The sequence below is a fragment of the Rutidosis leptorrhynchoides genome, chromosome 8, assembly GCF_046630445.1.
Source record: "Rutidosis leptorrhynchoides isolate AG116_Rl617_1_P2 chromosome 8, CSIRO_AGI_Rlap_v1, whole genome shotgun sequence".
Taxonomy (NCBI): Eukaryota; Viridiplantae; Streptophyta; class Magnoliopsida; order Asterales; family Asteraceae; genus Rutidosis; species Rutidosis leptorrhynchoides.
The window spans coordinates 245,012,067-245,156,245 of NC_092340.1; the positions used below are offsets into that span (position 1 = coordinate 245,012,067).

Sequence of the window (144,179 nt, forward strand, 5' to 3'; positions counted from 1 at the left end):
AACTTCTTTCTTTTTTGTTTGTAATCAACCAACTTGACCACTTCAAAGGACAGTAGATCTCTTACTTCTTGAAGTTTCTTTAAATCATAAATTTGACTTTCTAATGAAGCCAACTCCAACTTATCTTTCACCACATTAGCATTATTGCACACTTTTAAGTCATTCTTTAATAACTTGCATTTACGAGCCACCACATAAGCCGAATACCCATTAACCTCATAAGAGAGCCAAAAACTTTTGCACACATCGATAAACTTAGGAATGTCGAACCACCCATTAAAGAAACGAAATGGTCTCGGACCCCAAAAAAGGAGCTTTTTTGCCCCATACAAGAGGGTTATGATCAGAAGTATGTAGGAAATATGTATACGAAACAGAAACAATTATACGTATCATCAGAAACGTAATAATCAGATAGCAAATATATATAATAAATAATCATAATAAGAATGAAAAGATAGAACGATCTAACCGAATTAAAGGTTGAACCGGGCTTGTGTTTGACACAATTCCCTTAAACAGATTCTTCGTCTGTTCCCAGGGTACACTGGTCCGAAGCAGCGTACTGTCGGACTTGAACATATGCCTGAAAGGGTTGCCAATAAGCCTAGTACACGATTAAGCTTACAAATGAACTTGTGTGTGTGTTCTCACTAGAGCTTTTCTATTTCTCTCATCTACAGCTCTCTAAATCATTAGAAAACCTGAAGAGAATTGTCCATATTTATATAGATGGAGGAGGGATGATCAAAGGACTTCTTTAATGACCATAAACCATAGTTTTAATTTTATTAATAAAATAGAAGTTAAAAACTTATAAGTTGCATCATAATAAATCGTCATATTTAGTTACAACAAATGATACTTAATTTGTACATTTACTTAGCAAAACAATTAATTTCAATTCAAACCTTATAGTTTTTCAACAATCCCCCACATGAATGAAATTGATAACCAATACACTATCAATCACTCATATCACCATCCATATTAGCTCGATTTACATCTCTTTGAGCATCGCTAACTCATTCACTTGAAATCTACTTTGGACATATAATGTTATGAAGCCTTAGCCACCGACCACATAACAATATCAAATATTATTCACAATGATTATATATGTTACACACATATAACTCCAAAGTTGGGTAAACCTCATTTACCCATAGATTTACAACATGGATACATATCGATCTCCAAAACACAAGAGTTCCAACAAAGTTTTCAGCAGTTGAATCTTGCATACGATAGGTATGTGTTACCCTTTGAACCTTCGCTCATGAAACGCACTTAGTCTACTGGCTCTGAGTAGACGGCGGTGTCTTTGAACTCGTCTGCCGTTTGTGTAGGCGACAATACGCTTCACACAAGACTCTCCCTGACAACGTCAAGTCCTCATAGTTATGTTCGTTATGGTCATGAACATTAACCTGGTTCTGCGAGAGCTTATCAAGTATTGTGCCCCAACAATACCCTTCGAAGCGACCCCACTTCTCTCTCACATAGGTGATTCACCACCGAATGGCTACTGATTAACCACGCATGGTTATTTCAGTTGAATCATTAAAAGCCATGAGCTTATCCTCTTACATGTCACTTTTAGGAATGGACTAGGAATTCTACTCATAATTAGTAAACTCCATTTAAAAGGTGTAGGGATTACTAGTTTAGTAATTAACTCCCCCACAGTGACTTCGCTAGTTCATACAAGTAGGTTGTCCTATTGAACTCAGATCTTGGGATCTCCAGTCAACTGAGTTAGGTTTTTCTTCATATAAACTTAGCTTTTCAAGGGTTTCAGTCCCATTCCCACGCACGACTCATATACTAACTCTCTGCTTAAGCCTTTTGTCAGCGGATCCGCAACCTTATCCTTTGACATTACATAGTCAATAGTGATAATTTATGTAGAGATTAGTTGTCGTACTTTATTATGTCTACGTCTCATATGTTTATTCTTACCATTACACATTGTAATATGAGCTCTACCAATCACCGATTGGCTATTACAATGTATACATATGGTCGACACCGGCTTAGGCTATCTTGGTATATCTTCAACGAATTGACATAGACATTCTGCCTCTTCACCAGCTTTATCTAAAGCGATGAATTCTGATTCCATCGTGGATCAAGCAATAATCATTTTGTTTAGACGATTTCCACGATATAGCAGCACCTCCAAGTGTGAATACATACCCACTTGTCGCTCTGGAATCATTTGTATCAGATATCCAATTCGCATCAAAGTGACCGTTGATCACTGCAGGATATCTGTTATAATGCTACCCGTAATCCCGAGTACCAAAGTAACCTAATCATACAACTTTAATGAGATGTACTTGGATTATTCGTGTATCTACTTAGCATGCTTACAACATATGTAAGTCGGATCGACTACATTAAACATGTTTATATGAATCATGTTCTTGATATCAAAGTACAAGACACCCCCACATAACTAGGGTTACGGTCGATTCAAAGCTTCCCCCACATGTCTTGCAACTTGATATTATAATATGATTCTAATCAACCAGACGTTCAAATGCCCACACATAAGATTTGTATCTTTTGTGATCCATATTTTAGCCCATTTGAGCAATTCTTGGTCATATTCTAGGTTTGACCTAGAGACGCCGAATTTAGACAACTTAACAAAAGTTTTGCACTCAAATTATATTTGCATCTGAATACTGATTAGGTGATTCTAAATCTCAAGATAATAAAATAATAAAGATTAACATCTTTATATTCATAATTATCTTCAATATCATAATTCACATAATATGTGAATAATTCACATCATCAATGATGTTTACAAAATATCAAATCCTTCTATTACTGAATGAAAACGATTTTGTCTTTAGATAAATTCAACACAATGAAAAATTAGTTGTTAATTGATCTCTGCAGATGATCATAATTAACAACTCTAAGTCTAGTATGCCATAGACTTCAAAACCAAATCATGAGAATAAAAGACGCATCATTCATATTCTCCATAGCTCTTCTCACAAGGAACGACATACCATATCCCTTGTATCATGACAAAACCAACTTCATACACTTAAGCACCACCTTAAATATACCATTTAAGAGGGTTTTGAATATCACGTATATCTTTTTATACATTCAGTATTAGTTCCACTATAAGCGTATGCCATTTATCAAGGATGTTCCTTTAATTCTACTAGTTCCTCCTGAACTAGCTCATTAGGTGTCTCATCTTCAACACCATCATCATCTATCCTAGACGAACTTCCAAGTTCATTTATAATGTATGGAAATATATTTTCAAGAATGAAATATTTCTTGATTCTAGTATCGAACCTTTGTGTATATCCAAAATCTTGGATTCATGCACAAGGAAGCGATAAGCACTACTGTGTTCAGCATATCTGATAAATATGCAATCAACAATCTTTGATCTTATATTTTGTGCCTTAGGTAATGGAACAACTACCTTTTATAGGCACCCCCCACACTTTGAGGTACTCATAGGATGGTTTTCTTTTCCACCATAAATCGTATGGGGTTTCATCTCTTTTCTTTTGAAGTATCTTATTTAAAAGATAGTTTGCCGATAAGGATGACATCCCCCCACATTTACTGGCTTACACCAGAACTTACCAACATGGCATTCACCATACCTTTCAAGGTTTTTTTTTTCATTCAATAGTCTCATTCGATTGGGGTGAGTAAGGTGTAGTGAATTCATGTCTAATGCCATTTTGTGAACAAAAAACAGCTAAAGGTGCGACATATTCACCACCTTTATCACTACGAATAAACTTGATTTTCCGTTCAAGTTATTCTCAACGTCGTTTTTATAAGCAATAAACTTCTCAATTCCTTCTTTTTTACTTTTCAACAAGTAAACATCACAATACTTCATGTTATCATCGTAAAACGTAATGAAGTACTTGTTACCATTCCTCGTTGGAATAGATTTCAAATCACACACATCGGGTGGACCATATCAAGGGTTCTGGTTATTCGTTCAACCCAAGATGATCGCGTTAATTTGGCTTTAACACAAGTTTCACATTTATAGGGCACATTCGCTCTTGGTCAACATGACCTTTTGAACATACTTTCTATTATATTTTTTTTTTTAAACGCCAAAGTTGTTCAACAACCACCCGGACACTAGATTCCTTACGAATTTCAGGAACATACAACATATTATTCAATGTGAGTTCCTATCCAGGTCAATTACGTGAAATGAACTAATTTAGATTTTTAACCCAAATAAACGTTTCATTTTACCGTGAACAAAATGAGTTAAACCAAACATGTTTCAACTCAACTAGGTTAAACCAATCATGTTTCAACCAAATAGGTAAACCAAGCAGGTTTCAACCTAAACGGGTAAACCGAACAGGTTTAAACCCAACCACGTAAACCAAACACGTTTCAATGCAAAAATGTTTCAACCAAACGGTTAAACTATATCGTTTAACACAAACGGTTAAACTAAACCACTTAACACAAACGAATAAACTAATCCGTTTAACACAAATGATTAAACCAAACAGGTATAAAACCAGTCTCGAATATTGTTTGAAAACATTCTGAAAAACAGTCCAAAAGCAATCCGGAAATGGCCCGTAAACATTTCAAAAAACCTGATTAAAGTCATGTTCGAAAACAGTCCGACAACCGTTTGAATACATGTTATATAACGAATCGACCATGTCATTCAAGACATAGTTGCAGCACAAGGAATTTGAATGATTCCAAGCCTGAACCTGCGCTCACAATTTGAGCATCATGTTCCCTTCAGCAACTTGGGAAGCAGTTCAGTCAAGAACCTCACAAGGTTCAGCGTTGTTAGATAAAAGAACATCCTTTTTTTTTATCAACGCTTAAAGTTTACACAAGTGAACTTCTCAGGTCTTTCTGCCTGATTAAGAACCGCATCATGTTATGCCAATTAATATAAAGTAATACTCCGTAATTCGATACGTGTGATAGAAATAAATCATAACAAGAGTCCATGATCCATAATTCAAAGTCCGCAATCAAAAAAAATCATGATGCATATACGACTTATATAGGTCGTTTTGATTCCTTATTAGTCGCACTATTTTGGCTTCATCTAATCAAATGACACATTGATAAAAATAATAGCATGTGTCTAAATATTATGCACATAGCCATTAATATTAATATATTTATATCTAATATACAAGTCAAATACACATGATGAAACGTATAAATTTAAACGGAGCATATGTGTAATCAAAAGTCTAAAAATTTATTAATAGAAAACCGCAGAATAAGACGGGATCCATTATACGTTTAATCTGTAAACTAATCAACAGACCATATCTCATTTAAGTTTTAGTAAACATAAATATTCGGCTGAAAAGTCCAATTGCATTCATATTACAGTTTTATATATTAGAACATATATATATGGTATAAAATAAATATCGCATATTATATATCCGCATACATTATCATGTAGCAATAAAACTAAAAGTAGCAGCAAAAACGTTTCGACTCAGTTTCTTACAACAACAAAAAATCAATTTCGTGAACACGAATCTGTTTAAGTTTGTAGGAAATATGTATACGAAACAGAAACAATTATACGTATCATCAGAAACGTAATAATCAGATAGCAAATATATATATAATAAATACATAATAAGAAGGAAAAGATAGAACGATCTAACGAATTAAAGGTTGAACCGGGCTTGTGTTTGACACAATTCCCTTAAACAGATTCTTCGTCTGTTCCCAGGGTACACCGGTCCGAAGCAGCGTGCTGCCGGACTTGAACATATGCCTGAAAGGGTTGCCAATAAGCCTAGTACACGATTAAGCTTACAAATGAACTTGTGTGTGTGTTCTCACTAGAGCTTTTCTATTTCTCTCATCTACAGCTCTCTAAATCATTAGAAAGCCTGAAGAGAATTGTCCATATTTATATAGATGGAGGAGGGATGATCAAAGGACTTCTTTAATGACCATAAATCATAGTTTTAATTTTATTAATAAAATAGAAGTTAAAAACTTATAAGTTGCATCATAATAAATGGTCATATTTAGTTACAACAAATGATATTTAATTTGTACATTTACTTAGCAAAACAATTAATTTCAATTCAAACCTTATAGTTTTCCAACAAAGTATTCCTATGACCCGCAATTAAAACCGCACCCGGCCACAAATTTAACCATTCAACATTAACTAAAACCCGGTCAATCCTTGACTTTTTACCATCGGGTCCGTCCCATGTAAACATCTCATTTTGAATTTGTTGGTCAATAAGATTACTTTTCAAAATGAATTCGTTAAAATTTGCCATATTGACAAAATGTAACTCTTCCCTCAACCTTTCATTTGGAAAAAGAGTTGAGTTAAAGTCCCTCAACACACATACAGGCCCATTCCATTTAGTGACCAATTTTGAAATATGGAACCAAATTTGTTTCTTCTCAAACTCATTATGCGGGGCGTACATATTGACAATAATAACATCAACATCATTACGAATGTATAAATATTATAGTGGCACAATTTTGTATATACCATTAATGGCCATATATATTAGTGGCATAAATAATTTGTCATTAAACTACACATATTTTATTGGCACAATTTCATATATACGATTAACCAACGTTATATTAGTGGGCATATCATAATTGTTTTCTTACAAATTTTTAATTAATATTATGTAATTTTCTTGAATAATAAAGTTTGACTAGTACATGAATGATAAAGTTTAGTTAATTATTTATAACTTAACATTATGTTTAACCAATAAATTTGATTTCAAACAATTGTTTTTTTTTTTTTTTTTTTTTTTTTTTTTTTTTTTGTGTGTGGCAAAAACTGAAGTATATTAAAAAATTTCACAATTAGTGAAAATAAGACATACATTTAAAGATGAGCTTAAAGTAAAGCGGTGAGAATTCTCTTTTCTACGTGGATAATAAAATTTTGTTAGTTATTTATATTTGCAAGGATAATTATGATTTCTTTAAATTAGCGAAGTTATAAAAAAATCAAAGTTAAAATTCTTTATCTATATGCACCTATCCACAATAATGATGTTTTCTTTCGTATAAGGTTTTAGTCGGTCAAGATCAACATCATGATCATGCAAACTCTTTTGACGATCATCATCCTTATTTCCCAACCGTAGATCATAGTCCATATTGTTAGCTGGAGCCGTCTCCTATTTTTTTGATTTCGATTACTGTTTTTCAGACGAATCGGAATTCATTTCCTCATAATCACGAATCGGAATTCGTTTCCTCATAATCATCACATATAATCTTCACCTTCAATCGTACGACTTCTTAGAATCGTAGTTGTGGTTTTAGAAGCTTTCTTATTTTTCCTGCCGATGATTTTCCCATAACCAAACACCCACTCGAATCAATAAATTAACAAGAAGGATCAAATGGGAAAAATAACGAACGACGTCTAAGTCGCAAAAAATCGCCCTAAAAATGATTCATATAGGCCTATAGCATATCATAATTGCTTTGCATATATCAATTTCAAAATAATTTACTAATTGATATTGATATTGATATTCTTAGTCTATATTTCATATAATGTGACTAATTATCTCGAATTCAATATCAATACATAAATTATAATACCACTCGTTTATTTATTTAGATTATCTAAATCTAATGGCACAATGGCAAAAAATTTAGAAAAAATTGTGCGAATGGTCCATCATATTTGTATCAAAATGTACTGTTAACCTTTATCTTTTTTTTCGACCTAAATAACCTTGAACTATCACTTTTCGCATGGATGACCATACCATTAAACTCCATTAGTTTTTAGACGTTAAGTCCACTCACATGCAATGCATGTGAGGGTAATTTTGTCCACACATGTAAAAATCCTAATCTACCCCAAATCAAAAAGTAATAAGCAAAATTAAATCCAAATACTTGAATATATTAGCATCGAATAAAATATAATTCCAACTCTACTTATAATCCCTTCAAACTCTATTGTTCATGAGGTTTTTTATACAAAACAAAATCAAACATTAATCTGGATATATCATCCCCTGTTCATAAGTTGATCAAATTCCAATATATCAAATTTCAATATATGAAATTCCAAATTCCAATAACCATCAACGTTGGATACATGCTCCCCCCATTATCTAAAATCAAGAAGCGAAGATGAAGATTCCAGCAACCCACCTCCTCCAACAATTTTTCAGATATAGTGTAGAATAACACCGGGTTGTCGTTATAGATTTCCGGCAATTCCCATTGTTTAAGGAAAAGATTCTTGATAGATCCTCATCAAAGTCGTTTCATAGATCTAGTCAATTAAAGAGCTGACAACAATGGCGGCGTCATAGATCTATTGAGTTTGATTTCACGAAGGTGATTGTGATTAAAAAGGTACTTATAAGTACCTTTATAAAGTATTTATATAACTATAAAGTATTACACAAAAAAGATACATGCGTGAAATGAACCAGTCCAATTTCTTAATTGAGTATGATGAATCGCTTAAGGTTGTCGATGCTCATAGATTCATGACTCTGAATATCATTATAAGAAGTTGTTGAGGATGATGATGAATTAATTTGGTAGGAATTGAATCGACGAAATGGTTTAGGGTTTATGAAAATTGGATTGGTATATTGGTGAAGGTATGGATGAGATGGCGTTCACTGAGGCTGAGGAAAGAAAATCGTATTCTAATTTTGTTTTGCTGGAAGGTTTGGGTGTTGTGATTGAGTCTATTAGGCACTTAAATGGAGGTAACGGATGATTGAGTTGATTAAGTAGCGAATTTTTTTCCTTTTTTATGGGAGTTTGGAATCGAAAGATTTCAAAGAGAGATGTTTGTCAGCAAGAAGATTAGATTTTGATTTTGCTTAATATTTTTGATTTGACCTCGGTTAAGGTTTTTTAATTTAAGATGATAAATGAAATGATTAAATTGAAGATGAGGATAATAAAACGTGTGTGGACAAAATTGCCCTCACAGCAAGGCACGTGATCGGACTTAACCTAAAAAACTAATGGAGTTTAATGGTTGGGTCATCCATGCCGAAAAGTGATAGTTCAGGGTCATCTACGTCGAAAAAAAGATAAAGGTTAACCGCGCATTTTAATACAAACATGATGGACCATACACACAATTTTGTCAAAAATTTAAAGATAAAAGTGAAAAAAGGCGCTATAAATTTTTTGAGTCTTCCCTCTAAAAATTGGAATTTTTTTTTAAAATGGTTTTTTTTGTTATACTAATTATAGAAATGGTTTTTCAAACAGAATAATTATAAAAATAGGAAAACCCATCTTTTAAACGGCGGTTTGGACACGTGTAAAATTCTCACTTAAACCGCCATTTCATTTGCCAGTTTGACCCTTTGACCCTAACAGTTTTCGCACCAACCGCCTCCTCACTTATTTCTAACCCGTGACATAATAGCTGCGAATCAAAGTTGCCACGTGTCAAAATCGGCCTTTCAATTGTCAGTTTGAAGCTTTATATAAGCCGACCTCTGATACATCGGTTTGTATCACTCCACCATCCTCCATTCTTTCAACAGACGAATTTTTTTAATACACACGAATTTGCAATGGATCCCGCCCAACCTCGAGCAACTCCGCTAGACGAATCACTATTATTTTTGCAATCTCAAGGAACTCACCGAGCTTACAAGGTATTTATGGGTGCTGTTCAAGATCCTGATTATCCTGATAGATCGGAAAAAGTTAAACCAAGACATTCAGATCGGGGTTTATGGCATCATATTGAAGGTCTGGCAGCTGCAGACGAGTTTATAGACCCACGGGTTACCGTTATATTGAACAAACGGGTTTAGGGCAGGTTTTCAGAATAGGAAACCAACTATTAGATCACGCTCTTATTTCAGCGATGGCTGAACAGTGGCGGCCGAAGACGCATACCTTCCACTTCCCTATTGGTAAAATGTTTTTAACCAAATAATCTGTACTTAATATAATTAGTATTTTAATTGATTATCTGCGAAAATATAGCTAATTTGTATTTAAATTAATTTTTATATATATGTAATTCATATGTAAATGTATAATTTGTGTTCAATATATATAATTTGTATTTCTATTATTTATATTAATATATATGTTTTGCTATATATATATATATATATATATATATATATATATATATATATATATATATATATATATATATATATATATATATATATATATATATATATATATATTTGTATTTCTATTATTTATATTCGTATATATGTTTTGCGTAGGAGAAGCAACGATAACGTTGCAAGATGTTCAAATTTTATGGGGTTTACCCATAAATGGAGATGTTGCTTTAGGTGTATGGCATAGTTTAACGCCGGATCAATGGTCTGATTTTGCTGGCCAATATTTAGGGATTGATGTTCATCCTAATAACATAAAATCAGGACACATCTTAATATCTGCTTTATGTGCGGAGTTGAATGAGCCCATTGGTGAGACTGAGAGATCTCACCAACAACGGGCTAGAGTTTATTTGTTAGCTGCATTGTCTTCCTTTCTATTCCCCGACTGTAATTCGACCAGTGCTCTGTTAAACTATGTGCAAAACCTCATTAACTTTGAACGTTTAAGTTGGGGTATTGCGGTGCTAGCACATGTATATAGAAATTTGTGTTGTACAGCTGAAAAGACAGACCAATCAGGCATAAATGGTGCGATGCTTTTAGTGCAACATTGGGTGTATGCAAGAATTCCTAGTCTTGCGCCACGTCTTTTGAACAATATAGTATTGACATCTAATGATACTTTGAAGGGACCGTACAGTGTGAGGTATATTAATTGTAATTTATATACTTCTAGTTAATAGTTACTTCTAGTTCTTTTGATTATTTCATTAATGTAGGTGGTATGGACGTCGGAGCTTCGAACAAACACCCACACATGTATTGAGTACGTGTCGCTCAGGGTTTGGGTTGTCGGCGTTACGCCCTAATGAGGTATTTAACGAAGATATATAAATCTACATATAAAGTTTATAAATTACATGTAGATATTAAAATAAACTAATATCTTATTATGTTGTTGAAGTTTCTTTGGCTTCCGTATCGAACAATTATCAACCGTCTACCTGATGAGTGTAGAGTTGATGTTAACTTGTGGACATACCGTGGCGCTATTCTATTTTGGGCTACGATTGAGATCCATCTCCCAGATAGGGTATGCAGATAGTACGGATGGATTCAGGATATTCCGCCGTCGGACTTGTTGTGGACACCGCAAAGGCATCATGCCACACGCCGCACAACCCTACGGTCAAGAGCAAAAGCGGATATAAGGCTAACGAAACCGCAAGTTGAGTACATTGGCCATGTAGTAACCCGAACTTTTCCATGTTTATATATATTTAATGAATTTGATATTTACATGATTAAGTGTTTCCAACATGTTAAACAATCAAACTTGTTAAGAGTTGATTAATTGAAATAGGTTTTATATAGACAATTGACCACCCAAGTTGATCGGTGATTCACGAACGTTAAAACTTTTAAAAACTATATGATGACATATATATGGTTATATATATATATATATATATATATATATATATATATATATATATATATATATATATATATATATATATATATATATATATATATATATATATATATATATATATATATAGTTAACATGATATTATAATAAGTAAGTATCTCATTAGGTATTTTAACAATGAGTTAAATACATAAAAATGAGACTATTGAATTAAGAAACTCGGAAACGATATATATAACGATTATCGTTATAACAACTTCTTACTAAATACATATGAATCATATTAAGATATTGATACACTATGTTTAATCATGATAAATGATAAGTAAACATGCCATTAAGTGTATTAACAATGAACTACATATGTAAAAATAAGACTACTAACTTAATGATTTCGAAACGAGACATATATGTAACGATTATCGTTGTAACAATATTTAACTGTATATATATATATATATATATATATATCATATTAAGATATATTAATACATCATATTATCATGATAATATAATAATTTAACATCTCTTTTGATATAATAAACAATGGGTTAACAACATTTAACAAGATCGTTAACCTAAAGGTTTCAAAACAACACTTACATGTAACGACTAACGATGACTTAACGACTCAGCTAAAATGTATATACATGTAGTGTTTTAATATGTATTCATAAACATTTGAAAGACTTCAAGACACTTATCAAAGTACTTCTATTTAACAAAAATGCTTACAATTACATCCTCATTCATTTTCATCAACAATTCTACTCGTATGCACCCGTATTCGTACTCGTACAATACCTAGTGTAGTGACCCGAACTTTTCCATGTTTATATATATTAAATGAAATTTTTATTTACATGATTAAGTGTTTCCAACATGTTAAGTAATCAAACTTGTTAAGACTTGATTAATTGAAATATGTTTCATATAGACAATTGACCACCCAAGTTGACCGGTGATTCACGAACGTTAAAACTTGTAAAAACTATATGATGTCATATATATGGATATATATATATATATATATATATATATATATATATATATATATATATATATATATATATATATATATATATATATATATATATATATATATATATATATATATATATATAGTTAACATGGTATTTTAATAATTAAACATATCATTAAGTATATTAACAATGAACTACATATGTAAAAACAAGACTACTAATTTAAGGATTTCGAAACGAGGCATATATGTAACGATTATCGTTGTAACGACATTTAATTGTATATATATCATATTAAGATATATTAATACATCATAATATCACGATAATGTAATAATTTAACATCTCTTTAGATATAATAAACAATGGGTTAACAACATTTAACATGATCGTTAACCTAAAGGTTTCAAAACAACACTTACATGTAACGACTAACGATGACTTAACGACTCAGTTAAAATGTATATACATGTAGTGTTTTAATATGTATTCATACACTTTTTAAAGACTTCAAGACACTTATCAAAGTACTTCTACTTAACAAAAATGTTTACAATTACATCCTCATTCATTTTCATCAACAATTCTACTCGTATGCACTCGTATTTGTACTCGTACAATACCCAGCTTCTAAATGTATTTACTATTGGTATATACACTCCAAATATCAGCTATTAGCAGCCTTTTTGGGTCACCTAACATATGTGGGAACCATCATTTGGCAACTAGCATGAAATATCTCATAAAATAACAAAAATATTAGTAATCATTCATGACTTATTTACAAGTAAACAAAATTACACATCCTTTATATCTAATCCATATACCAACGACCAAAAACACCTACAAACACTTTCATTCTTCAATTTTCTTCATCTAATTGATCTCTCTCAAGTTCTATCTTCAAGTTCTAAGTATTCTTCATAAATTCTATAAGTTCTAGTTTCATAAAATCAAGAATACTTCCAAGTTTGCTAGCTTACTTCCAATCTTGTAAAGTGATCATCCAACCTCAAGAAATCTTTCTTATTTATAGTAAGATATCTTTCTAATACAAGGTAATACTCATATTTAAACTTTGATTCAATTTCTATAACTATAACAATCATATTTCGAGTGGAAATCTTACTTGAACTTGTTTTCGTGTCATGATTCTGTTTCAAGAACTTTCAAGCCATCCAAGGATTCTTTGAAGCTAGATCTATTTTTCTCATTTCTAGTAGGTTTACCTACTAAAATTAAGGTAGTAATGATGTTCATAACATCATTCAATTCATACTTATAAAACTATCTTATTCGAAGATTTAAACTTGTAATCACTAGAACATAGTTTAGTTAATTCTAAACTTGTCTGCAAATAAAGTTAATCCTTCTAACTTAACTTTTAAAATCAACTAAACACATGTTATATATCTATATCATATGCTAACTTAATAATTTAAAACCTGGAAATACGAAAAACACCGTAAAACCGGATATACACCGTCGTAGTAACAATGCGGGCTGTTTTCAGTTAGTTAATTAAAAACTATGATAAACTTTGATTTAAAAGTTGTTCTTCTGGGAAAATGATTTTTCTTATGAACATGAAACTATATCCAAAAATCATGGTTGAACTCAAAGTGGAAGTATATTTTCCAAAATGGTCATCTAGACGTCGTTCTTTCGACTGAAATGACTACCTTTACAAAAATGACTTGTAACCTGTATTTTTGACTATAAACTTATACTTTTTCTGTTTATATTCATAAACTTAAGTTCAATATGAAACCATAGCAACTTGAAACACTCAAAACGGATTTAAAACGAAGAAGTTATGGGTAAAACAAGATTGGATAATTTTTCTTATTGTAGCTACGTGAAAATTGGTAACAAATCTATATTAATCATATCCTAGCTAACTTATATTGTATTATACATGTATTCTAATATATTATGTAATCTTGAGATACCATAGACACGAATACAATGTTTTGACATATCATATCGACCCATCTATATATATTTCGGAACAACCATAGACACTCTATATGCAGTAATGTTGGAGTTAGCTATACAGGGTTGAGGTTGATTCCAAAATATTATATATACTTTGAGTTGTGATCTAGCCTGAGGCTTTTATACACGAGGTCGTGGATTGACTCAAGATAATATATATTGCTTTATTTTCTGTACATCTAACTGTGGATAACTAGTTGTAGGTTACTAACGAGGACAGCTGACTTAATAAACTTAAAACAGCAAAACGTATTAAAAATGTTGTAAATATATTTTGAACATACTTTGATATATATATGTACATATTTGTTATAGGTTCGTGAATCGACCAGTGGCCAAGTCTTACTGTCCGACGAAGTAAAAATCTGTGAAAGTGAGTTATAGTCCCACTTTTAAAATCTAATATTTTGGAATGAGAATACATTCAGTTTTATAAATGTTTTACAAAATAGACACAAGTAAATGAAACTACATTCTATGGCTGGATTATTAAACCGAATATGCCCCTTTTTAGTCTGGTAATCTAAGAATTAGGGAACAGACACCCTAATTGACGCGAATCCTAAAGATAGATCTATTGGGCCCAACGAGCCTCATCCAAAGTACCGGATGCTTTAGTACTTCGAATTCATCATGTCCGAAGGGAGTCCCGGAATGATAGGGGATATTCTATATGCATCTTGTTAAGGTCGGTTACCAGGTGTTCACCATATGAATGATTTTTATCTATATGTATGGGATGTATATTGAAATATGAAATCTTGTGGTCTATTATTACGATTTGATAAATATAGGTTAAACCTATAACTTACCAACATTTTTGTTGACGTTTAAAGCATGTTTATTCTCAGGTGATTATTAAGAGCTTCCGCTGTTGCATGCTATTATATGGACAAGATTTAGTGTCAGCATGCTTGTATAATATTGTTTAAAACTGCATTCGAGATTTATTTTGTTGTAACATATTTGTAAACCAATATGTATTGGTAGTGTGTAAGTGTGATATTTGTTAGATTATCATTTCTGCATAATCTAAGTGGTGTCTTGTTAACCTTGTCGATAAAATAAAGGTTATGGTTTGTTTTAAAAAAAAATGCAGTCTTTGAAAAACGTCTCATATAGAGGTCAAAACCTCGCAACAAAATCAATTAATATTGAATGTTTATAATCAATATGAACGGGACATTTCAGTTGGCATCAGAGCTGGTATAACGCCATCCATGTGTGGCGGGTTAGTCGTAAAGGAGGTTCTCACAGTGTTACCTGTGACGAAGCATTGGCTCTTACTCCTTGCGATCCCTTACGAGGGTTGGCAGTAGCCGAGAGGCAAGCCTTAAAATCAGTATCTGAGGTACACTCAGTGGTCACCAGGCAGTTAGCTGGGAAGGCACTGGGTGGGACGGTGGTTGTCCCCACTGTATTTCAGTTGATATCCGATCATTGGTCTTAGAGAACCAGAATTTTTGCATTAGTGTGTCTTACCGAGTTTGTTAGGATACATTAGTGAGTCTGGACTTTGACCGTGTTTTTCTTCAAAAAAAAAACGATTGCTTAACTTTTTTGTTGGAAACTATATATTATTAACATGTAAATATTATGTGATATATTAATCTCTTAACGTGTTTGATATTGTGTGATAGATGTCTACCTCTAGTACAAATCCCATCGACTCACCTAATAATAATGAAGAGTCGAATATACTTTGGGAAGATTCACAAATTCTCGAAGAGGAACCGAAAGAGGAGGAACCGGAAGAAGAGGAACCAGAAGAGGAGGAACCGGAAGAGGAAGAACCGGAAGAAGAAGAGGTTCCGGAGGAAGAAATATTGATACCTACAGTAAATTGGTTAAATAAAAGAAAATCCTCAACCAACGGATGAAAGTCAATAATGGTCAATGGTGTTTCCGCAGAGGAAGCAAAATATTGGGAAGATTACCAATTTTTTGATGAATCGGATCCCGATGAGAATTCCGATGATGTTATAGAAATTACCTCGACCCAATTTAATAAAGCAAAAGAAAATAATAAGGGAAAAGGTATAAAAATAGAGAAACCTGATTCCAACCCCGATGAACTTTATATGTATCGGCAACGTCCGTATTTCTTAAAATGTAATAATAACCCAGGAACCTCTAAACCACCAAGTTTTTCTAAACCATTGTGGAAAACGACAGCTCGTATTAGGGGAGCATCATATATCCCTATGAAATTAGCAAAACGAACCAAGTCCGAAGAAGAAGAAACGAGTGAGTCGGATTAAAGAGTTGTAATCATGTTGTGTAATATATGTAATATAGTGTGCTTGTGTTTTTTTTTTTCTTATAGATGTAAAATTGCTTGTATTGTTTGTTAATTATCTTTTATTAATCTAACCCTCGTCTATTTTTACACTATAAAAACACAAAATGGACGTTAAGGGTAAACAACCAAATATTTTAGAAGACCTTCCAGAGGATATGATTGATGAAATCTTGTCTAGAGTCGGTCAGAATTCATCAGCACAATTAGTTATGTTGAAATTAACTTGTCAAACATTTGAAAGACTTTCCAGAAATGCCTTAGTTTATAAAAGGCTTTCCTTTAATAGGTGGGGTATATCACAATGGGGAGACCGTAAGTTACGCCGTGTTTTCTTTAAAGCGTTAAATGCGGGGAACCCAAATGCACTTTTTCGCTACGGGTTAAGAACCTATTTTGACTCAACATATCCCAACATAGGATTTCGTGAATTAGAAAGAGCTTCTAACATGTAACATAAAGAAGCATGTTATGCTTACGGGTTAGTGATGTTCGCTTCTCACCAAAGTGAGAAAAAGAACATCGGATTACAACTATTAAATGAAACATTCCCTCAAGTGACGGACTCCGTAGTTGGGGTAAGAAACAAGGTTTTTAGATTGCTACGAGGCTGTTGGGCATTACGAAATCCTCGTCCTTTTGACGACATTACAACATGCTGCCTAGCCAATGGTCATAACGGTTACTTTCCACAAGATCAAGGATGGGAAGTCGTTTTAGTAAAACCAGAATGCATGACCTGTTTCTGGACTTATGAATTACGTGTCTTTATTGCCTTTGCTGAACAACTTGCGTATTAATTAGAATTACCTTTATAGCTGCCGTGTAGCAAGTTATTATGTGCTATATTTCATCCTATATGTATAATAGTGGTATTGTATGTTTGTAAAATATTGTATAAAAGTTTGAACGCGAAATATTATTGTAATAAGTTTTTCATATAGAATCGTAGTAGTTGAATTGTGTAATAGCTACTAAGTGTAAACTTAACGGGTAGGTACTGCCCAAATTAAAACTATAAAATGCTAATATGAAGAAAAAACTTTTATAAATAAGTTCATATTATGCTACGAAATACTATTGACTACTCTTAAATTCTATGTGATTAACTCGTCAGAATTTGAACATGAGCGAGGAAGACTTCTGTGTTTTCCTTGCAGCAAACATAGCCGCAGTACAGGCTGCGATGCAAAATAACAATAACTCTGAATCTAGCAGTGGAACTAATTCCACAATAAATCGTGAAGGATGCTCCTACAAAGAATTCACTGCCTGCAAACCTTTGGAATTTGATGGTACCGAAGGACCAATTGGATTGAAACGGTGGACCGAGAAGGTCGAATCGGTGTTTGCCATAAGTAAGTGTACTGAAGAGGACAAAGTTAAGTACGCTACACATACCTTCACAGGTACTGCGTTAACGTGGTGGAACACCTATCTTGAACAGGTAGGACAAAATGCTGCTTACGCACTACCGTGGTCGGCATTCAAGCAATTGATGAACGAGCGGTACCGTCCTAGAAACGAAGTCCATAAGCGCAAGGTAGAACTTAGAGAGTTACGAACACAAGGATTCGACATTACCACATATGAACGACAATTTACAGAGTTGTGCCTATTGTGTCCAGGAGCGTTCGAAGATGAAGAAGAGAAGATCGACGCGTTTGTAAAAGGGTTACCAGTAAGGATTCAAGAAGATGTGAGTTCACACGAGCCCACTTCCATACAGAAGGCAAGTCGAATGGCTCATAAACTCAGAAATCAGATTGAGGGGAGAATTAAAGAACAGGCGGCCGAAGAAGCCAACACGAAACAACTCAAGAGGAAGTGGGAGGAAAACGGTGACAAGAGTCACCAGTACAACAACAATAACAATTACAACCACAACCGCAACAATAATCGAAACAATAACCGCAATCTTAACAATAACAACAACAAACATCCCAACAACAACAACAACAACAACTACAACAACCGTTTCAACAACAATAACAATCCCAACAATAACCTCAATAACAACAAACAACCGAAACAACCATGCTTCAGGTGTGCAGAGTACCATCCGAATGTGTTTTGCACAACAGTTTGCACCAAGTGTAAGAGAAGTGGTCATGGCGAGGCAAAATGTGAGGTTTACGGACCAAAGAACAACAAAAATAAAGAAACAAATAAGGTCGAAACAAATAATGCCGACGTAGTTTGTTATAAATGTGGAAAATCGGGCCACATTATTAGAAATTGCCCAAACCAAGGGAATACTAATGGGCAAGGCCGCGGAAGAGTTTTCAATATTAATTCGGCAGAAGCGCAGGAAGACCTGGAGCTTGTTACGGGTACGTTTTTTATTGACAATACATCTGCTTATGTTTTATTTGATTCGGGTACGGATAGAAGCTATATGAGTAGAGATTTTTATGCTAAATTAAGTTGCCCATTGACGCCTTTGGATAGTAAACTTTTACTCGAATTAGAAAACGGTAAATTAATTTCAGCAGATAATATATGTCGGGATAGAGAAATTAAACTGGGGGATGAAACGTTTAAAATTGATTTAATACCAGTCGAGTTAGGGAGTTTTGATGTAATAATTGGCATGGACTGGTTGAAAAAGCTGAGAGCAGAGGTCGTTTGTTACAAAAATGCGATTCGCATTATGCATGAAAAGGGAAAACTTTTAATGGTGTACGGAGAAAAGAACAATGCGAATTTAAATCTTATTAGTAGTTTGAAGGCGCAAAAACTAATAAGAAAAGGTTGTTACATCATTCTAGCACACATCAAGGAAGTTAAACCTGAAGAAAAGAACATCAGTGATATTCCCGTCGCAAAAGAATTTTCCGATGTATTTCCGAAAGAATTACCGGGATTACCCCCACATCGATCCGTTGAATTTCAAATAGATCTTGTACCAGGAGCTGCACCAATAGCTCGTGCTCTATACAGACTCGCACCCAGTTTAATGAAAGAATTACAAAGTCAGTTACAAGAACTTTTAGAGCGTGGTTTCATTCGACCAAGTACATCACCATGGGGAGCTCCTGCTTTGTTTGTCAAGAAGAAGGATGGTACATTTAGGTTGTGTATCGACTACCGAGAGTTGAACAAACATACCATTAAGAACCGCTACCCACTACTGAGAATCGATGACTTATTTGATCAACTACAAGGCTCGTCAGTTTATTCGAAGATTGATTTACGTTCTGGGTATCATCAAATGCGGGTGAAGGAGGATGATATTCCAAAGACTGCTTTTAGGATGCGTTACGGTCATTACGAGTTTATGGTTATGCCGTTTGGGTTGACCAATGCACCAGCTGTGTTCATGGACCTCATGAACCGAGTTTGTGGACCATACCTTGACAAGTTTGCCATTGTTTTCATCGATGACATACTTATTTACTCAAAGAATGACCAAGAGCAGGAAGAACATTTGAGAAAAGTGCTAGAGTTGTTAAGGAAGGAAAAACTGTACGCTAAGCTTTCAAAGTGTGCATTTTGGTTGGAAGAAGTTCAATTTCTCGGTCACATAGTGAGCAAAGAAGGTATTCAGGTGGATCCAGCAAAGATTGAAACCGTTGAAAAGTGGGAAACCTCGAAAACTCCGAAGCATATACGCCAATTTTTAGGACTGGCTGGTTACTACAGAAGGTTCATCCAAGACTTTTCCAGAATAGCAAAACCCTTGACTGCATTAACGCATAAAGGGAAGAAATTTGAATGGAAAGATGAACAAGAAAAAGCATTTCAATTGTTAAAGAAAAAGTTAAATACGGCACCTATAATGTCATTACCTGAAGGGAATGATGATTTTGTGATATATTGTGACGCCTCAAAGCAAGGTCTCGATTGTGTATTAATACAACGAACGAAAGTAATTGCTTATGAGTCTAGACAATTGAAGATTCACGAGCAGAATTATACGACGCATGATTTGGAATTAGGCGCGGTTGTTTTTACATTAAAGACTTGGAGGCACTACTTATATGGGTTCAAAAGTATTATATATACCGACCACAAAAGTCTTCAACACATATTTAATCAGAAATAACTGAACATGAGGCAGCGCAGGTGGATTGAATTGTTGAATGATTACGACTTTGAGATTTGTTAACACCCGGGGAAGGCAAATGTGGTAGCCGAAAACTTGAGCAGAAAGGACAGAGAACCCATTCTAGTAAAAGCTATGAATATAATGATTCGCAATAACCTTACTACTCAAATAAAGGAGGCGCAACAAGGAGTTTTAAAAGAAGGAAATTTAAAGGATGAAATACCCAAAGGATCGGAGAAGCATCTTAATTTTCAGGAAGATGGAACCCGGTATAGGGTTGAAAGATTTTGGGTACCAAAGTTTGGAGATATGAGAGAAATGGTACTTAGAGAAGCCCATAAAACCAGATACTCAATAAATCCTGGAACATTTTTGGTGGCCGGGTATGAAAGCCGATGTTGCTAAATATGTAGGAGAATGTTTGACGTGTTCTAAGGTCAAAGCTGAGCATTAGAAACCATCAGGTCTACTTCAACAACCCGAAATCCCGAAATGGAAATGGGAAAACATTACCATGGATTTCATCACTAAATTGTCAAGGACTGCAAGTGGTTTTGATACTATTTGGGTAATAGTTGATCGTCTCACCAAATCAGCACACTTCCTGCCAATAAGAGAAGATGACAAGATGGAGAAGTTAGCACGACTGTATTTGAAGGAAGTCGTCTCCAGACATGGAATACCAATCTCTATTATCTCTGATAGGGATGGAAGATTTATTTCAAGATTCTGGCAGACATTACAGCAAGCATTAGGAACTCGTCTAGACCTGAGTACTGCCTATCATCCACAAACTGATGGTCAGAGCGAAAGGATGATACAAACGCTTGAAGACATGCTACGAGCATGTGTTATTAATTTCGGAAACAGTTGGGATCGACATCTACCGTTAGCAAAATTTTCCTACAACAACAGTTACCATTCATGCATTGAGATGACACCGTTTGAAACACTTTATGGTAGAAAGTGCAGGTCTCCGATTTGTTGGAGTGAAGTGAGGGATAGACAGATTACGGGTCCGGAGATAATATAAGAAACTACCGAGAAGATCATCCAAATTCAACAACGGTTGAAAACCACCCAAAGTCGACAAAAGAGCTACGCTGACATTAAAAGAAAAGATATAGAATTTAAAATTGGAGAGATGGTCATGCTTAAAGTTGCACCTTGGAAAGGCGTTGTTCGATTTGGTAAAAGAGGGAAATTAAATCCAAGGTATATTGGACCATTCAAGATTATTGATCATGTCGGACCAGTAGCTTACCGACTTGAGTTACTTCAACAACTCACGGCTATACATAACACTTTCCACGTCTCGAATTTGAAGAAATGTTTTGCTAAAGAAGATCTCGCTATTCCGTTAGACGAAATCCAAATCAACGAAAAACTTCAATTCATCGAAGAACCCGTCGAAATAATGGACCGTGAGGTTAAAAGACTTAAGCAAAATAAGATACCAATTGTTAAGGTTCGATGGAATGCTCGTAGAGGACCCTAGTTCACCTGGGAATGGGAAGATCAGATGAAGAAGAAATACCCGCACTTATTTCCATAAGATACGTCAACACCTCCAACTGCTTAAAATTTCGGGATGAAATTTATTTAACGGGTAGGTACTGTAGTGACCCAAACTTTTCCATGTTTATATATATTAAATGAAATTGTTATTTACATGATTAAGTGTTTTCAACATGTTAAGCAATCAAACTTGTTAAGACTTGATTAACTGAAATAGGTTTCATATAGACAATTGACGACCCAAGTTGACCGGTGATTCACGAACGTTAAAACTTGTAAAAACTATATGATGTCATATATATGAATATATATATATATATATATATATATATATATATATATATATATATATATATATATATATATATATATATATATATATATATATATATATATATATATATATATATATATATATATATATATATATATATATATATATATAGTTAACATGGTATTATGATAAGTAAACAAATCATTAAGTATATTAACAATGAACTATATATGTAAAAATACGACTACTAACTTAAGGATTTCGAAACGAGGCATATATGTAACGATTATCGTTGTAACGACATTTAATTGTATATATATCATATTAAGATATATTAATACATCATAATATCGTGATAATGTAATAATTTAACATCTCTTCAGATATAATAAACAATGGGTTAACTACATTTAACAAGATCGTTAACCTAAAGGTTTCAAAATAACACTTACATGTAACGACTAACGATGACTTAACGACTCAGTTAAAATGTATATACATGTAGTGTTTTAATATGTATTCATACACTTTTGAAAGACTTCAAGACACTTATCAAAGTACTTCTACTTAACGAAAATGCTTACAATTACATCCTCATTCATTTTCATCAACAATTCTACTCGTATGCACTCGTATTCGTACTCGTACAATACCCAGCTTCTAAATGTATTTACTATTGGTATATACACTCCAATAATCAGCTCTTAGTAGCCTTTGTGAGTCACCTAACACATGTGGGACCCATCATTTGGCAACTAGCATGAAATATCACATAAAATTACAAAAATATTAGTAATCATTCATGACTTATTTACAAGTAAACAAAATTACACATCCTTTATATCTAATCCATATACCAAAGACCAAAAACACCTACAAACACTTTCATTCTTCAATTTTCTTCATCTAATTGATCTTTCTTAAGTTCTATCTTCAAGTTCTAAGTGTTCTTCATAAATTCTATAAGTTCTAGTTTCATAAAATCAAGAATACTTCCAAGTTTGCTAGCTTACTTCCAATCTTGTAAAGTGATCATACAACCTCAAGAATTCTTTCTTATTTATAGTAAAATATCTTTCTAATACAAGGTAATACTCATATTCAAACTTTGATTCAATTTCTATAACTATAACAATCTTATTTTGAGTGGAAATCTTACTTGAACTTGTTTTCGTGTCATGATTCTGCTTCAAGAACTTTCAAGCCATCCAAGGATCCTTTAAAGCTAGATCTATTTTTCTCATTTCTAGTAGGTTTAACTACTAAAATTAAGGTAGTAATGATGTTCATAACATCATTCGATTCATACATATAAAACTATTTTATTCAAAGATTTAAATTTGTAATCACTAGAACATAGTTTAGTTAATTCTAAACTTGTTTGCAAATAAAGTTAATCCTTCTAACTTGACTTTTAAAATCAACTAAACACATTTTATATATCTATATGATATTATAACTTAATAATTTAAAACCTGGAAACACGAAAAATACCGTAAAACCGGATATACGCCGTCGTAGTAGCACCGCGGGCTGTTTTGGGTTAGTTTATTAAAAACTATGATAAACTTTGATTTAAAAGTTGTTCTTCTGAGAAAATGATTTTTCTTATGAACATGAAACTATATCCAAAAATCATGGTTGAACTCAAAATGGAAGTATGTTTTTCAAAATGGTCATCTAGACGTCGTTCTTTTGACTGAAATGACTACCTTTACAAAAATGACTTGTAACCTGTATTTCTAACTATAAACTTATACTTTTTATGCTTAGATTCATAAACTTAAGTTCAATATGAAACCATAGCAACTTGAAACACTCAAAACGGATTTAAAACGAAGAAGTTATGGGTAAAACAAGATTGGATAATTTTTCTTATTGTAGCTACGTGAAAATTGGTAACAAATCTATATTAATCATATCCTAGCTAACTTATATTGTATTATACATGTATTCTAATATATTATGTAATCTTGGGATACCATAGACACGAATACAATGTTTTTACATATCATATCGACCCATCTATATATATATTTCGGAACAACCATAGACACTCTATATGCAGTAATGTTGGAGTTAGCTATACAGGGTGGAGGTTGATTCCAAAATATTATATATACTTTGAGTTGTGATCTAGCCTGAGGCTTGTATACACAAGGTCGTGGATTGACTCAAGATAATATATATTGCTTTATTTTCTGTACATCTAACTGTGGACAACTAGTTGTAGGTTACTAACGAGGACAGCTGACTTAATAAACTTAAAACAGCAAAATGTATTAAAAATGCTGTAAATATATTTTGAACATACTTTGATATATATGTACATATTTGTTATAGGTTCGTGAATCGACCAGTGGCCAAGTCTTACTGTTCGACGAAGTAAAAATCTGTGAAAGTGAGTTATAGTCCCACTTTTAAAATCTAATATTTTGGGATGAGAATACATTCAGTTTTATAAATGTTTTACAAAATAGAGACAATTAAATGAAACTACATTCTATGGCTGGATTATTAAACCGAATATGCACATTTTTAGTCTGGTAATCTAAGAATTAGGGAACAGACACCCTAATTGACACGAATCCTAAAGATAGATCTATTGGACCCAACGAGCCCCATCCAAAGTACCGGATGCTTTAGTACTTCGAATTCATCATGTCCGAAGGGAGTCCCGGAATGATAGGGGATATTCTATATGCATCTTGTTAAGGTCGGTTACCAGGTGTTCACCATATGAATGATTTTTATCTCTATGTATGGGATGTATATTGAAATATGAAATCTTGTGGTCTATTATTACGATTTGATAAATATAGGTTAAACCTATAACTCATCAACATTTTTGTTGACATTTAAAGCATGTTTATTCTCAGGTGATTATTAAGAGCTTCCGCTGTTGCATGCTATTATATGGACAAGATTTAGTGTCAGCATGCTTGTATAATATTGTTTAAAACTGCATTCGAGATTTATTTTGTTGTAACATATTTGTAATCCAATATGTATTGGTAGTGTGTAAGTGTGATATTTGTTAGATTATCATTTCTGAATAATCTAAGTGGTGTCTTGTTAACCTTGTCGATAAAATAAAGGTTAAGGTTTGTTTTAAAAACGAATGCAGTCTTTGAAAAACGTCTCATATAGAGGTCAAAACCTCGCAGCGAAATCAATTAATATGGAACGTTTATAATCAATATGAACGGGACATTTCAGTTGGCATCAGAGCTGGTATAATGCCTTCCATGTGTGGCGGGTTAGTCATAAAGGTGGTTCTCACAGTGTTACTTGTGACAAAGCATTGGCTCTTACTCCTTGCGATCCCTTACGAGGGTTGGCAGTAGCCGAGAGGCAGGCCCTAAAATCAATATCTGAGGTACACTCAGTGGTCACCAGGCGGTTATCTGGGAAGGAACTGGGTGGGACGGTGGTTGTCCCCACTTTATTTTAGTTGGTATTCGATCGTTGGTCTTAGAGAACCAGAATTTTTGCATTAGTGTATCTTACCGAGTTTGTTAGGATACATTAGTGAGTCTGGACTTCGACCGTGTTTTTCTTAAAAAAAAAACGATTGCTTAACTTTTTTGTTGGAAACTATATATTATTAACATGTAAATATTATGTGATATATTAATCTCTTAACGTGTTTGATATTGTGTGATAGATGTCTACCTCTAGTACAAATCCCATCGACTCACCTAATAATAATGAAGAGTCGAATATACTTTGGGAAGATTCACAAATTCTCGAAGAGGAACCGAAAGAGGAGGAACCGGAAGAAGAGGAACCAGAAGAGGAGGAACCGGAAGAGGAAGAACCGGAAGAAGAAGAGGTTCCGGAGGAAGAAATATTGATACCTACAGTAAATCGGTTAAATAAAAGAAAATCCTCAACCAACGGACGAAAGTCAATAATGGTCAATGGTGTTTCCGCCGAGGAAGCAAAATATTGGGAAGATTACCAATTTTTCGATGAATCGGATCCCGATGAGGATTCCGATGATGTTATAGAAATTACCTCGACCCAATTTAATAAATCAAAAGAAAATAATAAGGGAAAAGGTATAAAAATAGAGAAACCTGATTCCAACCCCGATGAACTTTATATGTATCGGCAACGTCCGTATTTCCTAAAATGTAATAATAACCCAGGAACCTCTAAACCACCAGGTTTTTCTAAACCATTGTGGAAAACGACAGCTCGTATTAGGGGAGCATCATATATCCCTAGGAAATTAGCAAAACGAACCAAGTCCGAAGAAGAAGAAACGAGTGAGTCGGATTAAAGAGTTGTAATCATGTTGTGTAATATATGTAATATAGTGTGCTTGTGTGTTTTTTTTTTTTATAGATGTAAAATTGCTTGTATTGTTTGTTAATTATCTTTTGTTAATCTAACCCTCGTCTATTTTTACACTATAAAAACACAAAATGGACGTTAAGGGTAAACAACCGAATATTTTAGAAGACCTACCAGAGGATATGATTGATGAAATCTTGTCTAGAGTCGGTCAGAATTCATCAGCACAATTAGTTATGGTGTAATTAACTTGTCAAACATTTGAAAGACTTTCCAGAAATGCCTTATTTTATAAAAGGCTTTCCTTTAATAGGTGGGGTATATCACATTGGGGAGACCGTAAGTTACGCCGTGTTTTCTTTAAAGCGTTAAATGCGGGGAACCCAAATGCAATTTTTCGCTACGGGTTAAGAACCTATTTTGACTCAACATATCCCAACATAGGATTTCATGAATTAGAAAGAGCTTCTAACATGCAACATAAAGAAGCATGTTATGCTTACGGGTTAATGATGTTCGCTTCTCACCAAAGTGAGAAAAAGAACATCGGATTACAACTATTAAATGAAACATTCCCACAAGTGACGGACTCCGTAGTTGGGGTAAGAAACAAGGTTTTTAGATTGCTACGAGGCTGTTGGGCATTACGAAACCCTCGTCCTTTTGACGACATTACAACATGCTGCCTAGCCAATGGTCATAACGGTTACTTTCCACAAGATCAAGGATGGGAAGTCGTTTTAGTAAAACCAGAATGCATGACCTGTTTCTGGACTTATGAATTACGTGTCTTTATTGCCTTTGCTGAACAACTAGCGTATTAATTAGAATTATCTTTATAGCTGCCGTGTAGCAAGTTATTATGTGCTATATTTCATCCTATATGTATAATAGTGGTATTGTATGTTTGTAAAATATTGTATAAAAGTTTGAACGCAAAATATTATTGTAATAAGTTTTTCATATAGAATCGTAGTAGTTGAATTGTATAATAGCTACTAAGTGTGAGCTTAACGGGTAGGTACTACCCAAATTAAAACTATAAAATGCTAATATGAAGAAAAAGCTTTTATAAATAAGTTCATATTATGCTACGAAATACTATTGACTACACTTAAATTCTATATGATTAACTCAATTCTTTTGGGCTATTATTGAAGGAAATGGCACCGGCGACTCGTCAGAATTTGAACATGAGCGAGGAAGACTTCCGTGTTTTCCTTGCAGCAAACATAGCCGCAGTACAGGCTGCGATGCAAAATAACAATAACTCTGAATCTAGCAGTGGAACTAATTCCACAAGAAATCGTGTAGGATGCTCCTACAAAGAATTCACTGCCTGCAAACCTTTGGAATTTGATGGAACCGAAGGACCAATTGGATTGAAACGGTGGATCGAGAAGGTCGAATCGGTGTTTTCCATAAGTAAGTGTACTGAAGAGGACAAAGTTAAGTACGCTACGCATACCATCACAGGTACTGCGTTAACGTGGTGGAACACCTATCTTGAACAGGTAGGACAAAATGCTGCTTACGCACTACCGTGGTCGGCATTCAAGCAATTGATGAACGAGCAGTACCATCCTAGAAACGAAGTCAATAAGCTCAAGGTAGAACTTAGAGAGTTACGAACACAAGGATTTGACATTACCACATATGAACGACGATTCACAGAGTTGTGCCTATTGTGTCCAGGAGCGTTCGAAGATGAAGAAGAGAAGATCGACGCGTTTGTAATGAAAGGACCCGTTCATATACATTATAAACGATTCAAAATAGTTGATTACATTGCGAGGTATTTGACCTCTATATGATACATTATACAAACATTGCATTCGTTTTTAAAAGACAATCTTTCTTTACATCGAAAATTGACAGGCATGCATACCATTTCATAATATCCACTATCCAACTATAAATTGATTTAATAATAATATTTGATGAACTTAATGACTCGAATGCAACGTTCTTCGAAATATGCTATGAAAGACTCCAAGTAATATCTTTAAAATGAGCAAATGCACAGCGGAAGATTTCTTTAACACCTGAGAATAAACATGCTTTAAAGTGTCAACCAAAAGCTTGGTGAGTTCATTAGTTTATCATAATCATTTATTTCTATCATTTTAATAGACCACAAGAATTTCATTTCCAGTTCTCATAAATATACGTCCCATGCATAGAGACAAAAATAATCATTCATATGGTGAACACCTGGTAACCGACATTAACTAGATACATATAAGAATATCCCCTATCATTCCGGGATCCTCCTTCAGACATGATATAAATTTCGAAGTACTAAAGCATCCGGTACTTTGGATGGGGTTTGTTAGGCCCAATAGATCTATCTTTAGGATTCGCGTCAATTAGGGTGTCTGTTCCCTAATTCTTAGATTACCAGACTAAAAAGGGGCATATTCGATTTCGATCATTCAACCATATAATGTAGTTTCAATTACTTGTGTCTATTTCGTAAAATAGTTATAAAAGCAGCACATGTATTCTCAGTCCCAAAAATATATATCGCAAAAGCATTTAAAAAGGGAGCAAATGAAACTCACCATACTGTATTTCGTAGTAAAAATACATATAACGTCATTGAACAAGTGCAAGGTTGGCCTCGAATTCACGAACCTAAATTAATTATATATATTTAAATATTGGTCAATATTTGTCTAACAAATTAGGTCAAGTCATAGTGTACCACAATCCTAATGCTCGAGACTAATATGCAAAAGTCAACAAAAGTAAATTTGACTCAAAATAATTTCCAAAAATCTATACATGATTAATATATAGTTTAAATATCGTCGTTTTATATTTTTAAATATTTTTAAAAGATTTATTAGAGTAAATAATATAATTTATTTATTAATAAATAAAATTTTATATTAAATTTATATAATAAAATATACTTTTATATATATTAAGTAATAAAATTTATAGGGTTCATTTAATGTCATAAAGATAATATGATAGGTATTATTAAAGTAAGTTATTACACGTAGTAAAATATGTTTGTATCACATATTTATTTGATAAAATAATATCTATAATGTTAGTAAGTAAAAGTTGTATTATTTTGTAATAATAATAATAATTATAAAAATATCAATATTTATAATTACTAAGATGACATTATGATAAAACGATAATTCTAATTATGATAACTTTAATATTTACAATAATTTTTAATATTATCTTTAAAATAATAATTCTATTTAAAATAATAATAATAATGATATTTTATAGTAACAATGACATTTCTATTAAAATGATAATTTTTGTTAAAATGATAGTTTTAATACTAACGATACTTTTAATAATAATAGTAATGATAAAAATAATAAGAACGATAATTTTATCTAAATCAATATATTATAATATTTTAATTTCATCATGATACTCTTACCCATTATTTCCTAATCGTTTCGTTTAATAGCTTTTAATCGTCTTTTATATCGTGTTCATAATAATGATAATAATAGTAATCAAAATAATTAGGTGTTACAAATATTTGTTTTAATTACACTAATATTAATAATGATAGTTACTATGACATTATTAACGATAATACTAATAATTATCTTAATGATAATATAGTAATAATAATAATAACAATAACAATAACCATTTTTAAATAATGATATATATATTAATAATGATAATAATAATAATAATACCAATAATAATAATAATAATGATAATTGGATAATAATAATAATACTAATTATAACTTTAACGATAATAACGATAGTAATAATAAAAAAATAACATTTTTTAATGATAAATCCCTTTTATTGATAAAGATAATAATAATGATAATAATAAGATAAAACTAGAACGACGATAAAAACGACGATAATAATAATCATTTTTTAATAAAAATATCGAAAATTCAATTGATTATAACTTCTAATCCGTTCATCAAAACCATTCGATATCTAAAGGAAAAGTTCTTAATTTTCCGCTAGCTTTCCAAGGACATGCATATCTTATACCTTATCTTAACCGCAAGTGTAACTAATTCGAGATTCAACCTAACCTGTCTAAGGGCAATATCAAAAGTACAAGCATGCATAATCCTAAATACTCGAGCACTAGTCAGGATACACTATTAGTATGTAAAATTTAAATTATGAGTACTCACGTATCAATATTGAGAATCAATATTGCAGGAAAGGTACGTAGACGCAACGGAAATGATAAACACTATATTGACCTCACGAGCATACCTATGAACCATACTCAATCACCTCCATAGCTATAACCCATAATTTCCTTAATCCTATCCCACTCGAAAAACAACTTCAAAATCACTCGGACAGCACTCCGTCATAATATTTTATGTATACTAATAATATCTTGAAATAATACGGAGTAAATATATATATATATGTAAATCGATTGAGAGAATTAAGAGAAAAATATTTTCAAGTTTCTATGAAATAATGAACCCTATTAAATTCTATTTAAAATAGATTTTTGAATTATTAAAGTGAATTATTAAAGTATGAATTATTAAAGTGAATTATTAAAGTATGAATTATTAAAGTGAATTATTAAAGTATGAATTATTAAAGTGAATTATTAAAGTATGAATTATTAAAGTGAATTATTAAAGTTAAAGTAAAGTAAAAATAAAGTAAAGGTAAAGTTTAAGTATAGTAAAAGTATAAAACTATGTACATATAATACGCGTATAAATATATATAATATTAATTTAAATCGTTATATATATTTAATAAAATAAAATATAAATATCGTTATCTTTATCATACTAGTTAAGTAATGAGTTGTCAAAAGTGGTTCTAGATATTTATAAAATTTATATACGTTTTAATAATAAAGTTCTTATTAAACTGAAAACGTTTTTGTACGTTTGAAACTAAATAGATCAATCGAGTCTTTATGAGATTCAATCTTCCACTATTCTTTGTCTACCTCTCAATGATTGACAATTTGTTCTTATTTATAAATCACTTTACCATTTTCCGAATATTGTTAAAATGGAAAGATTTCTCAAATCAACGTGGGCCTTTCAACAGAGACTTGTAATCATAATTCAATATATCTGATAATTCAATCATTTGATCTTATCTTCTAATTCCATTGATAAACATTTTGAAACAGATACAATCATATAAAGTATTTAATCTAATATTTTGTTTACGTTTCAAGTTATAATATATATACACATATGCATATATAATCATATTCGTTTAATGGTTCGTGAATCGTTGGAACTTGGTCGAGGTTGAATGAATGTATGAACATAGTTTAAAATTCTTGAAATTTAACTTAATAAATATTGCTTATCGTGTCGGAAACATATAAAGATTAAAGTTTAAATTTGGTTGGAAATTTCCGGGTTGTCACAGTACCTACCCGTTAAAGAAATTTCATCCCAAAATTTGCGTGGAAAGGTCGTGAATGCTAATAAGTATGTTTTCATGATGCATACGGGCTGAAAATTAGAGTTTTATCATCAGCGAATAATTTGGATAAACAATCCATTTATATGAAGAGTATGAATGAAGCTAACATAGAAGAGTGAAATGAGTATGTGTAGATTCATCTTATCATTTGATGTAGATATGATTGATTCCCAGATTTCAAGGGATTTGAAGAAAATCTTCTTAATAAGATTTGACTCTCCGGTAATCAAGGGAATTAGGATCCGCTTTAAATGCGATCATCCATTTTAATTGTTCTGTCAGAGATTTTCTTATAAATTCACCTCCTTCATTTCCTTACAACTCACACCTTCTGTTGATGCATTTTATGCAAGTCCCTAGACATCTACCCACGTCCATTGCAGGTACAACAGTTTACAGGCCCCCATGATTGCTCGTTATTATCATATCCGTGTTTGTATGTGGTTACAGGAACTGCAGGAATGAGATTTAGATGTTTGACTATGTTAGACTTAGTCAGACTTACGGGTGAAGCCTCACTAGTACGGCTGATAGGCTCATACGCACGGTTGATGCTAAGCTAAGTCACAATTACAATCTAAATGAGAAGACACGAGTGAGCGATCACCCGTAAGGCTGATGAAGCCAACTCGTACGTGTGATGAATGAATCGTATGGGTGAGTCAACAGCAGGGGTATATAAAGTCTTATGTTCTTCATTTTAGGTTAAGCCTCTCATTTGTTACACACACTCAGATCTAGTGAGCTCCTCCGATTCTCTCTCAGTCCAAATCACCCAGGTGGTGAATAATAGCTCTAGGTGTTGATCTAATCACACTTGATTTAGTTGTGGTTTGATTAAATTAATCAAAAAAAAACTTAACATATTCACTAGAGGGTTTGATTCACTTATTCCGCCATTGTGTGAGTTAAATCTATTGATTTCTAAGTTCTTAGTCATGTTTCATCACCTTCTATTCTTTCCCCCTCAACTCATATTTTAAAGTATTCATCAATATGCTCCATCCAGTTCTGATTCTCGATATACTTCTAACTTTCATATCGGTCATTCTTCTTGTTCATCTACATCCGGAAGAATCTATTTACTTCTACTATACTCTTGGGTTTATAGTGTTTCTAGTTCTCCCGTGTCTTTATATTGCTATATGCATCGATATATATGGTTTATAATTTCTGGTTTATCGTTGGGCTTTATATGTTCCCTTATATTTCAAAGTCTCTGCTTCTGTCTTCTATAATCATTATCATTCATAGTTAATGCTCTCTTTTATTTACTGCAATTTATACCCCAATTTCTATTTCGGAGTTTTGTCCTTTCGTTTCTTCTTCTTGCGATTAAGCACCGCTTGTAATGGTCCAGAATTCACAGATATGAATTTCAGAATGAACATTATTAATGTTCTAGGAAGGAAATTTTGATGGCATGATCTTGACTTGTCAAATTACTAGAATACCTTGGAAAAGGCCGAATCATCAAGAAATATTTTCTTGATATTTTAGAGGTTAAATAGAATACAAGAGTCATATAACATGGCACTTGATGATGTTATGATCTGTGAATCATCACGTTCCATTTAGAAACTCAGCATGACTTACTGTAATATAATCACGTTGATCAAGTGTCATTATATTATACTAATTCATGCTTCAGTTCCCAACACTACTTCAAAATATTCCTATTTTAAACTTGAATGTTTCAGAATTTAGAAACTAAAATAGTTTCTTTTATGATGTAATACAGATAGCGCGAAGAGGTAAATGATTTCAAATAAGAAAAATTAAGAAAATATCTTCAGAAATATGGAGGATATTTATAATGAAAGATATGATGATATTTTAGAATTTCATATATCAGAGGATGATGAAGAATATTGTTCGCAAGGGTTTAGAGTCAGGAGCAAGGTATTCGTTAATGACTTCAGCAGGTACTGAATCATTTGGATCCTTTGAAGTCAGGTTCAGTCTTTGTAATTTGTCCACAGCCTCCTTCCTACTTTGCTCAATCCGTTTTACAGTTCCAAAACTTTTCTTTTTCTGCGCTTTTCCAGCACACTTCATCATTATCATCAAGTTTTTACCGTTTAAAGTCATTTATAGTTTTTGCTGCTTCATCAGCATTTTTTCCATTTTCGGAGAACCAATTCGTAGTTCGGAGTGTTTTTCAGAAACTTCACATTCAAATTAAGTCCAGAAGTTAGACATTATATATGCACAAATAACTGTTGGCGTAAACATGCTGCGAAATTTCAAAATACTGATTGCTAATTCCCAATGATTCGTATGGCAATTCTCATTACAAGATTCGAATGAGTAAATGATGGGGTTTCAATAAATAATTATAATGACTTTTTGGAGAGGATAAAGTCAAAGGGTAATGAAGTTGTTGGTACATCTGCTAATAATGTGGTGGAATGTAAAAGGTTCCCTGGTAACGATGGTGTATATCTCAAGGTTATAATAAAGTTAGTCTGACTGAAAAGTCGAAGTTGACTTGCTGGAGATGTGACAAAACTGGCTACTTTAAATAGGAGTCGCAAAGTTATTTTTGCTAATAAATGCCAAAGAATTTGACGCGGATACGTTGTTTAAACTTTTACTTTGGTTTCAAGAGTTTTTCGGGTACATAACTGTGGGTAACATGTGGTTGGATCATCATCTCGATTGCTCATCATTCGAAGTGTCTTCAGAAATTTTCGAAGGGTTTGAACACAGATTGTAATCGTTAACATACATTTGATGTTCTAACACAGTTTTGAAGTCAAAATATAGCTTGTGAAAGATGTAAGGATCTAAGAGTGATGATTTTGGCCATATCTCGAGTTGAATTTTGAGATTTCAAAATCAGAATATGTAATTAAATTTTGAATGAGTATGGTTGTTTTGATTTCTATAAAAGAATGTATATTGTTGTGAAAGTAGGGAGTATAATGGATGATTTGTTGAATCAGATTTTCGAAGAATGTAACATATTATTTGTGAATTTATATATCTCTCGGGTATTACCTACCCGTTAAAAAAAATTTCACAATTAATATTTTGTACAAAAGAATTTTATTACAGTATTTATGAAAATATATATATGTATATTTTCTTCAGATGTAACATAGATTTAATGAGTTAATGTTAAATTAAACTCATTTGATTTACGGTTGAAACTAGAATTGAATAATCCCTAAAGGCTTTAAAAAGTACATAACTTTTACGCAGTATTTCTTTAATGACATTGAAATTATGAATCAATACTTCGTTATTTGTTGATGTATGATGTTCGGTTCGTGGAATTCTTGTGAATTTCGCAAAGTACGAATGATGTTATCTGAAAAGTTTCGGGTACATCGATGATGAAAGTGTAAAATCAAATATATACTTGATTTATTATGAATTGGAATTTGTTGAATTGCGACAGAGATTGTAGTTAACGCTGGTTAAGTTGCGGCCGAAGGACGAACATTATTGCATATTTTTAATATGAATTAACGTAGTAGTTAAGATTCACACACAATAGCTTAGCACAGAAAGATTTATTTCAATATATATATATACATATAATTTCTTCAGAGGGAATGAGTTAATTCTTCATAACTCGTTGATACAATATACACGTTATTGATTTGTAATGATGTCCACAGTGATTCTTGAACTGATGGAGTTTGTGATGTTATCGGTGTTGTTGATTTGGATGTTGACTGTACTGATGATGCTGGTAACGCTGACGGTACTGTTGATGATGTTGGTAAAGCAAGTTTAGCTTGTTAATCAGAGTGTATTTTTGTCAGGGTTTCTACTCTTTCTTTTATTATTTTGGTTCGCTTAACTGATTTATGGTTAGGGCTAGATTAGATAATCTCTAAGACTTTAGAGATTACATAATCGCCGCGGAATGTTTCTCCAATGAAGTTATGAATTAATACTTTGTCAGTTATTGTTGTTGGTACTCCTTGGTATCTATGGTGAGTATGACGTTGATGCTCGTGGGACAGATTGTGAAGTTGAGGTTTACGACGCGGTTGTGGTTGGAGGTGGTAATGGTACTGTTAGCGTTGATGATGGTGGTACTGGTTATGCTGCTGATGCTGCTGCTGGTGTTTGTAATCTCTGCACCATATTCTCCAAAGCCACTACCAGAGCACGAAGCTCGTTGACTTCTTCTATTACACCGGGGTGATTGTCGGTTCGGACGAGCGGATAAATAAAATCTAAAATTTGATGTAATATATAATCGTGACGAGATACTCTGGAAATGAGTGAGAACATGGTATTTCGGACAGGTTCACTGGTAAGTGCTTCAGGTTCTTCGTCAAGAGGGCAATGTGGTGGATGGAAGGGATCACCTTCTTCTTGTCTCCAATGATTGAGGAGGCTACGAACCCATCCTCAATTCATCCAGAATAGGTGATGACTGATTGGTAGATCTATTCCGGTCACACTGCTTTCGGAGCTTGAATGGGATTCCATTTCGGAATCAAAGTGACTTGAACTGATGATGAATTCCATTTCGTACGATTGGATAAAGGATTTTTTTTTCGATATGAAATGATTTTGGCTAACGGATGGTATTCTAATTACATAGAATATATATATATATATATATATATATATATATATATATATATATATATATATATATATATATATATATATATATATATATATATAGATCAAAAGATTTCGTAGATTACGGAGGACTTTGCGGGATATGTCAGGCAAAGTTTAAAGTAACAGATACGATAAGATATGATTTAGCAGATATGCTAAGATATGAATTTTTGTCTATACACTATTTATACAATCAATGCAGCAAGACGTGTCTTAGACTAAAAATTATAAGCAGGTAATTTCCTGAGGATGATAAGTAGTTAATTTTCGACACAAAATGATAAGCAAAACTTTTGACATGCAGACACGGTCGAAGTCCAGACTCACTAATGCATCCTATCGACTTATCAGTTAGACACACTAATGCAGACCTGGTTCGCTAAGACCACCGCTCTGATACCAACTGAAAGGACCCGTTCATATACATTATAAACGATTCACAATAGTTGATTACATTGCGAGGTATTTGACCTCTATATGATACATTATACAAACATTGCATTCGTTTTTAAAGGACAATCTTTCTTTACATCGAAAATTGACAGGCATGCATACCATTTTATAATATCCACTATCTAACTATAAATTGATTTAATAATAATCTTTGATGAACTCAATGACTCGAATGCAACGTTCTTCGAAATATGCTATGAAAGACTCCAAGTAATATCTTTAAAATGAGCAAATGCACAGCGGAAGATTTCTTTAACACCTGAGAATAAACATGTTTTAAAGTGTCAACCAAAAGGTTGGTGAGTTCATTAGTTTATCATAATCATTTATTTCTATCATTTTAATAGACCACAAGAATTTCATTTCCAGTTCTCATAAATATACGTCCCATGCATAGAGACAAAAATAATCATTCATATGGTGAACACCTGGTAACCGACATTAACTAGATACATATAAGAATATCCCCTATCATTCCGGGATCCTCCTTTGGACATGATATAAATTTCGAAGTACTAAAGCATCCGGTACTTTGGATGGGGTTTGTTAGGCCCAATAGATCTATCTTTAGGATTCGCGTAAATTAGGGTGTATGTTCCCTAATTCTTAGATTACCAGACTAAAAAGGGGCATATTCGATTTCGATCATTCAACTATATAATGTAGTTTCAATTACTTGTGTCTATTTCGTAAAACAGTTATAAAAGCAGCGCATGTATTCTCAGTCCCAAAAATATATATTGCAAAAAAATTAAAAAGGGAGCAAATGAAACTCACCATACTGTATTTCGTAGTAAAAATACATATAACGTCATTGAACAAGTGCAAGGTTGACCTCGGATTCACGAACCTAAATTAATTATATATATTTATGTGTTGGTCAATATTTGTTTAACAAATTAGGTCAAGTCATAGTGTACCACAATCCTAATGCTCGAGACTAATATGCAAAAGTCAACAAAAGTAAATTTGACTCAAAATAATTTCCAAAAATCTATACATGATTAATATATAGTTTAAATATCGTCGTTTTATATTTTTAAATATTTTTAAAAGATTTATTATAGTAAATAATGTAATTTATTTATTAATAAATAAAATTTTATAATAAAATATACTTTTATATATATTAAGTAATAAAATTTATAGGGTTCATTTAATATCATAAAGATAATATGATAGGTATTATTAAAGTAAGTTATTACACGTAGTAAAATATTTTTGTATCACATATTTATTTGATAAAATAATATCTATAATGTTAGTAAGTAAAAGTTGTATTATTTTGTAATAATAATTATTATTATAAAAATATTAATATTTATAATTACTAAGATGACATTATGATAAAACGATAATTCTAATTATGATAACTTTAATATTTTACAATAATTTTTAATATTATCTTTAAAATAATAATTCTATTTAAAATAATAATAATAATAATGATATTTTATAGTAACAATGACATTTCTATTAAAATGATAATTTTTGTTAAAATGATAGTTTTAATACTAACGATACTTTTAATAATAATAGTAATGATAAAAATAATAAGAATGATAATTTTATCTAAATCAATATCTTATAATATTTTAATTTCATCATGATACACTTACCCATTATTTCCTAATTTCGTTTAATAGCTTTTAATCGTCTTTTATATCGTGTTCATAATAATGATAATAATAGTAATCAAAATAATTAGGTGTTATAAATATTTGTTTTAATTACACTAATATTAATAATGATAGTTACTATGACATTATTAACGATAATACTAATAATTATCTTAATGATAATATAGTAATAATAATAATAACAATAACAATAACCATTTTTAAATAATGATAGATATATTAATAATGATAATAATAATAATAATACCAATAATAATAATAATAATGATAATTGGATAATAATAATAATACTAATTATAACTTTAACGATAATAACGATAGTAATAATAAAAAAAAATAACATTTTTTAATGATAAATCCCTTTTATTGATAAAGATAATAATAATGATAATAATAAGATAAAACTAGAACGACGATAAAAACGACGATAATAATAATCAATTTTTAATAAAAATATCGAAAATTCAATTAATTATAACTTCTAATCCGTTCATCAAAATCATTCGATATCTAAAGGAAAAGTTCTTAATTTTTCGCTAGCTTTCCAAGGACATGCATATCTTATACCTTATCTCAACCGCAAGTGTAACTAATTCGAGATTCAACCTAACCTGTCTAAGAGCAATATCAAAAGTACAAGCATGCATAATCCTAAATACTCGAACACTAGTCAGGATACACTATTAGTATGTAAAATTTAAATTATGAGTACTCACGTATCAATATCGAGATTCAATATTGAAGGAAAGGTACGTAGACGCAACAGAAATGATAAACACTATATTGACCTCACGAGCATACCCATGAACCATACTCAATCACCTCCATAGCTATAACCCATAATTTCCTTAATCCTATCCCACTCGAAAAACAACTTCGAAATCACTCGGACAGCACTCCGTCGTAATATTTTATGTATACTAATAATATCTTAAAATAATACGGAGTAAATATATATATGTAAATCGATTGAGAGAATTTAGAGAAAAATATTTTCAAGTTTCTATGAAATAATGAAACCTATTGAATTCTATTTATAATAGATTTTTGAATTATTAAAGTGAATTATTAAAGTATGAATTATTAAAGTGAATTATTAAAGTATGAATTATTAAAGTGAATTATTAAAGTATGAATTATTAAAGTGAATTATTAAAGTTAAAGTAAAGTAAAAATAAAGTAAAGGTAAAGTTTAAGTATAGTAAAAGTATAAAACTATGTACGTATAATACGCGTATAAATATATATAATATTAATTTAAATCGTTATATATATTTAATAAAATAAAATATAATATCGTTATCTTTATCATACTAGTTAAGTAATGAGTTGTCAAAAGTACTTCTAGATATTTATAAAATTTATATACGTTTTAATAATAAAGTTCTTTTTAAACTGAAAACGTTTTTGTACGTTTGAAACTAAATAGATCAATCGAGTCTTTATGAGATTCAATCTTCCACTATCCTTTGTCTAGTTCTCAATGATTGACAATTTGTTCTTATTTATAAATCACTTTACCATTTTCCGAATATTGTTAAAATGGAAAGATTTCTCAAATCAACGTGGGCCTTTCAACAGAGACTTGTAATCATAATTCAATATATCTGATAATTCAATCATTTGATCTTATCTTCTAATTCCATTGATAAATATTTTGAAACAGATACAATCATATAAAGTATTTAATCTAATATTTTGTTTACGTTTCAAGTTATAAAATATATACACATATGCATATATAATCATATTCGTTTAATGGTTCGTGAATCGTTGGAACTTGGTCGAGGTTGAATGAATGTATGAACATAGTTTAAAATTCTTGAAATTTAACTTAATAAATATTGCTTATCGTGTCGGAAACATATAAAGATTAAAGTTTAAATTTGGTTGGAAATTTCCGGGTTGTCACATGTAAAAGGGTTGCCAGTAAGGATTCAAGAAGATGTGAGTTCACACGAGCCCGCTTCCATACAGAAGGTAAGTCGAATGGCTTATAAACTCATAAATCAGATTGAGGGGAGAATTAAAGAACAGGTGGCCGAAGAAGCCAACACGAAACAACTCAAGAGGAAGTGGGAGGTAAACGGTGACAAGAGTCACCAGTACAACAACAATAACAATTACAACCACAACCGCAATAACAATCGCAACAATAACCGCAATCCTAACAATAACTACAACAAATGTCCCAACAACAACAACAACTACAACAACCGTTTCAACAACAATAACAATCCCAACAATAACCTCAATAACAACAAACAACCGAAACAACCATGCTTCAGGTGTACAGAGTACCATTCGAATGTGTTTTGCACAACAGTTTACACCAAGTGTAAGAGAAGTGGTCATGGCGCGGAAAAATGTGAGGTTTACGAACCAAAGAACAACAAAAATAAAGAAACAAATAAGGTCGGAACAAATAATGCCGACGTAGTTTGTTATAAATGTGGAAAATCGGGCCACATTATTAGAAATTGCCCAAACCAAGGGAATACTAATGGGCAAGGCCGCGGAAGAGTTTTCAATATTAATGCGGCAGAAGTGCAGGAAGACCTGGAGCTTGTTACGGGTACGTTTCTTATTGACAATACATCTGCTTATGTTTTATTTGATTTGGGTACGGATAGAAGCTATATTAGTAGAGATTTTTATGCTAAATTAAGTTGCCCATTGACGCCTTTGGATAGTAAATTTTTACTCGAATTAGCAAACGGTAAATTAATTTCAGCAGATAATATATGTCGGGATAGAGAAATTAAACTGGGGGATGAAACGTTTAAAATTGATTTAATACCAGTCGAGTTAGGGAGTTTTGATGTAATAATTGGCATGGACTGGTTGAAAAAGCTGAGAGCAGAGGTCGTTTGTTATAAAAATGCGATTCGCATTATGCATGAAAAGGGAAAACCTTTAATGGTGTAAGGAGAAAAGAACAATGCGAATTTAAATCTTATTAGTAGTTTGAAGGCGCAAAAACTAATAAGAAAAGGTTGTTACGTCATTCTAGCACACATCAAGGAAGTTAAACCTGAAGAAAAGAACATTAGTGATATTCCCGTTGCAAAAGAATTTTTCGATGTATTTCTGAAAGAATTACCGGGATTACCCCCACATCGATCCGTTTAATTTCAAATAGATCTTGTACCAGGAGCTGCACCAAAAGCTCGTGCACCATACAGACTCGCACCCAGCGAAATGAAAGAATTATAAAGTCAGTTACAAGAACTTTTAGAGCGTGGTTTCATTCGACCAAGTACATCACCATGGGGAGCTCCTGTTTTGTTTGTCAAGAAGAAGGATAGTACATTTAGGTTGTGTATCGACTACCGAGAGTTGAACAAACTTACCATCAAGAACCGCTACCCACTACCGAGAATCGACGACTTATTTGATCAACTACAAGACTCGTCAGTTTATTCGAAGATTGATTTACGTTCTGGGTATCATCAAATGCGGGTGAAGGAGGATGATATTCCAAAGACTGCTTTTAGGATGCGTTACGGTCATTACGAGTTTATGGTTATGCCGTTTGGGTTGACCAATGCACCAGCTGTATTCATGGACCTCATGAACCGAGTTTGTGGACCATACCTTGATAAGTTTGCCATTGTTTTCATCGATGACATACTTATTTACTCAAAGAATGACCAAGAGCAGGAAGAACATTTGAGAAAAGTGCTAGAGTTGTTAAGGAAGGAAAAACTGTATACTAAGTTTTCAAAGTGTGCATTTTGGTTGGAAGAAGTTCAATTTCTCGGTCACATAGTGAACAAAGAAGGTATTCAGGTGGATCCAGCAAAGATTGAAACCGTTGAAAAGTGGGAAACCCCAAAAACTCCGAAGCATATATGCCAATTTTTAGGACTGGCTGGTTACTACAGAAGGTTCATCCAAGACTTTTACAGAATAGCAAAACCCTTGACTGCATTAGCGCATAAAGGGAAGAAATTTGAATGGAAAGATGAACAAGAAAAAGCGTTTCAATTGTTAAAGAAAAAGTTAACTACGGCACCTATATTGTCATTACCTGAAGGGAATGATGATTTTATGATATATTGTGACGCCTCAAAGCAAGGTCTCGATTGTGTATTAATGCAACGAACGAAAGTAATTGCTTATGCGTCTAGACAATTGAAGATTCACGAGCAGAATTATACGACGCATGATTTGGAATTAGGCGCGGTTGTTTTACATTAAAGACTTGGAGGCACTACTTATATGGGTTCAAAAGTATTATATATACCGACCACAAAATTCTTCAACACATATTTAATCAGAAATAACTGAACATGAGGCAGCGCAGGTGGATTGAATTGTTGAATGATGTCATAACCCGTCCTTAACCATAAGAACGTGTTAGATAACGTATGATTTCATTGCGAGGTATTGACCTCTATATGCGACATTTTTAAAAGAGAAACTGCATATATTATACATTACAAACCATAACCATTATTTTTGTTACAAGCTTTAGACAATAAAAAGATGATTATCGTTTAGCGATAATCTTCGACTTACAAACTCTACATATAATGATAACAACACGATTTCGAGCATATTTTACAACACAAATCCTTGGGTATGCAGTTTTATTTTTGACACAAATATGCGTACGCAAGATCCTGCTCAAATTCAACATAATGCAGCGGAAGCTTTAGTAATCACCTGAGAATAGACATGTTTTAAAAGGTCAACATAAAGTTGGTGAGATATAGGTTTAATGCCGGCAGCGATATAAATATAGACCACAAGATTTCATATATAAACATTTTAATAAAAATATTCTAAGTGGTTGAGCACTTGGTAACCATACTTAACATTTAATCACGTCGCATATTCCCTTTATTATGAAATCTTACTACACCGTACCAAGTGTAGTCACGAAACGAAGTACTGTGCAACCGTTGAATACTGGTCGTCCAGTCCGGTTGGGGTTGTCAGGCCCGATAGATCTATCAACAGGATTCGCGTTTACAATACCGCTGTAAATAACAGTTACCAAGCTACAGGGAAGTATGCCAGTGGTACAACTCAACGTAGAATATATTTTTCAGTTACTTGTGTCCATATCGTAAAACATAAAATACATATATTCTCATCCCGAAATATTTAGAGTTTAAAAGTGGGACTATATACTCACTTTCGTCTTGAAGATATATATATATAATTTGACTTGGTCTCCGGTTGATATCACGAACCTATCCATATATAATATATCAATACCTTTTCTTTTTAAACAAACGTCACATATATATACTTGTTATACTTTTAATACTTTGAATAATTCCTTAGTCCGTAGTTAGCAGTTCGTTGTTAGTAATTCAATTTTAATGGTTCATTTTTAGATGTTTAGTATACCCGCAATGAAATAAATAAAACCCCCAACGAAATAAATAAAACCCCATCGTATATGTATTGGTCGAGATTAGTCTTGACCCACGGTACCGGTGTTGTCAAATGACGTGTTGCGTACATAAAGTACCGGTGTTGTCAAATGACGTGTTGCGTACAATCATGGGATCTTATGATTAATCTTCTCGTGTTGTTTACGGGTGATCCTGAATCATATAAAATTGAATTATAAGTACATATATATAAAATATCATGTTAACTTAAAAAGATGTGATTTATTTAATTTTTCCCAATTATTTTCGTGGCTAAACTAGTCTTGGATATCCGATTTTGTTTCGGTCATAGTTTCTTCGTTACAACTCCGTTCTCGTTGATTCAACTTGCCATCTCCTTGGATCGAGTCCCTCTTTAAGACTATGAACTGTAAATACCTTAGTTTGTATTCAAAATCACACGGCATAGGTCAAACTTTAGTGAAACTTATGAAGTTAATCATTTTCCATCATGTAAACAACCTTAAATAATTATTTTTCTAAAAATACATTTACTTTGAATTAAATCATGAAATTTTTATGTATTATCATATTCATAGAAAATATCATTTTTCCAGAAAATAAACCTCCAATTCAAGGTTCAAAATAGTTTTTAATTATCCAACCCAAAACAGCCCCCGGTTACACTCCGACACCGTAAATTCAGTTTTTAAGGTGTTCTTTGGAAAACCAAGTTATACCTTGTTAAATTAGCATATATTTATGATATATTACAGGTCTTGAAGTATTTTAAAAGTTAAGTTAGAAGGATCTATTTAGTTTGCAAACAAGTTTGAAAACATTCAAACTATGTTCTTGTTGTTAAAATTTTATACCACAAAATAAGATAGCTATATATATATAAATCGAATAAGGTTATGAACATAGATTCTACCTCAAGTTCCTTGGACAAGGTTGTTGTAAAAGAGGAGTAAGAACCTAGAACCAAAAGGGTGATGGAAGTGGATGAAAGATTGGAAGTAAGTTGGTGTTCTTGGAAGGATTTCTTGAAGTGTTTTTGTAAGGTTTTCTTATGAGGTTTAAGTGTTGTTTTTGAAGCTAAATGATGGGGAAAATGCTTGGAGATGATCAAGTATGAAGTTAAGAGTATTTTGAGAGAGAAATGGAAGTGTAAGTATGAGAAAATGGGGTGAAGAAATGGTGTGCATGCATAAAAACGTTTTTAGGTTATAAAGGAAAAAAAAGATACCTAACTTTGTTTTCTTGCTAAATAATTCATGCTACTTGACAAATGGTTGGTTCCACATGTTTCTTAATCATTTAAGGCTGCTAAGGAGCAGATTTTTATTGGTATATACCAATAGTAAATACATCTAGAAGCTGCGTATGATACGGGTACATATACCCTAGGTATACGTATAGAAATCTTTGAGAAAACGGAACGAGGATTCAAATATAGTTATCTTTTGTAAATATACTTATATTGTTTTATGTATTTAAGTCTTTAAAAGTGATTAAATACATTACTTATACGATATATGTATAAACATTATAGGTCATAAGTATTTAAGTCAAATAACGTTACGTATGGTTATCGTTTTGAAAACTTAAGTTAGTAGTTTCAAAATATACTTATAACTTATTGTTATTAATACAAAATGAGATATTAAAACATTCTTAGGTCATGTTAAATATGTATATATACATATATATACATAAACGTATAATTATCATATATTGTATAGTTCGTGATATCATCGGTCAAACTAGACGGTCAAACGTTGTGTAAAACTCTTTTCGAAAAACATAAGTCTCGACAATTTGGATTGCTTATCATGTTGGTAAGGTTTAATTTATGTAAATATTAATCTTATAAGTATAGAACGATCGAAAAAGTGAAGGTCATTACAGTACCTACCCGTTAAATAAATTTCGTCCCGAAATTTTAAAATTGTACCTATTTTGCGTCATCGAGAAACAAGTGTGGATACTTTTGTTTCATCTGATCCTCTCTTTCCCAAGTAAACTCGGGACCTCTTCGAGCATTCCAACGAACCTTAACGATCGGTATGCTGCTCTGCTTGAGCCGTTTAACTTCACGATCCATGATTTCGATTGGTTCTTCGATGAATTGTAGTTTTTCATCGACATGGATTTCTTCAAGAGGAATGGTGAGGTCTTCCTTTGCAAGACACTTCTTAAGGTTCGAGACGTGAAATGTATTATGTACTCCGGCGAGTTGTTGCGGTAACTCGAGTCGATAAGCTACCGGTCCAATGCGTTCGATGATCGTGAACGGGCCTACATATCTTGGGTTCAGTTTACCTCTTTTACCGAAACGTATAACACCTTTCCAAGGTGACACCTTTAGCATAACCATGTCACCGATCTGAAACTCTAATGGTTTCCTTCGGACATCGGCGTAGCTCTTTTGGCGACTACGGGCTGTTTTCAATCTCTCCTTTATTTGTACTATCTTCTCAGTCGTTTCGTGTATGATCTCGGGACCAGTTAATTGTCGATCTCCTAATTCATTCCAACAAATAGGAGATCTACACTTCCTTCCGTACAATGCTTCGAATGGCGCAGCTTTAATGCTCGCATGATAACTATTATTATACGAGAATTCTGCTAATGGTAGATATTTATCCCATCCGTTTCCAAAATCGATCACACATGCCCTGAGCATGTCTTCAAGAGTCTGAATTGTTCTTTCACTCTGCCCGTCGGTTTGCGGATGATATGCGGTACTCATATCCAAACGAGTTCCTAGTGCCTCCTGTAGTGATTGCCAGAACTTTGAGGTAAATCTACTATCACGATCAGATATAATGGAAATAGGTATTCCATGCCTTGAAACTATTTCCTTTATATATAATCGTAATAATTTCTCCATTCTATCCGTTTCCTTTATAGGCAAGAAATGTGCAGATTTGGTAAGACGATCAACAATTACCCAAATAGTGTCGTATCCCCAGGCAGTCTTTGGTAACTTCGTGATGAAATCCATGGTAATACCGTCCCATTTCCATTCTGGGATTTCTGGTTGTTGAAGTAATCCTGACGGCTTCTGGTGTTCTGCTTTGACTTTGGAACAAGTTAAACATTCCCCAACATATGTTGCAACGTCTGTCTTCAAATTAGGCCACCAATAATGCGTCTTAAGATCTTGATACATCTTTCCAACTCCAGGATGTATCGAGTATCTTGTCTTATGTGCCTCATTCAATATCAAATTCCTTAATCCACCCAACTTCGGTACCCAAATACGGTTTGCAAAATATCGAATTCCGTCTTCCCGTATAACGAGTTGCTTCTCATACTTCTTCATTATTTCATTTCTTATATTTTCTTTAGTAAGTGCTTCTCGTTGAACTTCTTTGATTTGTGAGTTGAGATTCATGCGAATTTTTATGTTCATCGCTCGTACTCGAATTGGTTCTCGTTCCTTTCTGCTTAGAGCGTCGGCCACCACGTTCGCTTTCCCGGGATGATAACGAATTTCACAATCATAGTCGTTTATTAACTCGACCCACCTACGTTGCCTCATGTTCAATTGTTTCTGATCAAAAATATGTTGAAGGCTTTTATGATCAGTAAACACAGTGAATTTAACCCCATACAAATAGTGTCTCCACATCTTCAGTGCCAACACAACTGCTCCCAATTCTAGATCATGCGTCGTATAATTCCGCTCGTGAATCTTCAATTGTCGGGATGCGTATGCAATAACTTTCTTCCGTTGCATAAGAACGCAACCAAAACCTTGTCGCGAAGCGTCACAATATATTTCAAAATCATCGTTCCCTTCTGGTAACGATAAAATAGGCGCCGTAGTCAACTTCTTTTTCAGTAATTGAAATGCACTCTCCTGCTCAGAAGTCCATTCATATTTCTTCCCTTTTTGCGTTAACGCTGTCAACGGCTTAGCTATTCGGGAAAAATCTTGAATAAACCTTCTATAATAACCGGCTAAACCCAAAAATTGGCGTATCTGCATTGGTGTCTTAGGAGTCTCCCATTTCTCAATGGCTTCAATTTTTGCTGGATCAACCTGAATTCCTTTGCTACTAACAACGTGGCCAAGAAATTGAACTTCTTTCAACCAAAAAGCACACTTAGAAAATTTAGCATATAGTTGTTCTTTTCTCAACAACTCTAATATCAACCTTAAATGCTGCTCATGCTCTTGCTCACTCTTGGAATAGATAAGAATATCATCAATGAAAACGATAACAAACTTATCTAAATATGGACTACAAAATCGATTCATGAGGTCCATGAATACAGCTGGCGCATTCGTCAATCCAAACGGCATGACCAAAAATTCGTAATGACCGTAGCGTGTCCGAAAAGCAGTTTTCGGTATATCTTCTTCTTTGACACGTAATTGATGATAGCCCGATCTTAGGTCAATTTTCGAGTACACACATGATCCTTGGAGTTGATCAAATAAGTCGTCAATTCTCGGTAGTGGATACCGATTCTTGATAGTTAACTTATTTAATTCACGATAATCTATACACATTCGGAAAGATCCGTCTTTCTTCTTGACGAATAAAATTGGAGCTCCCCACGGTGAAGTACTTGGTCGTATGAATCCACGATCCAGTAATTCTTTTAACTGACTCTGAAGTTCTTTTAACTCGGACGGTGCAAGTCTATATGGAGCACGGGCAACCGGTGCAGCTCCTGGTACAAGATCTATTTCAAATTCTACAGATCTAAATGGAGGTAATCCCGGCAACTCTTCCGGAAATACTTCAGGAAAATCTCTTGCCACAGGCACGTCATTGATGCACTTCTCTTTTTCTTTCTTTTCGACTTTATTAACATGTGCTAAGATAGCATAGCACCCTTTCTTCAAGCACTTTTGAGCTTTCAAATAACTAATGAGTTTTAGCTTTGAATCACCCTTCTCTCCATAAATCATCACCGGCATTTTATCCTTACAAGGAATGCGAATTGCCTTCTTGGCACACACAACTTCAACTCCTACTTTGGACATCCAGTCCATGCCGACTATTACATCAAAACTTCCTAATTCTACGGGTATTAAGTCGATTTTAAACGTTTCTCCGGCTAAATTTATTTTACAATCACGGCAAATTTTATCTGCTTTAATTAGTTTACCATTAGCTAACTCAATCATGTACTTAGCATCTAGAGGTAATGATGAACAATTCAATTTAGTGTAAAAATTTCTACACACGTAACTTCTATCGGCACCAGTATCAAATATAATAGATGCTGATAAGTTATTAATGGTAAACGTACCCGTAACAAGCTCCGGGTCTTCACGTGCCTCTCTAGCATTAATGATAAATGCTCTCCCACGTGCAGGTCCGACATTCTTCTCTGGATTCGGGCACTGGCTCTTATAGTGGCCTTGTTTTCCACACCCAAAACAAGTAATGGTAGCCAAAGCAGTTCTATTTGCATTGGTGGCAGGAGTCTTGGTACCATTTGTATTTGTAACGAGAGCCCTACAATCTTCAGCAAGATGACCCTTTCGATTACATTTGTTGCATACCACATTACAGTAGCCAGAGTGATGTTTGTGGCATCGGTTGCATAAAGGATTTTGTCCTTTATAACCAAAGCTTAAACCACTACCCGCACCTTGCGTGTTTTCTTGTTTCTTAAAAGTTTGTTGTTGATTACCTCGATCATAGCTTCCATTCCACTTTCTCTTGTTACCTGATACCTTCACATCAGTATTGAATGCTTTCTTATCCAAAATGACCTGATCCATTAGCTCGTTTGCCATGGTTATAGCTTCATGAATTGTCTTAGGTTTCGATGCTGTAACGTTTGCCTTGACCTTTTTGGGCAAACCATCTTTGTACATTTCAATCTTCCGTTCTTCGGTTGGAACCAATTCAGGACATAGCAAAACTAATTCCATGAATCGCTGATTGTAGTTGGTGATTTCAGTACCAATAACCTTCAGACTTCGTAACTCATCTTCCAACTTCCTAACCTCGTTCCTTGGACAATATTCGTTGATTAACATTGTTTTGAATTCTTCCCACGGAGTATCATAAGCTACATCTCCTCCTACAGCCTTCACATAATTTTTCCACCACGTGAGTGCACTATCTTGTAAAGTGCACGATGCATACTTGGTCATGTCCTTTTCAACACAACCACTGATTTTAAACACAGTCTCCATCTTTTCTATCCACCGGGTTAAACCGATTGGTCCTTCTGTTCCACTGAATGATGAGGGCTTGCAAGCTTGAAAAGTTTTGTAAGTGCACCCCACACGAGGATTTGGGTTAACTGCAGCACCTCTTGCAGCCTCGACCCATAACATTCTGTCGTTCACTCGCTGATTGATGAGTTCCTGGATTTCTTGTTCCGTCATTCGGTTCAATCGCGCCATATTCTTCTATAAGAATGAAAAGAAAATAATTATTCACATGGAATATTATAGATGTAGTGTATATTTACAGTACATTATAGCTTATTAATAATATGAACCAGGTATTATTATAAAAGCCTTTTCTTCTTATTAGCGTTTTATAATTATATCTAGGGTAGTACCTACCCGTTAATGTCCATACTTAATAGCTTAGTACAGAATCAATTACTACCATCTAAATAATACTTAACCATGGAAAATTATTGCATTTCACACTTCACTATTTTACATATGCTTATCTTACATCGAACATTAAACAAACCACACTAATAATATTATACAAAACATTATATGATCCCATGGTTTAATACGGCAGCGCATCGTTTGGTCTATTTTCTAGGACGTTTAGGTTCAAAGAATCGCTTAACGCTTATCCTGGCTGTCTGCCTATATTTTGGCTGTGGGACTAAAGAACTGGATGCCGGGATAGAACGAATAGGAATAGCGGGAATAGGGGTGGTAGTGTCTAGTGGAGTTGGTGCCACATCATCCTTACTAAACTCGGGATTTGAATTTTCTAATTCATTAGCCTTTCGTTTCTTTCCTAGTTCGAACTCGTCTTTTGTAATTTCCTGTATTTCTTCCTCGGGTTCACTTTCCTCCTCGGGTTCACTTTCCTCCTCGGGTTCACTTTCCTCCTCGGGTTCACTTTCCGGGTTCTCTATAGTCGGTTCATCCGGAATTTGTGAGTCTTCCCCAAAGATATTATTTTCGTCATCGGATAGGTTAATGACTGGAACACCATCTGAAGATTCTGGTTCGGAGTCGCTGAACGTGATGATAAGTTTTGAGCCCGACATCTATCACACAACAACTAACCCATTAGTACTACATAATATTTACATATAAATTTTAACCAACAATGATAAGCAATGGTTTTTAAATCAAACCCGGTCAAAGTCCAGACTTACTAATGTATCCTAACGACTTATCAGTTAGACACACTAATGCAAACCTGGTTCGCTAAGACCACCGCTATGATACCACATGTCATAACCCGTCCTTAACCATAAGAACGTGTTAGATAACGTATGATTTCATTGCGAGGTATTGACCTCTATATGCGACATTTTTAAAAGAGAAACTGCATATATTATACATTACAAACCATAACCATTATTTTTGTTACAAGCTTTAGACAATAAAAAGATGATTATCGTTTAGCGATAATCTTCGACTTACAAACTCTACATATAATGATAACAACACGATTTCGAGCATATTTTACAACACAAATCCTTGGGTATGCAGTTTTATTTTTGACACAAATATGCGTACGCAAGATCCTGCTCAAATTCAACATAATGCAGCGGAAGCTTTAGTAATCACCTGAGAATAGACATGTTTTAAAAGGTCAACATAAAGTTGGTGAGATATAGGTTTAATGCCGGCAGCGATATAAATATAGACCACAAGATTTCATATATAAACATTTTAATAAAAATATTCTAAGTGGTTGAGCACTTGGTAACCATACTTAACATTTAATCACGTCGCATATTCCCTTTATTATGAAATCTTACTACACCGTACCAAGTGTAGTCACGAAACGAAGTACTGTGCAACCGTTGAATACTGGTCGTCCAGTCCGGTTGGGGTTGTCAGGCCCGATAGATCTATCAACAGGATTCGCGTTTACAATACCGCTGTAAATAACAGTTACCAAGCTACAGGGAAGTATGCCAGTGGTACAACTCAACGTAGAATATATTTTTCAGTTACTTGTGTCCATATCGTAAAACATAAAATACATATATTCTCATCCCGAAATATTTAGAGTTTAAAAGTGGGACTATATACTCACTTTCGTCTTGAAGATATATATATATATAATTTGACTTGGTCTCCGGTTGATATCACGAACCTATCCATATATAATATATCAATACCTTTTCTTTTTAAACAAACGTCACATATATATACTTGTTATACTTTTAATACTTTGAATAATTCCTTAGTCCGTAGTTAGCAGTTCGTTGTTAGTAATTCAATTTTAATGGTTCATTTTTAGATGTTTAGTATACCCGCAATGAAATAAATAAAACCCCCAACGAAATAAATAAAACCCCATCGTATATGTATTGGTCGAGATTAGTCTTGACCCACGGTACCGGTGTTGTCAAATGACGTGTTGCGTACATAAAGTACCGGTGTTGTCAAATGACGTGTTGCGTACAATCATGGGATCTTATGATTAATCTTCTCGTGTTGTTTACGGGTGATCCTGAACCATATAAAATTGAATTATAAGTACATATATATAAAATATCATGTTAACTTAAAAAGATGTGATTTATTTAATTTTTCCCAATTATTTTCGTGGCTAAACTAGTCTTGGATATCCGATTTTGTTTCGGTCATAGTTTCTTCGTTACAACTCCGTTCTCGTTGATTCAACTTGCCATCTCCTTGGATCGAGTCCCTCTTTAAGACTATGAACTGTAAATACCTTAGTTTGTATTCAAAATCACACGGCATAGGTCAAACTTTAGTGAAACTTATGAAGTTAATCATTTTCCATCATGTAAACAACCTTAAATAATTATTTTTCTAAAAATACATTTACTTTGAATTAAATCATGAAATTTTTATGTATTATCATATTCATAGAAAATATCATTTTTCCAAAAAATAAACCTCCAATTCAAGGTTCAAAATAGTTTTTAATTATCCAACCCAAAACAGCCCCCGGTTACACTCCGACACCGTAAATTCAGTTTTTAAGGTGTTCTTTGGAAAACCAAGTTATACCTTGTTAAATTAGCATATATTTATGATATATTACAGGTCTTGAAGTATTTTAAAAGTTAAGTTAGAAGGATCTATTTAGTTTGCAAACAAGTTTGAAAACATTCAAACTATGTTCTTGTTGTTAAAATTTTATACCACAAAATAAGATAGCTATATATATATGAATCGAATAAGGTTATGAACATAGATTCTACCTCAAGTTCCTTGGACAAGGTTGTTTTAAAAGAGGAGTAAGAACCTAGAACCAAAAGGGTGATGGAAGTGGATGAAAGATTGGAAGTAAGTTGGTGTTCTTGGAAGGATTTCTTGAAGTGTTTTTGTAAGGTTTTCTTATGAGGTTTAAGTGTTGTTTTTGAAGCTAAATGATGGGGAAAATGCTTGGAGATGATCAAGTATGAAGTTAAGAGTATTTTGAGAGAGAAATGGAAGTGTAAGTATGAGAAAATGGGGTGAATAAATGGTGTGCATGCATAAAAACGTTTTTAGGTTATAAAAGAAAAAAAAGATACCTAACTTTGTTTTCTTGCTAAATAATTCATGCTACTTGACAAATGGTTGGTTCCACATGTTTCTTAATCATTTAAGGCTGCTAAGGAGCATATTTTTATTGGTATATACCAATAGTAAATACATCTAGAAGCTGCGTATGATACGGGTACATATACCCTAGGTATACGTATAGAAATCTTTGAGAAAACGGAACGAGGATTCAAATATAGTTATCTTTTGTAAATATACTTATATTGTTTTATGTATTTAATTCTTTAAAAGTGATTAAATACATTACTTATACGATATATGTATAAACATTATAGGTCATAAGTATTTAAGTCAAATAACGTTACGTATGGTTATCGTTTTGAAAACTTAAGTTAGTAGTTTCAAAATATACTTATAACTTATTGTTATTAATACAAAATGAGATATTAAAACATTCTTAGGTCATGTTAAATATGTATATATACATATATATACACAAACGTATAATTATCATATATTGTATAGTTCGTGATATCATCGGTCAAACTAGACGGTCAAACGTTGTGTAAAACTCTTTTCGAAAAACATAAGTCTCGACAATTTGGATTGCTTATCATGTTGGTAAGGTTTAATTTATGTAAATATTAATCTTATAAGTATAGAACGATCGAAAAAGTGCGGGTCATTACAAATGATTACGACTTTGACATTCATTAACACCCGGGGAAGGCAAATGTGGTAGCCGACGCCTTGAGCAGAAAGGACAGAGAACCCATTCTAGTAAAAGCTATGAATATAATGATTCGCAATAACCTTACTACTCAAATAAAGGAGGCGCAACAAGGAGTTTTAAAAGAAGGAAATTTAAAGGATGAAATACCCAAAGGATCGGAGAAGCATCTTAATTTTCAGGAAGACGGAACCCGGTATATGTTTAAAAGATTTTGGGTACCAAAGTTTGGAGATATGAGAGAAATGGTACTTAGAGAAGCCCATAAAACCAGATACTCAATACATCCTGGAACATTTTTGGTGGCCGGGTATGAAAGCTGATGTTGCTAAATATGTAGGAGAATGTTTGACGTGTTCTAAGGTCAAAGCTGAGCATCAGAAACCATCAGGTCTACTTCAACAACCCAAAATCCCGAAATAGAAATGGGAAAACATTACCATGGATTTCATCACTAAATTGCCAAGGACTGCAAGTGGTTTTGATACTATTTGGGTAATAGTTGATCGTCTCACCAAATCAGCACACTTCCTACCAATAAGAGAAGATGACAAGATGGAGAAGTTAGCACGACTGTATTTTAAGGAATTCGTCTCCAGACATGGAATACCAATCTCTATTTTCTCTGATAGGGATGGAAGATTTATTTCAAGATTCTGGCAGACATTACAACAAGCATTAGGAACTCGTCTAGACCTGAGTACTGCCTATCATCCACAAACTGATGGGCAGAGCGAAAGGACTATACAAACGCTTGAAGACATGCTACGAGCATATGTTATTAATTTCGGAAACAGTTGGGATCGACATCTACCGTTAGCAGAATTTTCCTACAACAACAGCTACCATTCAAGCATTGAGATGACACCGTTTGAAACACTTTATGGTAGAAAGTGCAGGTCTCAGATTTGTTGGAGTGAAGTGAGGGATAGACAGATTACGGGTCCGGAGATAATACAAGAAACTACCGAGAAGATCATCCAAATTCAACAACGGTTGAAAACCGCCCAAAGTCGACAAAAGAGCTACGCTGACATTAAAAGAAAAGATATAGAATTTGAAATTGGAGAGATAGTTATGCTTAAAGTTGCACCTTGGAAAGGCGTTGTTCGATTTGGTAAAAGAGGGAAATTAAATCCAAGATATATTGGACCATTCAAGATTATTGATCGTGTTGGACCAGTAGCTTACCGACTTGAGTTACCTCAACAACTCGCGGCTGTACATAACACTTTCCACGTCTCAAATTTGAAGAAATGTTTTGCTAAAGAAGATCTCACTATTTCGTTAGACGAAATCCAAATCAACGAAAAACTTCAATTCATCGAAGAACCCGTCAAAATAATGGACCGTGAGGTTAAAAGACTTAAGCAAAATAAGATACCAATTGTTAAGGTTCGATGGAATACTCGTAGAGGACCCTAGTTCACCTGGGAATGAGAAGATCAGATGAAGAAGAAATACCCGCACTTATTTCCATAAGATACGTCAACACCTCCAACTGCTTAAAATTTCGGGACGAAATTTATTTAACGGGTAGGTACTGTAGTGACCCAAACTTTTCCATGTTTATATATATTAAATGAAATTGTTATTTACATGATTAAGTGTTTTCAACATGTTAAGCAATCAAACTTGTTAAGACTTGATTAACTGAAATAGGTTTCATATAGACAATTGACGACCCAAGTTGACCGGTGATTCACGAACGTTAAAACTTGTAAAAACTATATGATGTCATATGTATAGATATATATATATATATATATATATATATATATATATATATACATATATATATATATATACACATATATAGTCAACATGGTATTATGATAAGTAAACATATCATTAAGTATATTAACAATGAACTTTATATGTAAAAACAAGACTACTAAGTTAAGGATTTCGAAACGAGGCATATATGTAACGATTATCGTTGTAACGACATTTAATTGTATATATATCATATTAAGATATATTAATACATTATAATATCGTGATAATGTAATAATTTAACATCTCTTTAGATATAATAAACAATGGGTTAACAACATTTAACAAGATCGTTAACCTAAAGGTTTCAAAATAACACTTACATGTAACGACTAACGATGACTTAACGACTCAGTTAAAATATATATACATGTAGTGTTTTAATATGTATTCATACACTTTTTAAAGACTTCAAGACACTTATCAAAGTACTTCTACTTAACGAAAATGCTTACAATTACATCCTCATTCATTTTCATCAACAATTCTACTCGTATGCACTCGTATTCGTACTCGTACAATACCCAGCTTCTAAATGTATTTACTATTGGTATATACACTCCAATAATCAGCTCTTAGCAGCCTTTGTGAGTCACCTAACACATGTGGGATCCATCATTTGGCAACTAGCATGAAATATCACATAAAATTACAAAAATATTAGTAATCATTCATGACTTATTTACAAGTAAACAAAATTACACATCCTTTATATCTAATCCATATACCAATGACCAAAAACACCTACAAACACTTTCATTCTTCAATTTTATTCATCTAATTGATCTCTCTTAAGTTCTATCTTCAAGTTCTAAGTGTTCTTCATAAATTCTATAAGTTCTAGTTTCATAAAATCAAGAATACTTCCAAGTTTGCTAGCTTACTTCCAATCTTGTAAAGTGATCATCCAACCTCAAGAAATCTTTTTTATTTACAGTAAGATATCTTTCTAATATAAGGTAATACTCATATTAAAACTTTGATTCAATTTCTATAACTATAACAATCTTATTTCGAGTGGAAATCTTACTTGAACTTGTTTTCGTGTCATGATTCTGCTTCAAGAACTTTCAAGCCATCCAAGGATCCTTTGAAGCTAGATCTGTTTTTCTCATTTCCAGTAGGTTTACCTACTAAAATTAAGGTAGTAATGATGTTCATAACATCATTCGATTCATACATATAAAACTATTTTATTCGAAGATTTAAACTTGTAATCACTAGAACATAGTTTAGTTAATTCTAAACTTGTTCGTAAATAAAGTTAATCCTTCTAACTTGACTTTTAAAATCAACTAAACACATGTTCTATATCTATATGATATTATAACTTAATAATTTAAAACCTGGAAACACGAAAAATACCGTAAAACCGGATATACGCCGTCATAGTAACACCGCGGGCTGTTTTGGGTTAGTTAATTAAAAACCATGATAAACTTTGATTTAAAAGTTGTTCTTCTGGGAAAATGATTTTTCTTATGAACATGAAACTATATCCAAAAATCATGGTTGAACTCAAAGTGGAAGTATGTTTTTCAAAATGGTCATCTAGACGTCGTTCTTTTGACTGAAATGACTACCTTTACAAAAACGACTTGTAACCTGTATTTCCGACTATAAACTTATACTTTTTCTGTTTAGATCGATAAACTTAAGTTAAATATGAAACCATATCAACTTGAAACACTCAAAACGAATTTAAAACGAAGAAGTTATGGGTAAAACAAGATTGGATAATTTTTCTTGTTGTAGCTACGTGAAAATTGGTAACAAATCTATATTAATCATATCCTAGCTAACTTATATTTTATTATACATGTATTCTAATATATTATGTAATCTTGGGATACCATAGACACGAATACAATGTTTTGACAAATCATATCGACCCATCTATATATATATTTCGGAACAACCATAGACACTCTATATGCAGTAATGTTGGAGTTAGCTATACAGGGTTGAGGTTGATTCCAAAATATTATATATACTTTGAGTTGTGATCTAGCCTGAGGCTTGTATACACGAGGTCGTGGATTGATTCAAGATAATATATATTGCTTTATTTTCTGTACATCTAACTGTGGACAACTAGTTGTAGGTTACTAACGAGGACATCTGACTTAATAAACTTAAAACATCAAAACGTATTAAAAATGTTGTAAATATATTTTGAACATACTTTGATATATATGTACATATTTGTTATAGCTTCGTGAATCGACCAGTGGCCAAGTCTTACTTCCCGACGAAGTAAAAATCTGTGAAAGTGAGTTATAGTCCCACTTTTAAAATCTAATATTTTGGGATGAGAATACATGCAGTTTTATAAATGTTTTACAAAATAGACACAAGTAAATGAAACTACATTCTATTGCTGGATTATTAAACCGAATATGCCCCTTTTTAGTCTGGTAATCTAAGAATTAGGGAACAGACACCCTAATTGACGCGAAACTTAAAGATAGATCTATTGGGCCCAACGAGCCTCATCCAAAGTACCGGATGCTTTAGTACTTCGAATTCATCATGTCCAAAGGGAGTCCCGGAATGATAGGAGATATTCTATATGCATCTTGTTAAGGTCGGTTACCAGGTGTTCACCATATGAATGATTTTTATCTCTATGTATGGGATGTATATTGAGATATGAAATCTTGTGGTCTATTATTACGATTTGATAAATATAGGTTAAACCTATAACTCACCAACATTTTTGTTGACGTTTAAAGCATGTTTATTCTCAGGTGATTATTAAGAGCTTCCGCTGTTGCATGCTATTATATGGAAAAGATTTGGTGTCAGCATGCTTGTATAATATTATTTAAAACTGCATTCGAGATTTATTTTGTTGTAACATATTAATATTTGTAAAACAATATGTATTGGTAGTGTGTAAGTGTGATATTTTTAGATTATCATTTTTGGATAATCTAAGTGGTGTCTTGTTAACCTTGTCGATAAAATAAAGGTTATGGTTTGTTTTAAAAACGAATGCAGTCTTTGAAAAATGTCTCATATAGAGGTCAAAATCTCACAACGAAATCAATTAATATAGAACGTTTATAATCAATATGAACGGGACATTTCACCTAGCTTCTAAATGTATTTACTATTGGTATAAACACTTCAATGATCAGCTCTTAGCAGCCCATGTGAGTCACCTAATCATGTGGGAACCATCATTTAACATCTAGCATGAAATATCTCACAAAATTACAAACTAATGGAGCCTATATGGAGAGGCTAAGTTCACGTGAATGAGGGAGCTCACAAACACCTTCACTTTTCAATTTTCTTGAATCAAATTACTCTCTCTCAAGTGTTCTTCCTTTGTTCTAAGTGTTCTTCATCATCTTCAACAAAATCTAGCTCAATCTAGTTCATAAATCCATACATAAACCAAGTTATAAAACAACTACTCAAGAACACACCAACAACACTTCCAAGTTTGCTAGCTTACTTCCAATCTTGCAAATCCACTTTGAGTGATCATCCAACCTCAAGAAATCTTTCTTATTTACAGTAAGATATCTTTCTAATATAAGGTAATACTCATATTCAAACTTTGATTCAATTTCTATAACTTTAACAATCTTATTTCGAGTGAAAATCTTACTTGAACTTGTTTTCGTGTCATGATTTTGCTTCAAGAACTTTCAAGCCATCCAAGGATCCTTTGAAGCTAGATCTATTTTTCTCATTTCCAGTAGGTTTATCCACAAAACCTGAGGTAGTAATGATGTTCATAACATCATTCGATTCATATATATAAAACTACCTTATTCGAAGGTTTAAACTTGTAATCACCAGAACATAGTTTAGTTAATTCTAAACTTGTTCGCAAACAAAAGTTAATCCTTCTAACTTGACTTTTAAAATCAACTAAACACATGTTCTATATCTATATGATATGCTAACTTAATGATTTAAAACCTGAAAACACGAAAAACACGTCGGGCTGTTTTGGGTTAGTTAATTAAAAACTATGATAAACTTTGATTTAAAAGTTGTTCTTCTGGAAAAATGATTTTTCTTATGAACATGAAACTATATCCAAAAATCATGGTTAAACTCAAAGTGGAAGTATGTTTTCCAAAATGGTCATCTAGACGTCGTTCTTTCGACTGAAATGACTACCTTTACAAAAACGACTAGTAATCTGTATTTCTGACTATAAACTTATACTTTTTTTGTTTAGATTCATAAACTTAAGTTCAATATGAAACCATAGCAACTTGAATCACTCAAAACGGATTTAAAACGAAGAAGTTATGGGTAAAACAAGATTGGATAATTTTTCTTGTTGTACCTACGTGAAAATTGGTAACAAATCTATATTAATCATATCCTAGCTAACTCATATTGTATTATACATGTATTCTAATATATTATGTAATCTTGGGATACCATAGACACAAATACAATGTTTTGACATATCATATCGACCCATCTATATATATATTTCGGAACAACCATAGACACTCTATATGTAGTAATGTTGGAGTTAGCTATACATTGTTGAGGTTGATTCCAAAATATTATATATATTTTGAGTTGTGATCTAGCCTGAGGCTTGTATACACGAAGTCATGGATTGATTCGAGATAATATATATTGCTTTATTTTCTGTACATCTAACTGTGGACAACTAGTTGTAGGTTACTAACGAGGATAGCTGACTTAATAAACTTAAAACAAGCAAAACGTATTAAAAATGTTGTAAATATATGTAGTGACCCAGGAATTTCTGACCAAATTTAAACTTGATCATTATATGTTTCCAAAACGATAAGCAAAGTTTGTAATGTTGAAGTCTCATAAACATTGAACTGTGTTCATATATACATTCGACCTTTGACTAAACCCGACGATTCACGAACAATTGTGGTTAATAAATATGCATATATATATATATATATATATATATATATATATATATATATATATATATATATATATATATATATATATATATATATATAAATATATGTGTATAAATAATTATGGGACATAATAAAATACAAATTAATCAGTAGAATTATATATGTAAAATAATATATAATATAATGATGTTATTATTAAAAAGAATCTATATATAAACATATATGCTAACTGTACATAATTATTATTATATGTATATTGTAATATATATATATATATATATATATATATATATATATATATATATATCTATATATCTATATATATATATATATATAAAAGATATGAATATTATGTGTTGGAATTTATAATATCTAATTCCATTATGAAATAATATAGTAAATAGATATATAAGAATTATATATATAACATTAATAATGTATTCATATTTACATATATAAAATATGAAGTAACAACAAGTTAAAAATGTAATAGTAATGACAAAATTATATTACTACTTTCATTATTATTAACATTATTATTAGAAATATTAATAAATGTTAAATATTAAAATTCTAATAAATTTAAGATTTTGATTATCAAAATAAATACATAAATATAAATAATACTATAAGAATGATTAAAATTGTTATTTAGTTATAATTTAAATATTAATTGTTATCATGATTAATATTATTATGTTAATATATAGATATGAAACATATAATTTGTTATATTAATATTGTTATTATTATTTTTAAAATCATTATTTAGAAAATAATACAATTTGTTATTATTATCACTAATAATATTATTATTATCATTTTTGTATTTTTTATCATAAATTATTATAAAAATTTATTAAAAATCATTATCATTGTTATTATTATTATTATTACTCATTTATTCATATTAATATTGCTATTATTATTAGTTATAGATTATTATTAATACAATTTATAGTAACTAATTAATAATATTTATATAAAATCATATATATACGATTAAGAGTAAAAATCTGTTTGGCGTACCCATCACACTGTAATCAATTTCGTCCTTGTCTCTGAATCTGCTACCTAATCGAATCTATATACAGGATTAATTCAAATTCAGTTAGATGTCTTTATCGCTTTTTATTTCTTTTTATTTGTCTGTACCATTAATGGATATTTGACGATTTGATTCTATTATAACCAATTAAGTTGTGATATTAGGGAAGAGTGAGTCAGTGTTTCATTTATACATCTCTTCATAAATTCAAATCAGTTACAACATTTAACTATTAGATTTTGAACCAAAACTTCAAGAACACGGGTACGGTCCCCCTGTTCAATATGTATTTTTCGAATTTAACAATTTTGAAATCAATTTTAAATTGTAATAATGCAGTATTGTTATAAATAATTTACTTAAACTATCTGGAGAGTTTTAAGTCTCAATTTTCAGTATCGAGCTCCAATTTTTCGAGTCAAACTTTATCTCAAAAAAAGTCAAATTATTGTTCATCAACAAATTCGAACTCAATTCGATGTTTTTGATGTAATTGAGGATAAAGATAGTTTCTAAAATAGTTTTGCAACCTATTTCATGTTCTAAGCTTAGTCTAAAAGTGATTAGATTTTTAAAACACAAGTCGAGTTCATATTTTTTTAAAACCGCTGCTATATTTGTTTTATTTATTTTTTTCTTTCTGTTATGATGAATCAAATATCCCAATCAATGGGTTCTGTGTCATTTAAATGTCCTAAATAAATTTAATTGACAAAATGTTATAAGTAATTTGGATTCTGGGTCGAATTTGAAGTGAAGAAGAAGAAGATTAAGGAAACAGAAATAATACGGCTTTATATATAATTCGGTTCAGTTATAAAATAGATAAACAAGTATAGCAGAAGGGTTAGGCACATGTCGGGGTAGCGAGTGGTCTCGAGTTCGATTCTTGGCATTGACATTTATCTTTTTAAAGCCTATTTTAAGGTAGTCTCATTTTCTAATTATTATTATTATTATTATTATTATTATTATTATTATTATTATTATTATTATTATTATTATTATTATTATTATTGTTATTGTTATTGTTATTGTTATTATTATTATTATTATTATTATTATTATTATTATTATTATTATTATTATTATTATTATTATTATTATTATTATTATTATTATTATTATTATTATTATTATTATTATTGTGATAGTTATTATTACTCCTAAAATCTAGATGTATGATTAATATTATGCATGATATTATTATGTAGTATAACTATAATTATCATAGTTAAGAGTATTAAAGTTGTTATTATTATTATTATTATTGGTATTACTAATTACTAATGTTAGTATTATTATTTTTATAATTCTAGTATTAATATCATTACAATGATTACGAGTACTATTATTATGAACATAATAAAATTTATTATCATATTCGTTAATACTAGTACTAGTATCATTATAAATATTAGAATTATTATTATGAACATAGGTATTACTAGTAATAATATTATTATTAGTATTTAAATAGTTAAAATTATTATTATTATTAAGTATTAAGTATTATTACCAAAATAATTACTACCATCATTACTAAACTTTTCATTTTATTAAAAACTACTATAATTATCATTATTACAAGATTTATTACTAAAACTATCATTAACAGTAAAGATTAATATTTTTATAATTATTACTCTACCATTATATTTATCACTAAAATTATCAACATTATTATTTTTATTAGTAATATTAAGTATTATCGATATTATAATTTTTACCATTACAAACCTTATTTTAGTATTATTATAATTACTAGTTTCAACAAACAAATGCATCTAGAATATCCCCATATATAAATATCGAAGTACTAAAGCAGTTCAATTTCTCTGACTGGGGCTTGTCAATGGCACATAGATCTATGTTTAGGATTCGCGTCAATTGATGGCAATTATAATAAACACCAATTCTTAGGTTACCAAGTTCAATAAGGGCGATATCCGGTATAACGATTCAACATAGAATGTAGTTTTAATACTTGTGTCTATTTTGTAAATCATTTTCAAAACTGCATGTATTCTCATCTCAAAATATTAGGTTTTTAAAAGTGGGACTATAACTCACTTTCACAGATTTTTACTTCGCCGGGAAGTAAGACTTGGCCACTGGTCGATTCACGAACCTATAACAAATATGTACATATATATCAAAGTATGTTCAAAATATATTGTCATACCCCGTCCAAAATCTTCCGAACGAATACAATAACATATGGTACCATCGCGATGAACTGACTTCTATATGCCATGAACGACTCCATGTAATGTCTCTAGAATGAGTAAATGCATAGCGGAAGGTTTCTTTCATACCTGAGAATAAACATGCTTTCAAGTGTCAATCAAAAGGTTGGTGAGTTCATAAGTTTATTGTAAACAGTAAAAAATCATCATTTTGATAGACCACAAGATTTAAATGCTACATGGTACAAATGAGCCCGAATCCTATACCCACCTGTAATGTACATGCGAATTCTTCTAAATACAGTACACATATCTCGTGTACGAAATCATTTTCAAAAATGCTTAATAAACCGTACACATATCTCGTGTACAAAATATCATACACATAACCTGTGTATAAAAATCATTCTCTCGATACATAACATTCACTTTTCTTTCATAGCTTTCATAGCTTTCTATACTTAGCTTGGTAACCGACCTTAACATATAATGCGCATAATAATATCCCCAAAACAGAACATCTCGTCTGTATAATAATCATATAAACCTCGAAGTACTAAACACCACGCCCACTAGCTCTTCCATCTAGTGAACATTCTGGGTGGGGTGTCAAACCCGGTAGGTTAAACCTATAACTCACCAACATTTTTATTGACGTTTAAAGCATGTTTATTCTCAGGTGATTATTAAGAGCTTCCGCTGTTGCATGCTAATATATGGACAAGATTTGGTGTCAGCATGCTTGTATAATATTGTTTAAAACTGCATTCGAGATTTACTTTGTTGTAACATATTAATATTGTAAACCAATATGTATTGGTAGTGTGTAAGTGTGATATTTTTAGATTATCATTTCTGATAATCTAGGTGGTGTCCTTTTAACCTTGTCGATAAAATAAAGGTTATGGTTTGTTTTAAAAACGAATGCAGTCTTTGAAAAACGTCTCATATAGAGGTCAAAACCTCGCAACGAAATCAATTAATATGGAATGTTTATAATCAATATGAATGGGACATTTCAGGCCAATGGTATGAACGCGCAACTCGGGGCTATATGCCTACGGCGGGGGTGGGCATTCCCGGATTTTGGAGGTACATCACAAGTTGATCATAATGTTCATGATGTGATGAATCTAGGAGATGATGAGCCCGACCCACAACCACAGCAACTTCGGAGGAGTGACCGGGTTTCAAATCCACCACGATGTGGTACCGGTGGACACAAACATGGGCATAGACGTGGACGTTGAATGAGCGTATTATGAGTGATTGTAATAGTATGGGTGTTTTAATGGTTGTTTTAATAAAAACTCTTTTATTTTAATGAATATACTTTTATTATATTTTGTTATAATGAATAATTTATTAGTTGAAAACTCGTTTTACAAACTACAAATTATTATAATTAAATAATAAAAACATAAAATAATATGAAAAACATAAAATAATCTAATTATTTATAAACGAATAAATAATTAATTGATGAAAAGAATTATATAAAAATTATAATAAAATAACACAAACATAACATAGGGAAAAAAATATAAAATTTTAAACCGGCGTTTCAAATGCCGGTTTGGTTAAAAATACGGGTCCACGTCCGAAACCCTAATTTCTTATAACGATGACGTCAGAAAGCCTCAAACCGGAGAATGAAAAATCGGTTTGGCTTTAAAAACATCAAACCGGCAAATGAATAACCGGTTTACCCATGTTTATAATTTTTTTTTTTTTTTTGAAAAACTATTTCTGTAAAACTTTTAAATATATTACTATTTTGAAAAAAAAATTCCTAAAAATTGCAAAATGTCTTCAAATCCTTTAAAATTTTCAAACATCCTACTGTATTAATCAGCACTAGTATTTCCAGCGCATCCATCTTTTACTTTCTCATCCTTAATCAGTAATCGTATTTAACTATGTTCTGGCCGTTCCATCAATTACTCACCGCACTAGGAAGTATTTTTATCTCTTTTTATTTCATCACCATTTAAAATAAATTAATAGAATCATAGTTATAAAGTGGGTATCCTTTCTAACATTATAATATGTATCATATTTACTTTTCAGGTAGCCACGCAAACTGACGAGAGTTGGTGTATCTTCTAAATATTGTTAATAGATATTCGTTTTTATTCTTTTCCTTATTGAATTAATTATATATATTTGGTTTATTCTACAGGGGTCGTTAAGTTTTCTTCTAAAAAAGATATCAAACGGGGTGGATTGAACACTGATTATAGGCGAAAGAATCGTTTGTATTGCAAATTTAAATATGTAATTGTTGAATTTCTTTATCTTGTTATACATTAACATGTACTCCGTATGTAAGTTTAATTTTGATGAATTTTTAGACAGTTAAACAACAATGTTATGCTAATTTCGAGCTCGATGATATAGTCAATACTTTCTCGTATTTGCTTTGTTTTCTATTTTCTTCTATAGAACATTATATATATATATATATATATATATATATATATATATATATATATATATATATATATATATATATATATATATATATATATATATAAACATCAGTGGCAAATAATCAATAACTCCTTAGTACAAACTAATATACTAAAGTAACATGTATTAAGTATATATGTTGACACAAAATAAAAGTGTCAGTAACGAATTTGTGTTCAATTGCAAATTAGCAATACTACATGTGATAAAAAGTAACATAACTTTATAGTGATACAAGCAAATATATACAGTGGCATCACAAAAAGTACCACTAAAGTTCACAAATGTGTAGTGGCACAACTAGTAAATGCCACTAAAGTCTCAAGCGTAATGTGTGGTACAATAAAAAAGTGCCATTAATATCTTAAAAGTAATGAGTCGCACGACAAAAAAGTGCCATTAAAAGTCTTTAGTGGTAGCGCTTCTAGTGGCACTTATTTTGTATGTCATACATTCCCAAAGTGTGTTTTAGTGGCACTTTTTAAGCTTTTTGTGACACATTTTGTATGCCACTAAATGTGATTTTATTTGTAGTGATTATTTACTTTCACTTTTAATCAATCAAATAGTACGTTTTGTTTACAATTATAATAAGTGTTTTATATGTTGAAACGAATTATTGTTTGTTAGATTATGTTAAGCTCATTAACTTTAAACTATTAATATTAAAAATATGTAGTTAGATACTAACAAAGTTTCCTGTAAGGAGCAGCGGGGTGACAGTCGCAACGCGCGACTCACCACCCTGCTTGTTTATATCGTATATATATATATATATATATATATATATATATATATATATATATATATATATATATATATATATATTTTTACAGAAAAAGGATGTGTATATTAATATAAACTCCGCAGCAAGAAGTTAAAACATGATTACAAGGGACATAACAAACATAAGTTTCAGTTAGAAACTAAATGGCTTCTATGATTTAGCGAAGAAAAAGAATACATAATAAGTAAATCATAAAGACTACTACAATTCAAAGACTTATCATTAAAAGTGATAGCATTCATATAACGCCAACATATTCAAAGAGTGGTATCCGTAATCGCCAAAATTTTGTTCTTTTCAGTCACATTCTTGTCCCACTGTTGAAACCATGCGTCAAAGTTTTCCAAGAATCAAAAACTGGCATCGAGGTATCTAGCCAAGTTCTTATTTTACTCCATAGATCCGATGCAAACTTGAAACTAAAGAAAATGTGATTCGAAGTCTCTGCACCATAGTTACGAATTGGACAGGCAATCGAATTGAGTTCCAACCCTCTTTTAGACAGATTATAACGATTGGGAAGTTTATCTAACGAAGCACTCCACAAAAAAACGTTAGTTTTCTTGGTAAGAACTTGAACCGTTTAGTAAACATGCCAGTCGAAGTTAACAGTTTGCTATTGATATAATGACGAGCTGAATTAACTGTAAACACGCCATCATATGTAAGTAACCATCGCCAATTATCCGCACAATCTTGAAGATGAACATTTTCAATGTCCTTCAATAACGCCTGCAGTTGAGCCTCATTTATAGGATAATTGATCCTCATTTATAGGACCAATCGAATGATGACTATGTAAGTAACTAGAGGGGGTGAATAGTTACTTAGTGAAATTTTAAAACTTTTTTTTAAATTTAGATTAGAGATTTATAATGGTTCGGAAAGATGTTAACTAATCTTTCTTAATCCACTCCTCAATTCTAAAAAATTGAGAGTTAGTTTCACTATGATGCTCCAAACTCGCTGGAGTGTCTGGATACAACAATAGCTCCTTGATAAGTCGCAACTTATGAACCATATGTCCCGTTGAAGAATTCACAATCACCAAATACTCTTACCACAAGATCCTAATTCTACCACTAAGTGAAACCTCACTTATCTTCTAGATCCCTTTAAGAAGAAAAACTACAAGTAAACTCACAACTAAGTTTACAATCACTCTTGCTTGAATCACTCTAAATTGACCACAATAAGATTTGAATGATATCAGTAAATGTATGGAAATGTAAGTGCAAGAGGTGAGTCTTTAAGTGCTCCAAGGTTTGGCTTTTATAGGCAAGAGAAATTCAAACCCGAACGTCTGCGGCTCCCCCCACGGTCGACAGTGGGTCGACCGTGCAACTCTGATCTCTGAATTTTGTAGCTGTTTGAGATCTTTAACTTTGTCTTTTCCCTTATTAGATGGCTGCAATTAGATGCCAAAAACATCTGAAAAGACCTGCATTACCCTTTTTATCTTGGAAGCATTCTTTGAAGTTTACCTTGGCTTGAAAGAGGTAAGTCACTTTGTACTAGAGGTGTGTCATTGATTTCCTTTAAAGGCAAATGCATAAGTTTGATCCCATGACAACCATAAGCTTCCAAACTTCAAGTCACAAGTCTTCAACCCTTTTGTCAACATTAGTTTTGCAAGTATGTGCTCTCATCGGCTACTTGCAAGCTTCCAAATTAGACTAACTTATTTTTATATGAAGACTTTTGGGAGTTTACACTAAACTCTTATTAAACACATGATTAGTGCTTAATAGTTAATCAAGTGGAGAGCATCTCTTTAATTGGGACTTAATGACCATCTTTAAGTTTTATTATTTTTAATTTAGATTTATAAAAATACACTTTGAAAAAGAACTTTTAGCTATACTTGAATGTTTAATATTAATCATAAGCTAAAAGTGTCACTAAGGTGCCATTGAGTGTGATTAACCAAGATTAGTGTTTTAGTGACCAAAACTCATTTGAATATGAAGGAGCAACTATTTTAAGTATGTTTAAACAACTTTTGTAAATTATAGATGCCCCGAAGTAGTCAAACATTTTTCGATCAAAAATCCGGACAGCGGAAAATTGCGGTCTACCCACAGCTGACCGTGGAGTCGACCGTCTACCTTGTTTCAAATAACAAAGGTACAGGACATCCACGGTCTGACCTACGATCGACCGTGGACCCAACCGTGCTTCTTTCAGTATTTTTCAAATGACTCTTTTGACTTAACGATTTTGTATATTGGTCATTTGTTAGAGAAAGTGCAGGCTTATGAACTTGTGTTGTTCTATACGTTGTTGTAAGCACACACGACTTGGTGTCATCATGAAAATAAAGTGTTTAACATTTGAATATTAATATTGGATTACATTAGAAAATTTTAAAGTAACCAAGATTAAAAGGATTTGGATTATTACCTTTGAGGACCACTAGACGTTGGAGAGAAAGGAGACAATGAAATCTGGAATCTAGTGTTTGGGGTTTAATGAAGGAGTGGGGTTAGTGAAATAGTGGTTTAGATAATAAAGATGGTGAGGAAAAGGACAAAACAGCTGTCAGGTGTTGTGCGGTTGACTCCACGGTCGATCGTGGTTTGACTTCACATCTTTGGTAGGTTTGGTTAAGATAAAACTTCCATCATACCCAACCCATTCCTAAGTAGAGTGAAAGTCTCCTTTTTTAGAGGCTTAGTAAAGATATCAACAATATTTTCTAAGGAGTCTACCTTATCAATAACAATATAACCTTTTTAAACATGATCACATAAAAAGTGGTGCCTAATGTCTATGTGTTTAGTCCTAGAGTGTAATATTTGATTTTTAGATAGGTCTATAGCATTCTTATTATCACAACAAATAGGTATTTTAGAGGAGATGATACCATAATCGATGAAGATTTGTTTCATACATAGCACTTGTGCACATACTCTTCCCGCGGTAACATATTCCGCTTCGGTAGTAGATAGTGCGACGGATGTTTGCTTCTTAGAGAACCATGATGTTAAGAAAAGTCCGAAAAATGCACATACACCACTTTTGGTCTTTCGATTAATCAACGATCCTCCATGGTCGGAATCCGAAAAGCACATAATGTCAACACCGGTGAACTTTAGATACCATAGACCAAGGTGCATGGTACCTTTCAAATATCTAAAGATTCATTTGACCGCTTTTACGTGAGACATTTTGGGATTCTCTTGGAATCTTGCACACAAGCACTCACTATACATAATATCGGGTCGACTTGCCATTAAGTATAGAAGAGATCCAATCAATCCTCTATACTTGGTGCTATCGAATGAATCTCCTTCTCCTTCAAGAGTAAGCTTGACATTGGTGGTCATAGGCGTGGCCATAGGTTTTGAGTTTTCCATTTCAAACTTTTTGGACATATCATGAATATACTTTTGTTGATTGATGAACGTTCCATCTTCTAGTTGCTTAATTTGAAGTCCGAGAAAGAACTTGAGTTCACCCATCATGCTCATTTCAAACTCATCATGCATTAACTTAGAAAACTCATTGCTAAGAGACTCGTTAGTAGAACCAAATACAATCTCATCAACATATATTTGAACAATAACCAAATCATTTTCATGCTTTTTGACAAATAGTGTATTATCAATTTTCCCCCATTTCATATCATGAATATCCTTTTTGTTTGAGTCCATATAGGGCTTTCTTAAGTTTAAACACATGATTGTGACACATATACTTCTTCATTTATTACACCATTTAGAAAAGCACTTTTGACATCCATTTGATATGGTTTTAAGTTTTTAGCACGTGGATATGATGACATATTCTAATGGACTCTAGTCTAGCTATGGAGGCAAAGGTTTCATCATAATCGATTCCTTCTTATTTACTATACCCTTGTGCAACCAACCTAGCTTTGTTTCTAACAACCTTTCCATCTTCATCTAGTTTGTTTCTATATACCCATTTGGTTCCTATAATATTTTGCTCACTTGGTTAGGGAATCAAATCCCATACATCACTCCTTTGGAATTGGTTTAATTCATCTTGCATGGCTTCTACCCAACTTTCATCCAATAAAGCTTCTTTGACATTTTTGGGTTCTATTTGAGAGATGAATGCATAGTTTGCAACTAGATTAAAGATTTGTGATCGTGTGGTTCTAGTGTTGATATCCCCTATGACTTGTTCTATTGGATGATCCTTAATATGTTTAAGGTCGGTTGTGGGTTCTAAATTATCTTTGCTGGAATCGTTTTCCATATGAGATTCTTTCTCATAGGTTTCTTCGACTTCTTTGGACTCATTTTGGTTTGTGCTAGTCACAACGGCTTCTTACTCAATCACATCATCATCTACTAGTGGTTTGGACTTGGGTGGAGGAGTTTCATCAAAGGTGACATCTAATGATTCTTCTATGACATTAGTGTACTTGTTTAGAACCCTAGAGGCTTTGCTTTCTTACGAATATCCTAGGAATACTCCTTCATATGCTTTAGGTTCAAACTTAGTTAGGTATTCCTTTTTGTTTAAGATGAAACATTTACATCCAAATACTCTAAGGTGACTCACGGTGGTTTTCCAAGCATTTAGAATTTCATAGGGTGTTTTATCCATTGAAGGCCTAATTAGAACTCTATTTTGAATATACGTAGAGGTTGCGACCGCTTCACACCAATATTTTTGAGGGTTTGATTGTTTATTTAACATTGTTCTACTCATTTCTTGAAGAGTTCAGTTTTTCCTTTCAACAACCCCATTTGATTGGGAAGTGCGAGGAGCCGAGAAATTTTCATGTAAATCAGAAAAGACTCCAAATTGGGCATCATTATCAAATTATCTTCCATGATCCGTTCATATGGTCACAATTGTACGCCCAAGCAAGTTTTATATTTTTGTAGAAAAATTACGAATCTCTCAAAAGCTTCATTTTTGTGTTTTAGAACAAGTGTCCAAGTATATCTAGAAAAATCATCAACAATTAATAGGGTGTAGAAATTCCCACCATCGCTTTGAACGGATGATGGACCAAACAAATCCATGTGTAAGAGTTCTAGATATCTTTTAGTTGAAATGAAGTTCTTAGGTTTATGACTAGCATGGTTTACATGCATCACAAAAATGACTTTCATATTTTAGCTTGGGTAAATGTCTAACCATTTCTTTAGAAGATATGTTGTGAATTAGTTTCATATTAGCATGCCCAAGTCTCCTATGCCACAAAATGGTAGTGTCATGAATGGAAGTGAGACAAATATCTAAAAGTTTAAAGTCATTTAGTTTACATGTGTAAAGGCCCTTTTTCCTAATTCCGTTAATAATATTTTTACCTTCTTTGGTTATATGTGACGCAAATTTAGTGAATGTCATGTTATAACCTTTATCACATATTTTACTAACACTTAGCAAATTAAAGCTTAGATTCTTAATATGCAAGACATCTTCAAGGGTAATTTTAGAATTAGTGATGTTACCTTTACCGACTATTTTACCTCGTACGTCGCCGCCAAAGATTAAATCACCACCATTATGTTCTCTGTACCTTGTGAATAAATCTTTGTTCCCCGTCATATGCATTGTACATCCACTATCGATTATCCAATCTTCCTATTGTACAACTCCATTTAGGCAAACCTATATTTGGTTGATTAATAACTTTGGTAACCAATGTTTATTGGGTCCGGGATGATTAGCATAAAAAACTCCTACTCTAACCCATCTTTTTACTACTTTAGCATTGTAGTTTCCTTTTGGTTGAGCCCTTTGATATGGCCGAAACGGACGATTTTATTTGTGCGGTGTCGTTAGGTCGCAACACGTCATAATCAACCACCAAGAGGGGGGGTACTGTTTTAAATTTATATTTAGCAGGGCCTAAATCATACTACTCCTTAGTATGAGTAAGGGAAGTATGACCTAGAGTCGTATTTTTGAGATATCAGTAGAATCGAACCTATATTTAAACCTAAGATAGTTATGAAGGAGTAGTGGTTACTTAATTTTTGGGATTTTCTAATTTATAAGACAAATAAAGTAAATGCGATAAAATTCGTAATTCAGATAAGGTTAAAGTAAATGCATACTATGATTTCATCAGTAATTCTGCCGAGATTATGGAATGCTGGCTCATGAATAGGCAGAGGCCTTGTATTCATTACATTGGTCCTAAACGCCCCTGTCATAAGACATGTCACTGGGTACTGCGCTAGGCTTGAAGATTCTGAATAGACAGCAACGTCCCTTACCTCCAACGCCTGTGCAGTCTGACTACAGGCATACACGTTCAGACAGCTCATCCAATTGAGCGACTCAGTTGGGTGATGTATTAATATTCCACAAAGGTCTAAACTTTCTTAAGCATAATAGAATACATGGTTTACCATACTCGAGAGACGTGATGTGTTTCAATGCTTTCGTTAATGATTGGTTTTAAAAGATAGTTAGGCCCTTAAAAAGAGTTCAACCATAAAGAACACCATGGCCAAGTCAATCTGACTTCCATGAACACGTTCGATTATCCTAACGGTCCAATCCTTTATGTGTCTAAACAAACAGTTCCTTAATTAAATAAGAATCCCTCAAGCGGGGTGCAATGCTTGAGACCGCGTTATGGTGCAGTGTACTAATCAACACTGACCGGGTTCCATGGCCTTACTTAGCAGAGGTACAGCTTACAACAACCGTTGTACTTCAACATGCACGCTCGAAGTTTATATGCTTGGTGACTATACTAGCATGGTCTGGGACCAACAATGTACTAAGGGTCTAGTAAGATGTTTCACTACGAAAGAGTCCTCAGTCGGAATCCAAAGCTCGATAGACTTACTACAACCGGTGTGCCTCAGTCGATCTTACGTTGTATCCGATAGACTTCTCTTACCAAGGGGTGACACAGATAGTGTACTCTGAATCGGGGATCGCGACTTCCCAATAACAGAGCCAATAACTACGTTCTATTAGTTGGAAAAGCGATTGAGTTTAAAGCATAATCGGAAAGCATTTCAACAGCATACACAAACCATAACATTATTTTGGCATTATAACTACTTACATCATAGCATATACTAAAGATAACTACTCGCTAATCATGGCAGCAATATCACAGAACATAATGATAGAATGAAATGTCCCGTTCATATTGATTATAAAAGTTCCATATTAATTGATTTCGTCGCGAGGTTGTGACCTCTATATGAGACGTTTTTCAAAGACTGCATTCATTTTTAAAACAACCATAACCTTTATTTTATCGATAAAGGTTTTAAAAAAAACATTACGTAGATTATCAAATAATGATAATCTAAAATATACCGTTTACACACGACCATTACATAATGGTTTACAATAAAAATATATTACATCGAAATAAGATTCTTGAATGCAGTTTTTACACAATATCATACAATCATGGACTCCAAATCTTGTCCTTATTTTAGTATGCAACAGTGGGAGCTCTTAATAATCACCTGAGAATAAACATGCTTAAAACGTCAACAAAAAATGTTGGTGAGTTATAGCTTTAACCTATATATTATCAAATTAATATAATAGACCACAAGATTTCATTTATTCAATAATCTTACACTTGCAAGTGTATAAAAATCATTCTATGATGAACACCTGGTAACCGACATTAACCTAATGCATATAGAATATTCCCCGCATACTCGCAAGTATGTCATAAATTGGCAATCGCAATCACCATATAAATTGAAGTATTAAAGCATTCCAAATTCCAGAATGGGGTTTGTTAGGCCCATAGATCTATCTTTAGGATTCGCGTCAATTAGGGATCATTTCCCTAATTCTTAGGCTACCAGACTTGAAGGGGCAATATTCGGTTTAATAATCCAACCATAGAATGTAGTTTCGCATACTTGTGTCTATTTTGTAAAACATTTATAAAGCTACATGTATTCTCATCCCAAAAATATTAGATTTTAAAAGTGGGACTATAACTCACTTTCACAGATTTTTTCTTCGTTAGAAATAAGACTTGGCCACTGGTCGATTCACGAACCTATAACAAATATGTACATATATATCAAAGTATGATTTAAATATATTCACAACATTTTTTTATTACGTTTTTATGATTTAAGTTTGTTAAGTTAGCAGTCCTCGTTAGTAACCTACAACTAGTTGTCCACAGTTAGATGTACTGAAATAAATCAATATATATTATCTTGAATCAATCCACGACCCAGTGTATACAATTCTCAGGCTAGATCACAACTCAAAGTATATATATTATTTTAGAATCAACCTCAACCCTGTATAGCTAACTCAAACATTACTGCATATAGAGTGTCTATGGTTATTACGAAATATATATATATATATATATATATATATATATATATATATATATATATATATATATATATATATATATATATATATATATATATATATATATATATATATATATATATATATATATATATATATATATATATATATATATGGGTGATATGTTAAAACATTGTATACGTGTCTATGGTATCCCAAGATTACATAATATGTATAATACAATATAAATTAGTTAGAATATGTTTAGTCTAGATTTGTTACAAAATTTTCGTAGCTAAAACTAGCAAATTTATCCAATTTTGTTTTACCCGTCATTTCTTCGTTTCAAATCCGTTTTGAGTGATTCAAGTTGCTATGGTTTCATAATGAACTGAAATTTATGAAACCAAACAGAAAAAGTATAAGTTTATAGTCAGAAATACCGGTTACAAGTCATTTTTTAAAGAGGTAGTCATTTCAGTTGAAAGAACGACATCTTGATGACCATATTGAAAAACATACTTCCACTTTGAGTTTAACCATGATTTTTGGATATAGTTTCATGTTCATAATAAAAATAATTTTCCCAGAAGAAAAACTTTTAAATAAATTTTATCATAATCTTTAATTATCAAACCCAAAACAGCCCGCGGTGTTACTACAACGGCGTATGTCCGGTTTTACGGTGTTGTTCGTGTTTCTAGGTTTTAAATCATTAAGTTAGCATATCATATAGATATAGAACATGTGTTTAGTTGATTTTAAAAGTCAAGTTAGAAGGATTAACTTTATTTGCGAACAAGTTTAGAATTAACTAAACTATGTTCTAGTGATTACATGTTCAAATCTTCGAATAAGATAGTTTTATATATATGAATCGAATGATGTTATGAATATCATTACTACCTCAAGTTTAGTAGGTAAACCTACTGGAAGTGACAAAAATTGATCTAGCTTCAATGGATTCTTAGATGGCTTGAAAGTTCTTGAAGTAGAATCATGACACGAAAACAAGTTCAAGTAAGATTATCACTCGAAATAAGATTGTTATAGTTATAGAAATTGAACCAAAGTTTGAATATCAGTATTACCTTGAATTAGAAAGATATATTGCTATAAATAAGAAAGATTTCTTCAGATTGGATGATCTCTTGAAATGGATTAGAAAGCTTGGAAGTAGACTTGTAAACTTGAGAGTATTCTTGATTTTATGAAACTAGAAATTATAGAATTTATGAAGAACACTTAGAACTTGAAGATAGAACTTGAGAGAGATCAATTAGATGAAGAAAATTGAAGAATGAAAGTGTTTGTAGGTGTTTTTGGTCGTTAGTATATGGATTAGATATAAAGGATGTGTAAGTTTGTTTTCATGTAAATAATTCATGAATGATTTATAATATTTTTTGTAATTTTGTGAGATATTTCATGCTAGTAGCCAAATTATGGTTCCCACATGTTTAATGACTCACATGGGCTGCTAAGGAGCTGATCATTGAAGTGTAAATACCAATAGTATATACATCTAGAAGCTGTGTATTGTACGAGTACGAATACGGATGCATACGAGTAGAATTGTTGATGAAAATTTATGAGGATGTAATTGTAAGCATTTTTATTAAGTAGAAGTACTTTGATATGTGTCTTGAAGTCTTTCAAAAGTGTACAAATACATCTTAATACACTACATGTATATACATTTTAACTGAGTCGTTAAGTCATCGTTAGTCGTTACATGTAAGTGTTGTTTTGAAACCTTTAAGTTAACGATCTCATTTAATGTTGTTAACCCATTGTTTATTATATCTAATGATATGTTAAATTATTACATTATAATGATATTATGATGTATGAATATATCTTAATATGATATATATACATTAAAATGTTGTTACAACGATAATCGTTACATATATGTCTCGTTTCAAAATCCTTAAGTTAGTAGTCTTGTTTTTACATATGTAGTTCATTGTTAACACACTTAATGATATACTTAATAATCATTTTATCATGTTAAACATAGTGTATATGTATCTTAATATGATTCATATGTATTTAGTAAGACGTTGTTATAACGATAATCGTTATATATATCGTTTCGAGTTTCTTAATTCAATAATCTCATTTTTATGTATATCACTCATTGTTAATACACTTAGTAAGATACTTACTTATCATAATCTCATGTTAACCATATATATATATATATATATATATATATATATATATATATATATATATATATATATATATATATATATATATATATATATATATATATATATATATATATATATATATATATATATCATCATGTAGTTTTTACAAGTTTTTAACGTTCGTGAATCGCCTGTCAACTTGGGTGGTCAACTGTCTACATGAAACTCATTTAAATTAATCAAGTCTTAACAAGTTTGATTGTTTAACATGTTGGAAACATTTATTTCTGGAAATATAGTTTTCATTTAATATATAATCATGGAAAAGTTCGGGTAACTACAGCACCTACCCGTTAAATAAATTTCGTCCCGAAATTTTAAGCGGTTGAAGGTGTTGATGCATCTTCTGGAAATAAGTGCGAGTATTTCTTCTTTATCTGGTCTTCACGTTCCCAGGTGAACTCGGGTCCTCTACGAGCATTCCATCGAACCTTAACAATTGGTATCTTGTTTTGCTTAAGCCTTTTAACCTCACGATCCATTATTTCTACGGGTTCTTCGATGAATTAAAGTTTTTCATTGATTTGGATTTCGTCTAGCGGAATAGTGAGATCTTCTTTAGCAAAACATTTCTTCAAATTTGAGACGTGGAAAGTGTTATGTACAGCCGCGAGTTGTTGAGGTAACTCAAGTCGGTAAGCTACTGGTCCGACACGATCTATAATCTTGAATGGCCCGATGTATCTTGGATTTAGTTTCCCCCGTTTACCAAATCGAACAACACCTTTCCAAGGTGAAACCTTAAGCATGACCATCTCTGCAATTTCAAATTCTATATCTTTTCTTTTAATGTCCGCGTAGCTCTTTTGTCGACTTTGGGCGGTTTTTAACCGTTGTTGAATTTGAATGATCTTCTCGGTAGTTTCTTTAATTATATCCGGACCCGTAATTTGTCTATCCCCAACTTCACTCCAACAAATCGGAGACCTGCACTTTCTACCATAAAGTGCCTCAAACGGTGCCATCTCAATACTCGAGTGGTAACTGTTGTTATAGGAAAACTCTGCTAACGGTAGGTGTCGATCCCAACTGTTTCCAAAATCAATAACACATGCTCGTAGTATGTCTTCAAGTGTTTGTATCGTCCTTTCGCTCTGCCATCAGTCTGTGGATGATAGGCAGTACTCATGTCTAGACGAGTACCTAATGCTTGCTGTAATGTCTTCCAAAACCTTGAAACAAATCTGTCATCCCTATCAGAGATAATAGAGATTGGTATTCCATGTCTGGAGACAACTTCTTTCAAGTATAATCACGCCAACTTCTCCATTTTGTCATCTTCTCTCATTGGCATAAAATGTGCTGATTTGGTGAGACGATCAACTATTACCCAAATAGTATCATAACCACTTGCAGTCCTTGGCAATTTAGTAATGAAATCCATGGTAATGTTTTCCCATTTCCATTCTGGGATTTCAGGTTGCTGAAGTAGACCTGATGGTTTCTGATGTTCAGCTTTGACCTTAGAACACGTCAAACATTCTCCTACGTATTTAGCAATATCGGCTTTCATACTCGGCCACCAAAAGTGTTTCTTGAGATCTTTGTACATCTTCCCCGCTCCGGGATGTATTGAATATCTGGTTTTATGTGCTTCCTTAAGTACCATTTCTCTCACAACTCCAAACTTTAGCACCCAAATTCTTTCAGCTCTATATCGGGTTCCGTCTTCCCGAATATTAAGGTGTTTCTCCAATCCTTTGGGTATTTCATTCTTCAAATTCCCTTCTCTTACAACTCCCTGTTGCACCTCCTTTATTTGAGTAGTAAGATTAGTACGAATAAGTATATTCATAGCTTTTACCCGTATAGGTTCTCTGTCCTTTCTACTCAAAGCGTCGGCTACCACATTCACCTTCCCCGGATGGTAACGAATCTCGAAATCGTAATCATTCAATAACTCAATCCACCTACGCTGCCTCATGTTTAGTTGTTTCTGATTAAATATGTGTTGGAGACTTTTGTGATCGGTATATATAATACTTTTGACCCCATATAAGTAGTGCCTCCAAGTCTTTAATGCAAAAACAACCGCACCTAATTCCAAATCATGCATCGTATAATTCTGCTCTTGAATCTTCAATTGTCTAGACGCATAAGCAATTACCTTTGTTCGTTGCATTAATACACAACCGAGGCCTTGCTTTGAGGCGTCACAATATATCACAAAATCATCATTCCCTTCAGGCAATGACAATATAGGTGCCGTAGTTAACTTTTTCTTCAACAATTGAAACGCTTTCTCCTGCTCATCCTTCCATTCAAATTTCTTCCCTTAATGCGTTAATGCAGTCAAGGGTTTTGCTATTTTGGAAAAATCTTGGATGAATCTTCTGTAGTAACCAGCCAATCCTAAAAATTGACGTATATGCTTTGGAGTTTTCGGGGTTTCCCACTTTTTAACAATTTCAATCTTTGCCGGATCCATCTGAATACCTTCTTTGTTCACTATGTGACCAAGGAATTGAACTTCTTCCAACCAAAATGCATACTTTGAAAATTTAGCGTACATTTTTTCTTTCCTCAACAACTCTAGCACTTTTCTCAAATGTTCTTCGTGCTCTTGATCATTCTTTGAGTAAATAAGTATGTCATCGATGAAAACAATGACAAACTTGTCAAGGTATGGTCCACACACTCGGTTCATGAGGTCCATGAACACAGTTGGTGCGTTAGTCAACCCAAACGGCATAACCATAAACTCGTAATGATTGTAACGCGTTCTGAAAGCAGTCTTCGGAATATCATCCTCCTTCACTCGCATTTGATGATACCCAGAACGTAAATCAATCTTTAAATAAACTGACAAGCCTTGTAGTTGATCAAATAAGTCGTCGATTCTCGGTAGTGGATAACGGTTCTTGATGGTAAGTTTGTTCAACTCTCGGTAGTCGATACACAACCTGAATGTACCATCCTTCTTTTTGACAAACAAAACAGGAGATCCCCATGGTGATGTACTTGGTCGTATAAAACCACGCTCTAAAAGTTCTTGTAGTTGGTTTTGGAGTTCCTTCATTTCGCTGGGTGCGAGTCTGTATGGAGCACGAGCTATTGGTGCAGCTCCTGGTACAAGATCTATTTAAAATTCAATGGATCGGTGTGGAGGTAGTCCCGGTAATTCTTTCGGAAATACATTGGGAAATTCTTTTGCGACGGGAACTTCATTGATGTTCTTTTCTTCGGTTTGTACTTACTCGACATGTGCTAAAATAGCATAGCAAGCTTTTCTTATTAGCTTTTGCACCTTCAAATTACTAATAAGATTTAGCTTCGCGTTGCTCTTTTCTTTGTACACCATTAAGGGTTTTCCTTCTTCTCGTACAATGCGAATTGCATTTTTGTAACATACCATATCTGCTCTCTCCTTTTTCAACCAGTCCATGCCAATTATCACATCAAAACTCCCTAACTCTACTGGTATCAAATCAATCTTAAACGTTTCGCTAACCAATTTAATTTCTCGATTCCGACATATTTTATCTGCCGAAATTAATTTACCGTTTGCTAATTCGAGTAAAAATTTATTATTCATAGGCGTCAATGGACCACTTAATTTAGCACAAAAATCTCTACTCATATAGCTTCTATCCGCACCCAAATCAAATAAAACATAAGCAGGTTTTTCATCAATAAGAAACGTACCCGTAACAAGCTCCGGGTCTTCTTGCGCTTCTGCCGTATTAATATTGAAAACTCTTCCGCGGCCAAGTCCATTAGTATTCTCCTGATTTGGGTATTCGTTTCTGATATGACCCGGCTTCCCACATCCATAACAAATAATGGCTGTATTATTTGTTCTGACATTACTTGTTCCTTTATTCTTGTTAGCCATTGGTCCGTAAACTTCACACTTCATCGTAACATGACCCTTTCTATTACACTTAGTACACGATGAAGTACAAAGCCCAGTCGGATGGTATCCTTCACACCTCTGGCATGGTTTCTGCCTCTGGTTGTTATTGTTGGGATTGTTGTTGTTGCGGTTGTTGTTATTGTTGGAACGGTTATTGTAGTTGTTGTTAGGATTGTTATTGTTGTTGCGATTAAAGTTGCGGTTGTGGTGGTAGTTATTGCGTTTGTAATTACGATTATTGTTGTTGTTGTTGTTGTTGTATTGGTGACTCTTGTCACTGTTTTCTTCCCACTTCCTCTTGACTTGTTTCGTATTGGCTTCTTCGGTCGCTTGCTCTTTAATTCTTCCCTCAATCTGATTTATAAGTTTGTGAGCCATTCGACTTGCCTTTTGTATGGAGGCGGGCTCGTGTGAACTCACATCTTCCTGAATCCTTTCTGGTAACCCTTTTACAAATGCGTCGATTTTCTCTTCTTCATCTTCGAACGCTCCCGGACACAATAGGCACAACTCTGTGAATTGTCGTTCATACGTGGTAATATCAAACCCTTGTGTTCGTAACCCTCTAAGCTCTACCTTGAGCTTATTGACCTCGTTTCTAGGATGGTACTGCTCGTTCATTAAGTGTTTGAATGCTGACCACGGTAGTGCGTAAGCAACATCTTGTCCCACCTGTTCTAGATAAGTGTTTCACCATGTTAACACAGTACCCGTGAAGGTATGCGTAGCGTACTTTACTTTATCTTCTTCAGTGCACTTACTTATGCCAAACACCGATTCAACCTTCTCAGTCCACCGTTTTAATTCGATAGGAACCCTCGGTTCCATCGAATTCCAAAGGTTTACAGGCAGTGAATTCTTTGTAGGAGCATCCTACACGAGTTCTCGTGGCATTAGTTCCATTGCTGGATTCAGAGTTATTGTTATTTTGCATCGCAGCCTGTACTGCGGCTATGTTTGCTGCAAGGAAATCACGGAAGTCTTCCTCACTCATGTTCAAATTCTGACGAGTCGTCGGTGCCATTTCCTTCAAAGATAGCCCAAAAGAATTAAGTTAATCATACATAATATTAAGAGTAGTCAATAGTATTTCGTAGGATAATATAAACTCATTTATAAAAGCTTTTTCTTGATATTAGCGTTTTATAGTTTAAATTCGGGTAGTACCTACCCATTAAGTTCATACTTAGAGGCTAATATAGCATTCAACTACTACAATTCTATATGAAAAAAGGATTATAATAATTTTTCGCGTTCAAACCTTTATACAATATTTTACAAACTTACAATACCACTATAATACATATAGCATGAAATATAGCACACAATAACTTTGATACAAAATATTTGTGACAACAATCCTAGTTAATACACAAGTAGTTCAGCAAAGGCAATAAAAACACGTAATTCATAAATCCAGTAACAAGTCATGCATTCTGGTTTTACTAAGACTACTTCTCATCTTTGGTCTTGTGGAACATAACCGTTGTGGCCATTGACAAGATAGCATGTTGTAACGTCGTCAAAGGGACGAGGGTTTCGTAATGCCCAACAGGCCCGTAATAATCTAAAAACCTTGTTTCTCACCCCAACTACTGAATCCGTCACTTGTGGGAAGGTTTTATTTAAAAGTTGTAATCCGATGTTCTTTTTCTCACTTTCGTGAGAAGCGAACATCACTAACCCGTAAGCATAACAAGCTTCTTTATGTTGCATGTTAGAAGCACTTTCTAACTCACGAAGTTCTACGTTGGGATATGTTGAGTCAAAATAGGTTTTTTACCCGTAGCGTAAAATTGCATTTGGGTTCCCCGCATTTAACGCTTTAAAGAAAACACGGCGTAACTTACGGTGTCCCCAATGTGATATACCCCATCTTTCAAATGAAAGCCTTTTATAAACTAAGGCATGCCTAGAACGTTCTTCAAATGTTCTACAAACTAATTTTGCCATAAATAATTGTGCCGTTAAATTCTGATCGACTTTAGACAAGATTTCAACAATCATGTCCCCGGGTAGGTCTTCTAAAATTTTTGGTTGTCTATCCTTAACGTCCATTGTGTTTTTATACTGTAAAACAGACGAGAATTAGATTCGTAAAAGATAATTATCAAATAATATAAGCAATTTTCACATACAACAAGAAAAGTACAAGCACACTTATTTTACATATTTTACACCTAATGATTACAACTCTTTATTCTGACTCACTAGTTTCTTTCTCTTCGGACCTGTTTCGTTTTGCTAATTTTCTAGGGATATATGATGTTCCTCTAATACGAGCAGTTATTTTCACAAATGGTTTAGAAAAACCTGGTGGCTTAGAGGTTCCTGGGTTATTGTTACAACTTAAGAAATACGGGTGTTGACGATACATATAAAGTTCATCGGGGTTGGAATCAGGTTTCTCTATTATGATGCCCTTTCCCTTATTATTTTCTTTTGCTTTTTCAAATTGGGTCAAGGTAATTTCTATAACATCATCGGAATCCTCATCGGGATCCGATTCATCAAAAAATTCGTAATTTTCCCAATATTTTGCTTCCTCGGTGGAAACACCATTGACCATTATTAATTTTGGTCCATTTGTTGAGGGTTTTCTTTTACTTATATGTTTTTCTGTGTTTCCTAATATTTCCTCCTCCGAAACCTCTTCTTCTTCCGGTTCCTCTTCTTCAGGTTCCTCTTCGGAAATTTGTGAATCTTCCCAATATATATTCGACCCTTCATAATTATTAGGTGAGTCGATGGAATTTGTACTAGAGGTAGACATCTATCACATAATAACAAACATGTTAAGAGATTAATATATCACATAATATTTACATGTTACAATTTGTAGTTTCCAACAAAAAAAATATTAAGCAATCATTTTTATAGAAAACACGGTCGAAGTCCAGATTCACTAATGCATCCTAACAAACTCGATAAGACACACTAATGCAAATTTTCTAGTTCTCTAAGACCAACGCTCGGATACCAACTGAAATATGTGGGGACGCATCCCACTCAGTGCCTTCCCAGCTAACCGCCTGGTGATCACTGAGCGTACCTCAGACACTGATTTTACGGCCATGCCTCTCGACAAAGCCAACCATATTCGGACCGCGAGGAGTAAGAGCCAATGCTTCGTCACAGGTAACATTGTGAGAACCCCCTCTACGATTAAGCCGACGAGACAGCTTAAACCAACTCTGATACCAACTGAAATGTCCCGTTCATATTGATTATAAATGTTCCATATTAATTGATTTCGTCGCTAGGTTTTGACCTCTATATGAGACGTTTTTCAAAGACTGCATTCATTTTTAAAACAACCATAACCTTTATTTTATCGATAAAGGTTTTAAAAAAAATATTACGTAGATTATCAAATAATGATAATCTAAAATATACCGTTTACACACGACTATTATATAATGGTTTACAATAAAAATATATTACATCGAAATAAGTTTCTTGAATGCAGGTTTTACACAATATCATACAATCATGGACTCCAAATCTTGTCCTTATTTTAGTATGTAACAGCGGAAGCTCTTAATAATCACCTGAGAATAAACATGCTTAAAACGTCAACAAAAAATGTTAGTGAGTTATAGGTTTAACTTATATATTATCAAATTAATATAATAGACCACAAGATTTCATTTATTCAATAATCTTACACTCGCAAGTGTATAAAAATCATTCTATGATGAACACCTAGTAACCGACTTTAACATAATGCATATAGAATATTCCCCGCATACTCGCAAGTATGTCATAAATTGGCAATCACAATCACCATATAAATCAAAGTATTAAAGCATTTCAAATTTCAGAATAGGGTTTGTTAGGCCCATAGATCTATCTTTAGGATTCGCGTCAATTAGGGGTCATTTCCCTAATTCTTAGGCTACCAGACATGAAGGGGCAATATTCAGTTTAATAATTTAACCATAGAATGTAGTTTCGCATACTTGTGTCTATTTTATAAAACATTTATAAAGCTGCATGTATTCTCATCTCAAAAATATTAGATTTTAAAAGTGGGACTATAACTCACTTTCACAGATTTTTCCTTCGTTGGAAATAAGACTTGGCCACTGGTCGATTCACGAACCTATAACAAATATGTACATATATATCAAAGTATGATTTAAATATATTCACAACATTTTTTTATTACGTTTTTATGATTTAAGTTTATTAAGTTAGCAGTCCTCGTTAGTAACCTACAACTAGTTGTCCACAGTTAGATGTATTGAAATAAATCAATATATATTATCTCGAATCAATTCACAACCCAGTGTATACAAGTCTCAGGCTAGATCACAACTCAAAGTATATATATTATTTTGGAATTAACCTCAACCCTGTATAGCTAACTCAAACATTACTGCATATAGAGTGTCTATGGTTGTTCCGAAATATATATATAGATGGGTCGATATGATATGTCAAAACATTATATACGTGTCTATGGTATCCCAAGATTACATAATATGTATAATGCAATATAAATTTGTTAGGATATGTTTAGTCTAGATTTGTTACAAAATTTTCGTAGCTAAAACTAGCAAATTTACCCAATTTTGTTTTACCCATCATTTCTTCGTTTCAAATCCGTTTTGAGTGATTCAAGTTGCTATGGTTTCATAATGAACTGAAATTTATGAAACTAAAAAGAAAAAGTATAAGTTTATAGTTGAAAATACAGGTTACAAGTCATTTTTTAAAGAGGTAGTCATTTCAGTCGAAAGAACGATATCTTGATGACCATTTTGAAAAACATACTTCCACTTTGAGTTTAACCATGATTTTTGGATATAGTTTCATGTTCAGAAGAAAAATCATTTTTTCAGAAGAACAACTTTTAAATCAAAGTTTATCATAGTCTTTAATTATCAAACCCAAAACAGCCCGCGGTGTTACTACAACGGCGTATGTCCGGTTTTACGGTGTTTTTCATGTTTTCAGGTTTTAAATCATTAAGTTAGCATATCATATATATATATAGAACATGTGTTTATTTGATTTTAAAAGTCAAGTTAGAAGGATTAACTTTATTTGCGAACAAGTTTAGAATTAACTAAACTATGTTCTAGTGATTACATGTTTAAATCTTCGAATAAGATAGTTTTATATATATGAATCGAATGATGTTATGAACATTATTACTACCTCAAGTTTAGTAGGTAAACCTACTGGAAGTGACAAAAATTGATCTAGCTTCAAAGGATTCTTGGAGGCTTGAAAGTTCTTGAAGTAGAATCATGACACGAAAACAAGTTCAAGTAAGATTATCACTCGAAATAAGATTGTTATAGTTATAAAAATTGAACCAAAGTTTGAATATGAGTATTACCTTGAATTAGAAAGATATCTTATTGCAAATAAGAAAGATTTCTTGAGATTGGATGATCACTTGAAATGGATTAGAAAGCTTGGAAGTAGACTTGTAAACTTGAGAGTATTCTTGATTTTATGAAACTAGAACTTATAGAATTTATGAAGAACACTTAGAACTTGAAGATAGAACTTGAGAGAGATTAAATAGATGAAGAAAATTGAAGAATGAAAGTGTTTGTAGGTGTTTTTGGTCATTGGTATATGGATTAGATATAAAGGATGTGTAAGTTTGTTTTCATGTAAATAATTCATGAATGATTTATAATATTTTTTGTACTTTTGTGAGATATTTCATACTAGTAGCCAAATGATGGTTCCCACATGTTTAATGACTCACATGGGCTACTAAGGAGCTGATCATTGAAGTGTATATACCAATAGTATATACATCTAGAAGCTGTGTACTGTATGAGTACGAATACGGGTGTATACGAGTAGATTTGTTGATGAAAATGAATGAGGATGTAATTGTAAGCATTTTTGTTAAGTAGAAGTACTTTGATATATGTCTTGAAGTCTTTCAAAAGTGTACAAATACATCTTAATACACTACATGTATATACATTTTAACTGAGTCGTTAAGTCATCGTTAGTCGTTACATGTAAGTGTTGTTTTGAAACCTTTAAGTTAACGATCTCATTTAATGTTGTTAACCCATTGTTTATTATATCTAATGAGATGTTAAATTATTACATTATAATGATATTATGATGTTTGAATATATCTTAATATGATATATGTACATTAAAATGTCGTTACAACGATAATCGTTACATATATGTCTCGTTTCGAAATCCTTAAGTTAGTAGTCTTGTTTTTACATATGTAGTTCATTGTTAACACACTTAATGATATACTTAATTATCATTTTATCATGTTAAACATAGTGTATCTATATCTTAATATGATTCATATGTATTTAGTAAGACGTTGTTATAACGATAATCGTTATATATATCGTTTCGAGTTTCTTAATTCAATAATCTCTTTTTTATGTATATCACTCATTGTTAATACACTTAGTAAGATACTTACTTATCATAATCTCATGTTAACCATATATATATATATATATATATATATATATATATATATATATATATATATATATATATATATATATATATATATATATATATATATATATATATATATATATATATATATATATCATGTAGTTTTTACAAGTTTTTAACGTTCGTGAATCGCCGGTCAACTTGGGTGGTCAATTGTCTACATGAAACTCATTTCAATTAATCAAGTCTTAACAAGTTTGATTTCTTAACATGTTGGAAACATTTAATCATGCAAATATAGTTTTCATTTAATATATAATCATGGAAAATTTCGGGTCACTACATAGAAGACATTATATAAAGATAAAGGATAGAAGTACCAGTAGATTAAACGAGTTCCGAATACAAAAGTGACAACTTCAAGACTCCAGACCGCTCCTAATACAATCTTCGGCGTTCTTCTCCGGGTACTAGGTTTCCCGCACGGATTCGAAGACCTTGAAAGTATGACTAATATTGTACAAGAGAGAGAAAGAAGTGAATTGAAGTGTGTGTTGGAATGAATGACAAAGACCCTTTAAATAAGCATGATTTTTTCCTACAAACGGCTGGCAGGCCATTTGGCAGGCCGTTTGCAGGGGCCGTTTGCCAAGCCAAGCCGTTTGCAAGGGTCGTTTGCCCTGGCCTTTTGGCAGGCCATTTGTGAGCCAGGCAAGCCATTTGGCAGGCCGTTTGGCTTGCCTGGTCTGCTGGATTTCCTGGATAGTAACTTGATTTCTTGTCTTTCATCGTTTTCGCTCTAGAATCTTCGTTTTAGCTCCGATTCTCTTGATTCTTTTTGCACCGTCTTCGTAATTACTTGTTTTTCAATTCTAACCGACGAAGTGGGTATTTTGCAGACAAAGTTTGAATCTTTCTTGTTTTTGGGCCTTACTACAGGGGTGAAAACGTGACTTTCTTGTTAGAATCTTTCTTCTTCCTAGAGTTTCTAGAGTGATTAGTCTTATTTTCTAAGAAATTCCCTTTAAATTCTACCCTTTTAGTTGGTCTAGTTTTTGTAAAAGGACCTACGGTCGACCCCACATTATGACCGTGCTTCGACCGCACACCTCCTGTAACATTTTGATTTTCTTGAGACTTAACAAACACTATAGGTTATTGTTTTTATGATTTAATTTTGAGGGTGCTTTCTTTAAACCGTAATCCATGTTTGTTATTGCTTGTTCGTTGAACACTTAAGATGTCTTCTAGTACTTTTTCACTTTTATTATATATTGAAAACTTGATTTTATTTTCAAGTAGTTTGACAGTTTTGTTAAGTGTTCTATTTTCATGCTTTAGATCATCACAAGTAAGACATTCGTGTGACTTAGCTATTCTTTCCTTTAGGCTAGACACCTCTAACTTTAGTGAGTTATTTTCTTCCTTTAAGTTAGTATTACTAGTGCTAACTTTACTACTTCAATCACAAAGCTTAACGAAATTATTAAAATTGAATTCAAAAGAGTGTGGAAGAACCTCATTGTCGATTTGTTCGACTAGGCTGTCATACCTCGTCCTAATCCATCTGGACGAAGTCATCAACATCTGGCACCATCGTGATGAACTGACGTATATATGCCATGAATGACTCCATGTAATGTCTCTAAAATGAGCAAATGCATAGCGGAAGACTTCTTTCATACCTGAGAATAAACATGCTTTAAAGTGTCAACCAAAAGGTTGGTGAGTTCATAGGTTTATCGTAATCAATCATTTCCATAATTTTAATAGACCACGAGATTTAATTTTTCATAGTTAACTGTAGGAACACTCATCTGCAAAAAATATAATAGAGGAACACTCATCTGTATAAAAATCCATTCATATGGTGAACACCTGGTAACCGACATTAACAAATGCATTTAGATTATCCCCAAACATACAGGTACACTCATCTGTATATAAAATCGAAGTACTAAAGCATCCATAACTTGGATGGGGTTTGTTAGGCACATAGATCTATCTTCAGGATTCGCGTCAATTAGGGGGTCTGTTCCCTAATTCTTAGGCTACCAAGTTAAAAGGGTGATATTCAATTTAATAATCCAGCCATAGAATGTAGTTTTGAGTACTTGTGTCTATTTCGTCAAACATTTATAAAAGCAGCGCATGTATTCTCAGTCCCAAAAATATATATTGCAAAAGCATTGAAAAAGGGAGCAAATGAAACTTACGATACGATTTTGTGGCAAAATATGCATACGACGATACTGAACAATGCATGGTTGACCTCAGATTCACAAACCTATATCATTTATATATATATATATATATATATATATATATATATATATATATATATATATATATATATATATATATATATATATATATATATATATATATATATATATATATATATATATATATATATATATATATATATATATATATATATATATATATATTAACACATATAATTGAAGTCGAATAAATTTATGTATTATTACTAATATAACTGTTATTTTAGTATTTCATATGTTTCATTATTAACTCAAATATATTTATTTTATATACTTTAAATAATTAATTTATAAAATATAGTTTTATTTAGTATATTTTTATATAATTAGCTTTTATTGTAATAATAATAATAATTATTATAGTAATATTGATAGTAATAATAATATAGTTGTAATAATAATAATAATGGTAAAAGTGAAAATAATGATAGTAATAATATTAAAAATGATAAAAAATATTAATAATAATGTTAATACTAAAAATAATAATGATAAAAATAATAATAATAATGTTAAAATTAATAATATTAATATTAAAAATAATAATGATAATTATAATAATAATAATAATACTTAATAATAATAATATTAATAATTGTAATGAAAATAATAATATAGTATATTTCTAATATTATTATCATCATAATTATAGACATAATAATTTTTAATACGTAAAATATAATTTTTACCTTAGTTATGTTATTCATATTAATACTTATAATTATAACCATAGATATATTTATTACTTATCTTTATTCATAAACAAACTAATATCATATTCATAACTTGTAGTATTAACAATTAAAATTTGAATCAAAAACACAAGTTTAAGGTTTTATACCCTCGGTAAGTTTGAACAAGGAATATGAACGGTGTATTGTTGCGGTCTTGGTGTTGAGCAAAAGAACAGTAGAAAGAGATCTAATAACAAGGGTGTTGATTGATCAGAGTGGCTCGGCTTTGTGATTCATGCTTGAGGAACAAGAGCCAAGGTGATTTAGTTTTGGGTTGAAACCGAACACGAGCAGCAACAAGGATAACAATAGCTTAGAAATCAACATACGATGGGGTTTTGTTGTGAACTGAATCAAAACAGTAGCAAGTAACAATGGCAACCCAAAGTGATTTAAAGGAGTCCAAAATAATAGCCCATATGCTTGATCAATTGGATCCATCAAGCTAGTCCACTAACACAAGTTCAAAAAAGGTTCGGTTTAAAAAAAATGCATCAGGAGAGGTAAGTTGCAGCAGCCCTTTATGACTACTCCCATCATCTACATATCCATCTTTTATTCGCACAGCCATCACCATTATTATATCTTTCACCATCGTACATTTATCATTAATCATCATCTCATCGTGTTGTCCTTTTCGTCTCATCATCTTCACCATACTATATCATCATAATCACATCATACGGTTACCACCACATGAAATCATGATTATCACCTATTATTATCATCTTAGCTGTTATTATATTGTTACTTTCATCAATCATTCACGATCTCATCATCATCGTTTATCATCATATACCATAATCACTATTATCACCAATCATCAACATCTATATCATAACCTTATTCGTGATACCATCATCAATCCTAATCGGAATTATCTCATCTTATAATACACAAAATGACTTGTTACAAGCTCATGTCCCAGCCTAATATTTAACGACCCAAGATGTAACCTTTAATAGTCCATTAATTTTGATAGAAGTTCAATTATCAAAAGTCCACTAGAGGCCCAAGAATCAGCCCATTTATTTAAAACAAATCGTAGCCGAAACAAATGTCCAAGAACAGATTCGTACATTCAGTAGGTTAACCGTGACTAGAAACAAAAGGTGGGGTTTATTCGTTGATGGCTTGTCGGCCATTAAAGAAATAGTAGATAATTTAGTTCAATTATAAACTGAAACAAAACAAGTGAATGTGTGGTGTTCGAATGAAATATAAACAGGAAGGTACCGCGAGATAGCAGTAACAGTTTGGGTTGTTGGGTGTCGTTCTCAGAGAGAGAGAGAGGTGATCATATTATTTTGTTGATCAACTAAAGGTGGTGATTCCAAGGTGGTGAGGGTGGCGATGGTGGTTCATTGGAGATGATCAAAGTGGTGGTGATTGGTGATGTCCTTATGGCTTTCGGTTGGTTTGATGAAGATAATAATGGATACCGATGATTGTGGTGGTGATCAATGGCGGTTTTCAATAAGAAAGAGAGAGAGGAAGAGAGAGATATAGGTGACGGATTGGGGATGGTGAAGTGGTGATGGAAGATGGTGATCGTTGGGAGTTTGCAGGTGGGTCTACGTTAGTGTGTGTGTGGTTTTCGGTTGCATCAAGAGTCGAGCAGCTGCAACATCGGACAAGAAAAGGGACGAGTAACATTTGAGGATGGTTGATGTAGTTTAATGGGTGGTGTGAGAATGAACCAAAAACAAAAACAGAAGGTTTTGATTTGTTCGAATGGTTGCAAATAGTGACTGGTGTGAATGTAAACAGGAATTCGAAAACATGTGTAACACTAAAAGGGTGTTCATTATTTTTGGTATTCGAATGGGCAGAAAATAGTGGGTTGTGAAGTTTAGAGGTGGTGGATCATGAAATGTCCCGTTCTTATTGATTAAAAACGTTCCATATTAATTGATTTCATTGCAAGGTTTTGACCTCTATATGAGACGTTTTTCAAAGACTGCATTCATTTTTAAAATAAACCATAACCTTTATTTTATCAATAAAGGTTTAAAAAGCTTTACGTAGATTATCAAATAATGATAATCTAAAATATTCTGTTTACACACGACCATTACATAATGGTTTACAATACAAATATGTTACAACAAAATAAGTTTCTTGAATGTAGTTTTTACACAATATCATACAAGCAAGGACTCCAAATCTCGTCCTTATTTAATTATGCGACAGCGGAAGCTCTTAATAATCACCTGAGAATAAACATGCTTAAAACGTCAACAAAAATGTTGGTGAGTTATAGGTTTAACCTATATATATATCAAATCATAATAATAGACCACAAGATTTCATATTTCAATACACATCCCATACATAGAGATAAAAATCATTCATATGGTGAACACCTGGTAACCGACATTAATAAGATGCATATATAAGAATATCCCCATCATTCCTGGACACCCTTCGGATATGATATAAATTTCGAAGTACTAAAGCATCCGGTACTTTGGATGGGGTTTGTTAGGTCCAATAGATCTATCTTTAGGATTCGCGTCAATTAGGGTGTCTGTTCCCTAATTCTTAGATTACCAGACTTAATAAAAAGGGGCATTTTCGATTTCGATAATTCAACCATAGAATGTAGTTTCACGTACTTGTGTCTATTTTGTAAATCATTTATAAAACCTGCATGTATTCTCATCCCAAAAATATTAGATTTTAAAAGTGGGACTATAACTCACTTTCACAGATTTTTACTTCGTCGGGAAGTAAGACTTGGCCACTGGTTGATTCACGAACCTATAACAATATATACATATATATATCAAAGTATGTTCAAAATATATTTACAACACTTTTAATATATTTTGATGTTTTAAGTTTATTAAGTCAGCTGTCCTCGTTAGTAACCTACAACTAGTTGTCCACAGTTAGATGTACAGAAATAAATCGATAAATATTATCTTGAATCAATCCACGACCCAGTGTATACGTATCTCAGTATTGATCACAACTCAAACTATATATATTTTGGAATCAACCTCAACCCTGTATAGCTAACTCCAACATTCACATATAGAGTGTCTATGGTTGTTCCGAAATATATATAGATGTGTCGACATGATAGGTTGAAACATTCTATACGTGTCTATGGTATCTCAAGATTACATAATATACAATACAAGTTGATTAAGTTATGGTTGGAATAGATTTGTTACCAATTTTCACGTAGCTAAAATGAGAAAAATTATCCAATCTTGTTTTACCCATAACTTCTTCATTTTAAATCCGTTTTGAGTGAATCAAATTGCTATGGTTTCATATTGAACTCTATTTTATGAATATAAACAGAAAAAGTATAGGTTTATAGTCGGAAAAAAAGTTACAAGTCATTTTTGTAAAGGTAGTCATTTCAGTCGAAAGAACGACGTCTAGATGACCATTTTAGAAAACATACTTCCACTTTGAGTTTAACCATAATTTTTGGATATAGTTTCATGTTCATAATAAAAATCATTTTCTCAGAATAACAACTTTTAAATCAAAGTTTATCATAGTTTTTAATTAACTAACCCAAAACAGCCCGCGGTGTTACTACGACGGCGTAAATCCGGTTTTACGGTGTTTTTCGTGTTTCCAGGTTTTAATTCATTAAGTTAGCATATCATATAGATATAGAAAATGTGTTTAGTTGATTTTAAAAGTCAAGTTAGAAGGATTAACTTTTGTTTGTGAACAAGTTTAGAATTAACTAAACTATATTCTAGTGATTACAAGTTTAAACCTTCGAATAAGATAGCTTTATATGTATGAATCAAATGATGTTATGAACATCATTACTACCTTAAGTTCCTTGGATAAACCTACTGGAAAAGAGAAAAATGTATCTAGCTTCAACGGATCCTTGGATGGCTCGAAGTTCTTGAAGCAGAATCATGACACGAAAACAAGTTCAAGTAAGATCATCACTTGAAATAAGATTGTTATAGTTATAGAAATTGAACCAAAGTTTGAATATGATTATTACCTTGTATTAGAATGATAACCTACTGTAAGAAACAAAGATTTCTTGAGGTTGGATGATCACCTTACAAGATTGGAAGTGAGCTAGCAAACTTGAAAGTATTCTTGATTTTATGTAACTAGAACTTGTAGAATATATGAAGAACACTTAGAACTTGAAGATAGAACTTGAGAGAGATCAATTAGATGAAGAAAATTGAAGAATGAAAGTGTTTGTAGGTGTTTTTGGTCGTTGGTGTATGGATTAGATATAAAGGATATGTAATTTTGTTTTCATGTAAATAAGTCATGAATGATTACTCATATTTTTGTAATTTTATGAGATATTTCATGCTAGTTGCCAAATGATGGTTCCCACATATGTTAGGTGACTCACATTGGCTGCTAAGAGCTAATCATTGGAGTGTATATACCAATAGTACATACATCTAAAAGCTGTGTATTGTACGAGTACGAATACGGGTGCATACGAGTAGAATTGTTGATGAAACTGAACGAGGATGTAATTGTAAGCATTTTTGTTAAGTAGAAGTATTTTAATAAGTGTCTTGAAGTCTTTCAAAAGTGTATGAATACATATTAAAACACTACATGTATATACATTTTAACTGAGTCGTTAAGTCATCGTTAGTCGTTACATGTAAATGTTGTTTTGAAACTTTTAGGTTAACGATCTTGTTGAATGTTGTTAACCCATTGTTTATTATAACAAATGAGATGTTAAATTGTTATATTATCATGATATTATGATATATAATATATCTTAGTATGATATATATATACAGTTAAATGTCGTTACAATGATAATCGTTACATATATGTCTCGTTTCGAAATCATTAAGTTAGTAGTCTTATTTTTACATATGTATTTCATTGTTAATACACTTAATAATATATTTACTTATCATTTAACATAATTAACCAAGTGTATCAATATCTTAATATGATTCATATGTACCTAGTAAGACGTTGTTATAACGATAATCGTTATATATATCATTTTCGAGTTTCTTAAATTAATAGTCTTATTTTTATGTATATAACTCATTGTTAAAATACCTAATGAGATACATACTTATAATAAAATCATGTTAACTATATATATAACCATATATATGTCATCATATAGTTTTTACAAGTTTTAACGTTCGTGAATCACCGGTCAACTTGGGTGGTCAATTGTCTATATGAAACCTATTTCAATTAATCAAGTCTTAACAAGTTTGATTGCTTAACATGTTGGAAACACTTAATCATATAAATATCAATTTCATTTAATATATATAAACATGGAAAAGTTCAGGTCACTACAGATCAATGGTTGGGTGACGGGTTTGGCCGGTGTTCTTGAAGAAGGAGAAGAATACAAGTTGGTATGTGGTTTTTGATTCATTTGATTAGAAACAGAACATGGTAGTTTGAGTTCTCAAAGAAATAAGAAAGAGATAAGGATAGATGAATGTTTTAAGTGATCTGCATATTGTACATATATCATATATGGAATTTTTGAGTGGAGATAACAGCAGACAACATAATTGAAAACTTTTAATAATTAATAATAATAATAATTAATTAATCATAATAATGTAAAGAACGTGCTTGAGAAACATTAGCAGCCAAATATTCTACCGACAGTTTTTCACGAAATGCTATATCGTGCCCGTTGTTTAATCAGTGGTGGATAAAAGTCTCCGGAAAAATCCCAAATTTTTACATTAATTTTTTTTAATTATTTTAGTCATTATGGTAAAATAAATCGGTCATTAACTGTTTAAAATTATCAAATAAAAAATTAAATCAACTGTCCGCGCTCGATCCTGGGTAAAATATAAAAAAGTGTTAAAATTTAATAATTAGATCTTAAATATACTTTTAATAAGTCTATAGTTTATATAACTCATTTTCGGATCACCGTTTATTTTAAAATCACATAAGTTCGAATTTAACTTGCTTAATATCGATCGAATGATAATTGAGTGTTACTGTCGTTTACAAAATAGATTCGAAATCACAAAATATATATTTAGTATACTTTATTTATATAGATGAGTTTTAAACAATAATTATCATAATATCATAATTAATTTTAATAACAACAGCATATAATATATCAAATTATATTTTCAATTATTATTTATATATATACATATGTATATATACACACATATCTATTTACAATTAATTGTTCGTGAATCGTCAGAAATGGTCGAAGGGTAAATGCATATATGAAAATAGTTCAAAAATTTTGAGACAACCTAACAGACTTTTCTTATCGTGTCAAAAATATTATATCGTATCGAGAGTTTGATTTAAAATTAGTCAAAAATTTTCGAGTCGTCACAGTACCTACCCGTTAAAGAAATTTCGTCCCGAAATTTGATCGAGGTCGTCATGGCTAACAATAAGAATGTTTTCATGATGAATATGAGTTGATAAATAGAGTTTTATCATCATTGAGTAATATGAATAAGACAATTCGATTACTCGAAGAGTACGAATGAAGCTATCACTAAATAGTGAAATGAGAAAGACAAGTTTCATCATAACTTTTGACTAGTCATGGTTGAATTTCGGAATTCAAGAGATTTTAAAGAAAATCTTCGTTATCTATATAATATTTGATTCGTCAGTGATTAAGGAAATTAAGTTCTCTTTAATTAAATGCGGTCATCTGCCTCGATTGCTCTGTCGGATGTCTCCATTATAAATTTACCTCTTTCGTTTAATTATTTTCACCATTCTTATACTCTCTTCCTTAATCCATACTTCTAAAGATTGTAAAAATGTTTAATCCAGTACTGATCCTTGTCCTTCTTCTGACAATCGCTTCTGTCTTCCTCCTTTTTCATCTACCACCGGAGGAATTTGTTAACTTCTACTATTACCTTGGGGTTATATTGTTCTTAATTTTCTCGTGTCTTTATATTGTTATATGCATTGATATACATGGTTTGTAATTTATGTGTTGTTGTCATCGTGCTTATATTTTCCCTTATATTTCAGAGTTCCATGCTTTTGTTTCTTCTTTCCGGCATCAAGTCAAGCGGATAATTGTACAGAATTTGTAGGTACGAAGTTCCAAATGATCATAATATATTAATCAGAAAGGAATAGTAATATCACTATTTGATTTGTCAAATTACCCGAATTCATGAGGATAGAACTAGCAAGAATATATTTTCTTGATATGTTCAGAGGTTAAGTAGAAGGAAAGAGTCGTGTAACATGGCACATGATGACGTTATGATCTGTGAATCATCATGTTTCATTAGAACTTCCAGCATGACTTATTGTAATATAATCACGTTGGTCGGGCGTTATTATATTATATTAACTCATGCTTCAATTCCTCACACTTCTCCAGAAACCATTCATAATTTATACTTAGATGTTACAGAATATTGAAAACGGAAACAGTTTTCAATATGATGTAATACAGATAGCACGAAGAGGTATATAATTTCGGACAAGAATATCTATGAAAATATTCTCAGAAATATCGAAGATTTTTATGATGATATTTTGGAATTTCTAAGATCGAAGGTTGATGAAGAAAATTATTCCGTAAGTGTACCGACCCTGGTTTTTCCACCTATTATTAATAATATTTATTATTAATGCTTGCGTGTTAATGAATGTATTTTATTACATTTACTTGTTACCATACATGACTTTACATGTCCCGACACGTCTTTGTGACACACTAACTTTTCACGAATAATATTTAAGATATTATTTGTATTCATGATTAATTATTATTAATCATTTTTAATTAACTAAGGTTACTAGTTAATTACTTGGGCTTATTTATTTAATTTGTTACATACTTGGTCTTTTATTATTGGACTTATGATTAGTGGACTTGGAAGCCCACCCTACATCCTTAATGGACTAGTTATCCCATATTTATGCAAGTATTACATTAGGTTACAACTAGATAAATTAGCTTAGTAAAGAATCTAGTTACTTGCATATTTCCCACACCATTTTGCTTTATTTCCATACTAAGCTATCACCATTCTCAAATACTTGAAAGTTAACATTTGACCTTGCTTTTTTTTGCCCATGGCCGTGAGCTTTCCATGGGGAGGAGGGATTCAAATTTTGCTTTTTGTTTTGCTACTTACATGTATACTTCTACCTCATTTCTCACACACTTCATTTGCTACTTTTCTTTCTTTCTTTTTCTCTCATATAATTGTAAGTAACAAAATTATTTCTCTCTTCTTTTTCTTCATAAAAACCGAATTATATACACATACATATCATCATCATTTGCTTGTTTGTTTACTTGTTCATTGTTGTTGTTTGTTACTTGTTCTTAGTTGTTGTTTACTTACTAAGTTGTAAGAATCAAACTCTCTAGTTTATTCTTCATATCATCTTGTTTATTCAAGAACATAAAAAACCTAGGAGAATCAAGTTTATGTTTTGATTCTTCCATAAAACTTGTTAAAGAAAGTTCATGAGTTTATAATCATACTTGTGTTCATGAAGTAAACTTAAAGTTTACTTTCTTAAAGATCAAAGCCTTGGCTTGAATCTTTAAAAGTATGAACAACCATGAACTTATTACTTGTAGATTTAACTTATTTCTTCATTTTATGTACTTAAAGTTGAAATGTTGTTAAGTTGGTCAAGTATTACTAGTTAATCTTGATCTCATATTTCTTGAAACTAAAAGTTAACTTTGTAAGTTCAAGAACATGGAAGTATAACTTTATAGTTATAACTTCATATACTTGTGTTGGATATCAGTTTCTATAGCTTATGGTCTTCTTAATTTGTTGTAAACAAGAGCTTGTAAGCTTACATATACTTTACAAGATGAGAATCTAAGTTTCATAACTTATGGTTTCATTAAAGTAAAGATTCAAGTGTTATGACTTAGGATTTAACTTAGTAACTTTAGATCTAGACTTTTGGGTCTTGGATCTTCAAGATCTAACTAAGAACTATGTTCTACAACTTAAGATCTTGATTATTTAGTTTACTTTCAAGTTTGTAGCTTAGTATTACTTTTAGAGTTCATGTATGTGTCGGATCTAAGATCTTGATGTAACTTTGGTTCATCAAACTACTTGCAACACTTAAATTGAGTTGTGCTACTTATCTTAGACTTACACTTGTGTTATGATGGTCAAAACTTGGTAAAGATGATACAAGCACATCAACGAGTTGTACACTTGAAGCTATATGCATCAAGGATGAGAACCGTGATGAGCATCGAGCACCAAGAACCCACTGGAACACTAAACCTACTGTTTTTCGGGTCTGATCAGAATACATGGGCTACTGTAAAGTTTATTTTCAGTTATATCTGTTCGAGTAGATAACTTTTCGTTTAAGACTCGTCTTAATCCGAGTTACGGTTTAGGGTCTATGACCCTCCGAACGTCACTATGTCCTTTTAACGTTGTGCTGAAAATTCAGACCTACTCGCACTTAAACCGTCGCCACGGTCAAACAAATACGAGTTTGCTTCTGGAATTTTTACAGAAACTAAAGGACTCATATACGGAGTCATGGCCACTGGTCTCACCTCATTTCAGTAGGTATAGAGGCCGTGGCGACTGACCGAAGTCAGCTTTTGTTTTAAACTCTTTTCTAGAATGAAACATACTTTATACTTTTGTTTGATGATGAATGATGATGACCCTTAAGACCTAATTTACATACATTTAAACCTTTGGGAACGATTTACTGACTTAGTACCTTTTGACTTAGGTTGAGGACTTTCGGACCAACCACTTTGCTTACTTTACTGCGTACCGACTTTTACTACTTTTCCACTGTGAGTTATAGCATCCCTTTTTACTTTAACTATTTTAGGAACTGAGAATACATGCGCATTTTACGTTTTACATACTAGGCACGATTACTTAAACTTTATATATGTGTGGGTTATACAACGGCATAAACTTTCCCCTTAGCTCGGTAACGTTTAGTCATTGGTCTTTGAAGCGGTGAACGCGAATCTTAGATATGGATCCATAGGGTTTGACATCCCCACTCGGGCTAGTAGCGCTAGCATTTAACGGGTGTTTAATACTTCGTAAACATACGCACTCGCCAAGTGTACTTTCAGGGGGTTATAAACGTTAAGTTAGTTACCAAGTGCCCACGGTTAAACATATACTTTACATACTGTTTTGAAACGCTGTTGAAGCACTGAAATCTCGTGGCCTACCTTACATACTGTTATACTTAAACTATAGCTCATCAACATTTGTGTTGATGTTTTTAAGCATGTTTTTCTCAGGTGCTTAAGGTTGCTTGCTTCCGCTGTTGTACTAGTCATGCTTTGTAGACACCCGCTACGCTTGTTAGAGTTGTCACCGCATGAAATGTTTTATTTGCATTCAAACTATGTTACCTTTTGAAATAATGATTTGTAACGACCATTTGGTCACACACTATTACTAATTGCTTCTGTTCATTGAAGCATACTTTTGTTGTAAGACATTTGATGTTGGTTAAGACATCACCTTTATTCATGAATGCAAACTTCTTTTGAAACCGCATATAGTATTTGACCTTGTAATGATCCTGTTGTTGATGATTCGTACATGATGATTTAGTACGGGGCATCACAGTAAGGATTTCAACTAAGTAAAGAGCAAGATATTCGCTAAAGATTTCATCGGATGCAGAATCATCTGGATCCTTTAAGTACAGGTTTAATCCTTGTGATTTGTCCATAGTTTCTTTCAGGGTTTGCTCAATCCATTTTTTCAGTACCAAATTTCCAATTGAGCGTTTCCAACACTCCATTCTTTATCATCAACTTTTGGCCATTAAGACCATCTACAGTTTTACTGCTTCATCTGTAACATCCCGTCTTTTTCCATTTACTTTTTGTCTATCTATTTTAAAGTCCGTTATATAATTATAACATCTTCCGTTAATACGCGTTTTAAAATATTTCGTTTACGTAATTCACGCACTCGCTTCAAACTTGAGGGACTAAACTTGCCAAGAGACAAAACTTTTAACTAGGTCAAATGGTCAAAACCATCTCCTCCATTCATTCATCCTCCACTTTTTCCTTTATACTTCCATCTTTTCTCTCAACACCCAAATCAAAGAATCGTCATCCATTTTCGATCTAGAAAGTGTTCATCAAAACAAATTACATATTCGGAATTCTTGCATCTTCCTCTTCGAATCCATACCAACTTCATCTCATTTGGGTAACTTTCTAAAAACACTAGATTCTTTGTTCTTGATGTTCTTAACTTATAAAAGTGTTAATTAGTGTCTATGGCTCAAGTCTAACATGAATATGTGATTTATATGCTCGACTTTGTTATTTTAAGTGAATAGCATGAACTTGAAATTTGGTGTATTTGATCTTGTAATTTGGTTGCTTAAATGTTGTTAGATGTTAAAAGTGCATGTATTAAATGTGTTACTAGCATCACTAGCTTCAATTTGGTATGTAGGTTGACATGAAAAAGCTTCATAAACATAATTGTTAAATTTGTGACTTGGAGTTAGGGTTTGATAGAAGCAAAATGGATTTTTGATGCATTAAATGCTTTTCAATGTGGTTTGTAAGTGTTTAGTGGTATTATATGCATAATTACCTACGAAACGGGGTATCATATGTGTGCACTTAATTCCCGAATCATCAATATGCTTTTATGAACTTGGAGCATTTATTTTGGGCATTAATTGATCATTCAATATGTAAATTTGATTATGGTAAATGATGATTTTAGTTGATGAAATGCGCTTAGTTGCATTCCCCGTTAAATTACATTTCCAACGATGTATGGTATGCGTTTTAAGTGTTTACGGTTTGTGATTTGTGCTTAATTGGAGTTTGGTTGAGACTTGAAAAATTAAAACTGACCAGGCACCAGTTCACGTTGATTGCCGCGCCGCGGCACTCCTTGGTCGCGACGCGACATTAGGCGTGGCCAGGGACGGATCAACTTTACTTTTACACCGAAAATTCTAACTATACTACGCACCTCCGATTGACATGTAACTTGTTCTAACATACTTATATATGATTAATTAGCTTAGAAAAATAGTTCGAGACCCGACCCGAACGTGTTGACTTTTTCGTTGACTTTGACTTGACCAAAGTTGACTTTTGTTAAATTTAACCAAATACTTATGCAATCATTCTAACATGCTTTTATATTTGTATCATGCATAAAACTTGGCAACGTGATTCACATGCTATATATAATCGGGTCGTAACGAGCCATAGAACTAATTGAACAACTTTGACCAATCATGTTTACCGTTATTGATACGACCTATTTGTTTAGGTCAAGACTAGCATCCGTTCTTACACACATTTACTTGTGAAGTGCTTTTACACTCTTGTACTCAAGGTGAGATCATAGTCCCAATTTTACTCTTTTTAACTTACATTTGGGATGAGAAAACATAAATGTTTCATTTTACAAATTGAACACATGTACGAAAACAAACATTCTACATACGAGTTAGAACAAAATCCTCAATTCGATTATCATTAGTTACACTTGCCGGGTGTAAGCAAGAACTTATGTTGTATGGCCATATGGATTTGACAAACCCTCATTCGGAAGGTTCGCTACCGTTATTCGGATGAAATATATTTTCGAGAAACAGTGTATGTTCTAACACTATTGTGATGGGGTTCGTGGAAAGTTAAGCCTTGATAATTGGGTGCTCGTGATAACAAATTTTAGAATGGTTTACTATTATTTTAACGTTATAAATCTTGTGGTTCATTTGTACTTACTCACTTACTTAGTTAAACCTATGATTTCACCAAAATTTTTCGTTGACAGATTTCTATGTTTTTCTCAGGTCCTTGAACATTTTGTGATACATGCTTCCACTCACTATTTTTGATACTTGCTTGGATGTCGAGTATACATGCATACATGGAGCATCTTTTGACTTATTTTTAAATCGTGTTGCATAGGTTTCATTTGTACGTTAAACGTTGTATTGTAACTAGTCGTTGAACTACTTTTGTAAACTTGAAACATCCTTACATTTGAAATGAATGCGACATATTTTGGTCAAACGTCATTTTAAAGACTTATGACCACGTAATTGGACCTAGGTAGACGACGCCGTCAATGACGATTTTGTCGGGTCGCTACAGATGGTATCAGAGCGTTGGTTGTAGGGATTTAGATTTCATTGGTGTCAACCCCGAGTTATAGGGTACATTAGTGAATCTAGACTACAACCCGCATATAGACTTAAAGTAGTAATTACTTGACTACTTTTGCATTCATACTCGAACTCTTCTATTCGTGTCTAACTCTTATTTCATCTTAATCTCACGTAGTTTAATTTGATTGACACGCCACCTTGACTTTATGAGGTAATGTTGAATGCACATATGAATTAGGGTAATATAATTTCCGGGATTATATTACGGTGACTCATATGGACGTTCCGACATTATAACATAAAGAATTTAGGGCGAGTCATGGAAAATTTTCTATCTTTATTTCATATCACGATTAGTATTATTGAGAATACTAATCAACGATATTCTTGTTTCTTGAAGGAACAATGCCTCCTGGCCGAGTCCCACGCAATGAAACTCCCGAACAAGCTCTTCAACGGATGATAGCCACCGCCGTAGATGCGGCCATGGCCGGTCACTCATTCAACAACAACAACAATAACAACAACCACAACAACAACAACAACAACAACAACAATGGAGCTGGTAACTCAAACAAGAGATGCTCCTACAAAGCTTTCATGGGGTGCAAACCTCACACTTTCGATAAGACCGGAGGACCGGTTGCTCTCACTCGATGGTTTGAGCAAACGGAATCCGTTTTTGCATAAGCAGTTGCCGGGACCAAGACAAGGTCAAATACACCACCCACACTTTTGCCGGTATCGCTCTCACGTGGTGGAACACGTATGTACAATCGGTGGGTACCGATGAAGCCCACGCTCTCTCTTGGCCCAATTTAAAAGAAAAGATGATGACCTAATACTTTCCCCGCGAAGAGACTCGAAGGCTCGAAAGCAAGCTAAGAGGTTTGAAAGCGGTCGGAAACGACCTCAACACTTATAATCAACGGTTTTCCGAGCTAGCTCTAATGTGTCCAAACCTTGTAAATCCCGAGCCCCTACGAGTTGAACTTTACATGGATGGCCTTCCTACGAGCATAAAACATGGGGTAATGTCATCCAAACCCGCTAACCTACAAGAAGCTTTAAAGATGGCCCGCCAATTGATAGAAACGGTGGACGAAATCGTAGTACTGGCACCTAAGGCTGAGGATAAATCGGGTGGCAACAAAAGAAAATGGGAAGCCCTCCAATCAAGCAACAACAACAACAACTTCGCCAAAAAGCCTTTCAACTCCGACGGCAACAAGGGTTATGCCGGAAACCTACCTCTTTGCAACAAATGCCACAAGCATCACTTTGGTGAATGTGGCAAGCTAATTTACCACCATTGTGAAGGAAGTGGCCATAAGGCCAACGATTGTAAAAGTGCCGCCCCCGTCGCTTGAAAGGGGCCCAATACACCAAAGACGGTCACTTGTTACGAATGTGGCCAAAAGGGTCATTATAGAAATGCATGCCCAAAAAAGAAAGATAACCCCAATACGCGCGGCCAAGCTTTCAACATTAATACCGAGGAAGCCCGAGATGAAAATGAACTAGTCACGGGTACGTTTCTTCTCAAATATTCTTATGTCTTATGCTTATTCGATTCGGGTGCCGATAAGAGTTTTGTATCCAAGACTTTGACTCATTCTTTTAGCACTCCACCACTCCCACTAGATACTACTTATACCATTGAAGTGGCCAACGGGAAACTATTGAGTGCCGACACATATTACCGGGGGTGTACATTAAACTTAATGGGTAAAGAGTTTGAAATTGACTTGATACCTATAGAACTAGGGAGCTTCGATGTAATCATTGGTATGGATTGGTTAGCCAAAACGAAATCTCACATCCTTTGTGATCTTAAAGCGATTCAAATTCCTATCGAGAATGGTGAACCCTTGATTATCTATGGCGATAAGAGTTGCACCGGACTCAACCTCGTCTCGTGCCTTAAAGTTAAAAAATACCTTCGTAAAGGTTGTTTCGCGATTCTAGCCCATGGTAAGAAAGTCGAGATCGACGAGAAGCATATCGATGATGTGCCAATTGTTAGTGACTTATCCGATGTTTTTCCCGACGAATTTCCGAGCCTTCCACCTCATCGACCGGTAGAATTCCAAATCGATCTTATTCCGGGAGCCGCACCCGTAGCACGTACACCGTATAGACTTGCTCCATCCGAAATGCAAGAATTGCAAAGTCAAATCCAAGAACTACTTGACCGTGGTTTTATCCAACCTAGCCATTCGCCATGGGGCGCTCCAATTTTGTTCGTTAAGAAGAAAGATGGATCCCTACGAATGTGCATTGATTATCGTGAACTAAATAAATTAACGGTTAAGAACCGATATCCTCTTTCACGCATTGATGATCTCTTTGATCAACTACAAGGGTCTTGTGTATATTCAAAAATCGATCTCCGCTCGGGTTATCATCAACTAAGGGTTAAGGGGGAAGATGTCTCCAAAATCGCTTTGCGGACTCGTTATGGTAGTTATGAATTTCTTGTAATGCCATTTGATCTAACTAATGCATCGGCAGTGTTCATGGATCTTATGAACCGCGTGTGCAAACCATACCTCGACAAATTCGTTATCGTGTTCATCGATGATATTTTGGTCTATTCTAAAAGCTAAGAAGAACACGAACAACATCTCCGACTTGTGCTTGAACTTTTAAGACAAGAACGACTATATGCCAAATTCTCCAAGTGTGAATTTTGGTTGAAGAAAGTTCAATTTCTTGGTCATGTTGTAAGCGATCAAGGTATTAAAGTCGATTCATCAAAAATCGAGGCCATTAGCAAATGGGAAACCCCTGCTACTCCTACTCACATTCGTCAATTCTTAGGTTTCGCCAGATACTATCGTAGATTCATCAAGGATTTCTCTTTGGTTGCTCGTCCTCTAACCGCATTGACTCACAAGGGAAAGAAATTCATTTGGGCAACCGAACAAGAGTCCGCGTTTCAAATCTTGAAGACAAAGCTAACCACCGCTCCTATCTTGTCACTTCCCAAAGGCAATGATGATTTTATTGTATATTGTGATGCCTCGAAACATGGTTTTGGGTGTGTATTGATGCAACGAAAGAAAGTCATTACTTATGCCTCTCGACAACTAAAAATTCATGAACGGAACTACACGACACATGTTCTCGAACTCGGAGCAGTTGTCTTTGCACTCAAAATGTGGAGACACTATCTGTATGGAACCAAGAGTACTATCTTCACCGATCATAAAAGCCTTCAACACATCTTCGATCAAAAAACAACTAAACATGAGACAACGACGGTGGATTGAAACTATGAAAGATTACGATTGTGAGCTTCGTTACCATCCCGGGAAGGCAAATGTAGTAGTCGATGCCTTAAGTCAAAAAGAAAGAGTGGTGCCTCTTCGTGTCCGAGCTTTAAACATCACCATCCACACCAATCTCAATAATCAAATTTGTATAGCCCAAGACGAGGCTCTCAAGGATGAAAACATCTCTCTCGAACGCTTGAATGTCCTCACCTCTCGATTCGAAGTTAAGGAGACCGGACTCCGATATTTCGCCGGAAGAATTTGGGTGCCTAGTTATGGGGACTTGTGAAGCCTTATTCTAGACGAAGCCCATAAGTCAAGGTATTCGATTCACCCAGGTGCCAATAAGATGTACCACGACCTTAAGGAACAATATTGGTAGCCGAACATTAAAATGGATGTCGCTACTTATGTTGTAAAATGCCTAACTTGCTCCAAAGTCAAAGCCAAACATCAAAGACCGTCCGGACTACTTCAACAACCCGAAATCCCACAATGGAAGTGGGAGAGAATAACGATGGATTGTACCACAAAACTACCAAGAACAGCGAGCGGTTATGATACTATTTAGGTTATTGTAGACCGTCTCACCAAATCCGCCCACTTCCTAGCCATGAAGGAAACCGAAAAAATCGAGAAACTTGCATAACTTTACATTAAAGAGATCGTAGCCCGTCATGGGGTACCAATATCGATTATTTCCGACCGGGATGGCCGTTTTGTTTCTAGATTTTGGCGCACTTTACAAGAAGCATTGGGAACACGATTAGACAAGAGCACCGCATACCATCCGCAAACCGACGGACAAAGCGAACGCACAATTCAAACCTTGGAAGACATGCTACGAGCTTGCGTTATCGATTTTGGAAAATATTGGGATAAGCACTTGCCTCTCGCCGAATTCTCCTACAACAATAGTTATCACACGAGTATTAACGCCGCACCATTTGAAGCGCTATATGGTCGAAAATGTCGATCGCCTCTTTGTTGGGCCGAAGTAGGGGACACACAAATCACCGAACCCGAACTCATTCATGAAACAACTGAGAAGATCGTTCAAATCCGAGATAGGCTTAGGACGGCCCGTAGTCGTCAAAAGAGCTATACCGACAAAAGACGCAACGACCTCGAATTTCAAGTCGGTGACTGCGTAATGTTAAAAGTCGCACCTTGGAAAGGTGTAATCTGTTTCAGGAAACGCGGGAATCTAAATCCGCGGTATATTGGTCCTTTCGAAATGTTGGAGCGTGTTGGAACCGTTGCTTATCGTTTAGATCTTCCGCCTCAACTGAGCTCCGTTCATCCTACTTTCCATGTATCAAATTTGAAGAAGTGTTTTGCCGAACCCGAATTCTTCTTCCCTCTCGAGGAGCTTACTATTGATGACAAACTTCATTTTGTGGAGGAACCGGTTGAAATTGTGGACAACTCCGTCAAAATGCTAAAACAAAGCCGAATCCCTATCGTTAAAGTCTGTTGGAACGCCAAAAGAGGACCCGAGTTTACTTGGGAAAGACAAGATCAAATGCAAAGGAAATACCCTCATTTATTCGTAGATTTGGAAACGCAAGATCCCGAGAAAGAAACAACGACCACTACGCCTACTTAAATTTCGGGACGAAATTTTTTTAAGGAGTAGGTAATGTAACATCCCGTCTTTTTCTGTTTACTTTTCGTCTATCTATTTTAAAGTTCGTAATATAGTTATAATATCTTCCATTAATACGCGTTTTAAAATATTTCGATTAGGTAATTCACGCACTCGCTTCAAACTTGAGGGACTAAACTTGCCAAGAGACCAAACTTTTGACTAGGTTAAATGGTCAACACCATCTCCTCCATTCATTCATCCTCCACTTTTTCCATTATACTTCCATCTTTTCTCTCAACACCCAAATCAAAGAATCATCATTCATTTCGATCTAGAAAGTGGTCATCAAAACAAATTACATATTCGGAATCCTTGCATCTTCCTCTTCGAATCCATACCAACTTCATCTCATTTGGGTAACTTTCTAAAAACACTAGATTCTTTGTTCTTGATGTTTTTAACTTATAAAAGTGTTAATTAGTGTCTATGGCTCAAGTCTAACATGAATATGTGATTTATATGCTCGACTTTGTTATTTTAAGTGACTAGCATGAACTTGAAATTTGGTGTGTTTGATCTTGTGATTTGGTTGCTTAAATGTTGTAAGATGTTAAAAGTGCATGTATTAAATGTGTTACTAGCATCCCTAGCTTCAATTTGGTATGTAGGTTGACATGGAAAAGCTTCATAAACATAATTGTTAAATTTGTGACTTGGAATTAGGGTTTGATAGAAGTAAAATGGATTTTTGATGCATTAAATGCTTTGCAATGTGGTTTGTAAGTGTTTAGTGGTATTATATGCATAATTACCTACGAAACGGCGTATCATATGTGTGCACTTAATTCCATAATCATCAATATGCATTTACGAACTTGGAGCATTTATGTTGGGCATTAATTGATCATTCAATTTGGAAATTTGATTATGGTAAATAATGATTTTGGTTGATGAAATGTGTTTAGTTGCATTCCTCGTTAAATTACCTTTCCAACGATGTATGGTACGCGTTTTAAGTGTTTACGGTTTGTGATTTGTGCTTAATTGAAGTTTGGTTGAGATTTGAACAATTTAAACTGACCAGGCACCAGTTCACGTTGATTTTCGTGGCGCGGCACTCCTTGGTCGCTGTGCGACATTAGGCGTGCCCAGGGACTGATCAACTTTACTTTTACACCAAAAATTCTAACTATGCTACGCACCTCCGATTGACATGTAACTTGTTCTAACATGCTTATATATGATTAATTAGCTTAGAAAAATAGTTCGGGACCCGACCCGAATGTGTTGACTTTTTCGTTGACTTTGACTTGACCAAAGTTGACTTTTGTTCAAACATAACCAAATACTTATGCAATCATTCTAACATAGTTTTATATTTGTATCATGCATGAAACTTGACAACGTGATTCACATGCTATATATAATAGAGTCATAACGAGCCATAGGACTAATTGAACAACTTTGACAAATCATGTTTACCGTTATTGATACGACCTATTTGTTTAGGTCAAGACTAGCATCCGTTCTTACACACATTTACTTGTGAAGTGCTTTTACACTCTTGCACTCAAGGTGAGATCATAGTCCCAATTTTACTCTTTTTAACTTACATTTGGGATGAGAAAACATAAACGTTTCATTTTACAAAGTGAACAAAAGTACGAAAATAAACATTCTACATACGAGTTAGAACAAAATCCTCAATTCGATTATCATTAGTTACACTTGTTGGGTGTAAGCGAGAACTTATGTTGTATGGCCATATGGATTTGACAAACCCTCATTCGGACGGTTCGCTACCGTTATTCGGATGAAATATATTTTCGAGAAACAGTGTATGTTCTAACACTATTGTGATGGGGTTCGTGGAAAGTTAAGCCTTGATAAATGGGTGCTCGTGATAACAAATTTTAGAATGGTTTACTATTATTTCAACGTTATAAATCTTGTGGTTCATTTGTACTTACTCACTTACTTACTTAAACCTATGATTTCACCAACGTTTTTCGTTGACAGATTTCTATGTTTTTCTCAGGTCCTTGAACATTTTGTGATACATGCTTCCGCTCACTATTTTTGATACTTGCTTCGATGTCGAGTATACATGCATACATGGAGCATCTTTTGACTTATTTTTAAATCGTGTCGCATAGGTTTCATTTGTACGTTAAACGTTGTATTGTAACTAGTCGTTGAACTACTTTTGTAAACTTGAAACATCCTTACATTTGAAATGAATGCGACATATTTTGGTCAAACGTCATTTTAAAGACTTATGACCACGTAACGGGACCTAAGTAGACGGCGCCGTCAATGACGATTTTGTCGGGTCGCTACATCATCAGCATTCAAAGTTATTATAACTGAATCATTGGTTATCAATCCAAGGAGTTTTCAAGAGTTTGAAGGGTTTGAACGAAGGTTGTAATTGTCAAGATACAAATGAGGTTTAAGATGAAATCAAGTGGCAAACTTGAAGAAATTTTTAGTTTCATATGTTATAATCAATATTTTAATTCATTTTAATTGTCCAAGGTCAGTAGTCCACAATTAGTAGTCCATAGTTAGTAGTTCAATAATTTATATATAGTTTAATATATAATATTCGAATTAATTAATACTTATCGTGATCCATTGTATACATGTCTCAGACTCGATCACAGCTCAAAATATATATATTATTTTAGAATCAACCTCAACCCTGTATAGCTAAATCGAGCATTACCGCATATAGAGTGTCTATGGTTATTCCAAATAATATATATAGATGACGTCGATATGATATGTCAAAACATTGTATATGTGTCCCAATTTATCCGACGATATTTAAAGTGCGTAAATTAAATAACAGAAATTAAATGACGATAAATAAAATTGCGAGAATAAAAATTGCGATAAATAAATTGCGGTAAATAAATGTAATAAGAAATTAACAGCAAGCTAGGAACAGTTAGCTAGGATTTTGTTAGCGTGGATTCTTAACAAAATTTCTCATAGTTAATTTGTTTGTTTCTAATAAATTTTATTTTTGTCCTATGTTTTCTTCATTATGCCACTTGTTGGATTTTGATATGTAAAAATCCAAATATGAAATTGAAAGAAAAATAGTTATTCTACAGTGAACGGATACATATATCTGTGGATGTAAGTAGAATAGTAAATGACCGTTGAATCAGATTCTAAGAATGTACAGTGTAACTTATTAATGTGAAATCTAAATATTCCTCGGGTATTACCCACCCGTTAAAATATTTTCACCATTAACAGTTTGTACAAAAGAATTTTTAAATTACAATCTTTATGAAAACATATATACATATATATTTTTCTTCAGATGTAATCATAGATTTAATGAATTAATATGATATTAATCTCATTTGCTTTTCAGTTTGAGCTAGAATAAATAATCTTTAAGACTTTAGAGATTACATAATCGCCGCCTAATAGTTCTCCAATGAAGTTATGAATCAATACTTCATCGTTGATTTTTATTAATACTCCTTGGTATCTATGGTGTTTATGACGTTGATGTTCGTGGGACAGTTTGTGATGTTGAGGGGTGGGATGCGGATGTTGTTGTTGATGATGGTGGTACTGTTGATGTCGTTGATGATGCTGGTGCTTGTAACCTTTGCACCATATTCTCTAAAGCCACTACTCGAGCGCGAAGCTCGTTGACTTCTTCTACTATACCGGGATGATTGGCGGTTGGAACGAGCGGATGAAGAAGGTTTAGAATTGAAGATATTATGTAATTGTTGCGAGCTGTTCTGGAAATGAGGGTGAAAACGGTGTTTCAGACAGGTTCGTCGGTAAGTGCTTCAGGTTCTTCGTCAAGAGGTGAATTTATTTGATGAAAATGATCGCCTTCTTCTCGTCTCCATTGATTAAGTCGACTACGAACTCATCCCCAATTCATCAAGAATTGATGATGGCTAATTGGTTAATCCATTCTGGTTACACTGCTTTCGGAGCTCGAGTGGAAATCCATATCAGAATAGATGTCAGAATCTGAGAAACTTAAACTAGTAACGAGTTTCATCTTGCACGGTCAGATAAAGTATTTTCGATAGGAAATAGATTATAGGATTTAGTTTGGTATGGTTCAATACATAGCTTACATATGTATATACAATACCAAAATCCCATAAGTCACGGAGGAATCTTCGGAAGCTGTCAGATAAAGTTTATAGTAACAGATATGCTAAGATATGAATCTGTCTATACACTATCTACGCAATAATTACACTAAGACATGTCTAGACTTAGGAATGATACGCAGGAAATTTTTCCACTAGGAATGATAAACAAAACTTATAATATGCAGCTAAGGTCAAAGTCCAGACTAGCTAATGCATTCTAACGACTATTAATCAGAATCACTAATGCAAGACCTGGTTCGCTAAGACCACCACTCTAATACCACATGTCATACCCCGTCCTAATCCATCTGGACGAAGTCATCAACATCTGGCACCATCGCGATGAACTGACGTATATATGCCATGAATGACTCCATGTAATGTCTCTAAAATGAGCAAATGCACAGCGGAAGACTTCTTTCATACCTGAGAATAAACATGCTTTAAAATGTAAACCAAAAGGTTGGTGAGTTCATAGGTTTATCGTAATCAATCATTTCCATAATTTTAATAGATCACGAGATTTAATTTTTCATAGTTAACTGCATGAACACTCATCTGCAAAAAAATATAATACAGGAACACTCATCTGTATAAAAAACCATTCATATGGTGAACACCTGGTAACCGACATTAACAAATGCATTTAGAATATCCCCAAATATACAGGTACACTCATATGTATATAAAATCGAAGTACTAAAGCATCCATAACCTGGATGGGGTTTGTTAAGCCCATAGATCTATCTTCAGGATTCGCATCAATTAGGGGGTTGATGTGCAGCGGGGTGTATATAAAATAGTTATTAATTTTAGCAGGAAAAAAATTTTACACAAGATATTTATTTATTTAGAGAATGGATATACTTAAACCTTGCTACAACACTTATAGGCAGTGTACCTAATCGTACAGTAGTGTAGTTTTTAGTAAGTCCGGTTCGTTCCACAGGGAATCTTTTTTAAACAAAGCTCAACGCTATATTAGTTTACTTTTATAAAAATACAAATATATATATAAGTAATATTATTATTATAAAGGGGGGTTTTTACCGTTTAATGACCGGTTTGTCGATTTTAAAACTTTAGTCGCAGTTAAAACCAAATGTAAAATAATAAATAAATACAAGACTTAATTTTAAGCGTAAAGTAAATAACGATAATGAAATTGCGAATAATAAAAGTGCGATAAAATAAACTTGCGATAATTAAAAAGTACGATAATTAAAAGTGCAATTAAATACAATAACAATAAAAATGCGATAATTAGAAGTGCAATTAAATATAAAATAAAGGAAATTAAATATGAAATAAAAGAATTATGCTTATTTAAACTTCCGTAATCATGATGTTTGACGTGTTGATTTTAGTTTTATGCCCATGGGTTAATTGTCCTTTGTCCTGGATTATTTAATATGTCCGTCTGGTTTTTGTCCATAACAGTCCATCAGTCATAAATATAAAGTGCGAGTGTCCTCATCAAATTATTCTTATACCCGAAGTTAAATATTCCAACTAATTGGGGATTCGAATTGTAACAATGTTTTAATACTTTGTTTAATGAATACACCAGGTTATCAACTGCGTGTAAACCAAGGTTTTACTACTTTGTTAGCAATTACACCAATTACCCTTGAATGTAATTTCACCCCTGTTTTAATTATTCTAGTGGCTATTAATCCATTCCCGTGTCCGGTTAAATGAACGATTATTCGTACATATAAATACCCCGCCCATCGTGTCCGATCGAGTGTATATGGTAATTTATAAGGACGCCCAATTGTAAATATTTATATTAACATTAACAAACTATCATTTAGTTAAACAAATATAAAGCCCATTAATAGCCCATAGTCTAATTTCCACAAGTGTCGTTCTTTTGTCCAAACCCCAATTATGGTACAAAGCCCAATTACCCAATTTTAGTAATTAGCCCAACATCATGATTACTTCGTTTTAAATAAGCATAATAATAACTTAGCTACGAGACATTAATATAAAAAGGTTGAACATAACTTACAATGATTAAAAATAGCGTAGCATTACACGGACAGAATTTCGACTTACACCCTTACAACATTCGCTAACATACCCTTATTATTAGAATTATAATTAAAATTAAAATATAAATAATAAATATATATATATATATTTTACGTATGAGGAGAAGAAGAAAAAGATGATGGATTACGATCAGAATGCGCGAGCTTTATAGGGATTTTCTGAAATTGGGGCTCCGCGACTCGCGGCATTTTTGGCCTTCAAACTCCGCGAGTCGCGGAGTTTGCTTTTACAGCTCAGAGGAGTTTGGCTCTTTGTTTACCGACGGTTTATAATATATATATAATATATATATAATTAATATAATTAATTATATATTATATTATATTTATATACATAGTTAACTTGTAATTTTTAGTCCGTTGCGTCGAGCGTTGAGAGTTGACTCTGGTCCCGGTTCCGGATTTTCGAACGTCCTTGCGTACAATTTTATATTTTGTACTTTGCGTTTTGAATCTTGTACTCTTGTAATTTCGAGACGTTTCTTATCAATAATTGGAACCTCTTTGATTGTCTTTTGTACTTTTGAGCTTTTTGGTCGTTTGCGTCTTCAATTCGTCGAATCTGTCTTTTGTCTTCACCTTTTATTATTTAAACGAATATCACTTGTAAATAGAACAATTGCAACTAAAAGCTTGTCTTTCTTGAGGAATAATGCTATGAAATATATGTTCGTTTTTAGCATTATCAAATATTCCCACACTTGAGTGTTGCTTGTCCTCAAGCAATATCGTCTTGAAATACAAGAATCACTTCTTTATTCTTCACACTTTGTACATCAGTGATTTCTATACGGCGGTATAAACAATGGTAGTAACGATATGGTTTACAGTTCCACATGACTATAAAAATTTAGATCCATTAAGGAAATTGGATCTTTATGAAAACATTTGATCTTTTGAAAATTAAATCTAGTTTTTACCCTAGATAAGTTTTCCGGAATAACCCTTTACCGGTGTTTGCAAAATATTTTTGTGGGTTTGGTGGGTTTCAGATTTGAAAATTTTAGCTCAAAACTTGCGGTTTTGTGTCACCCACTTGCTAACCTTGTATTTAGAAAGCAACACGTCCAGTTTACTTATCCCGTATATTACCTTTCGGTAAACTACCGTCCGGTTGAAAGGAAAGCGTTGAACAAGCAACTGTTAAGGCAATGTCCCCTGACATGCTTTTAATTATGGTCTATAACGTGTCGGACGCAATTACTATCCTTGGTAGGAGCAATAGTAAAGCTCACCCTTATAATTTTTCGGTATGGCACAAGGTCCTGTCTTTGACCACTATGCAACCACCGTTCTTACGGTTGACACCCGATTTAGTTCAGGTGACCTAATGAATTCCAGGTGAATTCTTAGGATTTTACGTTCAATGGTAATGAACGCATTGAAAATAGGGTTTTCAGAAAACAAATCGGTTTGTAATTTTGATCAAAATATTTTCTCGTTCAAGCTCGAGTTTAGATATCATTGAATTCCATGAGTTTGTAATTCTCAATCTTTAAGGTCAATCTCTAGGATTGAGTAATATCAGTCTTAAAAGCTGATTTTTAATCTTTAAGGAGATTATCCTTTCTGGGGATCTGATTCATTAGTCTTATCCAGCTAATTTGCATGGTGCCCCCCCATTGTACGAGATAAATCCTTCTCATGGTTAGGATAAATCTGACCACTTGGCGACCCTGTTTAATGCTGAGGTCCGTAGATTTCCTGCTGATTTTAGTGATGACTTTTCTAGATTTTTCGTCAACCTACAGCTGGTCTGGACGACAACTTCATGACCTAAATCAAGAAGCGCGTGTCTTTTTCGGAAGACTTTACTTCCTTTTAATGATGGAATTGATTCATCGTGTAGATCCATCTCTTCTTTTCTTTCATCGGGTAAAACAGTTTAGTTTAGTCCAAAGCAAAAGTATTTTTAGTTATTTGTTACAGATATATGTGACATATGTTTAAGATAACTTGGTAAATTTTCCCACACTTGGCTTTTATTTTCCTTTTTATCGTCCTCTATTCCATTTTAAATGAATTTTAACATTTTGGTTTGTTTCTCAATTTATGTCCTTTTTGAGGTAACAATAATTTCGGTGTTAAAACCTAGTTCTATCGTTCATAAATATGTATAAACATGATTTTTAGTTCATTTAATTGAAAATTTTGAAAAATTTTACTAGAATTGGGTAGTCAGTATATAAGACCAGGGCTGTTCTTTATTATCAGAGAGCACTAGATTCTAATACAACTACTGCTTTACTAGTATTTTTAATGGTAACCAAGTGTATAAAGCAAAAATTTTTAAAATCCGAAAGAATTTAACCCCTTCCCACACTTAAGATCTTGCAATGCCCTCATTTGCAAGAAATCAGTAATAATTTAAATTATTGAGGGTGATTTGTGTGAAAATGATTAAATTTTTACCAAAGTTTCCAAATATATTGGCGTTTGTTTGCTGAATGATAAATGGTGCACATCATTTGTTCATTCCGTCTTGTTGTTATTTCACATATATTTTGCATCTTGTCGTCAAAATTAGTTGCTTTTGCTGAACTTAATGCCAGTCTTTGAAAATGCATTGTTTTACCCTGTTGTGTACATAAGATAAACTGCAAACATATATACATATTTTTGAAGTTTGGTATATTACCCCACATTCAAAAATTATTAAAATCTAAGAATAAAAGTTAGATAATTATAAAAATGATTACAATATTAACAAAAGTATTAAACGTATCAATAATTACAAATTACAAAATAAATAAAACTAAGTATACTAGGGATGATACTGGTACCAATAGGGGTTCCAGGCATAACCATAGGTGCTATAGAATGCTTCGGCAGGGTTATACGTAGGATATGGTGGCTGCATCTCTATAGACCAGGGAGGGAAGATGGGTTTCGGTGTAGGAATATAGTTTCTACCTATATGTTGGCAATGAGCTATGATTTTGTTCTGATGAACTTGCCAATCTTCAAATGCTCTCTGTCTAGCATTTTCGTATTCCTGAGAAGCTATAAACCTTTGTATTTCTTGCATCTCATTCCCCCCTCCTACATTACCTTGCTGTTGGTTTCTCTCCACCTGTGGATGTCTACCATGGTATTGTACTGCGGCGTTATTTCGCCTCTTCAAAACTTTCGCACCATGGTATACATTTAAACCTATAGTATCGCGGGGTTCCGGTTCTTCTACTAATAATCCCCCCCGACTTATATCCACACCGAGATATTCACCAATCAAAGTAATAAAAATACCACCTCCTATTATGCTATGCGGTCGCATCCCCCGAACCATAGCTGATAAATAATAACCCACACAATATGGTATACTTACAGCGCTTTGTGGGTCTCGAATACACATATGGTAAAACAAATCCTGTTCATTTACTTTTTCCTTGTTTTTACCCCTTTGTGTAATCGAATTAGCTAAAAACCTATGAATCACTCTTAATTCGGCTCTATCTATATCCAAATAAGAGTAATTTCCCCCTTTGAAACGGTGATGGCTTGTCATTTGACTCCACACACCGTGTGTATCAAAATTTTCATCTATCTTTCTACCGTTTAGTATCAACCCTCTACAATCAGCAGATGCTAACTCCTCAGGCGTATATATACGTAAAGCCTGAGCCATGTCTAGTAAAGACATGTGGCACATCGAACCGCCTAACAAAAATCTAATAAAAGAACGATCGGTTAAACTAGCTACCCGATCATTCAACTCTATACTACACAACAATTCTTCACACCATACTTTATATACAGGTCTACGCATGGTGAATAAACGTACCCAGTCATTAAAAGAAGAATTACCATACCTCTGTACAAGTAATTCCCTAATTGGCCCGGCCAATTCTACAGCTTCTAAGGGTCCCCATTCTATGACCCTCGGTACCTCAACAACCTTAGAATGAAGAGTATGCAAACCCCTTTGATATTTTGGATAATCTATCCAAAGTCTGTCAAATCTCAGGTTCGGGTGCAACTCTTCCAAGTGCATATCGGAAAAGGTCATGACTGGATGAGGTATATCCTGCTTGTAGTAGTTATCCACCTCCTGTTGTTCCGCATTCTCAGCAGGAGCATTGCGGGCTTGGGATGAAGATTCACCCCTTTCAGTCTGCAAAACACATCAAACACAAATTTTGTGCATACAAATATGCATTAGTGTCAGCAAAATCATCAATCAAAATAATTACAATGACATTATCAATTTATATCAAACTTAAGCTTATTTTCATATTTTCATCAAATCTACACTTTTTCAAATAAGCATATACGAAAATATTCGCCAAGTTCATAATCATTCAACTCAAATAACATGTCAAAATAATCATTACTAGCAATTAAACAAGTCTCAAATGGCATTATCTCTCAAAAATCAAGTTCATGAATTTTAGACTTGAAAAAGTCCACTTTAATTCTCAAAATCATGTTTAGGCTCAAAGTTTGAATCATTTAACTACCTAGACATGTTACACTACTTAATTTAGCAACAATTCATGACAAAAATCGACCATAACCTGTTTATATCAAAAAGCCCCAAATTTGCTCAAGAACACAAACCCTAGATTACTCAAAATTTGAAGTTTAAGGCTTCTAATCATGTTAAACAGCATCAATCTAGGTTATACAAGCATAATACATAAATAATTTAAGCCTAATTACACTAAAAACATCAAAATCAAATTGGGGAAAAAATTGCTCAAGAACACTAAATTTCGGATTAAATGGTGTTTAGGTGTAGAAATTTACCGTTTTTCTTGAGTAATTCCTAGATAGCATCCTTCTCAACATGATTTTAGCAAAAGATTTGATGATTAACGGTTAAAAATTGTGATTTTGGGGTGTATTTTTCGGGTTTTTCGCGCAGGTTTTCGCAGTTTTTTTTTTCTGTGTTGGGACTGATCAGTTCGGGTGTTTATATTTTTTTCTGATTTTTCGACCCCTCCGCGAGTCGCGGAGATTAAAGCTCCAAACTCCGCGAGTCGCGGAGTTTGGTATATTTTTTTTTTTTATAATCTTTAACTTATTAAAACAATTAAGTAATTAATTTTAAAATTTTGTTTCCCTTGTTATTTAGGACGAGGTCGTTTCGGATCGATGTCCTAGTCCGTCCCTTGACAAAATTTTAAAATTTGTCTTTTTGTAGCGATTGTTTTAAAAGCTAAGATTTTTGGGGTTTTTTTAATGTTTTTGGCATACTTTAATTCAATGAGATTAAAAATAATGATAATAAAAGTTCTCGTCCCTCTCTCGGGTAAAGCAATTTCGGTTCAAAGACCTAGTCTTCAACTTACGACGAATTTTAAAAATCATATTTTTAACTTAATGAGATAAAGTAAATTTTTGTTTTTAAATTCACACAACTTAAATATAAAATTCAAAATTAATATTAAAAATTCACACCAAACTTAAAATTTGAAATGCATAAAATTAAAAATTCATATTATAAATTCACACCATACTTATATTAATTTTTCAAATATTTACAATTTTAAATATATTGTTTTTACAAAGTTTACAATATTAATTTAAGATTTAAATATTAATTTTAAAAACATGGTAAAAATAAAATTAAAAATCTTTTTGTCTTTTTATCCCACTTTAATCAATCAAATATTATCAAAAATATGCGCCCCTCTTTTCGGTAAAGTAATTTCGGTTCCAAAACCTAATTTAACTCATGACGAATTTTTGAAATATTTTGGGTTGATTGTTTAAAGATATTTATACCTTAAGAATAAACGTTAAATTTCGCAGTGATGTAATAAATTTTGAATGATATCAATAATTTCGGTCGCCAAACCTAATTTTATTCAATACCAATTTAATACTTTTTAGCGAACAAATTAGCGTTTATTATCAAAAGGTTAAAAATAAAAATAAAAATAAAAACTGTACAGACATACCTGTGAAATAGATTTCTTAGTTATATGATCTATCCCATTCATAAGATAGTCGGTTTAATTGGTTTTCCATGGCTACATAGGCGTAACCTCGAGCATTCAGTGTCTTTTCTTCTAAACATATGAACGGTCCGTCTCTGCATAAAGTAACAAATTCGGTATTTGAATAGGTTTGATTATTTGAACATTTACCTCCATGTGACCATTTTCCGCATTTGTGACATCTTTCTAGGTGTCGTGCTCTTCTTTTAGCTGCGGATTTTGATTTTCCTTTACCAAATTGTAACTTATTATCTTCGCATCTGGATTCTTTTCTAACTCCGTCCATTCTTTCTCTGATTACTGATACTATTTCACTTGGTAGTATGTCATTATTTCTTTTAGTGATCAAAGCGTGTAGCATTAGACCATGGTTTAGTTCACAGGCAGTCTTCATTTTGTAAAAACCTAAAAAAATAAAAATTCAGAATGGGGGGAGAAGACTAGTTCTTTAGGGTCTGCTAGGGAAAGACCATTCGGGTTCCATTTTCGAGAACTAGATGAAAACAGACAATCTAACTCTAACAGAAATACATATTATCCTTTAAAGACTTGATTCTCCCCACACTTAGTTAGCTGTTGTGTCGAAATTGTGATTAACTTCGTTGTCGACTTCCATCGGACCATGTATGTAATGTTTAACTCTGTGACCATTAACTTTAAATTCAATCCCATTTGAATTTATTAATTCTATCGTTCCGTATGGGAAAACTCTTTTGACTATGAATGGTCCAGACCATCTTGATTTCAATTTTCCAGGAAATAGCTTGAATCGTGAATTGAAAAGAAGAACTCTGTCTCCTTCTTTAAATTCTTTTGAACTTCTGATTCTTTTATCATGCCATTTCTTCGTTCTTTCTTTATAGATTAACGAATTATCGTATGCTTCATGTCTTAATTCTTCTAATTCGTTTAGTTGACTTAATCGTAGACGTCCGGCTTCATGTAAATCAAGATTACATGTTTTCAAAGCCCAAAATGCTTTGTGTTCAATTTCTACTGGAAGATGACATGCTTTTCCATAAACAAGTCTAAAAGGTGTAGTTCCAATTGGAGTTTTGTAGGCTGTTCTAAAAGCCCAGAGTGCATCCTCCAATTTAATGGACCATTCCTTCGGATTTGATCCTACGGTTTTCTCTAGAATACGTTTTAAAGCTCGGTTGGTATTTTCAACTTGTCCACTTGTTTGTGGATGATATGCGGTGGAGATTTTATGAGTTACTCCATATCTTTTAAGAACTTTCTCAAGTTGATTATTACAGAAATGAGTACCCCGATCACTTATTAAAGCTTTCGGTGTTCCAAACCTTGCAAAAAGACGTTTTAAAAAGTTGACTACAATTCGTGCATCGTTAGTTGGGAGAGCTTGTGCTTCCGCCCATTTAGATACATAATCAATGGCTACGAGTATATATAGATTATTATGAGATTTTGGAAATGGACCCATAAAGTCAATACCCCAAATGTCAAATACTTCACATACTTGGATGACATTTTGTGGCATTTCATCACGTTGACTTATTTTTCCGGCCCTTTGACATGCATCACAGGATTTGCAAAGAAGGTTTGCGTCTTTGTAAATTGTAGGCCAATAGAATCCAGCTTCATAAACTTTTCTTGCTGTTAGTTGAAGCCCATAATGCCCTCCTGTTGGTCCTGTGTGACAATGGTTTAATATTTTACTAGATTCATCTCCAAATACACATCGGCGTATTATTCCATCGGGACAACTTTTAAACAGATGTGGATCTTCCCAAAAATAGTGTTTTATATCACTGAAGAATTTCTTTCGTCTTTGGTACGATAATCCTTTTTCAAGGAATCCACATACTAAATAATTTGCATAGTCTGCAAACCATGGGATTTCTTTATAATCTATCTTCAATAGATATTCATCAGGAAAGTTGTCTTGTATTGCCGATTCATTTAGAACTTCTAACTCAGGATTTTCAAGACGAGAAAGATGATCAGCGGCGAGATTTTCTGCTCCTCTTTTATCTCGGATTTCAATATCAAACTCTTGAAAGAGTAAGATCCAACGGATTAATCTTGGTTTAGCATCTTGTTTTGAAAATAAGTATCTAAGAGCAGAATGGTCGGTATAGACCACCATTTTTGCTAGAACGAGATATGATCGAAATTTGTCAAAAGCAAAGACAATAGCAAGGAGTTCTTTTTCAGTAGTTGTATAGTTCGTTTGTGCTCCTTGTAACGTCTTACTAGCATAATATATAGGTTGAAATCGTTTTTCAATCCTTTGTCCTAAAACGGCTCCCATTGCAAAATCACTTGCATCGCACATTAGTTCAAATGGTAGATTCCAATTTGGTGTTATCATGATCGGCGCATTAGTGAGTTTCTCTTTAAGAATATTAAAAGATTTGATACACTCATCTGAAAAGATGAATGGAGCATCCTTTTCTAGGAGTTTATTCATAGGAGTGGCAATTTTAGAAAAATCTTTTATAAAACGTCGGTAAAAACCGGCATGCCCTAGAAAACTCCTAACTCCTCTAACATTGGTGGGATGTGGAAGTTTAGCAATTACATCTACTTTAGCTCTATCCACTTCAATTCCTTCTTTTGAAATTTTATGTCCAAGAACGATGCCTTCTTTAACCATGAAATGGCATTTCTCCCAATTAAGAACTAGATTTGATTGTTCACATCTAATTAGCATTCGTTCCAGATTAACTAGACATGATTTAAATGTATCACCAAAGACTGAAAAGTCATCCATGAATACTTCCATGCATTCTTCTATCATGTCGTGAAAAATCGCCATCATACACCTTTGAAAGGTTGCAGGGGCGTTGCAAAGTCCAAATGGCATGCGTTTGTAAGCAAAAGTACCATAAGGGCACGTGAATGTGGTTTTCTCTTGATCTTCGGGTGCTATTGAAATTTGAAAATATCCGGAAAATCCATCTAGAAAATAATAGTAACTATTTCCGGCTAATCTTTCCAACATTTGATCAATGAAAGGTAAGGGAAAGTGATCTTTTCTGGTGGCGTCATTTAATTTTCTATAATCAATACATACACGCCATCCTGTTACAGTCCTAGTAGGAATAAGCTCATTTTTCTCATTTGTAATGACAGTCATGCCACCCTTCTTAGGCACGCATTGAACTGGGCTTACCCATGGACTATCAGAAATTGGATATATCAAACCTGCATCTAGCAGTTTAATAATCTCTTTCTTAACTACATCTTGCATATTAGGATTTAGTCTTCGTTGGCGTTGCACATACGTTTTATGACCTTCTTCCATAAAGATTTTATGTGTGCAATACGAAGGACTTATTCCTTTAATATCATGAATCTTCCATGCAATGGCTGGTTTATGAGCTTTCAACACAGAAATGAGTTGTGATTTCTCATTTTCAGTAAGAGAAGACGATATTATTACAGGTAATTCAGATTCACCATGTAAATAAGCGTATTCCAAATGGTTTGGAAGTGGCTTTAACTCTAATTTCGGAGGTTCTTCTATCGATGATTTGTATCGATATCTGTCTTCTTCTTTTAGCATTTGAATTTCTTCTGTTGTTGGTTCATATCCATTAGCTATAAGTGTAGCTAACATTTCAGCTTCATCAATTGGTTCATTACCTTCTCCTAAAGAACATTCTCCTGTTCCTTGTAATTCTGGAAATTCTTCTAATAATTCTGCATGTGCATCTATAGTTTGAATATAATAACATGTATCATCTGCAGATTGTGGTTGTTGCATTGCTCTATCAACTGAAAAGGTAACACTCTCATCCTCTATACTTAGGGTCAATTTCTTACCGAACACGTCTATCATTGCTTTAGCCGTGTTTAAGAATGGTCTTCCTAATATGAGAGGAACTTGAGAATCTTCTTCCATGTCCAAAACAACAAAATCTACTGGAAATACTAAAGTACCAACTTTAACTAGCATGTTCTCCATTATCCCTCTAGGATATTTTATTGATCGATCGGCTAGTTGTATGCTTATTCTTGTTGGTTTCAATTCTCCAAGGTCTAGTTTAGTGTATAGTGAATACGGCATTAGATTTATACTAGCACCTAAGTCTGCCAATGCTTCTATTGAACTAAGACTACCCAGAAAACATGGAATTGTGAAACTTCCTGGATCAGATAGTTTTTCTGGTATCTTATTCAACAGCACTGCTGAACAATTAGCATTCATAGTAACAGCCGAGAGTTCTTCCATTTTCTTTCTATTTGAGATTAGATCTTTCAAGAATTTAGCATATCTAGGCATTCCTGAAATCACATCAATGAAAGGAAGATTTACATTTATCTATTTAAACATATCCAAGAATTTGGATTGCTCGGCTTCAAGTTTTTCTTTCTTCATTTTACTCGGATAAGGAAGTGGTGGTTGATATGGTTTAACATAAGGTTTAGCCTTAACTGTGTTATCTTCATTAACCTTTTCAACTACCGGTTCTTTTTCCTTATCTTGATCAGGTTGTGGTTCTCGTGGAGTAGGAATAGCTTCATCAGAAGTTACAGTTATTTCAGGTGGTTTAAGTGTTGTACCACTTCTTGTAGTAATAGCTTTAGCTGTTTCATTCCTGGGGTTAGCATTTGTATCACTAGGTAGACTTCCCGGTTTTCTTTCACCTATTAACCTTGCTAGGTTACTTACTTCTTGTTCCAGATTTTGAATAGAAGCTTGTTGATTTCTAAATGCTTGAGCATTTTGTTCATTGGTTTGTTTCTGAGATGTGAAAAACTGTGTTTGAGTTTCAACTAGCTTTGTCATCATATCTTCTAAATTCGGCTTTTTATCATCGGTTTGTTGTGGTGGTTTGTTTTGAAAATTAGGTCTTTGTTGGTTGTAAGTATTATTGGATACTTGTTGATTGCTAGGACCTTGTTGGTTGTTGTATGGAATATTTCGGTTATAATTCTGGTTTTGATTGTAAATCGGTCTTGGCGGTTGATAATTATTCTGATAATTATTTCCAGGCCTTTGGTTTATGTATGAAATATTCTCTCTTTGTTCCATTGTTAATTCAATACTGAGACAATCTTTTGTCAAATGTGGTCCTCCACACTGCTCACAACTAATTCGTATTGAGTGAATATCTTTAGTCATCTTTTCCATTCGTCTCTCCACAGCATCTATCTTTGCGGAAATGGAATCAAAGTCATGGCTAGAATCGGCTCTAGCTGCTTTAGATGATCTAATGATATCTTTTTCTTGGTGCCACTCATGTGAGTGGGAAGCAGTATTATCAATAATTTTGTAAGCATCAGTTTCGGTTTTCTTCATAATAGAACCACCAGCTGCTATATCTATGTCTTTTCTTGTAGTGATGTCGCATCCTTGGTAGAATATTGTACTATTTGACAGGTGTCTAAACCATGTTGCGGACATCCTCTTAACAACTTTCCATATCTAGTCCACGCCTCATATAGAGTTTCATTTGGTTTCGGTGTGAACGTAACAATTTCTGCTTGAAGTCTTACGGCTTTAGATGCAGGAAAGAATTGTTTAAGAAATTTGTCAACTAAAACATCCCATGTATCAATCGCCCCTTCAGGTAACGATTTCAACCAATCTTTGGCTTCTCCCTTTAAAGTCCAGGGAAATAACATGAGATATATCTGTTCATCCTCCACTTCTCGGATTTTAAATAGTGTGCAGATCCTATTAAAGGTACGTAGATGTTCATTTGGATCTTCCTTCGGCGCACCACTAAATTGGCATTGATTAGTCACCATGTGTAGAATTTGTCCTTTGATTTCATAATCTGGCGCATTAATGTCAGGATGAGTAATTGCGTGACCTTGGCCAGTGCGTTTAGCTCTCATTCGGTCTTCCATACTTAGAGGTTCCAGATTCTCCATAATTGAATTTGTTGAATCGGAATCACTAGATGATTCTGATTTAATGGTTCGTTCCTCAACAATCTCTGTTTGAATGATTGGTGGCTCCGGAGGAAAGTTTAATGGTTCAGGATCTACGAACCGTTCCTGAATATTTTCCGAATTCTCAATTGTGAAGTCGGGTTCAAAAAATGGATTATCAGAAATTTGAACTGAAGTACTTGGTCTACTGGATGACGATTCTAAAGAAAAATCAACGGCGGTTATATTTGCTAAATGTCTTGATCTAGTTACAGGTGGTGAACGTACAAAAGGTGGTGAACGTCTTGCTCGGTGCATTCACTGAATATCCTATTAGTTTTTTAAAAAGAAAGAAAAATTATAATAAGTTATCCAATCAATAGACTTTTCTGATTTTGCCCACGTTTCGAATAGCCAAAAGATGCAGCAGAGGGGCAGGATTCGTTTGGTCTCAATATAATTGAGTACTGTTTGGCTCCAATAACCCGGTCCACGTACAAATCCAACTATTACTACGAACCAGAAAATTTTGATGTCTATTAATTTAACCACTTAAAATAAATTTTCGTAATTTTAAGAAATTTAGATAAGAAGTAGAATAAAAATCTATGTCCTAAAACTAGAATAGCGAGAAATAAGAAAGAAAACGAGTTCGTCGAAAAAGGTCGAAAAAGAAAAATGGTTGAAAAATAAAAGGTGACGGAAAAATAAAAGAAACTTATAAAAACTTAAAAATACTTAACTAACCTAACCTTATTACTACAACTAACTTAAAATTATAATCGCAAATTGAAATTACTAATTGGAATGATAATTGATACATAGGTAAAAAAGTGTCTAAAAATATTAAAGCTTACAGGAAAAACTATATCCCAAATGGAAATAACTTAAAAAGAAACTAAAACTTAAAAAGGCGTCGCAAAATTCTAAAGTACCTAAATCTTAATCTAAGAAAAAGCACTTAAGGAATTCTACGGCAAAGCCTAAAAATCTAGGAGTAAAAATAACTATGGCAAAAAACTAAGTTTAAAACTAAATATGAGCTAAAAATACAAAAGTTACGCTAAAGCGATTAAAAAGGGACAAAATATAAAAATATACAAAAAGTTGTAAAATTACAATTTTTATAAAAATATTATTTTTATATTATTTATTTAATAAAACTACTAATTTTACAATTTAATTAAACTAATTTAACTAAAATATAAATTAAATAAAACTTAAATTAAAAATAAACTTAATTATAATAATAATAATAATTAGGGTTAATAATAATAATAATTAATAATAATCCGTAATAAATGCAGGATTATGGCTTCCTGTTCGTGTGTCAGGTCCCCTCCGCGAGTTGCGGTATTTAATGCATCAAACCCCGCGACTCGCGGGGTTCAGAATTTCAACTGACAAGTTTAATTTCAACGCGTTTTTCTTTATTTATTTATTTATTTTATTTTCTGTTTTTAAATATGTGTATTAATAAACCTTTATATTTAAAACTTAAATAAAAATAGAAACACTTTATAATTTTATAAATAAAAATCTTAAAACTAGATTTATATATATATATTTTTTTTATATTTATATGTTTTTAAATAAAAATAAAATACTTAAATAAAACTTATGTTTTTATAAAAACAAAGAAACTTTATAAAACTTAAATATTTATCAAACTCCTAAAAATATTTATATTTTTCTTTTTCTTTTTATATTTTCGAATATTTAAAACGTTTTTTTTTTATTTTATTTTTTTATATTAGCGTTGCGCTTCCGGCGTTTAGAAAGGTCCCCGGCAGCGGCGCCAAAAATACTTGATGTGCAGCGGGGTGTATATAAAATAGTTATTAATTTTAGCAGGAAAAACTATTAAATACGATACAATTTTACACAAGATATTTATTTATTTAGAGAATGGATATACTTAAACCTTGCTACAACACTTATAGGCAGTGTACCTAATCGTACAGTAGTGTAGTTTTTAGTAAGTCCGTTTCGTTCCACAGGGAATCTTTTTTAAACAAAGCTCAACGCTATATTAGTTTACTTTTATAAAAATACAAATATATATATATAAGTAATATTATTATTATAAAGGGGGGTTTTTACCGTTTAATGACCGGTTTGTCGATTTTAAAACTTTAGTCGCAGTTAAAACCAAATGTAAAATAATAAATAAATACAAGACTTAATTTTAAGCGTAAAGTAAATAACGATAATGAAATTGCGAATAATAAAAGTGCGATAAAATAAACTTGCGATAATTAAAAAGTACGATAATTAAAAGTGCAATTAAATACAATAACAATAAAAATGCGATAATTAGAAGTGCAATTAAATATAAAATAAAGGAAATTAAATATGAAATAAAAGAATTATGCTTATTTAAACTTCCGTAATCATGATGTTTGACGTGTTGATTTTAGTTTTATGCCCATGGGTTAATTGTCCTTTGTCCTGGATTATTTAATATGTCCGTCTGGTTTTTGTCCATAACAGTCCATCAGTCATAAATATAAAGTGCGAGTGTCCTCATCAAATTATTCTTATACCCGAAGTTAAATATTCCAACTAATTGGGGATTCGAATTGTAACAAGGTTTTAATACTTTGTTTAATGAATACACCAGGTTATCAACTGCGTGTAAACCAAGGTTTTACTACTTTGTTAGCAATTACACCAATTACCCTTGAATGTAATTTCACCCCTGTTTTAATTATTCTAGTGGCTATTAATCCATTCCCGTGTCCGGTTAAATGAACGATTATTCGTACATATAAATACCCCGCCCATCGTGTCCGATCGAGTGTATATGGTAATTTATAAGGACGCCCAATTGTAAATCTTTATATTAACATTAACAAACTATCATTTAGTTAAACAAATATAAAGCCCATTAATAGCCCATAGTCTAATTTCCACAAGTGTCGTTCTTTTGTCCAAACCCCAATTATGGTACAAAGCCCAATTACCCAATTTTAGTAATTAGCCCAACATCATGATTACTTCGTTTTAAATAAGCATAATAATAACTTAGCTACGAGACATTAATATAAAAAGGTTGAACATAACTTACAATGATTAAAAATAGCGTAGCGTTACACGGACAGAATTTCGACTTACACCCTTACAACATTCGCTAACATACCCTTATTATTAGAATTATAATTAAAATTAAAATATAAATAATAAATATATATATATATATTTTACGTATGAGGAGAAGAAGAAAAAGATGATGGATTACGATCAGATTGCGCAAGCTTTATAGGGATTTTCTGAAATTGGGGCTCCGCGACTCGCGGCATTTTTGGCCTTCAAACTCCGCGAGTCGCGGAGTTTGCTTTTACAGCTCAGAGGAGTTTAGCTCTTTGTTTACCGACGGTTTATAATATATATATAATATATATATAATTAATATAATTAATTATATATTATATTATATTTATATACATAGTTAACTTGTAATTTTTAGTCCGTTGCGTCGAGCGTTGAGAGTTGACTCTGGTCCCGGTTCCGGATTTTCGAACGTCCTTGCGTACAATTTTATATTTTGTACTTTGCGTTTTGAATCTTGTACTCTTGTAATTTCGAGACGTTTCTTATCAATAATTGGAACCTCTTTGATTGTCTTTTGTACTTTTGAGCTTTTTGGTCATTTGCGTCTTCAATTCGTCGAATCTGTCTTTTGTCTTCACCTTTTATTATTTAAACGAATATCACTTGTAAATAGAACAATTGCAACTAAAAGCTTGTCTTTCTTGAGGAATAATGCTATGAAATATATGTTCGTTTTTAGCATTATCAGGGGTCTGTTCCCTAATTCTTAGGCTACCAAGCTAAAAGGGTGATATTCAATTTAATAATCCAGCTATAGAATGTAGTTTTAAGTACTTGTGTCTATTTCGTTAAACATTTATAAAAGCAGCGCATGTATTCTCAGTCCCAAAAATATATATTGCAAAAGCATTGAAAAAGGGAGCAAATGAAACTTACGATACGATTTTGTGGCAAAATATGCATACGACGATACTGAACAATGCATGGTTGACTTCAGATTCACAAAACCTATATCATTTATATATATATATATATATATATATATATATATATATATATATATATATATATATATATATATATATATTAACACATATAATTGAAGTCGAATAAATTTATGTATTATTATTAATATAACTGTTATTTTAGTATTTCATATGTTTCATTATTAACTCAAATATATTTATTTTATATACTTTAAATAATTAATTTATTAAGTATAGTTTTATTAAGTATATTTTTATATAATTAGCTTTTATTGTAATAATAATAATAATAATTATAGTAATATTAATAGTAATAATAATATAGTTGTAATAATAATAATAATGGTAAAAGTGAAAATATTGATAGTAATAATATTAAAAATGATAAAAATATTAATAATAACGTTAATACTAATAATAATAATGATAAAAATAATAATAATGTTAAAATTAATAATATTAATTTTAAAAAATAATAATGATAATTATAATAATAATAATACTTAATAATAATATTAATAATTGTAATGAAAATAATAATATAGTATATTTCTAATATTATTATCATCATAATTATAGACATAATAATTTTTAATACGTAAAATATAATTTTTACCTTAGTTATGTTATTCATATTAATAATTATAATTATAACCATAGATATATTTATCACTTATCTTTATTCATAAACAAACTAATATCATATTCATAACTTGTGGTATTAACAATTAAAATTTGTATCAAAAACACAAGTTTAAGGTTTTATACCCTAAGTAAGTTTGAACAAGGAATATGAACGGTGTATTGTTGCGGTCTTAGTGTTAAGCAAAAGAACAGTAGAAAGAGATCTAATAACAAGTGTGTTGATCGATCAGAGTGGCTCGGCTTTGTGATTCATGCTTGAGGAACAAGAGCCAAGGTGATTTAGTTTTGGGTTGCAAACCGAACACGAGCAGCAACATGGATAACAATAGCTTAGAAATCAACATACGATGGGGTTTTGTTGTGAACCGAATCAAAACAGTAGCAAGTAACAATGGCAACCCAAATTGATTTAAAGGAGTCCAAAATAATAGCCCATATGCTTGATCAATTGGATCCATCAAGATAGTCCACTAACACAAGTTCAAAAAAGGTTCGGTTTAAAAAAAATGCATCAGGAGAGGTAAGTTGCAGCAGCCATTTACGACTACTCCCATCATCTACATATCCATCTTTTATTTGCACAACCATCACCATTATTATATCTTTCACCATCGTACATTTATCATTAATCATCATCTCATCGTGATGTCCTTTTCGTCTCATCATCTTCACCATACTATATCATCATAATCACATCATACGGTTACCACCACATGAAATCATGATTATCACCTATTATTATCGTCTTAGCTGTTATTCTATCGTTACTTTCATCATTCATTCACGATCTCATCATCATCGTTTATCATCACATACCATAATCACTATTATCACCAATCATCAATATCTATATCATAACCTTATTCGTGATACCATCATCAATCCTAACCGGAATTATCTCATCTTATAATACACAAAATGACTTGTTACAAGCTCATGTCCCAGCCCAATATTTAACGGCCCAAGATGTAACCTTTAATAGTCCATTAATATTGATAGAAGTTCAATTATCAAAAGTCCACTAGAGGCCCAAGAAGCAGCCCATTTATTTAAAACAAAGCGTAGCCCAAAAAAATGTCCAAGAACAGATTCGTACATTCAGTAGGTTAACCATGACTAGAAACAAAAGGTGGGGTTTATTCGTTGATGGCTTGTCGGCCATTAAAGAAAAAGTAGATAATTTAGTTTAATTATAAACCGAAACAAAGCAAGTGAATGTGTGGTGTTCGAATGAAATATAAACAGGAAGGAACCGCGAGATAGCAGCAACAGTTTGGGTTGTTGGGTGTCGTTCTCGAAGAGAGAAAGGTGATCGTAGTGTTTTGTTGATCAACTAAAGGTGGCGATTCCAAGGTGGTGAGGGTGGCGATGGTGGTTCATTGGAGATGATCAAACTGGTGGTGATTGGTGATGTCCTTATGGCTTCCGGTTGGTTTGATGAAGATAACAATGGTTACCGGTGATTGTGGTGGTGATCAATGGAGGTTTTCAATAAGAAAGAGAGAGAGAGAGAGAGAGAGAGAGAGAGAGAGAGAGAGAGAGAGGAAGAGAGAGATATAGGTAACAGATTGGAGATGGTGAAGTGGTGATGGAAGATGGTGATCATTGGGAGTTTGCAGGTGGGTTTACGTTAGTGTGTGTGTGGTTCTCGGTTGCATCAAGATTCGAGCAGCTGCAACATCGAACAAGAAAAGGGATGAGCAACATTTGAGGATGGTTGATGTAGTTTAATGGGTGGTGTGAGAATGAACCAAAAACAAAAACAGAAGGTTTTGATTTGTTCGAATGGTTGCAAATAGTGGCCGGTGTGAATGTAAACAGGAATTCGAAAACATGTGTAACACTAAATGGGTGTTCATTATTTTTGGTATTCGAATGGGCAGAAAATAGTGGGTTGTGAAGTTTATAGGTGGTGGATCAATGGTTGGGTGACGGGTTTGGCCGGTGTTCTTGAAGAAGGAGAAGAATACAAGTTGGTATGTGGTTTTTTGATTCATTTGATTAGAAACAGAACATGGTAGTTTGAGTTCTCAAAGAAATAAGAAAGAGAGAAGGATGGATGAATGTTTTAAGTGATCTGCATATTGTACATATATCATATATGGAATTTTTGAGTGGAGATAACAACAGACAACATAATTGAAAACTTTTAATAATTAATAATAATAATAATAATAATAATAATTAATTAATCATAATAATGTAAAGAACGTGCATGAGAAACATTAGCAGCCAATATTCTACCGACAGTTTTTCACGAAATTTTATATCGTGTCCGTTGTTTAATCAGTGGCGGATAAAAGTCTCCGGAAAAATCCCAAATTTTTACATTAATTTTATTTAATTATTTTAGTCATTATGGTAAAATAAATCGGTCATTAACTGTTTAAAATTATTAAATAAAAAAATTAAATCAACTGTCCGCGCTCGTTCCTGGGTAAAATATAAAAAGTGTTAAAATTTAATAATTAGATCTTAAATATACTTTTAATAAGTCTATAATTTATATAACTCATTTTCGGATCACCATTTATTTTAAAATCACATAAGTTCGAATTTAACTTGCTTAATATCGATCGAATGACAATTGAGTGTTACTGTCGTTTACAAAATAGATTCGAAATCACAAAATATATATTTAGTATAATTTATTTATATAGATGAGTTTTAAATAATAATTATCATAATATCATAATTAATTTTAATAACAAAAGCATATAATATATCAAATTATATTTTCAATTATTTATATATATATACATATGTATATATACACACATATCTACTTACAATTAATTGTTCATGAATCGTCGAAAATGGTCGAAGGGTAAATGCATATATGAAAATAGTTCAAAATTTTTGAGACTCAACCTAACTGACTTTTCTTATCGTGTCAAAAATATTATATCGTATCGAGAGTTTGATTTAAAATTAGTCGAAATTTTTCGGGTTGTCACATAGGCAAGCTTCATCATCTCTTTTCGAGCTCGGTGCATCAATGGCCATGAGACATGTTTCCTTTCCTTCTTCTTGTGTCTCATTCTCTTCATCGTCCCATGCACTTCCAAGAAATGCTTTCTCGTTATTTCTTTTGTGATATTCATAAATGATTTGGATCACCACATCCAAAACATTTCCTTACGAATTTCTTCTTGGAATCAAAAGGTGCCTTCTTTGAGTCCATTGGGGTTCGAACATGATTCCCGGATCTTCGGTAGAACTTCTTGAACGATCGAACAATAAATGCAAGTTGTTCATCGTCATTTAGAATATCATTTGCATCCTCTTTGTATTCACCTTCTTCGCTTGCTTTGGCTTTCAATGCAATTGACTTATGCTTTTCTTTCTTGACTTTGTCCGCTTCTTCATCCTTGTCTAGGATGACCTCATGGACTTTGAGATTTCCAATGAGTTCATCAAGAGACAATTTTTCCAAGTCCTTTGACTCATCTATTTCTGTCACTTTAGGTCTCCATTTGGGGGTAATGCTCTTAAGAATTTATGGACATATTGCTTGTTCGTGTAGATGGTGCCGAAAGCTTTCAAACTTGAACAAATATTGTTAAATCTAGAATAAGCAATATCAATTTTCTCATGATCCGATATAACAAATTGTAACATCCCGCCTTTTTCCATTTACTTTTCCGTTATACTAATATAAAGTCCGTTATATGTTTATAACATCTCCCGTTGATACGCGTTTTAAATTATCTCGTTTAGGTAATTCCCGCACCCGAACAAAAGTTGGGGGACTAAACTTGACAAGGGATCAAACCCTTGACTAGGTCAAAGGGTCAAACCCCTTTCACCCATTCATTATCATCTCCATCTCTCTCTCTTTCTCTCTAGCAAGAACACACACCCATTTACCAAATTCATTCAATCATCATCTAAATTCAATCTAGGAGGCTTACAACAAAATAAACTACATATTTGTGATCCTCTCTTCATCCTCTACATTTTGATACCAATATCATCAAGTTTGGGTAACATTTCTAAAACTCTAGATTTCTTTAAATTCGTGTTCTTGACTTATAAAGTTGTTAATTAGTGTCTATGGCTCATCGTGATGTCGTGTATGTAATTTGTATGCTCGATTCGTTGTTTTTGGTGTAACTAGTTCATTATGAAAATTTGCTTGCTAAATCTTTGATTTTGAATGATCAAATGTTGTTAGATTGTTAAAGTGCATGTTTTAAAAGTGTTACTAGTATCATTAGCTTCGTTTTGATGTATAGGTTGATTAAGGAAACTCCAAGAACATGATTAGTGATTTTGTGAACTTGGATTAGGGTTTGATAAGCTTTAGATGAACTTTTGATGCACCAAATGCTATGAAATATTGTAGATAAGAATTTTGTTGCAATGTGTGTATGATTACCTTCGAAACGGCATATCATACATGTAAATTGGTTGCCCGAATCATAAAATGCGTTTTAGAACTTGAAACTTTGATTATGAACGTTTAATGCGGTTTTTGGTTGTTGTTAGTGATGAATTGCTTGATGAAATGTGCTTAGTTGTTTTCCTTGTCAAATTACCTTTCTAATGATATAGGTTATGCGTTTTAAGTGTTTTCGGTGCATGAAATGTGTTATATTGTATTTTGGTTCGTGACTTGGACATTTTTTTCTGCAAACTGCATGATTCCCAGGTATTGCGCGCCGCGCATTTACCCGCGCGCCGCGCAGAATCAGAGATCCCAGATGTTGCCTTCTTGGCTGAGTTCTGACCAGAAATTGCACTTGGGTGCGCGCCGCGCAACCCAGTGCGCGCCGCGCAAAAGCCCAGGCCACTCTCTTTTGTTTTTAAATGTCACAAAAATGTTTCCGCTTAACTAAAACTCCGTTTAACATGAAACTTGACTATTAGGCTCTTATATGACTTCTCGTCTTGGGAAAATTGTCGGATACCCGACCCGACCCCGTTGACTTTGACTTTGACCAAGTTTGACTTTTAGTCAATGATGATGTAGCGTGAGGGTACGAAATAGTATTATTTTTAATACAAAATACTACAAAATATGACACAAGTTTTATTAATTTACGGATGGGATATACCTAAACCTTGCTACAACACTATAGGTAGTGTACCTAATCGTAGAGTAGTGTAGTTTTTAGTAAGTCCGGTTCGTTCCACAGGGAGCTGGTGATACTTACTATATTTTTAACTATATTTATACAAAATATATATAATTATATAAGTAGTAATATTATTATAAAAGGGGTTTTTTACCGTTTAATGACCGGTTTGTCGATTTTATATTTTTAAGCGTAAAGATAAATGACAATAATTAAAGTGCGTAAAATAAATAAATGACGATAAATAAAATAACAATAAATAAAATTGCGATAGAATATGAAATAAAAGGATTATGCTTATTTAAACTTCCGTAATCATGATGTTTGACGTTTTGATTTTAATTAATTGTTACTCGGATTAATTGTCCTTTGTCATGGTTTATTTGATACCTATCTGGTTTTTATCCATAATAGTCCATCGGTCATAAATATAAAGTGCGAGTGTCCTCGTCAAATTACCCTTATACCCGAAGTCAAATATTCCAACTAATTAAGGATTTAAACTGTGACGCAGTTATCACTTCTGTCAACAATTACACCAGTTATCACTGTATGTAATCTACCCCTATTTTGATTAGATATGAATATTAATTTACCCACTTGATCAGTTTGAATAATCAATTACCCAACCCGAATAATTAATTAAATGATTATAATAGATTCCATATGAACGTCACTAAATAGGACAACCATAATCATTATTAATTATTAGGATAATTAATTTGAAGATAGGTTCGACAGACTCCAATGAGTTGTCACTCAATTAGACAATACCCCCCATCTATTAATAGTCAATAGTCCAATTTCCACAAGTGTCGGTCTTTTGCCCAAACCTTAATTATGGTACAAAGCCCAATTACCCAATTTTAGTAATTAGCCCAACATCATGATTACTTCGTTTTAAATAAGCATAATAATAACTTAGCTACGAGACATTAATATAAAAAGGTTGAACATAACTTACAATGATTAAAAATAGCGTAGCGTTACACGGACAGAATTTCGACTTACACACTCAAACGATCTCTATCATAAATCTTATTATTATCATAATTTAAAATTAAAATTAAGATTATTGTTATATCTTATTAAGTTAACATTATGATAGAGATATAGAATATAGATATTGATAATTGATATTGATAAATAAGAAAAAGATAGAAAAAGGTGTGTTTTTACATTACGATTACAAAGCCTTTTATAGGCGAATTTAGAAATTGAATTTTCACTTATGACCCCTGAACTATGCTCAATTAACAACTTTTTATTATTTAATATTATTCTTATTATGAATTATTTAAATATTATATTTTATTCTTGTGCATAGTTGACTCGTAATTTTTACACCGTTGCGTCGAGCGTTGAGAGTTGACTCTGGTCCCGGTTCCGGATTTTCGAACGTCCTTGCGTACAATTTTATATTTTGTACTTTGCGTTTTGTAACTTGTACTCTTGTCATTTTTAGACGTTCCTCATCAATAATTTGAACCTTTTTGATTGTATCTTGTACTTTTGAGCTTTTTGGACCTTTGTGTCTTCAATTCGTCGTTTTCGCCTTTTGTCTTCGCACTTATTTAAAATAAACGAATATTACTTGAAAATGGAACAATTGCAACTAAAATCTTGTCTTTCTTGGGGGATTTTGCTATGAAATATATGTTCCTTTTTAGCCTTATCAGTCAAACTTAACCAAACGATTATACAATCGTTCTAACATACTTAACTACTTGTATCGTGCATGAAACTTGACAAATTGATTCACATGCTATATTAATCGAGTCGTAACGAGCCATAGGACTAATTGAACATCTTTGACCAATCGTGATTATCGTTATTGATACAACCTATTTGTTTAGGTCAAGACTAGCATTGTTCTTTGCACACATTTACTTGTTGAAGTACTTTACTACTCGTGCATTCAAGGTGAGATCATAGTCCCACTCTTACTCTTTTTGAACTTACATTTGGGATGAGAAAACATAAACATTTCTTTTACTAAGTGAACACAAGTACAGGAAAACAAACATTCTACATACGAGTTTAGAACAAAATCCTCAATTCGATTATCATTAGTTACACTTGCCGGGTGTAAGCGAGAACTTATGTTGTATGGATCCATATGGGTTTGACAAACCCTCATTCAAACGGTTCGCTACCGTTTACGAATGAAATATATTTTCGAGAAACAGTGTATGTTCTAGCACTAAGTGATGGGGTTCAATGGAAGGAAATGTTAAGCATTGATAATTGGGTGCTCGTGAAACAAACTTTTGGAATGTATTACTATTATTTCATTGATGCAAATCTTGTGGTTCACTTGAACTTACTTACTTAAACCTATGATTTCACCAACGTTTTCGTTGACAGATTTCTATGTTTTTCTCAGGTCCTTGAACGATACATGATACATGCTTCCGCTCATTATTTTGATACTTGCATTGGATGTCGAGTATATATGCATACATGGAGCGTCTTTTGGATACTTTTAAATTGTGTCGCATAAGTTTCATTTGTACTTAAAACTTTGTATCGTAACTTGTGGTGGAACTATTCTTGTAAACTTGAACAACCTTTACATTTGAAATGAATGCGACATATCTTTTGGTCAAACGTTGTTTTAAAGACTTATGACCACGTAACGGGACCTAAGTAGACGGCGCCGTCAATGACGATTTGGTCGGGTCGCTACAGATGGTATCAGAGCCAGGTTGTAGGGATTTAGAGTTCATTGGTGTCAACCTCGAGTCATAGGGTACATTGGTGAGTCTAGACTACAACCGGCATATAGACTTGAAGTAGGAATTACTTGACTACTTGTGCATTTATACTCGAACGCTTCTACTCATATCTACTCTTAGTTCATCTTAATCTCACGTTGTTTAATTTGATTGACGCGCCACCTTGACTATATGCAATGATGTCGAATGCACATATGAATCAGGGTAATATAATTTCCGGGATTATATTACGGTGACTCATATGAACGTTCCGACATTATGACATAAAGAATTTAAGGCGAGTCGAGGAAAAACTTCTCTTTATCTTTATTCTATATCACGGTTAGTATTATTGAGAATACTAATCAATGATATTCTTGTGTCTTGAAGGAACAATGGCTCCTCGTCGTGTACGCCGCAATGAAACTCCCGAACAAGCTCTCGAACGGATGATAGCTACCGCCGTAGATGCGGCCATGGCCGGTCACTCATCCGACAACAATAATAATAACAACAACAACAACAACAACAACAACAATGGAGCCGGAAACTCAAACGAGGGATGCTCCTATAAAGCTTTCATGGGGTGCAAACCTCACACTTTTGATGGAACCGGGGGACCGGTCGTGCTCACCCGATGGTTTGAGCAAACGGAAGCCGTCTTTAGCATAAGCGGTTGTCGGGACCAAGACAAGGTCAAATACTCCACTCACACTTTCTCCGGAATTGCTCTAACATGGTGGAACACCTATGTTCAATCAGTGGGTACCGATGAAGCTCATGCCCTATCTTGGGCCGATCTAAAGGAAAAGATGATTGTTGAATATTTTCCGCGCGAAGAAACCCGAAAGCTTGAGGAAGAACTAAGAGCTTTGAAAGAGGTCGGAAACGATCTTAAAGCTTATAATCAACGCTTCGCCGAACTATCCTTGATGTGTCCTAATCTTGTTAACCCCGAATCTCAAAGGATTGAGCTCTACATGCTCGGTCTTCCAAAAAGCATCAAACAAGGGGTGATGTCATCCAAACCCACTACTCATCAAGCCGCTATGAACATGGCTCGCCAACTAATTGAAACGGTTGACGAAATCGTAGTTCCGGCACCTAAGGCCGAGGATAAATCGGGCGGCAACAAAAGAAAGTGGGAACCCTCCCAATCAAGCAACAACAACTTTGCTAAGAAGCCTTACACCTCCGACGGCAAGAGGGGTTATGCCGGGAACCTACCTCTTTGCAACAAATGCAACAAACATCACTTTGGTGAATGTGGCAAGTTAATTTGCCACCGGTGCCAAGGAGTTGGTCATAAGGCCAACGATTGTAAAAGTGCCACTCCCGTTGCTCGAAAGTGGCCCAATGCACCAAAGACGGGCACTTGTTACGAATGTGGTCAAACAGGTCATTATAGAAATGCATGCCCAAAGAAGAAAGATAACCCCAACACGCGCGGCCGAGCTTTCAACATCAACACCGAGGAAGCCCGGGATGACACTGAACTAGTCACGGGTACGTTTCTTCTCAACAATTCTTATGTCTCTTGCTTATTCGATTCAGGTGCCGATAAATGCTTTGTATCCAAGACTTTGACTCATTCTTTTAGCACTCCACCTCTTCCATTAGATACCACTTATACCATTGAAGTGGCTAATGGGAAACTATTAAGTGCCGACACATATTACCGGGGGTGTACGATAAACATTTTGGGTAAGGAATTTGAAATTGATTTGATACCCATGGAACTAGGAAGCTTTGATGTAATAATCGGTATGAATTGGTTAGTCAAAACGAAATCTCACATTCTTTGTGATCTTAACGCAATCCGAATTCCTATCGAGAATGGTGAACCTTTGATCGTCTATGGCGATAAGAGTTGCACCGGACTCAACCTCGTTTCGTGTGTTAAAGTTAGAAAACTACTTCGTAAGGGTTGTTTTGCGATCCTTGCTCACGTTAAGAAAGTCGAGTCCGATGAGAAGCACATCGATGATGTGCCAATTGTTAGTGACTATTCCGATGTATTTCCCGACGAATTGCCGGGTCTTCCGCCTCATCGACCGGTTGAATTCCAAATCGATCTTATTCCGGGAGCCGCACCCGTAGCACGTGCACCATATAGACTCGCTCCATCTGAAATGCAAGAATTGCAAAGTCAAATCCAAGAACTACTTGATCGAGGTTTTATCCAACCTAGCCATTCACCTTGGGGCGCTCCGATTTTGTTTGTTAAAAAGAAAGACGGATCCCTACGAATGTGCATTGATTATCGTGAACTAAATAAATTGACGGTTAAGAACAGATATCCTCTTCCTCGCATCGATGACCTCTTTGATCAACTACAAGGGTCTTGTGTATATTCGAAAATCGATCTCCGCTCGGGTTATCATCAATTGAGGGTTAAGGGGGAAGATGTCTCCAAAACCGCTTTCCGAACTCGTTATGGTAGTTATGAATTCCTTGTCATGCCGTTTGGTCTCACTAACGCACCGGCGGTGTTCATGGATCTTATGAACCGCGTGTGCAAACCGTATCTCGATAAATTCGTTATTGTGTTCATCGATGACATATTGATCTATTCTAAAAATGAAGAAGAGCACGAACAACATCTCCGACTTGTGCTTGAACTTTTAAGACAAGAACAACTCTATGCCAAATTCTCCAAGTGTGAATTTTGGTTAAAGGAAGTTCAATTTCTTGGTCATGTTGTAAGTGACCAAGGTATTAAAGTCGATCCAACGAAAATCGAAGCCATTAGCAAATGGGAGACTCCTACTACTCCTACTCACATTCGTCAATTTTTGGGTCTCGCCGGGTACTATCGTAGATTCATCGAAAATTTCTCTTTGGTTGCACGTCCTCTAACCGCATTGACTCACAAGGGAAAGAAATTCATTTGGGAGACCGAACATGAATCCGCATTCCAAATCTTGAAAACGAAGCTAACCACCGCTCCTATCTTGTCACTTCCCGAAGGCAATGATGACTTTGTTGTATATTGCGATGCCTCAAAACATGGTTTTGGGTGTGTAGTGATGCAACGAACGAAAGTCATTGCTTATGCTTCTCGACAACTCAAAATTCATGAACGAAACTATACGACACATGATCTCGAACTCGGAGCCGTTGTCTTTGCACTTAAAATGTGGAGACACTATCTTTATGGAACCAAGAGTACTATCTTCACCGATCACAAAAGCCTTCAACACATTTTCGATCAAAAGCAACTAAACATGAGACAACGAAGGTGGATTGAAACCTTAAACGATTACGATTGCGAGCTTCGTTACCATCCCGGGAAGGCAAATGTAGTAGCCGATGCCTGTCGAAAAGAAAGAGCGGTGCCTCTCCGTGTCCGAGCTTTAAACATCACCATTCACACCAACCTTAATAGCCAAATTCGGGTAGCCCAAGATGAGGCTCTCAAGGATGAAAACATCTCTCTCGAACACTTGAACGTCCTCACCTCTCGATTCGAAGTTAAAGAAACCGGACTCCGATATTTCTCCGGAAGAATTTGGGTGCCTAGTTATGGGGATCTACGAAGCCTTATTTTAGATGAAGCCCATAAGTCACGATACTCGATTCACCCCGGTGCCAATAAGATGTACCACGACCTTAAACAACTATATTGGTGGCCGAACATCAAAAGGGACGTAGCTACTTATGTTTCCAAGTGTTTGACATGTTCCAAAGTCAAAGCCGAACACCAAAGACCGTCCGGACTACTTCAACAACCCGAGATCCCGCAATGGAAGTGGGAAAGGATAACGATGGATTTTATCACCAAGCTACCAAAAATGACGGGCGGTTATGATACCATTTGGGTTATTGTTGACCGTATCACCAAATCCGCACACTTCCTTGCCATGAAAGAAACGGACAAAATGGAGAAACTTGCACAACTTTACATTAAGGAGATCGTAGCCCGACACGGTGTACCATTATCGATTATCTCCG

At 33.2% G+C, this 144,179-nt stretch overlaps 1 protein-coding gene across 1 annotated transcript; it reads left to right on the forward strand.

Moving 5' to 3' along the window:
• The first annotated feature begins 9,892 nt into the window (after positions 1-9,892).
• On the forward strand, positions 9,893-65,987 carry LOC139864068 (serine/threonine-protein phosphatase 7 long form homolog). Its single transcript, XM_071852655.1, has 5 exons — positions 9,893-9,941; positions 10,269-10,815; positions 10,889-10,982; positions 11,074-11,202; positions 65,760-65,987. Exons 1-5 carry the CDS (start codon positions 9,893-9,895, stop codon positions 65,985-65,987), a joined length of 1,047 nt encoding a protein of 348 aa, XP_071708756.1.
• Positions 65,988-144,179: the final 78,192 nt, after the last annotated feature.

Coding starts and splice junctions, on each gene's coding strand:
- LOC139864068 (XM_071852655.1), top strand. CDS start 9,893: ATGGCTGAACAGTGGCGGCCGAAGACGCATACCTTCCACTTCCCTATT. Junction 10,816..10,888: donor AAGGGACCGTACAGTGTGAG/GTATATTAATTG, acceptor TCATTAATGTAG/GTGGTATGGACGTCGGAGCT. Junction 10,983..11,073: donor CGGCGTTACGCCCTAATGAG/GTATTTAACGAA, acceptor ATGTTGTTGAAG/TTTCTTTGGCTTCCGTATCG.